Below are 108,410 nucleotides of genomic sequence, written 5' to 3'. Positions count from 1 at the left end.
ATTAATTGGTCCATTAATTTTTATTAATTCGTTAATTATATAACACGTTGGCTCTATAGTGTGTTGTCTTTATTTTCAGATATGGCACTTAAGTTCTCCAACAATAAGACTCTTTTGAGAAAGGCAAACTGGAAAACCCCCTCGTGTAGACTTGATGCGGTTTCAGTACCGCTTAACACAGCGAGCTAACATTCCCCACCGGGTTCTGACCGCTGCATTATCTCTCCCGTGTGTTGTAGCAGTATTGCTTAACAACTCTCGTGTGGTATTTTCCCCTTATCTCAATGGGCAATCTAACCCTGCGGAGAGAGCACTCCACTCTCCCTCACAGCAGCCCAGCAGGTAAGCTGAACCCCGGGCCTTGAGTTACACTGCACTCCCTGGCTTGCTTTTCAGGTCAGTGGTCTGTGCTGTCTGATTCATCTCGTTCTACAGGAAGACAAAGAGCACAAGGGAGGCCCTGTCTGCGGCGGCGGGCTCGTCCCAACCACTCAATGGTTGGGACCCAACTTTGCGTCTCCGAGAACTCCATGGTTTTTACGTGTATGCCGTGGTTGAGTCCGTCTAAACACAAACACTTTATAAAACAAAGCAAGAGGGAAGATACAGCAGCGATACTCCAAAGGAAAGAGTGTGGATGCTTTGGAGGGTTGATGTAAAAGGGAGGAGAAGTGCAACAGGCCAGTCTGGGCCCTGGGGAAGAGAAACAGCAAGGTAGAGACTCAACACTTCCACAGGATACAAGTCATGGTGTGGGGAGGAAAGACCACCAGTGAACGCCTAAGTGTGAGAACAAAGTAAATAAATGTAGAGAGGAACTGGGAGGCCCCGTCCACCACTGTGAACATTTCCATAGCAGAGCTGTATAAGGACACAGTTTAAACATTAATATGACACATTTCAGTGCCAACTTTATTTCCAACTGCTTTTCGCAGCCTGTCCAATTCAGTGCTTTAAACAGTATATCAGGGCTTTTCAACTTATTTCTTTTTCAGACTATCCAGATGAAAACACAAGGAGGTAATTATTAGATCATAGCACTGTAAGTAACACAAACATCAATTAACATGAAAAACAAAACCTGAATGTGCTGTGTTTATTTACTTTAAAATATTAGCAGGTTTTCCATTTTTTTTTAAGGTCCAGCCATAAATTCTTTAAAAAAGGACTGGCTTGAAAATAAAAATGTCAAAACAAAATAATAATTTTAGCATTTTAGGGCAATTGTTTACACATTACGAAATCTGTAATAAAGTAAAAATAAGCATGGAAAAATGAGCCTTTCCTTGTCCTGCATAAATTGTGAATTTGTTCACAGATTGTTGTTAAACTCACAGCTGAGCATTAATAAACTCACGCTGAGTGTTGTTAAACTCACAGCTGAACATTAGTAGACTCTGAGCATTGTAAAACTCACAGCTGAGCATTACAAAACCCAAGCTGTGTGTTGTTTAACTCACTGTTTTGTGTTGTTAAATGCACTGTTGTATGTTGTTAAACTCAACACTGAGCATTAGTAGACTCATGCTGAGTGTTGTTAAACTCACGCTGTTAAACCAACCACTGAGCATTAGTAGACTCACACCTAGTGTTGTTCAACTCACACTTACCATTATTAAACTCGTACTAAGTGTTGTTTAACTCACTGTTATGTGTTGTTTATCTCTCTAATGAACATTATTTAACCTGTACAAAGTGTAGTTAAACTCACCGCTGAGCATTATTATTTTTTTCTTGAGTGTTTTTAACTAATTTTTGTGTGTTGTTAAACTCACTGTTTTGTGTTGTTAAACTCATTGTTGTGTGTTGTTAAACTCACCTATTTGTGTTGTTAAACTTATTGTTTGTTGTTAAACTCACCGCTGAGCATTATTGAACACACACTGTGTGTTGTTTAACACACTGTTGTATATTGTTAAACTCAACACTGAGCATTAGTATACACGTGCGTAATGTTGTTAAATTCATGCTTAGCATTATCAAACTCATGCTAAGTGTTGTTTAACTTACTGTTATGTGTTGTTTATCTTGCTGCTAAGCATTATTAAACCTGTGCAATGTGTTGTAAAACTCACCGCTGAGCATTATTAATCTTTTCTTGAGTGTTGTGTGTTGTTAAACTCACTGCTTAGTCAGAGTGTTGTTAAATTCACCGCTGTGTGTTGTTAAAGTCACAGCTGAGCGTTGTTAAATTGTTACTGTATTTTTGTATGTATGTTTATATGGAGGGGGTTGGTTGGGGTGACAGTTCAGGCAGAAACCTGAGCCGACCTGCACCGACACCAATGCTCCCTCCTTCCTCTGTACTTCCCCTTTTTTCTTTACCTGATACATCTTTCCCACCTTCCCCTCTAGCCACGACTTACTGTGACAAGGGGCAGAGATCAATGCCCTGATGCCTTCAAAACCCCAATGACCCAGGTGGGAGACATCCCATCTATCAAGAGAAAGCAGGAATTGGAGGAGCAGGCACATTGTTGCAGACTCAGAAGACACAAGTGAGTCCACACAGCTGTAAACAACAGACTCATTGTAGACGAAGATGAAAGTGCTGAATAATAGGACTACAAGACAGTCTGGGTGAACAGACAGCAAGGCTTAAAGTAAAGTCAATGGCTGTGGAAAAGTAAGCAATATGTAGTAGGTCTCTTGCAGTTCTGTTCAACCCTAGCCCATAAATGATAGACGAATTCACAGTGGTAAACTCCTGCATGGCCCTGTGATATAAGTTAAGACAAGTTATGTAATGACTTCGCAGAGACCTTATATTAAATGTTCAGTAAAGATAAAGCACCCACACATTGAAATCTGATCTTTAGCACATAAATCAGTTTATACTTCTCAATTACTCACCCATGTAATACCTAAAATCTCTCTCGGAGTACAGTACAAATAAACGCAGTGCAAACAGACCATCACACTTTAAAACTAAAATATATAAATATTGAATTTGGCAATAAGCTAACTTTGCACAGGCTGTTTAATTCAAGGCATATCAAATAGGAACTCTTCATTGAATGTAGATACTCAAACAGTCTCGGTAAAATGCTGTTTTGATACACTTGGTTACAGAGCTGTCAGCTGGGAGATTTACTGCCAAGACATTCAAAAGTTTCCTCGTCATTTAAAGCAAAATAAAGGGAGACACTTAAACAGGGAACTCCTTAACCAACCACCGGTACGTGCTTTGTGTCTTTTTGTGTTGCACTATTTGAATGGCAACAGCAAGCTATGTACACTGAGGCTAGCATAAGCTAAAATTTTTGCCAGGAAGGTGTGTCCCACAGTCTCTGTAACAAAACACACACCACCTGGCCCAACATGAGGGCTGTGGAGTCACTCTCTCGTCATTAGAATTCAAAGACATTTTGTACAACTTCAAGGTGACTCAGTCATTGGCACACAAGAGGAAGAAGGAGCATTAAAGGAAAAATGCATGCTTAGCAGTTGGCATTTCCACAACTGTCATTTACCTGGTATGTCTCATTCCACAGGAATGAGGGTTTTTATGAGGCTTTGGAAGTGCACCGCAATTCTCCCAATTCATCATATGACCGATCATGCAAATAGACTGAAATGTAATCGAGCTACAGCAGTATCTGTTGTGATTTGTTTCTATACAGTGTCAGTCTACTCATTTGAGTACAGCTGCTATCATGCTGTTTGTGATTATCGAATAGAAAAGTATCAGTCATCATTATCAACATCGAGTTTTATTGATGAGCCATGGTAAAAATTAGATGTTATGTGGTGAAGAGTTTATTTTGATTGTCTTAAAGTCCCTACGAATTGCTTAATATGCACAGTTTCTCCTGCGTTGACATATTTCCTATTGAAACAGGAAGTCTGAACATATCGAAGTGCTTGTCCTTTTTTAAAAATAGGCAATAGGCTTTTGTTTATGTCACAGCCATGAACATGATTTGCTACTTGTTATCGCTTGTCAAAAGCAGGTGGTATACTGTAGAAGTTTTAGCAATTTTAATGGAAAAGTGTTTAAAAACACTACAGGAAAAACTGTTAATTGTTTAACTTTTTTTATTTAACAAGACAATACATGTAATTTTACAGTACAATGTTGTAAAAAGAAATTACAAGTAAAAAGTATGATTTATCTTATAGTTAACTGTGAAAATTTGTAATATGTTTAACAAGACAATACATGGTGTTTTTATGTTAAACTATTGTTAAAATTACAGTGAAAAACAACCATAATAATAATGTGTGACCCATCAGATTTGATTATATTTTTTAGAGATATTTATGTTTCTTATTGTTGATGTTAGTTATATACATTGGGGTGTTTTATGTTAAATTTTATGTTATATATATATATAGCATTATTTTAGTGTCACGTATGTTACTCAGATGGTGTTTTTGTGTTTGTGTGAGTGACATACAGTATTTATATCTACAAATTTATTGGCCATTGCTCTTGATGAAATTTAAGTCAACATGTGGCCATCACGTGACCACCTGTGTTACTATGATGGTTAACAATACATTTAAAAGTGCAAAGCAGATTTTTGTAGTTCCAGTATATTAACATTATATCATTTAATGATATACACCGATAAGCTAAAACATTATGACCACTCACAGGTGAAGTGAATAACGTTGATCATCTCCTAACAAGGCCACATTTCAAGGTCTGGGTAGATTAGATGGTAAGCAAACAATCAGTTCTCGGAGTCAACATGTTGAATGCAGGAGAAATGGGCAAGAGTAAAGACCTGAGCAACTTAGACAAGGACCAAATTGTTATGGCCGGACGACTGGGTCAGAGTATCTCTGAAATGACAAGGCTTGTGGAGTGCTCCCGGTCAGCAGTGGTGAGTACCTACCAACAGTGGTCTGAGAAGGGACAAACCACAAACCGGCAACAGGGTGTTGGGCACCCAAGGCTCATCGATGCGCGATGGCAAGGAAGGCTGTGGCACAAGTCACAGAAAATTTTACTGAGGATTACGGGAGAAATGTATCACAACACACAGTGCATCGCACCTTGTCCACCGTCGAATGTGGCTACAATGGGCATGTGAGAGTCGGAACTGGACCTTGGAGCAGTAGAAGAAGGTGGACTGGTCCGATGAGTTCCGTTTTCTTTTACATCAGGTGGACGGCCGTGTACGTATGCGCATTTACCTGGGGAAGTGATGGCACCAGGATGCCCTGTGGAAGGACGACAAGCCGGTGGAGGGAGTGTGATGCACTTGGCAATGTTCTGCTGGGAAACCCTGGTCCGTCAATTTATGTGGACATCAATTTGACACGTGCCACCTACCTAAACATCGTTGCAGACCAGGTACACCCCTTCACGGCAATGGTAATCCCTGATGGCAGTGGCTTCTTTCAGCAGGATAATGCACCCTGCCACACTGCACACATTGTTCAGGAATGGTTTGAGGAACATGATAAGGAGTTCAAGGTGTTGCCCTGGCCTCCAGATTCCCCAGATCTGTCCAGTTGAGAATCTGTGGGATGTGCTGGACCAACAAGTCCGATCCGTGGCGGCTCCACCTCGCATCTTACAGGACTTGAAGGATCTGCTGTTAGTGTCTTGATGCCAGATTTCACAGGCCACCTTCAGGGGTCTTGTAGAGTCCATGCCTTGGCGGGTTGGCACTGTTTTGGTGGCACGCGGAGGACCAACAGCATATTAGTTGGGTGGTCATAGTGTTTTGGCTCATCAGTGTATAAAGTAGTAAACTGTAAAATATACACGCACAAAAATGACATCCTGTAATGCCCTAAACATGGTTACTGTATTTTTTACAGTAAATTATTTGCAACCACAACTGGCAGTTTTTTTTTTTTTTACAGTGATTTTACAGGATTTTTTCTTGAGGATAAGTGCACTGACAGTCATCAATATTTTGGTCCATTTATATTGCAGTGTGTTTATTTGTATTATTAGCCTCTATATGCATATGTGTATATTTGTGCATAAAAAATAATCACATCAGCACACAGTGTTTATTTTCAATTTGAAGGTAATTTCTACAATAAATGTTGCCATAAAAGTAAAATTTTATAAAATGACATGCTGAAAAGAATACTGGAAGTTTTATGTGTGTACAGCAGGTCAGACAAGGGTTGTCAGACATGCTGGTCTCACATGTGAAAAAACAATGATTCTTTTGTACACTGAAGTACAGTAAATGTAAATTAAATGCATTGGGTTAATTGTGTTTGGTTAACTGAAACAGTTGAGCTCTCGCCCTAAATCCACCCCAAATGTCAGATATGCAGTCCCTGTTGTAAAACAATAAATGTATATCAATTTAGTGACCATGATAGCCCACTGACAGAAAAGACAAAAATTACAATCTTTGCCTTTGGAAAATGTAGTAAAATAACAAAAGAACAATAATTACAGTCACATCATACTATTACTATTGACTGAATGTCATACATGTACTGTGTGTTCTTCAGAAAAAAACAACTGCTTTAGGATTCTCATCAATAAACTAAGCGGTAGAAATAATTTTTTGGCACAAGCACTTAAGTTCTTTAAATAACACTTTTTGACAAAAAGACAAACATGGGAGACAATTGTCTTTGCTGACCGCTGGGACAGAAACATTTAAAACGTGGGCCATGTATAGAATGAGACCGGGCATGGGAGGTACCGTCTTGAGAACACAAACATGACTGTTGTGCCTCTTATTTCCCTTTGAATATTGATTGTCCTAGTGTGTTTGTTGCTTGGCAACATACAGCTGGCAGTTAATTTTTTTTATAAATACTACTGTACGATACCTGATTGTCATCATTGCAATGCTTGCAGTCAAAATGTAAAGACCTTTAAACTTCTGCTAAACAAACATCTTAAACAAAGAGTGAATGAGAGAGTGACTAACAGAAGAAAAGAGAGGATTAAAGCGGGGTCATGAATGTTTCCTGTCACATCAGCCTTGCCCATTATAAAATAACTCACTTTGTCACACTGCACTTACACTATATATTATGATGATTTTGTATCATACAGTTTCAAGTAATGATTATAATAATATATACTGTATATACATGGTTTTCTGCTGTTGTAGCCCATCCGTCTCAAGGTTTGACGTGTTGTGCGATCTGAGATGCTATTCTGCTCACTACAATTGTACAGAGTGGTTATCCGAGTTACCATAGCCTTTCTGTCAGCTTGAACCAGTCTGGCCATTCTCCATTGACCTGTCTCGTCAACAAGGAATTTCAGTCCGTTAACTGGGGTTAAAGTGAAATTGTGTAAATATAGAGAAAATGGTTATAGGGCAAAGTTTATCAACTTAGGCAAATGTTTTTGTGACAGCAAGATACCTATTTGTGTAACAAATTAAGATGATCCATATTCAACATGACCATTTCAGAAAAGGGTTAACCATTTCCTGTTAATGTCAATCACATTTGGCATTTCATAACATCTCAAGTATTCTATAAATAAATTAATCTCCATTGTGATTGGATCAGTCAACTGTGAGCCCACTTTGAACATTTTTCATGACAAATCTATACGCCTTGAACAAAACTGAAAATGATAAATAACTATTTTGTCTAAAAATAAAAGTGATATTTTCAGGGATTCTCATTAAGGCTACATAAATGTGCCTTTAGCCCTCTTGTACCCTACAGTATGTGTTGTGCAGTTATTTAGTCACAGGTACAGTATATCATATTTCTGTATGGAAAGTTTCGTACCATTTAAATGAACATTAACTAAAGACCATTAAATTATTAAGCATTATTAAAGTGTTTATTAATGTTATTAATGAAAGTATGAAATTTATTATAAAGTAAACAAATGCATGAATTTGACTAAGGAGAACAACAAAGCTTTGGACTATGCACAGCAAACCTTTAAGCCATCTGTCTGAGCTGGATGCGTACAGGAGAGTAGAAGATTACGTTTGCTGAGATAAAGAGAGAGAGAGAGAGAGAGAGAGAGAGAGAGAGAGAGAGAGAGAGAGAGAGAGAGAGAGAGAGAGAGAGAGAGAGAGAGAGAGAGCTCTGCGCGCGCTCTGCTCGTCATTAAGAGTCTCAGCACCCACCGCGCGCTTTCTATGTGGAAACTTTCAAAAAAGGATTCTTTATAAACTCATCACCTTCATGTCGGCACTGCTGAATATTTCCTCACCGATGCTATGGTTACCTTTATTACGGTATGTATTCTGAGAACTTTGTTCTGTCTAACTACTTCCATGGGTCGTTTGGTGTGAATCTGAAGGGCTCTTGGCACGGTTGCGCATTTGCGCTTGTTCAGCAGTACACATTCTGCGCTCTTTATCAACTTTTTAACTTTAATAAGTTGTTCAGTTTAAAGGGACAAGGGTTCATACAATTGTTTCTTGCAAAAGTCTCAAATGCATTTGAAATCTTATGGGGAAAAATAGAGTTTAAGTGTTTATTGTGTATCTGAAACTCTCGGTAAAGTGTATTTGGGAAGAATGTGAACAGCTATGCGCTGCTCTTCGCCTCGGGCTGAATTTAAAACCAGTACGGGCAAATTCATTACTTACCTTTCACAGAGAGCTCTTCTTTTTTATGCAAAAAACAATAGATTGCCAAGACAACTCTCCCTTCACTTCCAACAGTCTTTTATCACGATTCTTTTAGTTCATCTAACTCTATATAAAGGTATGTCTGTCTGTCTAGAACTGTATATAACCTTCTGTATAACTATATCTGTATATACATGTATCTGTAACCTTATATATTAAGACAGATTTGTGTGTGTGTGTGTGTGTGTGTATATATGAGATACAAATGCACTAGTTGAAAAGAAGATGCATTGATTGCCACTAATTAAAGAAAAAAGTTGAATGTGAAGTACTTTAAATCAATCAAAAGGAAATGTAAGGCATTAAAATAGACTTAGATATTGTCTGAGAAACATTTTGCTCTGTGGTCATTCCTCTGAGCACTGACTGAGATAGGCAGGCGATCCCTAAAATAGATAATCCACATAAATCTGTGGAGGAGACGGGACTGTGCCCTCTGAACCCTTTGAATTTGTCTTTGGATTCAAGTGATGTTTCATATTGCTCGATGTGTTTGTTTGGAACAACTCATCTGGAAGTCGCAGGCATATGTTTCCCACTTGTGCAGTTGATAGCCCTCTCAGTGTGTGTGAGTGTTTTTCTGCTTATGTTACCAGTGTGTGTTCTGGGAAGTCTTGTGCAGACATGCTCCTCAAACAAGCATCTGTCAAATAAAGGATTTGACACAAGACATCCACCGACGAGGAGGCTAAAAGTTTAATTAAAATAATTTAGAGTTACTGGGGAACGTGTCCAAATAAATTTGGGACTTCATTGTGAAGAACCCTTGGGACTATTTGACGATTTAAGTTTTCCCTGGTCTGAAGTCATAATGGGATTTACTAAATGGCACACATTCAGATTTTTCTCTATCCCACATACTGTAGAAGCTGCTATTTTGACCGCTTGTTAAGGAAGATTGATGTTTATTTTATTTTTACTTGTTGAAAACTAGAGGATAGGAGCAAAAAGCTAGATTCTTTATTTAGTGTATGTGAATCAATACCTTTGAATTTAAGATTCTAAGAAGCTAAGAGTCATTTAATTTCATTTATTAATTTTTCTAATTTTGCAATGTTTTTAAAGGAATATCTTGGTCCTACACAAGTTAAGCTCAACCGATAGCATTTGTGGTATAATGTTGATTACCACAATAATAAACTTCAACTCGCCCCTCCTTTTCTTAAAAAATAAATAAATCACTTTACACAATAAAATCAAGTTAACACGCATATTGTTAACATCTTGTGGTTATACTTTTGAAACAGTGAGTATTTTAATGTTTACGGACTGGCACCATTCACTTCCATTGTAAGTGCCTCATTGTAACCCAGATTTTTGCTTTTTTAAATTATTATTATTATTATTTTATTTATATATTTTTTTAAGAAAAGGAGTGATGAGTCGAAAATAATTTTGTGGTAATCAACATTATGCCACAAATGCTGTCGATTGAACTTAACTTGTATTGATCCTGGAATATTCCTTTAAGAGTATCTATTTGCAGAAAACTGAATTAACCAGGCCCAGACACATACTGTTGCACAGGTCACACACAATAGTCCACTAACAGGATAATCAATTCTGTTATGTGATTTTCTCCTTTATTACTGCTGCTTTGATGCTCAATTCTATTTCCAAACTCGTGGTAGCACTCTTTAGTTTAGTGGGTAGCTACTCTGCCACTGCAGAATGTGACTCAAAACAACAGCAAGAAATGTTGGCTAGATATTCAAGCTCCATCAAGGGGTCTCATCAACTTTATCATAGGTCACTCATACCCAAAATCTATCTTGGCCTTTTTTGGTCACTGTGTCTAAACTGTGGGAAATTCAGTACTGTAACCATATATGGCTCTCTATGATGCAGTCATTATACAATAACATATGTATGCCACCAAATTATGTACATGGCGTAATCGTGGTCTAGATTGCATTTGTCATTAACAAATTAAATTATTTTTTTATCTTCATAAACATGTTCTAGCTGTCTTTCATATTTGAGAAAGCATGCTAGCATGCACTGCAGGATCACTATACTGCATGGAATGTCCCATCATCTAAATGACAGATGGCAGCCAGGCCTAAATACATCATTTATCAAGGCCAGGTTAAAAAAAAAACAAAAAAACAGAGCATTTCTTTGTAACTTAAACTTCTTGGTAACTTTTTCACACTATTTGTTATTCTATAGTTAAAAGTGATAGCTTAACAATACGGCGTACAGTTTAACAGAATTTTTAATAGCATTTCTATTCTTCTCGATCTCGATTATTGTTTTATAACTTTGCATTGATATTGTCTGACATTCAGACTACTATGGAGCTAGAACAATGACTAAAGTATTTCAATCTGAAATTTGTTTATTGTAAAACTTTAAAATGTGACATTTCAAAAAAATATTCCGGGTTCAATACAAGTTAAGCTCAGTCGACAGCATTTGTGGCAAACTATTGATTATTAAAAAAAAAATTTTTTTTTTTAAATTCTGGGTTACAGTGAGACACTTACAATGGAAGTGAATGGGGGCCAATCCATAAACGTTAAAACACTCACTGTTTCAAAAGTATAGCCACAAGACATAAACAATATGCATGTTAACATGATTTTAGTGTGATAAAATCACTTACTAACCTTTTCTGTGTAAATTTTTAGTCAATTTTACAACTTCATTGCCTTGACGTGTCAACAAACCCTAAAACCCTTAAATGACTGTAAAAATGACAATTTAAACAACTTTACAGCTCAAATAGAGTTCTACATTTTTCTTAATCTGAAAATTTGAACCTGTAATTATATAATCTGAATTTGTACAGCTAATTCCACCTTTAACAATTTAGAAGCAAAAATATATATATATAAAAAAAAATAAAAAAATCTACTGTTTAAAAATACAAATGTATAAAATATGCCAGAAAAATCTTCAGGTTTGTTAAATGTCACATGTCTAGAAATCAAATTAACAAATTTCCGATTCAGATACTTTAGTCATTGTTCTAGACAGGGAAGCATAGTACTGTTCGCTGGAATTCCAAGACTAGGAAACTAGTGCTTTTATAACGACAAGAAATGTTGTGGTTTGCCAAGTGGCCAGAACAACAGGGCCTGCTTTGACACGTCAAGGAAATATAGCAGAATTTGGTTGCACATTTCTGTGTGGCTATAAATATTACCTTGGGTGAAAGTTTTACTATTGATAGAAGTCTAGAGTAGTCTAGGTAGTGTAAAAACTACCAAATGGGCCCCAAATATTGGTCCTTAAGAAGCTCTGTCAGCCAAATCATAAAATGAACTAACTACTATAACTAATAAATTATTATATGAGAAATGTACTTAAAGTAGGTTAAATGTACCATAAACATTCAGCAGCTGGCGTGTTAATGGTGTTTGATATGCTGTCACCATTTTAAAACCACACCCCTCCCCAAAACTGAATGTACTGCTGAAACTTTAAAAAAATATTACTTAAATATGGATTTGGAGTCAGGAGCTGTTTTCATTTGCATGATTTTTCTTGACTAAGGCTACATCCACATGAATCCGGATCCATTTCAAAACGGTGTTTTTGTTTTCAGACGCTCTATCTACACTGCCGTTTTCAAGCATTTTCCAAAAGTTGCTCTCCACACTAAAACGTATGAAAATGCTTAAATCCTCTTACTACGCATGCAAAAATTCACCGTTCCATGTACAGGCTGAAATGCAATTGTCCTCGTTTTTCATTGCTGGACAGAATTCCTAGTAAACTTTGTGTCGCCTATGCATTGTGAAGGTTGTACAAAGTAACATTTATGTTTAAAAATGCTCTCAAAGTGAATAACAGACGCAATAATGCAGCTACAATGTGGGCCACCATCTTGATTGTTTTGAGTTAAATGGATCACATGAGTGCGTCACATGACAACAATGACATCCCCGTCTTCCCCATCCACATTACATCGCAAAGTCTGTGTAAAAAACAGCTCAGTTTTTGATGTCAAAAAACGGCATTTCAAAAATATGTGTTTTCAAACGAAAACGTATTAGTGTGGAAGTGGCCTAAGGGCATTTACAGATCTGTAGTTTGTTTGATTTGTTCTGAAAACAGGGGCTTAAATTGTTACAATGTTGCATTTACTTCTTGGTTTGCTTTCACAAGGCAATATTTAAAAACCGACCAACATTTTGTTAATAAAATTGCCAATGTAAGCAAACTGTCCCTTCATTGTCCAGAATGTTTGTGCGCTGTTCCGGGATTTAGCTCATACATCAGTATACCTGTTAAAAAGATATACCTGTAAAAATGTGTCAACCGGTACAAATTGTCGAGTATTGTTTATGTCACGGTTATGCAAAACGTTGCTGCATGCTACAGAATGCACGTTCCAGTCTGAGGTTGCGCTGCAAATAAACATTATATGTCACTCGAATGGATATGAGTTGTAAAATTTACGTATGGTTATTTTTATCTGTCATTAGTTGCTCTTGAGTTCTCTCTCCCTCTTTAACACTGTCCTACCTGTGTATGTTCTGCCGCTATCCAAAAGAGAGAAGTGATCGTACAAAAATTACCTCAGGATTGATTAAATTCCTATTTTAAACATGCAGCTATATTTAATATAGTTGCCAAATGCTATATACACATTTTTATTAGGAATTACAGTGACGTGCTGACCTAGAGCTTTCTTCTCCACAGATCCATCAGGTATGGTTTTTATTGTGATATTGTTTGGTCGTTGGGTCGGACTGCATTCTCACCACAGGCAAACCGCTACAGAGTTCTTTTTGCAATCGGACCAAGACTACCTCATCCAGGTGGTCTTGGACCAATTGTTTTGGTGTGTATCTGAGTCAATTGCCGTGTTGATATATGCCTATACGAACTGAACTAAGGGTGAAAATGCACCTGGTTCCAGTGTGCCTGAGCAAGCAGAATATTTCATTTGACCCAATTTTTCTGAGTGGCTTTAAACTTCTTAGAACATTGTTCTGAAAGTGATACAAGGTAAGATGCATTATACATGAAGCCAGGGTAGGTACATCTACACTGCTGAGTGGGAAATGGCTACACCTTTGTAGTTTGTATCCCTGACAAAGTGCTGCGGCCAACTGCCAACCCCCAGTCTATCAGTTTACATCAAAACAACGTATCAACACTTAAACATGATCACGTTATCAACACTTAGATGTGTTAATTACATTAACTGTTGTGTTCGGGCAGTGCCGCATCAAAACCGAGAGATCATTCTGTATTTATTTGTCTATAAAAGGCAGCTTCATTGCTAATCATTCCCAGACTTTACACTAATAGTCCGAGTTCTGTTTTGTGGCACCAAGATGGAATGTGTGTTTAATAAAGACACCTGACTGTACAACATAGTCTCGTGACAACTCGTAATAATTTGTACGAGATGGTGAAATCGTAAGATATCCTACGATTTGGTAGAAAAAGTTACGACTTTTATTCCAATAGACACCAATCAACAAACAGAATTACAAATCGATACAATACAGGCATCACATTTTAGGTAGCCTTCTACCCAACACTTTATTTTAAGAAAGGAAACATGTGTGAACAAACTTAGTAACTCATTCCATATTTATTTATGCCATGCAAATGACTGATTTATGTCAATAAACTGAAATACGTTTCACTCGCTTCGTTCCAAACTCAATGTTTTCTTTCTTACGTAGTGCAAAAAAGTTGTTTTCCGATTAAAATCATGGTTAGATTGAAGGTTTGGGTAAGGGATTTTCGATTTTTCTCGATGGGAGTAAAAGTTGTGTTTTAGTATGATCGAAACGTATGCAGTTTGTACAATTTCGCCATCTTGTACTATTATTATGACTTTTGATGAGACTGGGTTGGACTAAACAGTAATTGCTCTCAACAGTTTCATGTTTTTGTTTTTTTTAATTGTAAAAAAAAAAGGACCTTATATTTATGGGTGACTTAGGAAAATGTTCTTTCACCAGTTGTGATACAGATGGCTATTTATTGGAAGAAAAATACTTAACAAAGGGTAAAATTGGTTGATTGTTGTTTATTAATACTCTTGAGGGACAGAGAGGGAAACTATAACAGTTACAGATCACTCTGAAGGGATTTAGACCTTACTGGAGTTGTTATTGGTCTTACAGTGCCAGCAACTTCTAGGCCAAAAATAGCCTAGCTAGGCATGATGACAGTTGAGAATGCATTGGCTGCCGAAATCTGACATGCACTTTTTCCAGTTTTGTTGTATTAGTTTACACTTGTCATAAAGTGAACGATTGAATGTGCTGTCAGATAATCATAACTTTCCAGAAATACATGCTGTAAACACATGCATACTTAATACACATTAAGGGAGGTGTTTACTCCAGCTGCCAAGAAGGCCAAACAGCTGCAATGTGTCCCCTACACTGAACACTCAGCGAATGACACACACATGAGGCTACAGGCAGTACTAACACAACAATCCCGAACTTTAACTTCCTTGATCATCCAAGAGAACCAAATAATTATTCAACAGATCTGTCACCTGTCAACAAATCTTTCAATGTACATTGTCAAAGTTCAGTTTTGTCTAGCCCCTTTTGAATCCATCTGTAATTTAGAACAGCATGGAGTCACACTTAGTTGTATATGGTCTCACAGAAAATCGATATGTTAATACCGAATGTTCTAGTACACTGATATCGACCCCTTTCTGCTGAGTTACTGACAAGCGCTATCTCCCATCAGACATTTTTACATCAGCTCAAACATGTTTTCCTTTTACTGTGGCACGACTGATACCATCGTATTAACATAAACGATGAGTGTGATTCGGAGGTTTCCCTCTAAAATGGCCTTTTTACTTCACTAACGGTTAGGTTTAGGGTATGGGGTTTGGGTTAGGGTGTATGGTTAATAAAATATGCATTCCTGTTGACTTTTACATCATTTTAACTAAAAACAACCTGCTTTACATTTAGCTTTTGGCACCACTTTGTGCTCACATGTGCCCATATGTTCAACACTTCCAGTTTTGGCCACTGGGGGCAGTGCTTCAGATTTCGGCAAGCACAGACCTATTTACGCTGAAGAACTTTTAATCTACTGTTGCCGAATTCACAGTGAGATCACTGTTGTATCAACATATGGAAATAAGAAATGCTCAGTGTGAACTGGAGCTAACTAATGTGCATGTGTACGAAACTTGTGCTGACAGTTTACATATCCCGAAAATCTCATTGCACAAGGCACATTTGACAAAACCCACAAAAAAATCTTCACAGCGGAAAGGTTTGTCTACTGAAAGTAATATGCAAAGTGAGCATGTTATACAGAACATCTGCATACGTTTCCTTGATTGTAATAAATGCCACCATTTGCTCTTGATGGCTTTTCAAACACTGCAGGTCACGTCCTAGAGTTACAACCATTCTTCACATTTCAGAGTGTAAACCAAGATGTTCGAGCAGTGTTCCTTTCACTCGCTGCATAACTCTAGATGGAAATGAGTGTATGGTGTTCAGTGGTCAGAGATGGAGAGTGTCCAGACGGGGGGTCTAGACCTTCTTTTAGGGGAACATCTGGAGGCAATTGCACAGCATTAGGGTTTAGACGCTCTTCTTTGAAAATCCCGGGTGGATTTCTTCCGCTGGCGTGCTGCCTCTTAAGCCATCCTGAGTCCATCAACTTAGGTAGCTCTCCAGAAACTCTAGGAAATATGTTCGTCACAGTGTCATGTCCTCTTTATTGATATCACAAGATGTGTTGGGCGGCTTGCCATTTTGCATGACAATTTTAATATGCTAACACATTGCTAAAAGTTCTGAAAAGAATAGATCAGTGTGCCCCAACAATAACTGTGCCTGAGGGGAAATTTCTTTGATTCAGTTTCTATAAAACTCAATAAGCCAAGATCTCACTCCATGTGACTGAATTGTTTAAAGTATGCTAGTGTCCGTTCGTTCAAGGCAATGATTGACTGTAGATTGTATAGCTTTAGGACACATGGCCCTTGCATATGCTTGAGGTCTAATACTTCTCTCGAGATTACAAACCCAGTCTGACCAAAGCTAAGGCCTTCAAGAATGGGCAATGCTAATGTAGATTCTAAATAGAGTGTCTCGATTTAGCTTGTCATTGTGCTTGTGGTTTATTCTGATTTTAACATACACCATATTTTGACCATATAAACCAATAGACCTACATTAGATATTTTGTGTAAATATGTCAATGTGTACATTTACATGAACACCATTTCGATGACAACTACCAAAAATCATCTTATTCGAAAAATCCGACAACGCAACAAAACTGCTTTTCATGATACCTGAATTCATTGAGTTATTTTCTGCTTTTGACGTCAAAACATAAACAGGCATGCGCACAACACTAAGCCGGTAAGAACGCGGTAAATGTTTACATTTAAAGCGAAATCGGGGTAATGGGCAACAATCTACATGTGTTGATCGGTTTTTGCTTAAACCGTTTATGACCTTATCCCGATTAAGCAACGCCGTTTAAAGGAATATTCTGGATTCAATATAAATTATGCTCAGTCAACAGCATTTGTGGCATAATGTTGATTACCACAAAAATTATTTTTTTTTTAAAAAAAGCAAAAATTGATGTTACAGTGAGGCACTTACAATGGAAGTGAATGGGGCCAATTTTTGGAGGGTTTAAAGGCAGAAATTAGAAGCTTATAATTTTATTAAAGCTTTTACATTAATTCTTCTGTTAAAAATCATAATTTTTGTATTGTTTGCATATGTAAAGTTGTTTAAATCATCATTTTTGTGGGATTACCTCATCATGGCAATGAAGTTGTAAAATGAACATAACATTACACAAAAAAGGTTAGTAAGTGATCTTATTACACTAAAATTATGTTAACATGCATACTTTTTATGTTTTGTGACTATACTTTTAAAATAATGAGTATTTTAACGTTTACAGATTGACCCCATTCACTTCCATTGTGCCTTACTTAAGATTTTTGAGGGACAAGTCAAAATTATTTTTTGTGGTAATCAACATTATGCCACAAATTCTGTTGATTGAATTTGTATTGAAACTGCAATATTCCTCTAAGACATGACCTCACACATTGTCAGCTTATTAGGAATATTCGGTGTAAGAACGTGCATGTAAACACACTCAGTATGTCACAAATCGGCCAAAATAATGTGCATGTTGACCGTCCAACCGTGGTATCTGTAGTACTTGTTATCTTCAAGTTGAGGTGTACAGCGAGTGGATCTGAACAGTGTGTTTAATGGTGCAGTGGGTGGTGTGAAGGCTGTTGCTAATCTCGAGGCAATCCTCTAGGAGTTAAAAGCTCAGGGAGTTGTAAGCCTCCTTGGCCAGTCTTAGATAATTTGCGTAGGTGGTGAAGAAGCCCCAATGTCGAGGCCACTGACACAGTGCTGTGAGAGATTAACACCTGTCGTACATTAACATGCTCCTTTTCAGATGCGCAACTAAGAATGAACTTTATCTGTAGTTGAAAACAGACCATATATGCATGCGAATGATGTCATATGTTATATTGCTACTCTAAAAACCATTTGGCATGTGGAAAGGTTTATTAGGAAATGTTTTTGCTTGAGTTAACATGCCTAGATTAAAACCAACAAAGCCAAAGACTTCTTGTGAGTTTTTGGAATGACTTCTGTGTCCTGAGGTATGGGTTTACGGCAAACGCTTTTTCATGTAGTTTGATATTATGTCATTTTGAAATATTTGCTTGTGGCCTGCTTAGAAAAACAGGACCCTGTTTTTCCAATAACAAGAGCAACTGCTTAACAATCTTAAAGAGATGGCCCAAAGGTTCATGCATTGATATCACAAGATTCAGGTTATATAAAAAGTTAACTTTGTTAGTAATTGCTTAGCTCAACGGATGGTGGGGGACAGAGTCAGTTGTGTTTAAATACAGTGAAATTCTTTAAGTGTTATTTCAGAGGTAAATTTCTTCTCTGAGGCAATGGAACTTTGAGTGCTTTAACAATGCTCTCCTGTGTTTGGCAACCACATAACATTTAGTACAGAAGGTATTGTCCGCCTTAACCACGTCCATGTTGGTTTTCGGGCTGAAGAGGAGCAGTTCTACAGTAAACACGTCCCAAGGTGATTTAAGAACAATATCCCACTGATCTGCTGAAGATCAGTCCACTCCTGGAGCAATTCCGACATACCCAACATACTTGTGACGGCCTTAACAGCAGAAAATATCTCGTATATGTTATATTGCATAATTTTCATAGCCAAAAGTCATCACAGACGTGTCGTACATGGTGCTAACATAGCTAACGCACTGCAAAACAATTACGTATTAGCACAGATGCAAAAACGACTGGCATCCACATTGGAATGGCTGATCTTGTATGCGCCCAACAGCTAATCATTGTGATTTGTGTTTTAAAAGTAAAATAGCGTGTAAATCTTGTTTCACTATCTTGTCTCTGACTTTTATGTCATTTCATAATTATTCAATGTACATGGACATCTCCTCCCTTCCCCGACCCAGTTTAAATGCATTAGGGTGTCAACAAATTTGGACATTCCCAAGAAAGCAACCTAGAGTCTATTAGCTGGCCTATCAACTGACTAAGGCCAATCACATGAATTTATGAAGAGTCTCATTCCAGGCCCTCAAATCAGTCTGGCAAGGCTTGGCTAGAAGGTTGTCTATGGAACTGCTACCAAGGAAATAGTCACAGTCATTCACCAGTTAAGCGCATCCACTACTTTCATGTCCCACTCGATTTGGGTCAGGCAGATTAATAGCAGTAGTTTAGAGTCCATGTTGATCACAGGGAATGATTTATAACGTAAGTGGGCCTTGCAGTCACTTTGCCAATTTACTCTGTTTATGACCATGACTGTTGTACCAAATGTAAAAAATCTTATCCAATAACAAACAAAATGTAATTTAGGCTAGGTTCATTTTGAGGATGTTTGCTAGACCAGAGTGTATTGGGTACTTAAGTTTGTTATTTTGTCCTGACTTGAAATTGTATTGAAGGATTTATAGAAGTCCACTGTGAGTTGGGACACTTTATTGAGTTTGGATTATGCTTTATTGTGTAACTTCATCTGGTTAATGATGAGAGCTATAACCGTGAAGACCTCAAATATCCTGTGTACTTCTGAGAAAATGCAATATTAATTTATTTATTATAAAGCTGAATAACTAATGTAATTGTGCACTGACCATTACCATATGTCCAACAAAATTATTTAAAAAACGTAATTTTGTTGACAAAATGCATAAAATATTTCCATGAATAAATACAGTTACACTAGTTACCAATACTGGTGCATACTGTATATGCCATTATGTGACAAAATATTAATGTCACTATCCAAAATGTATGTGTTTTTTTAGAGATGTTATTTAAATAAGGTTTCTCCCAGATGCAAATGTGGTGAAAAATGGTTAATAACCATCTTTTTCGCTTCTCCTTTAAATGTCACCCAAAAATGAAAATTCCGTAAACTTTCTCTTTTTGTGTTCCACTGAAAAAGTGGCATATGGGGTTGAAATGACATGAGGGTTAAGGCTTTCAATTGAAAATTCGAAATTCAAATTTTCACCGAATTTAAAATAAAAATGCACATTAGCACAAATGCACAAAACTGTGCAACTAAATTTTGGATGTGTGCCAAGCACTGACAATGACTTCAGAGCAATCGCATTTTTGCACTAAAAAAGGCTTGATGCAGTGCAACAACTATAGTTCAACAGAACGCAGGTGTCTCGAGACCCGTTTTTAAAGGTTGAAGTTTTATTTAACTTGAAACGGCATCTAAAAAACAAGTTTATAAGTATTCATTGAGCACTCTTATGGACTAAGGAACCAATTTAATACCAAAATGTTATTCAAATTTTGGTAATATTTAAGGTCAAAATTTTAATTTAGTTTCTCAGCCCTGCTGACAGACCTAATGAAGTCTGTAAAAAATAATGACAGAATCTTAATTTTTGGGTGAACTTCCCCTTCAAAGGTTGGTTGACTGATGGTAAGGACAGCTTCTCTTGATGTAATCTGGTAATTTGTGACCAGCTGTAATTTGTGAGCTTAAACAATCATGGAAAACCTGGAAACATAAAGGAATTTTAATATACTGATTTTATTAAAAGTCATGAATTTTAATAAAAATCGATATCTATAAAATTCTATTAAAATTTATATAAAAAAGATATATATATATTTTTTTAATCCATAAACAATAGTCACAAATGATTGAAAAAGTCATGGAAATGCATTGGTCAAAAGGTGTGGGAACCCTTTACATTATGATTTTACGTTAAAGTTGACTGGCGAAAGGACAAAACCCGACAGACTACCTGAAGGACAGTTAGCATGGAGCTTTGTAATATATTTTGAGATATAGCATATGCTAACTTTAGCATTAGACTCTGGGTCAATGATCTTCTATGATTTGTGATTTTAGAAGATGCACAAAACTACCATCACATCCGTCTCCCCATCTCGAGCTTCTTTTTTGGCACCTTCATCAGGAAGTTTGAGCTGCTGTTCATCCAGGCGAAGACACTTAAGCACATCTGTTCCCCTATGAAATCTGAACTTCCTGCATTTATGCAACATGACAGAGCGAGAGAAGTATGTCACGTTTTGTAAGGTCTAAGAGATTTTAATGTGAGTTTGAAAGTATTGTTAAAAGAGAAAAGCATTTGGAATGGCCCTCTGTGGGGATCAAACTTTAAACTGATGTTACTTTAGCGAGGGATCGCATTAGCTGTGCTTTCCAGAAGGTCTCTCGCAATGTTTGTAGCGCATGAAGACATACAGCTAAGTATATGAAAGCAGTTAAGAGGATGCAACGGATTATCTCTTCAAACGTGGTCGAAAGAGAATCAAGTGCATGTGTTTCTATAAATTACGTTTTAAGAGAGCTAGGTAGACTTTAATATGACCGAATTGCTCATTATGGGTAATTTTTACAGCTTAATGAAAAGGAACCCTTTTAAAAGCTTACAGGGCGTATACAAACATCAGCAAGCATTTGATCGCACTTAAGAGGATGAAAAGGATTACTGGTATCTGTTGAACCCTGTTCTAGAGTTCCAAGTAAATTTCCATCCCGCATTCACCTGAATGAGACTAAATAGGAAGAATTATTGACGTATATTCCAGTATCTTCTGCTTTTGTACACATTCTCCTGGAGACATGCATTAAATGAGGTTCAAGATGCAAATCAGTTGTGGATTCACGAACACAAATAGTGTATACAAGAGCCAAACGGTTCGCTGATCGTAATTAAAGCACGCATGGGAATGTTACCAAGAGAGACAGCTTGAAGTAGTTCACTGCAAAGGCATATAAACATTACCGCAAATCTGTAACCAATACACATCTCATGGATTGCCTGGTGTAGTTACGTACTTCTTACATCAATGTCATGTATGACCACAGCAGGTTTTTTTTTTTTTCAAATAAAAATACACACCAATTGTGAAGCTACAGACCTGTTTAGTTTTTAAGAGGGTTTTATCACAATCTAATACGTAGGCTTATGAAACATATGCTTGTGCTCATTATTTTAAATGTATACTTTCATTCTCAGGAGGTTTTCTGGATGAGAACTAAGTAAGAATTGTATCCATTTTTGATTAAATAATATTGCTTTTGGACTCCTTGCTCCCCCTGTTACAGCTCTATTGCAATTGGAAGTTTGATTAGTTTAGCGAATATACTGATAATTCCTATTTATGGGGGTTAATTTTCTTTAGTCCCAATTTCCTGAATCAAATTAACCTAGCAGTAATGCAGTGACTTGTAAAACTGTATGCTCCAAGCAATTGCTGTAGAGTCAGTCAGCCGGTCATTAAAAAAATGAAACCGTAAAGGCAATAAAATCTGCTTCTTTTGAGTCATTTTCTACGCCACTGCATGCAAGGTGACTTTGTCGCATTGCCCCCTTTTGATGCATTAACTTCTAATTGCAGTCACCTTGTCAGCTTCATCCCTGCCAAAAAAGTTAAATTACTGACGGTTATTGACCGATAATGAGGACAGAGTGATAAACGTCTCTGAGCACTGGGGGTCAGATTCACACCCCCTCATACACACGCGTCCTGACCAAGAATTCATGTGTGGACTAAAAAAATCTCGATTTCAGTCTTTCACATCTACAAAACAACAGAGGTGAGGTCAGCTATCAAATGCTTAATTAATTACACTGCTGAAAGAAAGGGTTTAACTTCCTGTCATAGACAAACATTTGGCTACAACTTACAGAGGATCTTAGTCAGAGTAGATGCCATATTGATTTTGACACAAATGAAATCTTTGTGTTCATTGTTTAGTTGACGAAACATTGAAAATACATCTCTAAAAAAAACCCTTTTTTTTTTAAATGAGTGGACAACTGTTGTAAAAATTAGATGTGATCTTTGACCTTAAAACAGTACAACCCATTGAATGGACTGCATGTGTATCCCTTGTCAAATTAAATATGCTGTCTACCCTGACTAAGCAATATTGTAACAGCATCGGCAAACCAGGGACAAACAATTTTTCATGAAATGCAGGTGAACTACTTTGAATAAACTCAATGTCAAATGATCAACAATCAAACATTCCTGCAGAACAAGGAGTCTTTGTATTCATTTACATCACTAATGCCTAATTTAAAACCGAATGATTTATGTAACAAACTGAGCATCTTTTATAGTCCCATGACACTATCATCCACCCTGCCCATCTCTCCCAAAGCCCAGTCTCCCTTGGTTTCTTAAAAGAGATGCATTAAATGCAGCTTAAAATATCACAGTGGAGTACAGTGGATATTTATTTTCATTAGCCACCAGCGTAACCCAAAATCTCTTGCAAAACAGCCCTTTGATGTAGCAGTGTAACACTAGGATGATTTGAGCAGGCGCCATTGCTTACATTTTCTGCAGATTTGCGGCTGCACATGCTGGTGATTCCAAACACATACTGAAAACAGCTCATCTGAAGCAAAGGATGAAAGCAATAAGTGAATAACTACATGCACATGCATGATATTAAAGAAATATTCTGTGTTCAATACAAATTAAGCTAAATTGCATTTGTGGCATAATGTTGCTTACCACAAAATATTATTTTGACTAGTCCCTCTTTTTCTTTAAAAAAAGCAAAAATCAATGTTAAAGTGAGGTACTTACAATGGAAGTGAATGGGGCCAATTTCTGGAAGGTTTAAAGGCAGAAATGTGCAGCAAATAATTTCATAAAACTTTTGTAGTATTTGAGCTGTAAAGCTGTTTAAATCGTTGTTTAAACCTTATTCAGAATATCCACCGTAACTGAACTTTCATTTATATCTGTGTGATGAGGAGAGGGGTGGGGCCGGGCCATGACCACGAACACCCGGCCCCCAGTCGGGCTAATCAGCTGAGGAGAGGGATAAATGCAGCCGGATACGGCAGCTGCGTGTGGCTCTCTCTCTCCCGAACTGCTGCATCCGGCTGCATTTATCCCTCTCCTCGGCTGATTAGCCCGATTGGGGGCCAGCGTGCGTAGTCATGGCCCGGCCCCACCCTCCTCCTCGTCACAATCTGCTTATGTCAAAACAAAGTACTTCTAGGTGATAATAGATACAGATAGTTGTGAAAAGATATTGAAAGATATTAACGGTTAGTTCCGGTCCTCGAATCTGATTGGACGAGAGACGTTTCATGAGTACTGATGTCTCACACCATCAGCACTCGGACGGTTCACTCTTTCTATTACTCTGCTCCATTCTAAACTAAAGTGTAAGAGCAGCGCAGATTCATCACACTTTTATGTGTTATTAAGGATATGAATGAGAATTAATGAGATGATTAAACTACAGTCTAAAATGACTAATATGCAGCTTAATAAATGGCAAGAGCGAGCATCTCAAGCATTTCCAGAAGAAAATAGCAGGAAAAAAATCTGAGTTTATCTGGATTAAGCTGATTACATGAAAACAGGAATATTACAATAGTTGTGGAGCATGTGTATGTCTTTTTTAGGATAAAGGCTTAACAAGAATATGGACCTTAATAAGAAATGTAAGATCATGTACATGTGATCTGGTTATTCATATAGATGGTTCAGAATGGAGGATGAATAAATACTTGTACTGATTGTATAAATGATTGAAAAACAATTGCCACCCATGTCGAACCAAGAAACTGAAATTAAATTAAGTAGGATAATTCTTCAACTGATAATTGCCTAGTGAGGCCTAGCGGTTGGATTTTGTTAAAAGACAAGCAGTTACCTGTAATCACTAGCATTAAATAAATTATAAAAAGAACCAACACTTACCTTATTTAGTATGACAATCCTCACCAAAAATCTCATGCTACATACTAAGTACAGACATTTTATCTCAGTGCAATATACAACATGGCACTAGTGTGTTATAGGCTTGTATCCAATCAAAACAACTTCTTTTATAACATCACTATACGTGTAGTGTTCACTAATGAATGTCTATGGCTTTAGCAGACTCTTCTTATCCCCACACCGTCAAGGTTTCCTCGAGAAGTTTTGCACTTAGTGGTTTTGGTCTCATATTATTGCGTTCAGTCATGAAACAGAATGTATGCACCAGGAGCTCAAATAAATATGCCATAAGGGAGGCCCCTGCACACTTCCTGATGTAATATTTTTGGGATGTTACTGCAAGCCATCTCTCACCGCACTCCTATTAACCAGTGCTTCTATGCATCTGATGCCATCCAGATGCATTGAAGACGTGCCACAGCAAGAATAAGCACGTTTACATGCATGATCTTGCACCAATGTATGTGCTCATATAAACCAGTCCACTTGCTTTGTCTGATTTTTTGAATAAGCTGATTTTTTGTAGTTATCATCATAATGGTGATGTGAGCATGTGAACACACTTAAAGGAATACTCCAGGTTCAATACAAGTTAAGATTAATCAACAGCATTTGTTGCATAATGCTGATTACCACAAAAATAAATTTTGACTCGTCCTTCCTTTCCTTTAAAAAAAAAAAGCAACAATCAAGGTTATAATAAGGCACTTTCAATGGAAGTGAATGGGGCTATTTTTGGAGGGTTTAAAGGCAGAAATGTGAAGCTTAGAATTTTATAAAAGCACTTACATTAATTCTTCTGCTAAAACTTTAGTATTATTTGAGCTGTAAAGTTGTTTAAATCTTTGCAAGGGCGTAGATTTGGCTTGAACATTGGGGGTGGGTGGGGGGGGGCGGGGGGTTACCTATTTATCTCCCAATTTGGAATGCCCAATTCCCAATGTGCTTTTAAGTCCACGTGGTCGCGTAATGATTCGCCTCAGTCCAGGTGGCGGAGGACGAATCCCAGTTGCCTCCACGTCTGAGACCATCAACCCGCGCATCTTATCACGTGGCTTGTTGAGCGCGTTGCCACGGAGACATAGCGCGTGTGGAGGCTTCACGCCATCCACCGCGGCAACCACGGTCAACTCACCACGCGCCCCACTAAGAACAAATCACATTATAGCGACCACGAGGAGGTTACCCCATGTGACTCTACCCTCCCTAGCAACTGGGCCAATTTGGTTGCTTAGGAGACCTGGCTGGAGTCACTCAGCACGCCCTGGGATTCGAACTAGCGAACTCCAGGGGTGGTTACCACTGAGCTACTCAGGCCCCCCAACATGAATATTGTTTACGTCTTTTGGCGATACTTTTGAAACAATGAGTATTTGTACTGTAATGTTTATGGATTGGCCCCATTCACTTCCATTGTAAAGTGCCTCACGACAACCCAGTTTTTTGCTTTTTTTTAAAGAAAAGGTGGGACGAGTTGAAATATATTTTTGTGGCAATCAACATTATGCCACAAATGCTGCCGAATGAGCTTAACTTGTATTAAACCCGGGAATATTCCTTTAATGAGAATTCACTGGAACAAAAAATCTGAAGTTGATTTGTTAGCCAGTTTACTGTATACTGTTTTGCCACTGTATGTTCTTACAAAAGTGTGTCTCCACTGTCTCCACAGATCTTACAGGTGAATCTAGTGATGTCCATCTTGCTGTACGTGATGTTCCTCGCGTACCTCTATGGTATCTCAGCCTCTTCGATGGACAAGCAGCAGCCGACACAAGATCCCATCAATGCGCTCATTATAAAGCTTCTTCAGGCCGACATCAGTCGCAGCCGACAGAAAAAGGATGAGGGAACCCTGGACGCACGTCCATCCACCACTTTGAACACACCTGCAGTGACCAACTACAAGGAGAAACTTAGCTCACCCACTTATGAGCCAGTGACGGATATCTCCTCGGAACTGCTACGTCAACACAAACGTTACAACTCACCGCGTGTTCTACTAAGCGACCGACCACCTCTGCAACCCCCGCCGCTCTACCTCATGGACGACTTTGTAAGCAGCCAGGATGCTAATGGCAGCAACAAAACACGACAGAAACGCTACGCTGAGCACAAGAGCTACAGAGCGGAGTATTCAGTGTGCGACAGCATGAGTGAATGGGTGAATCGGACCACAGCTGTGGATATTAAAGGACAGCAGGTCACCATTTTAGAGAACATCAATGCAGGACGCGCAAACCTCAAACAGTACTTTTACGAGACAAAATGTCGGACGGATAAGCCCTTTAAGGGCGGCTGCCGGGGTATTGACGAAAAGCACTGGAACTCACAGTGCAAAACCACGCAGACTCATGTGCGTGCCCTCACTCAGTATAAATCCTGGGTGGGTTGGCGCTGGATACGGATAGACACCTCGTGCGTGTGCGCACTCTCGCGTAAACACCGCAGGACGTGAAAAACACGCAAACCGACATATTGTGCAACAACTCCACTGTCTTTCTATTTTTCCCTGGGGGGGGGGGCTATAAATATATAAATTATTATTTAAGTTATGTGGAATGCATATAGTTTATACATGTCTGTGTATAATGTATAACATGCTTGTTATTTATTTTAGTCGTCTGCAAAGGAAAATCTTAAAAAAAGAAAGAGACTTATCAAGCAATGCCACTAAGCTACAGGAGCATTACATGGTGAATCTATGTGCCTTGCTCAAGTATCAGAGTCATACGACATTGGGAACAGTTGCAATGAAAAACAGTCAATATCATATTAACTTCAGTATTGTTCAAGAAAACCAGTTTTTCTACAGACACAGGCTGCCAGTATATAGTATCCTCTTCATGTCTGGGGAATCAAATTACAGTCGAGATGTTGTCGTATTTTTTATGCAAAATAATATGTAAACATACAGTATGTGTATTTGAAAACTGCATGAAATACCTAAGAAATATATATTTTTCTATCACTCATATTGTACACCGTGATGTTAGTGGTTCGTACAGAACACAAAGACTGATGGACAAATCAGCGAATTACCACTAGCAACACAAACCACTTTGTATCACTGGAATATTTGTCACATGTCACAATCCCAGCAGGATAATGAGCTCAGCACCAAAACAAAAAACAAAACAAAACAAAACAAAAAAGCAGACCAAAAAGTGATATAAAAGATTTTTTAGAGTTCTACTAATTCTTGTGAGTCTGGACAGTATTTGTTTCTAGTTTTGATGGTCGACTAAGAGATGGCCTTTTGAAAGTTCTTAGTATTTAAAGGGATAGTTCACCCAAAAATATTAATTCTGCCATAATTTACTCACCTCATTATTCTAAACCTTTATGATGCCTTTTCTTTTAACATGAGGATGAGTAAATTACAGAGTTTTCATTTTTGGACGTACTATCCATTTAAGCTAGTGCAGTGTTGGTCAGATCATTCACAACAAAGCACCAATCATAAGCTGTTTTAACAGCTCAGAGCATGTCCATTTTAGAAATGTTATCACCTTTACCAAGTATGGCACTTGCTGACATAGCATAGCAGCAAAGACGTGAATTAGTGTGATTACAGCCCAGCAATGCAGAGTAGGTTAAAGTGGAGACAAAGCAGCACTCGTTGTCTCTGGTTCACCATTGTGCTGCTTATTACTCCTGAAAATAGCTCCTCAACAGATGGAGGAAAGACTCCTCCTACTAGCCGCACCCTTCTCAAAAGCTCCGCCCAGCCTACCAGAGACCAATCTGACCACCACGCCCAACTTCAAGATGGTCAGACCCACCTATTTTCAATTGTACACCACAAACAACTGTAAATTTAGTGTAAAAAAGAAAAGAAAAGAGTAAACCAACCCATGGATGAATAACAGTTAACAAGAGGACAACAAAATGGGCCATTGCTAATGACACTGTAGACTTACACAGAGGTAAAGCTGCCTTAAGATATTGTACATACGTGCAGAGCTGGGATTTGAACATGTAATCTCCCCCTTAAGAGGGTTTCCCTCTTGTCAGACTCATCTTAGGAGATAAGCATTTCGCCAGTGCACTATGAAAATCTTTTCCCGCTATAAGTTTATATAAGGAGACCCACTCAAACATTAGCATGCTAGGAAGTCATGAGACAAGGGATTTCTGTGCATAAGATTTAAAGTCCTGGAAGGTTCCATCTGGAGTAAGCTTTTATGCAAAATATGTCAGTCTGTGAAACCAGGGACTCAATTTAAGATATGTAAGAGTACATTATATATGGTTTTTTGTTTTGTACTGGTGCACAGTAGATATTATATACCCAAGAAAACTCGTTTGTGAAAGGCGTAGAAAAAAATAGTTTGCGGTCATATGAAGAGCAATTTAAATGGCTAGGCAGCAGGGTATCGGTCAGTCACGGCTCGACATTTATTCAAGCTTATCTTCGGGCGCATTACCCAGGTCACTTCTGATTGGACAAACAGCCCAAGTCTCTCCAAAGAGTGTCACATATAACCTAAAGTGTTAATGGTGTTATTTTAGGTCACTTTCAGAACATATTTATTTATTAGCAGGATATGCTAGAATTAAGTCAATATGCTGCTCTACAAAGGCAAAATGCAGTAACTATGGCAACTATGAACTGAGCAAAATGGCTTCACAGTTAGCCAGTTATTTTGCTATTTTAACACTCTCTGAGCATAGTTGAGCCAAACACAACTGGGTCTCATAAAATCATGTTACTGTACCTACATTTTTGCAGAAAATATTTTTATGTGTCTTGTACGTATCTCGGTGAAATAAATACTAGAGGTGCTACAACAACAATGACTTTTATTCCCTTTAACACATCACAAGTAAAACGGCAGATTATCAGTTCATAAACACTTTTCTCCCTGTTCCTCAAACAATGCTGTCTTATGACATCTAAACACTTTTGCTATAGTTTATGACTTGTAAGGCGATACATTTTGGCTTTTGCATTACATGACCAATAACATTTAAAAGCTTGTTTAAGTGTGATCAAATTGCACGGTAGCTCAACCGATAGAGCATTGCACTTCCAGTGCAAACGACCAGGGTACAAGTCCTGAAGAGTACACGAGTCAACACGTGAGCCGAAAGTGTCATAGAATCACCAAAAAATTATGTGGTTGCTTCAGCAATTGCATTTGTCATCTCACATTTGCTTTTTATGGCACTATTGGTTAGGTTTAGGTTTAAAGGAGCAATATGTAATATATTTACTGTACTAAAGCATAAAATTATAATAATATGTTATCAGAGATTTAGGAAACATGCTAAGTTAAAATACTGGCTTTTCCGAAAACAATGCTACAGCCAGTATATTCTACTTTGAAATATCTGTTTCGGGCCGGAATTTCTGTTTGTGTTTTGGCCTGTGTGATCCCGCCCACTGCTATTTCCCAATAGTATTTAGACACCCCGGGTTGCCAGATTTGAGACAAGTTAGCGGGCAAACACAGCGCGCTGCAGCCATGGAAGCCAGCAATACATCTAGCTAACATTGACAGAGTTATAAAAAATCCACATGTGCTGGTTTATAATTTGCAAACAATAAAAACATTGCAAATGTATACATCAGCTGATCAACTTACAGTGTAAGGCTCATTGCTTGCCATTGTCAGTTTGCTCGTTCCTGTTGCGTGTCCTCAACCTGGCAACCTGCGTGATCTTCGAGTCTGGAGAGGAGTGGGTGTGGGAGACAACTCTCTCCAATATTTTGAATTTGGACTGCAGTACCCATTTTAAATGCTTGATATCAATGTTACATATTGCTCCTTTAAGGTTTAGTTTAGAGAGGTCGGTTTTCTTTATTTAAAACTCAAAAGAGTATTAACCTTGAAAACCTCAACTGTTTGGGAGAACATTTTACCGCTTTTAGTGCCACACGGTGGACATTTCACATGCCACAATACATGTAATGAACTACGTAATATCGTTTTGCAAAAATGTCGCCACAGTCACGTAATTTTCATGACTGTCACAGGACAGAACATAGTCTAAGAGACCAAATTTTTGTCATAACTCAATTTTAACAAAATGTGTGTTTACTGTGTTTTGCTGTTGGATGGCAGTATGGTTCAAACCCATTATTACATTAAGTAAAGTGTCTATAATGAACACTTCATCCCCATAATTAAGCTTTATTAGCATACAGTTGTCGATTGAAATGTGGCTTTGAAATATTAATCATTCTTTTATTGTGTTTTAATGCTTCACATGAGACATAATGGTGCATTTGAAAGTAAAATTGTGTTGGACTAACACAAGGCACTAACTAAAGGACATTTGATTATTTTAAAAACAGGTTTAACTTTTTTTGTGATTGACAGATTCAGTCTGAGACCAAATATTGGGTGTGATTTGAAAAAGAACCACAGACCACTAAGGACACAACACACCTACTTTGGATTCAATATTCCGGCTGCTTCTTACTTCTTTAATTTAGCCCTCCATGGAGACATTGGATAAACGCTCGGATAAAACACAGGAACTCAATATATCCCACATCTCCCAATTGGATTCTGCTGGGAATGGCCCACACAGTTGTCCAAATGCATTGCCTTTTCTGTAAAACAGATTTTTACACTGGAGTGTGCAAGCTGAGAATCCCTAAATGATTTTGACACGGCTCATTCCTGTATGATGTTCACTGGAACATTCCCATGTATTTTATGCTGTCTGGTGATGTATTTATGACCTGCTGGTGTCATGCATACTGTGTAGGAGTCTTGCTGCTTTAAACCACTGCAACCAAACCTTATGATGGACCAATGGCCATTGCTGAAACCCAAGGACATGTTCTCTGTTTATACTGAAAACAGTGCCAAAAACACATCAAATTCTATTTAAGGACTAAACACTTCTTAATATCTAGACATGAAAAATTCCTCTTCGGTATGTCAAAAACTATGAGAAAAGTCAAATCCATGTTTTAGTAAAAAAAAAAAAAAAAAAAAAAAAAAAAGAAAGACTTGATTGTTTGATGGTCATTGTTTAGTGAAGTAGTTTATTTTGGCTGTACTCATAACCCGTTGTTTGTGTTTGTTTGTTTGTTTTTTTTGATTTTGAGAGTGAGAGCGAATTACCTATTCCATATTGGTAAAGTCTATTAATTTTTCTGTTTTCTCATGCTGATTACTTGAAGGAGCGCTGTTTATCTGACCAACAACATCTTTCTCTTTCTCTGCAAAGGCCTTGCAGTCTGTGTGAGATTTGTCTGAATAAAGTTTTTTTTTTTTTAATCTTCCTGCTGAATACGTCCTTTTGGAAATCCATGGGATTATTTCCCTCTTTGTATTTTAAACTTTTCAGTCAATCACAAATGGAAAGAAATTAGCCACAATATTGCCCGAAGAACATTTTTTTAAGTTCTCATGAGATAATCTGTGTGTTTCTAATCAAACCAAAATAAGCATTGATGGGTGCTCTTCAAAAACTAAGTAACCTCAGGAAGGCGTGTACACGACCAAGCAACCTTCAGGCAGCCTATAAATACAGTGAGTCATTTGCCAGGGCCCGCAGGAAGAAAATAGTTCTGGGCAATGGTTAATTAGCATTTAATCCTCTTGCAATGTGTTCTGAAGAGCAAAGACTCTTGTCTGAGACAGAGCGATCTTGTACAATCACTGGTGAAAAAGAGTTAAATGAGGTGAAGGGATAGTTAAACAAGGAGAACAAATTCAAACTGACATTTTGCTTACATGTCCATATAAGGGAAATTACTACGAGTCAATATTGTGACTAACTGTAATTGTGAAGTATAAAAATGGAATTCCAACAAAATTTGTTGCACTGAAAAACTCTGCTATCATTGTATTAGTGTGCTTAGGTAAAAAATGCAATTTTCAATCAATATGTGATTGATGGTAACACTTTACAATAAGGTTGCATTTGTTAACAACATTAGTTAACATACTTTAACATCACTTACTAATCTTGGTTAATGTTCATTTCAACATACACTGATGAGCCAAAACATTATGATCACTCACAGGTGAAGTAAATAACGCTGATCTTCTCCTAACAAGGCCACATGACAAGATCTGGGTAGATTAGATGGTAAGCAAACAATCAATTCTCGTAGTCAACATGTTGAATGAAAGAGAAATGGGCAAGAGTAAAGACCTGAGCGACTTTGACAAGGACTAAATTGTTATGGCCAGACAACTGGGTAGGAGCATTTCTGAAACAGCAAGGCTTGTGGGGTGCTCCCAGTCAGCAGTGTTGAGAACCTACTGACAGTGGTCCGAGAAGGGACAAACCACAAACTGGCGACAGGGTGTTGGGCGCACAAGGCTCATTGATGCGCAAGGGCAAGGAAGGATATCCCATATGGTCCGAACAGACAGGAGGTCTACTGTGGCACAAGTCACAGAAAATGTTAATGATGGTTACAGGATGAATGTGTCACAACACACAGTGTATCGCACCCTGCTGCATATGGGGCTGTGTAGCCGCAGACCGGTCAGAGTGCCCATGAAGTCCCCTGTCCACCATCGAAAGCTCCTACAATGGGCATGCGAGTGTCGTAACTGGACCTTAGAGCAGTGTAAAAAGGTCACTTGGTCCAATGAGTCCCGTTTTCTTTTACATCACATGGACAGTCGTGTATGTGTGTGCCGTTTACCTGGGGAAGTGATGGCACCAGGATGCACTGTGGGAAGACGGCAAGCCAGTGGAGGGAGTGTGATGTTCTGCTGGGAATCCCTGGGTACATCATGTGGACGTCAATTTGACACGTGCCACCAACCTAAACATTGTTGAAGATCAGGTACACCCCTTCATGGCAATGGTATTCCCTGATGGCATTGGTCTCTTTCAGCAGGATAATGCTCCCTGCCACTAAGAACATAGATTTATCTTGAACACTGGGAGGGTTGCAGCATGAAGCATTTACATGTTTCCATTGATCATGGTATAAATATTGGAGGGATTGTACTTGCTTGTTTTGATTATTGGTAGGGTCAATCAGATTGAGCATCTGTGGGATGTGCTGGACCAACAAGTCCGATCCACGGCGGCTCCACCTCGCAATTTACAGGACTGGAAGGATCTGCTGCTAATGTCTTGGTGCCAGATATCACAGGACACCTTCAGGGGTCTTGCAGAGTCCACGCCTCAGCGGGTCGGTGCTTTTTTGGTAGCATGTGGAGGACCAACAGCATATTATATTATTGTATACTAATACATTTTTAAATTAAAAGTTGTTTATGTTAGCATTAGTTAATGCACTATGAATTCTTTATATATATATATATATATATAAATTAACAGTAAACAAGTTGAATAAATGCTGTAAAAATATATTTTTCATTGTTAGTTCATGATACCTACTGGATTTACTAATGTTTACAAATACGACCTTATTGTAAAGTGTAAACAAAAATTATTTTTTCTCAAATGTTGCTCTTTTATAGCACAGGTGGAGATGCTCGGGAGCTCTCAGATATTTATTTTAGGGATCAACTTTGTCTCAGATGTTTAACCTAAAATCCCACTGAAAAAAAAAAAAAAAACAGAAACAAAAGGAACAATTACTGACGTACAGTAAGACATAATCTGGTTATATTCAGATAATCTGGTTTTAGAAGTAATTGGGAAGAATTTAATGATGAATGTTTGTTAATAAAACTTCATAAAAATCTTTTTATTTTACTTTTTACTGGCATTTGATTGAAAACTGTGGTATCTTGGTAAATCTGAGCACAGTTTGAGACACAAGTGAGTTATTGGTGTCTTTTCTCAAGAGAAAAATCTAAGAAGTATACTCAAGCAAAAGTCTCCAATTCTCGAGTCCATATGTCCAAGGGGACATATCAATTTCTAAGAAATTCTGAAATTCATACTCTAATTGTAATGCTGAAAATATTATGTATACTTAAATATTTTGCATAAATAGAAATATAATTTTTTTTACAAGAGGTCTTAGGCCATGTCCACACTATTTTTAGTATGTTTACCCCTCTAATGCACATTAGGATTGTGTTTTCCTGCACAGAAAATGGAGTGTTTTCGAAAAACCCTCTGCATAACTGCATACTTTGGAAAACGATGAGGTTAAGACACTGAAAATTGAGTTTTCAAATGAAAATGAATTGCCGTGAATGAGGCCTTAAACTTTTTGATCCCACTGTATGTCAAATCCAGGTTTTGAACCTGATTCACTGGCATCACTGAAAACAACTATGACCTCTGTGTTTTGAAAGGGAAAGGGATTGACTTGTGAAAGGGATATGTTAAAAAAAGAACTGCACATTAATGCTGATCTGTGATCAGCCTTACGGTTTTTACCTTAAGAGTTTAGGTCAGGGAAGCTGACCGTCGATCAGTATAAAAAGACCTTCTTCAGAAGTGTGAAGAAAACATATTGACACAGGATGATTTAATTAATCAAAAGTGAAGGGACACTGGATTTTATTAGCACCACAGTGGTTGTTTTAGCAGCCCTGTGCAGAAATAGCTATGATGTCTTTTGTACTTCGTCAGGGTATATTACTATATGTATGAGGTTTACCACCCCAGAGCATCAGAACAGAAACCGAACAAGAGGAGAACGCAAAGAAACTGGATGCTTTCAGGATCTCTTCAGTGCAGGTGAGCTAGCCGATTTATTCTCTTTAGAAACACAGGTAAACATGTGATTGCATTTAGCATAAAATTGTACTTAAAATTAACTTATGTTTGTGCAGTAATGCAGATTTAGATGAAAGAAAAGGACTGATGTGCAAATTACTTAAAGCCTAAAATGAATCACCCAAAGATGTCCTTTATTTTCTTTAACAATTTGATTTTCTCTTTTCTACATCTTTAGGATGGCTCATGGGAAAAGGTTTGCTCAAATTCCAATGTCTAAGGTACACTTGGGGATGGGCTGTATTTCTGTTTTGTTATGTTTTTTTTTATACAGTATCTATTCCAGAGAGGATGCAATTGACAACATGATTTAATCATCTGTGACAGACTTATTTAAAACAGAATACTAACTGTCACCTGTAACAAAACTCAAGAAGGCTTTTACTGCAAAATTAGGTTGAAAATACTTCTCTATGATACTGGATGTGATATGTATTAGGTAAACAATGAAAAAAGGCTCAATTAGTATCTCATCTTGTACTTTTTCATTCTATCCATTGTGCAGTGCATGCGAGACATTTGTAAAGAGGAAGACTATGCTTTCTTAAACAGCCTGGGGAAACAGGACAAGAGTCCAGAAGACAACACATTTCAGGAGAGCGAGTGGCAGGACAAGAAAGAGGAAAGGGTATATTTCCCTCTAATTTCCTACCTTTTCCTATATATTCACCTATACTGGCTTAATATGCAGAGACAACTATAAGAAAGCCATTTTTTAGGTTGATTCTCCTGAGAAGTGTAGAAATTGTGCATCTGTTGTATCAAAACAATGCGTGGCAGATTGGGGGAGTGTTCACCTCTAAATCAGGTTTTTATGTTTAGTAATGTTGACTGACTTATTCCACAACTTAGCTGTTCTGTGTGTTCTAACAATCTGTCAGGTCCACCGTTGTCAGGAGCGAGAGCAGCTGGAACGAGAGCGGCAACTTGAGATAGACGAACAGCGGAAGGTACGCTGACTTTACAATGTCAAAACGTCACTGCGGGCCATCTATTTTATAACCTTAACCAGATCTGTCTCCACCAAATGCAGCCTGAGTCTGTCCAGGGTCGACTGCCCGCTTCATCGGACTTGCATTGTCACGCTAATTTTGCGTTTTTAGATTTTATTATGTCTGCATTGTTCCTAACTTTGGTTGCACATGCAATAACCTCAGATTTGCAAGGCCAGGTAATAGAGATGGCCAACCTATGCACTGGTAAAATGTACAGCTAGTGTTGCTAATGCTCTAATTTCTACAATTAAAAAGTAGAACGTTGGTAGTTTCACGTAGCCAAACTTGGGGCAGAAAGTCTGTTCCACTTTGCAGTTAAAATACTGTATATCGCTTTATAAGTCATTCACTATAGGAAAAATGTTTAGATGCCATAAGATAGCATTGTGTGAGGAATCGAGCAAAAAGTAAGTGTTTATAAACTGATAATGTGCCGTTTTACTCGTGATTTGTGTGAAAGTGAATACTGTAAAAGTCGTTGTTGTAGTGCATCTAGTGTTCATTTCACCTGTAAACTGACATGATACATTACGAACAACAAGCCACAATAATCAAATCATTTGGCAAAACTGTAGGTATACTAATGTGATTTTATGAGACCAGCTAGTCTTTTTCAAGTGCTTATAATATCAATCCAGCACCTTTTAAACACAATTTTGTTTCACAGTGGACTGTTAAAAACTTGCGCACCCTGACCCCTGGAAGTTAAGTTACAGTCAGGCAATGATTAGGGCTTGCGATTTTTAGAAGTGCTTTCTAGTTTTGTGGGCAATATGCATCAGATGGTCTGCGTACAGACTAGGAGTTCCTACCATGTAGCTCTTATGCAGGATGCTACACATGTGTTGTTGTGAAAGATGATGAGCTCCCAGCTGCACATGGTCTACTGCCAGCAAAGCAGCCTATTGTGAGGTCACTGAAGGACAGTCATGTTGTTGTTGTGAACTTGGCTGTTGTCATAAATTCAACAGCTTGAGGAATTCCTGCAACGCCTTTTTTTAACCAGGTGCTCACTATGAAGTAACCCCAATGGGATTGGGTAAAAAAAAACATCTAATTGATCTTCCACTCTCAAGCAAGTCATTTGAATAGCCTTGGATTCTGCCCTACTAATTTCTTAAAGCTACAAACGGACAGACCACCACTCTCCCTTCCTTCCTCTCCAGCTGTTTGGGGTCTCCCAGCGAGTTTCCAGGTTTGCAGTGTGTCCATCCGCTGATTAATATACGACAAGGTCAGGGGAGAAGTGCTTACCCTTGTTTCCCATGTGCATCTTATTGGATCCTGTTATCATTCATAATCTACAAACAACATAAATAATGCAGATCTCAACAGATATCCCCTTCCTACATGGGTTTGTGAGTGTGTTACCAGAAGAGAACAGTCTGTGACTGTTTCAATCCTCTTAGGATCGAGGTGTTTGAGCCTTTTTTATTTTTTTATTTGTTTGAATAGTAGGCGATGTCTTTCAACGTTTTCCATATGCTTAGCACAGCAAGGTTTAATGCCTGGCCTATAGGAGCAATTATCACGTTAGACACAGGAAGTAGCATCCTCAGAAGATCTGACTGAAAGCTTGGATAGTTGGAAAGGTCAGAGGTCAAGCCCAACCTCATACTTTCACCCTTACATAAAGCTCTGCCTCACTGAATCAGCCTGACATGGATAGACAGGCATGTCTCGAAGCAATACGAGAACAATTGTTTTCTTTTTTTTTAAAAACATCAGAATGGAGGGCTGACTTCCACCCCTGGAGTCACGAGTTTGAATCCAGGGCGTGCTGAGTGACTCCAGCAAGGTCTCCTAAGCAACCAAATTGGCCCGGTTGCTAGGGAGCGTAGAGTCACATGGGGTAAACTCCTCGTGATCGCGATTAATGGTTCTTGCTCTCAATGGGGCGCGTTGAAAGTTGTGCGTGGATTGCAGAGAGTAGCATGAGCCTCCACATGCGGAGTCTCCGCGGTGTCATGCAAGACGAGCCACGTGATAAGATGCATGGATTGACTATCTCAGAAGCAGAGGCAACTGAGATTTGACCTCCGCCACCCGGATTGAGGTGAGTAATTGCGTTATTTAAAAAAGAATGAAGGCCTCTGGTCTTTGCTTTTGGGTTCTTCTCTTGGAAGAAGAGACCAAAATGAACAACCATGTGATTTCTACTGAATATTCCGTACATATTCTGAAATCACTAGCTGATCTTTGCAGATCTATAGTGCGTAACAGTCTGGTTCCATAAGTAAAATCCCATAATTTTTTCCATAGGGGAATTGATTATTAACAGTAACTTACAAACCTTTAAAGACTGACGTCATTTTTTTTTAGGATTGTTTAATAGTAGAATTCCCGCTGAACAACTACTCTGCCCATGATCCTGAGGGAGAAAAGCCACCAATGGACCCTTTTCACACATCCGCATGCAGCGAAGTGGAAGTCGTCATAGTTGGCTAAACTTGAATGGCGGTGAATACTACAGCAAATGTAATTTTTGCTTACCTGTTTGTTCCAGCAGCAAAAGAAAAAAAATCAACAATTATGCTTTCACAGCTTTGCAAAATAAGATTAAAATATAGAGCACTGGAAAACATCAGTAAGATAACCAAATTTTCTGTCATTCCCTCAGCATTTTTTCAAACATATTCCATGGTAATATAATATAAAGTACAATGTTATAAACTTACACTAAATATATATATGTATATATATATTTTAAATCGGAAATATAAAAGTTTTCTACATTTCTGTTAAAGAACACGGAAACATGTCATAAAAGGTCTGTGAAAAGGGTCCATCAGAGAATTGCAGCAAACAAACCATGGCAAAAGAGCTCTGCAGCGATCGCCCACTTCCATGACATACTGCAAATGATGTAATAGAGTCAGTCTCCTTACACTCTCAAACTACTTCATTTCCTCATTAAAGACGGTAAATGCACAGTCTTGTACCTTTTGTCTTTTTGTCAGATTTTTCAAATACTTTTTAGCTTCAACTCAAAGTTTGTAATGTTGTGATCAGAGCTGGTTGGTTTGGTCCATTGCTTAGAATGAAGAATTTATGAAGAATTTTTTTGAAGTCCCAGTGGAAAATGAATGGGTAAAATACTTCCGGAACCAAGACGTCTGAAAAAGTGGGTGGGCACTGTTGCGCTGTATTACTAGTACATTTTAATTGTTCCATTAAAAAACAAGAATTAGACATACTGTAACATTGTACTGACATACATTTTATTAATCCGCAATAGAAGCTGCAAAAACAGGTAATTTAATAATTGTCATGGTATAAATGTCACAAGTATATGAACACATGGCCACGCACAGTTAACATGTTAATGCCTATTAAGTATGTATCAGTTTAGCCCACCTTAGTGAGAAATAGTGAATTACAGAAGTAGTTTTCACATGTGACAAGCTAATCATAAAAGAGATCATTTACGGTACGTACAATATGGCGTACAGTAGCAAAAATAGCCTGTTTAATTCTAAAGATCAGAGAAAGATCGTAAATGGTTACAAAAAACCAAAACGGCTGTATTTAGTGCAGAAATACCAAAAAAAGTACAAATACACACAAATGTAAAATAAGGATCCTTTAAAGCCCTTTAAAATGAGTGGTCTCATAACAAGAGACTCATCTTATTGCAGAAGCATTCCCTCACAACACCTACCACACAATGAGAGCTAAACCATCTCACTGATCAAAACCCTCTTGAGTGTCCAGCTGAAGTGTAAACATGTAGTGTGTCATATCTTTAACAGGAGAAGCAAGAGAAGTGGAAAAGTCATGTAGCTGAGCTAGCGGTGCAGCGTGAGGCCATCCATGCAAAACTGCACCGACTACGAGAATTCAGGGTGAGCTAGTTCAAACAGATACACACACCCCCTAACACTGTTCACATTTACATATGTATGTGAGGCCCAAAAGTAAGACTGAAACTGACCAGATGTTGAATGTGTCTAATGCAATGTATGCTAACCAATCCCATACCTACTTGACTTGTAGCAATGGACACGCACAGATTACATCTACTGACACCAAAAGTGCATTGTTTTCATAGCAGCTGTGATAGTTATTCATATTGGTGGCAAAGAAAAACAAAACAAAAAAACTCTTGATATATTGATTAAATGATTAATAAACTAGCTTCTTATGTCCGATTGAAAGCCTAGTGCTGTTATTATTTGAAAGTCGAGTAAGATTTATGATATTCAGCTGTTTTTGTTATAGCACAGAATATATGCCTCACTAATGCTCTCTCCCTTTCCAGGACTTTCAGAAGAAAGTTCTGCTGCAGGATTTGGGTCAGGATCCTGGTTCTACAAATGAAACAATCAACCACCTCCTAATGAGACTGTAACTGTGTTTATTAAAAATGAATTACTAGTGCTGTAAGCAATTTTTTTCTTTAAGTACAACATACATGTATATTGTCCCTACTAATGGACAGATGTCACTGAAATAGGTGTCCTCATTTTGCACGTTTGGGATTCCTGACATCAGAATGACTAACATGTTTTTGGAGGGTGGGTTATGAAGAGAAGTTGTGTGGTTAAAGTTAGCAAAATGGCAAAAGTTATAAAAACGGCTTAAGTTGCTTACAGCACCTTTAAATAATAATAATAATTAAAAAACAATTAACTGTTCTCACTTCATATATTTATAATGCTAACAGAGCAGCTTTATTTGATATATTGCAGGTGTGGACTGGGTCAAATATCTTCTATAGATGTGTTAATCTGGTTAAACCTGAGATGACAGAACATGTGTAAGAATAACTTCAGTGAAATCTGATCTCTACCTCTTCTAAGATGCTAAATGGCGCGAAACTCGTTGTCAGACTACAATAGAGTGAGTTACGGCTCATTCAATGTGCAAAATGATTAAATAACAAACTCACTGACCCTTTGGCAATAAATCACAGCTATTGACATAATCTGTGTCACATGTCTGATATTATACTGCAATATTGTAGTATACTGCTCATCAATGGACTCTTAATCACATGACCTTTTGGAGAAGGGCAAAACTTTTTATTTTATTTTATCTTTGATCTCAAGCACAAAAGGTGGTGATGGAGACTGATATTTAGAAAAATAGATAAAAAGAGGAAAGAAGGAATAGAAAGAAACCGGTGGTTCCAGTGGTACAGGTCTAGCATTAAAGGAGAACACAGGAGAATCATGTTACAGCGTGTCTGACCCTTGAGGGCAGGAAAATGCCATAGTCTCTAGTGTCCCACATCGTCAGTAATACACACAGCTTTGCCTCCTGAACAACTATACAGTACTGTACATCACCTCTATCTGCTCTGTTTATTTCATGACAAACACACTAAATGGACTACATGTAACTGGGCAGTGCAGGTTTAATTTATCCTGTTCTCTTAATGCACACTGCAAAACATTTAAATGAAATGCTGCTTGCTGAAATGCTGTTACGGTCGATTTGTGCTAGAGTACTTTCCAAAACAAACATTCCGTTAAATAGTTACAGGCAATTCATTACGCAATACTGCAGCACTCCATTTGAAATGATACATGCATTTAAGAATTATTTTCCCTTTAGCATCCCCTGCCAGCTTTATCATGTATCCATCTTGCTATAGGTGATAAATGTAATGTTTCTATTGCTCATTTGACTCTTATTTTGTCCACATAGTGGCATGATGGCTATGTGTTTCTAGGTTGTGAGTAAGTATGTAAGACTATGTTTAGAATAGCATACCAACACACTTTTACCATCTCTGCACTCTGCAGTTTTTACAACATGTGCATTTTATGTGTGCATGATATGGAAAAATGTACAGTATGCAACAGAACTCACTGCATGGTGATTTTTAAACATCTCATTCTTTACAAATTATTACTTGATAGGACTGGCAACAGTTAACATTTTGACATGCAAAATTGAAATTCAGTTAAATCAAAGTAACCAGTTTTATTTGCAAGATGATAACTGGATTACTCACTTGCAATGTGATGAGGTCATGTGACAACAATATATAAAATGGTTTGCGATGTTTATTTTTGTATAATGTATCTTTCAACTTATTAATAAAAAGAATAGTAGTATACAGTGTAAAAATAGAAAGCTAGAATACCATTTTGACAACTGCCTAAGATGAGAGGAGAAATTATAGGAATATACTATCACTAACAAATCAGGTCATCTGAAGGTTTTGTTGAGTTGACTATGGAATGTGCCATTGGCAGAGCTTCCGTAGAAAGGCACAATGGTGCGATTTTCAAGTGTAGCTAACACCTGAAACCTTGTGAATCCCTGGCATGTAGCAACTCCAGATAAAAGCCAATGCTTCAGGCCATTAAGGAGAAGAGAACCTGCATGCACCTCCTCGGTGCCTCTTTACTCCTTTCTTACACTATGCTTTATGTTAATCCAGAAAAAAAAATCTCTGTAAAGTAAAAACAACCATTTTATGACAAGCAAGTGGTAAAAACACAGTAATAATTGAAATGTGCAAGCGAAGAGTAATTATATTGAAATTACACATGAAACTATGTTTAGGGGGCCCTGCTGTGTGCAGCTTGCCAGGCCTTCTGTTTCTTTGATAGTTTAGTAATGTTTGCTTAAGCTGAGCTTGTCAAGAATTCTTCTCACATTAACAATGCATCGGCTCCAACATGTTAAATAGCTGTCCTGTGCATCACCTCACCCACCCTGTGATGAACGCCCCGTGGGACAGAGAGAGGCAGGTTTGTGTCATTGACCTCATTCCGAGTCCCCTGCTCATTTCCATGTGCAGATGTTTAATTCAGAAACCATTATATCTGACATCATACTCCCAGCATGCTCTAATGCAGCATTGCATGTCTTCAGTGTTACTGATCGCTAATATTAGTTACTATTACACTCTAGCCAAAGCTTCTGTGTAGGCTCAACGGATGTTATGCATTACAAAGATGAAGAACGCTGGTTCACCAATCTGTAAGACAAAGGCTTTGTTATTGAAGTCAGAGAGAGAGAAAGAGAACAAATCCTAATTACGGAGTAAATCTGTACCACTGCTCTATGTGATGAAGAGAGGCTTTGGGGAAGATTACACAAGTCATCAACAAGACACTTCCGCCTGAAGCATGTGGCAGGTGGGATTGCTATTGTGCAAGAGGATGAGTTTTTGAGGACACTTTAAAGACAAGAGAATTCTTCTTAAACCTTACACAAACGTTTCCTATCTGAAAGTTCCATCAAGAGCTTAATTTATTTTGGATTTTTTGTGTGTGCGCCAAGTTGCATCACTTTTGATTGGAACTTTTCAGATATATTTATAACTCATACTTCTTTATTTGGTCACAGAGTGCACTACCAATGGATGTTGATTAAAAGCCTGATTAAGCAACAAATACCCTTGTTATTTTCATATACCTCAGAATTATAATATGCTATTGTTGCAGCATTTTAGGTGGTTTACTCACTGTAAATATAGTGGGGTGCAAAAGTATGAGACCACGTTTATATTCTGGGATTCAAAATTATTTTAAAACTGCAAATACAACTTTCAGACCCCCCCACACCAAAAAAAGCAAAGGTTGCTATTTCCATACTGGGAAAAGCAACCTTTGTAAGCATGTATGTCAATCTGATGGGCATTACAACTTTTTCGTATAGGGGGCGTTCACACTGGTAGCGATATTCAGACAAAAAGTGAACAGAAGTAATTTAGTTTTAACAAGAGTTGGCAATTTCCAGTGACACAAGCAACTGTTGGTGATGCAACAAAGCAGAGATTTAAAAAAAATCATTAAAAAAATACAAATAAAAATGAAAAACACAGTTGAAAAAAAACAAACTATAAAATAAAGTAAAATACATTTTCATGAATCCAAAACTAACTTGAATAAAATGAACCAAATAAAATGACCAAGAATAAATTTTAGTTTTTAATTCACAGTATATTTATAACATTAAAAAAATTCACAACCCGCCTTCATTAAAGGAATATTCTGGGCTAAATACAAGTTAAGCTCAATCGACAGCATTTGTGTTATAATGTTTATTACCACAAAAAGTCATTTCTGCTCATCCCTCCTTTTCTTTTAAAAAGCAAAAATCGAGGTTACAGTAAAACACTTACAATGGAAGTGAATAGGGCCAATTTTTGGAGGGTTTAAAAGGCAGAAATGTAAATCTTAGAATTTTATAAAAGCACTTACATTAATTCTTCTGTGAAAACTCATGTATTAGCTTAGGCATTTTGAGCTGTAAAGTTGTTTAAATTTTTGTTTTTACGGTCGTTTTAGGGTTTTACGTCAAGGCAATGAAGTTGTGAAATTGGATATAACTTTACACAGCGAATGTTAGTATGCAATTTTAGCACACTAAAATCATGTTAACATGCATATTGTTTAAGTTTTGTGGCTATGTTTATGGATTGGACCATTCACTTCCATTTTAAGTGCCTCGCTGGAACCCACATTTTTGCTTTTTTTTATTTATTTATTTTTTATGAAAAGTAGGGGCAAATTGAAATGTATTTTTGTGGTAATATACATTATGCCTCAAATGCTGAAGTTTGAGCTTTACCTGTGTTTAACCAAGAATATTCATTTAAACATGAACATTTCACTCGGTAGCAATAACACTAGACAGCCCTAAAAATGTGACATCATTAAACGTATTTTAGTTATTTCAGTTAAAGCATTAACTTCGGTAGCCCCAAAATACTAAAACTAAAATAAAAACAAACTAAACTGAAAGTAGAAAACAATGAAAAAACTAAAACTAAAAGTGAAAACTAGGGATTGGCATTTTAAGTAATTTTGTAGTCGAGTACTGTAACACATTAAAAAAAGTAATCGATTACTTGAAATTTAGATTTTAAGTCCAGCCTTCAACTTTTGAACCTGTTTTTCCTTATAAAACATTGAGCAAAGTGCATAAAACAACAACAGCTAGAAAAAAAAAATAAACAATTGCACACACACAGAAACAAACATTTCAAGTCTTCTGAATTGATAATCGCTTTAAATAATGACAGAATTTTCTTTTTGGGTGAACTATTCCTTTAACGATGTCATGAAACCACAACACTAACCATTGAATCTAGTTGTAATGGCAGATTTATTCAGAAGCAGTTTCATTGTTACCCATGACAGGCAAAGGTAAATCAAACTGCAATATTCGAGTAGTGTTTTTACCAGTCAATTCTACTATTGTACTAGTCGAATATTTAAAGCTGAACGAGTACTCAATTACTCGTGACATCCCTAGGGAAAACTAACAAAAACTAAACTAAATTGAAATGTACAAATTGAAAGTACAGTGGAAATAGAACAGTGTGAACGCCCCTTTAGTCTAACAAACAACCTGCGCAGCTGCTAGAAGTTAGGAACACAAATTAATTGACCCCGGGGAATTGTAGTACAAGCCCTTGAGGGCAAGAAAGAAAATCCACCTGCGCATAATTGGGATTAAATATTTATTTTTCTGCATGAGTATTACGTCCTATGAGGCATAGAGAATGATGATTTGATGGCCAGATGTTGGCACACAACATCCATCCCTGCTTCCCCGTTTCCTCCCTGGATGACAGTTAGCCCCCACCCTCCCACACTGGTGACGGCAAACCCACAGGAGGATAATAGTTGACATGGCACAAAAAGACCAGCTGCTCCACAATCATTAATACAGCTAACGCTGTGTGATCTGAATCTACTGTAGCAGCCCTGTACATCAGGAGGCATAGCATAAATATATGGATTGACAAAACGTGAGTTTAATTACATGTTGCCTTAATTGTGCTTGTACATTGGAGTTCAGTTCATGTGTTACATTACGAGAGGGCTGGATCTTTAAAAAGACAAAACAGTACATTTCCGCCACGTTTGAGATCACAGAATACGTTGTAGTACCATTGCACGTTAAATTTGTGTTCTTAATTAAACTAACACATATCATACTCTTTATTAAAACCAAGAACGGTCATATTTATTAGAACAAATACAACCTACAAGTGATGCTGTTACCTGAGAAAATGAAAGGTTATTATTTGCCGTTATATGCTACATCTCATGAACAATGTGCAAAGCACTTTGCTTTTGGACAGCATTTACAGATTATGCAATGTCTGTATGTAACTCCTATGAGTTTGTGCCGACAAACACTCATTTAAGACCAGATCAAGAACAGGTCAGGGGAGAAAACATTCCAAGGTCTTCAAGTGGCCCCCTGGATGTGAGACCATCAGATTCCAGCATCCGCACGCGTTCCAGTGCTTGTCAAACGCCAACGCATATGGAAAGATTGCATCTGCAAGCGGTCCTATTGAAGCTCAGCTCTGTGGCAACGTTTATGTGTCAGATGTCCCTCAAAACAGACATCCGAGGGTTCAAAAACCAGACATGGAGCCTGTAGACAGACATTCAAACATACAGTTCAGTAACCAAAAGGAGAGCATCCTCTCTTGTTCCACGGAAAAGAGGGCACCATATTCCCAAAACTCCAAACACAGAGCCTCAAACTTCCCTCCCACTCCAAATCCTCAAATCCAGCGCTCAGGCACTCTTAAAGACACTCCACCGGTAGACTCACACCTGTCCTCTCACCCAACCTCCCTCACACGGCTGTATGCTGGGTGATGTCACTGCGGGGAGACATGGACATCTGACGGGTGAATTGGCTGAAGCTTGCCGCACGAGGTCGGGTGCGAGGGGCTGTGGCGGCCAGGGGTGGGGCCGGGGTGGGTGCGGGAAGGGCCGGACCAGGGTTGGTTTGCTGGAAGAGCTGAGAGGCTTGATCTGAGACCTGCAGCTCCTCCTGCTGTTCTTGGGTCAGGTCTTTGGAGAACAAACTCTGAATAAGCTGTAGCTTCTCCTTTTCCTCATTCAAGAAGACATCCACCAGAAGGGTCTTCTCCTTCTTCAGCTGCTCACTGATGTTCTTGGGCACATCCGGGATCACCCAGGCCACCAGCATGCTCATGGTTATCACAAGGTTCTGGAAGTTTGGAAGCAAATCAAGCACATATGTTTGTATATATGTGTATATATATATACACACACCCACATAAACACACATACTGTACATTCAGGGTGAATTTGGGATGGGCAAAGGAGATCATACACTTCAGTAGCCATGAAGCTCCCCGGGTGTGAAGAAAACATATATATCTTCCATTCATTAGATGGAAAGAACTTTTACACACCAGATGTTTCTAAGACATATAGTGCCTGTTCACAAGGCACATACTGTATAGTCATGATTGGAAAAACAAGTATAAAACCACATACTAACTAATTAGCACTGATGGATGCTCTTGCAAAAAAGTCTTGCTGACTTTAACAATATAATCACAATAACCAACAGATTATCTGGTGAAAACCTTAACTGTGGTTTAGTTTCATTGTCTTTTCATAGAAAAGTTTCCACCCACAGCTGCTGACAGCAGCATTTCTACTGAATTACAGCATTTATTTTCACCAAAATATACATGATTAATCCTAACGTGCAATGGCCATTTATATGTGGTTAAACCGCTTACAGTATATTGCTAAGGAAGCTATTCCAAAGGCAATTTTTCTTTGGTTTTTGTGACTTTCATTTGTAAATTGTTTTTTTTGTTTTTTTTGTATTAATGTTCCTGGTTCACTACACGTTTAGGTCAATCAACAGCATTTGTGGCATAATATTGATTACCACAAAAAACATTTAGACATCTACGTTCCTCCATTTACCCGGAAAATTTCTATTGTAGATTTCTGGTGTTCATTATAAGGGCTAAAACTATTGCATGGAGCATTCAGGAGCTTTTTGATTTAAGGGTAGCTGTAAAATAAAAAAACATTTCTGTACCTGGAACAATATGACGAAGCCTAACCGAGCCGCTAGAACCGACCAGTACTGTTTGGAGAATTGGTAAGGCTCAGACGACCATGGTGGTTCTCTGTAGTCCTTGTACCTATAATGAACAATAAGAACAAGACTCTAAACTTTCCTGAGTCATTCAAGGCAACTTGGTTTCCAGTGAGGATCTGTGTGCTGGTTGGCACTAAAAATAAACAGAAAATGTAAAACATATGTCCAACACATTCTTGCAGAGGGCCACAAAGGGCAAGACAACAAAACACCATTATTAATTATGAGGAGATTTGAAAAGGATGTTTTTAAAGTGGAAAGGAGGAAAGTTATCTTTGTCTTGGAAAATGCAATGTTTTCCTGTTTGGGATGCACTTATTAGGTGCAAGTAATAAGACAAGTGTTACTTCTGAATTGTTTCAAACTATCATCAAAAATTTTCAAGAGGCCCCCTAAAATATCTTGACATTTTTGAACACAAGTTAAAAGTATCAGAATTTGATAGCATATTAGGAGGTCTGCTTCGGGTCAGTTTTTCCAAGAATAACAACGTATGACTAGTTAGGTGCTGTTCACAATGACATGTTTTTGTGTGCATCTGCGGTAGGCTTGGGATCAATGCCTTTTTCACGCATCGATAATCAGAAGATTTTCCCGATGATTATTGATATATCTGGGGATTTTTTTTTTTCAAATAGATATAGGGCTGCTCGTTGCACAATAGTCTTTGTCTCTTTAATAAAGTGTGCGTGGCAGAGTAAATTAAAGGACACCGGATGTATCTGGCGGACAACATGGCACTTTCTAAAATTAGAAACAATTATTTATTTTCTAAAAAAGTACGCACACACTACGGAGTGCAACTCACATAGTTTTCCATTAAATTTGACCCAAATCATTATCAAACGACATCTGTTGAGACACCTGCATTCAGTTTCATTCACTGCACTGTGTCTAACTTTTTTTTTCTTTCAGCCCAGGTGTCGATTCGGTGTTCTGAGGAAGTTCAGTTTGCAACTTCAGAGGACTTCATGTGACTGTTGCACTGTTACTCATGATTTCAGATTGTTCTTCACCCAGCAAATTTCCGACGCTTGATTAACGGTAATCCAATGTTTTTTCTCATACTCCAGTGTGCTGAAGGGCCGCTGTGCCTTGTTAAAACTGTTCATGTATACTGTTACGAATATTGCCTATGATGATTAAATAAAACAGTCTACTGCAATTAATTTACATGCTTGGAAAATAAATTATAAAGAGAGTGAGCAATTTCGGGTATGGGCTGGGTTTGGGCTTCAACTAAATGCCCGTGCAGACCTCTCAGCATATGCTTGAAAAGTGTGTTTGTGCTATATTTCTTTAAAATAAATGCATTTGATTTAATTTTTTGTTACATAATGCAAAAGACATTAATACATTTTTTAAGTGTGGCTTAAGTGTCCAAATACTTTTTGGAGCCACTATATTTAATATTGACATTTATTTATTTACATTTCTTGGTACATTCTTGGTCATAATGATTGAAACTGTAGAGCATATTTAGACTATTTATACAAGGTCCAACTGCATTAGCCTTAATTCATTAGATCTAAATGTTCCCCAAAGTTTTGATTTCCTCTATTCAATTATGAAAGGTGAACAAAGTTTTCAAGACTTCATGGCCATATACAGTAGTCTAGGTGGAATGTGTTGGTTTTGATTTCTGAAGACATTCAGCTATCTTCATCTAAAGACTTGATCCCTGGGCTGAAGCCCTTGTTAGGTTATAGTGGTACAGAAAGGGCAAATATGGTGCAGTAAAACACAGGCTTGATTTGTGTGTTCAACCCTATTTTAGAACACAGACAAGCTCTCTCTCTTGCTCTCTCTTTCTATCTTTCCTCTGAACAAACAGACAGAGGGTCACAGGAACCCAGACATCAGATTGCCACTTGTCTCTTTGGTCAGAACAACTGATGTCCACTAACAAACGAGTGTAATCTCTTTCTCAGCTGCCTGGACCAGAAAAAGCAGACAGGGTCTGATAACAGCACTCTTCTTGACATGCTTCTGATCTGAGTTATGAAGGCCGCTCAAGATAATCACTGCAGTGGTGAGATGTCACACTTAAGGGTGATGGATTCCTGTCTAGAGGTCCACCCTAGAGAGATTTGGATGTTCTCAGTCCTACTAAGTTATCTACGTGATTCGGATGTTGGTTTAATGGGTTTGCTTTTGCGAGATTAACAAAAGAGAATTCTTTCCAGAGAAATTATGAACACAATTACAATCCCCATCAAGAACAACAACAGGAACAATAGCGCTGCTTCACTGGAAAGTAGTTTGTTTACAAAACCATTTAGGCCTATACAGAATCTGTGCACGCTTTCACTTTTCCTGTGCTGATTGTGGAGGTAAATCTGCTGAATTCTGGGGAATGGCTACAATATTGTAAAATGTATTAGACATAAATGTTGTGAGTGCTACGCCCTTATTGGTAGCTGAAATATCTAATAAAAAAACACTAAAAGGAGATGTGTAGGTTCTTTGTGAACAGTTAAAATTCTGCAGAAGCCTAGTCAATATTACCAGGCTTATACAGAATCTGTGTCCGCAGACTTCCACAGAATCGGAATGCCCATCATTCATACAATTCTGCATCTGCCTTGTTGTTTATTAAGTATTTTAACTAATTTGATTTGAATTTATTTTACCAATAAGACTTAATTGTTTCTGTGGTTTCAGACTGCAAATGATTTGCCCTCTTATCGGAGTTCACATGGTGGTGTGGAAAAAGCTGATGTGGAATACATGAGCTCTCCCCAGGCACCGTCCAAGAGGATCAGTATGTTGAGACTATTATAGCTTGGACACATGTTTATTTCAGATACAGTTTAAGAGGAGCAAATGAGGGGCTGGCTGATGTATCCTACGGCTGTTTACTTCACTATAAAATGCCACTTCGATGTGAACGAACAGTTCTTGTTTAGTTTGCTTACAATTTGCAATTACTATTTTGTTTTGCTCGTAGAACTGATGAGATAATATATTTGTGGTTGTGTGTTTTATTAAAGCAATAAGCCATGACAAAGTGTAAGGGGTGCCATGTAATCAAATACACCAATATTTAACCCTCTTATGATATTCGGTCATTTATCACCGAAATAATCTAAATTTTTTTACATTTAATAAAAATGGTTTCCTTTATCTTGAGCAGTATAAGACTTGGTGACTTTTACTCCATTTGCCATCTGAACATACAAGAAAAAATAAGGTTGTAAAAAAAAGCGTCACCTTTGGTATTTACGAAAATGAATGGGAAAGACTAAAAAAAACCTAACAATTTTTTTTTAATCTGTCAAATATAAATAAATAATGTAGGAAAAAAAGGACAGAAATTACAGGGTGAGACTCAGGGTGAAAACATCGGTGCAAAACCTACCCACCCACTCACACACACACACACACACACACAAATTAACTGGTGAGTATTTAACACAATGCTTTTTTTTTTCACATTTGTCAAATAAAACCAATAAATCAGCCACAATGCTAAACATACAAACTTAGAAATTAAGAGTTGAGATGGTCACACTCACAATGCAGAACACACAAACTACACACACACCGAGAGAGAGAGAGAGAGAGAGAGAGAGAGAGAGAGAGAGAGAGAGAGAGAGAGAGAGAGAGAGAGAGTTTTCTGTCACATTCTCATATTTTCTTCACGTTTCAATTTATAGAAGTGTAGGTTCTGAAATTTTAATTTTTTTCCAAAAATTTGCTTATTTGTTTACGCAAATTAATGGTGATATTTAGACATTTACATGTAAATTAGATCAAAATAGCATAAAATCCCAAAATAAATGCATTATTATATTGTTCTTCTGAGAAGAAAAAATGGTATCATTATCATCATCAAAAAAAAAAAAAAAAGGTTACACAGCTAAACCTTCCGGTCAAAAATGACCGCGAATACCAAAGGAAGGTGCCATTTTTTATTACCATAGGAGGGTTAATTCGATTTCAATTTACTACTATAATAAGTGAAGTAAACAACTATTCCGGCAAGCATTCTTGTTCATTAGCCTAACTGTTGGTCATTTATGGCAACAGAAATCTGGTGCTATAGGATAGAATGTGCGGTAACAGATGTGCGTTTACAATTACAATTATTACAAGGATCTTACCTGCAGACTGTGATGTCTTTGCCAAGACTGGAGATGTTTGGTATTGTTCCTGCTTTAAAGTTGCTGACATTGAAGTAAGAGAGTGTGTGGTTGATGAAGCCATGCATGGTGCCCGTCTCGCTGTACATGTACTGGTAGACCAGGCGAGGGATAAAATCTGACGTGAAGGAGATGACAAATGCCTGAAACGATAACACAAGTTTCAAAGAGCGTGTGGTGAAAACACTACCATTAACTGCAACAAATTGAGTACATACTGTAAGGTCACTGATAGATTCCAGACCATTAAGGAACACATAAAACTCAAGGTAATCCTCACAGAGAGTAGTGCCATTCACAATGCGTAGCATTTAATTGGATTAGAAGGGCAATTTCGAACTCTCACATTAATCGAATGCTTGACTTGTTAAGAAAAACACAGCTGGAGTCAATCAGATTTCGGGCTGCTGAGTAAATGTGGCTTCCTTAATAAAAGTGAGACTTACTCTCAATACTCTTCTCATATTGGTAACATCACGTCTATTAAAGTAAACCTGCTGGGGCTTTATAGCTCATTTTAGAGTATGAGAGCCAAGCACGAAGGATGTCTGCAGAGGAACTGCCTGAAATAATCTTACAAAACATAGTTTCACCCAGTAAAGAGCAAGTCAACTGTGGAGGTGAAAAATAAAATAAATAAATTGTGACATGAATTGATTTCTTACATCAATAGTGTAATAATTATGTATAGAAACAATATGGGAACCCAGGCTAGGCCACACTAGACTTTGTTTATTCAAAGTTCAAAGAAATCATACGAACACTACAGGCTAATGAAAACAAAAAGAAGATCTCTTGAGAATTGGCACAACATGGGGCCTTTTTGGATCCCTCTTCCATAAAGAGGACTTGTATGACTAGAGTGTCTAAAGTAGGAGAGTAATATAGCAGAAACTCACATTGATGATGACTGAGAATTTGCCCATACCACTCAGGATGTTGTACCAGATACCTATGTGATGAAACGTATGATTTCAGAGATTACATTAGAGGATACAGGGGGTGAATCTTATAGAACTGACAGAATATGGGAATTGCTATGTAGAAAATATCATCAGAATGAATTGAAGATGTTCACCAATATCTTTAGCCCTCACGGCATCCGGCCTTCGAAGCTCTGTGACAAACTTCTTGGCGTCGAGACGGATCTCAATGACATTGTTTAGGAGGGCAAAAAGTGGAGCCAGTGGGAATGAGGCCACAAATAGTGACACAAAACCAAACTGAATAACTGCAGAACAAAAAAAACAAAAAACAAGATGAAGTTTATTTCATGTTTGTTTGGTCAAAAAACAAGAAAGTAGCAGCACATGAACACAGTTTCTAAGATAAACCCTGAAGGGACAAATACTCATACATTGACAGGACAGTTCACTCCATAAACCGCATGCTAATTTGGTCTCTTACAAATGTTTATGTTCATGTGGCACTACAACTATAATTTTGGCGAGCTTCAAGTTGATTTCCTGCCAAAATGTGGTGCTGTAAAACGTGAGAGGGAGTTGGAAAAATGTCATAAGCAGTTGTTTAATCTGCCGAAGTGTGACAGGCCTCTGACACAAGGTTAAGATTTTTTTTTCAACCTCAGTCGGTAGGTGTAACATCCTCTGGCATTACTGAGTTGGTCTGAGTTGGTTAGTGAGACGCCAGCATAAGATAACTATATACAGTACGTGGATTAAATACTGAATTGAAGCAGTTTGTGTTTGTATGCAGACAAAATAACATCTCCATATATTTCACAAAGCATCAGTAAAATGGGAAGCGTTAACTAATTTGATGCAGTGATTGTGTCGATTGTTCAAGGAACACAGCCTTTCTTTCTTGTCATTACCCAGAATGGATGTCAAACATAAAGCCGATTATTTGTCAATCATCAACACATGCAACATAAGCCTTGTGGGAAACGGCATTTCCTTCTTTGGCTTGATTGACACATGGCTTTTTTTCTTTGCAACAGCCTAACAATAGCTTAGAGAGATCATGCTGGTAGGTATCCTACAAAAACATCTAACGCCGAGTCAGATTGACCAGGTGGACTAATTTGCTCGTATCTTTAACAGTATGTAGGTGGTGGTCTCCCACCAGAGCTCTCACTGAGGGTCTTCAGTTCTTCTGCTATCCTTCCAATCATTTCTTTTTGTAAATGCATCTTCAATGGGAAAAAATGTACAAGCTATTTTACTTGGCTGTGGATAAAAGCATCCATATATTTTTCAGAAAAGACAGAAAAGACAAGAACAGGTATTCTCACGCACAGGTTCTGAGAGACAATTACGCAACTCGCTGGCACACTAGAGACTCAACTGTAAACAAAATTCCCACATCAAACCAAGCTCAACCTCAAGATAGTGAACCACAATCTACTTGTCAGATCATACAAAGAAAAATCCTTACAGATAATATTTTTTACCTTCCAAACTATATATACACCATCCACACACACACACAAAAAAAAGAACTTAAATAATAGTGTAAAATTGTCATCATTTACTTACCCCCTCATGTCTTTCCAACCCCACATTATTTTCTTTTTCCATTAAACATGGACCTTAGCCAAAATATCCTTAGAGGGAAATTGAGTGGTGATTAAACTGCCAAGCTCCAAAAAGGAATATAAAGCATCAGAAAAGTAGTTCATATAACCTGTGCACTATATTCCAAGAACATGTGTGCTATATTCCAAGTCTTTTGACTAGGGTTGTGTACTGATCTGTTTCTCACCAACATCTATCATATTGCTTCTGAAGATATGGATTTAACCACTGGAGTCACATGGGATGACTTTATGCTGCCTTTATGAGCTTTTTGGACCTTCAAAGTTCTGGCCACCATTCACTTGCATTCTAAGTCACCTACAGAGCTGAGATATTCTTCTAAAAATCTTTGTTTGTGTTCTGCAGAAGAAAGAAAGTCATACATATCTGGGATGGCATGAGGGTGTAAATGATGAGAAAATTTTCATTTTTGGGGGAACTATCCATTTATCCAGCAATTTTGTCATTGTGGGTTCATTGTGGGATTAATAATGGTAATTCAAATTTACATTGGTGTTCAGATGTTTAACATTGCTGTTTACCCACTAGAGTTTCAGATCTTTAGCAGGTGCCTTCACATCAACTCGCATAAACACTGAGTTAGTTGTGTATCACTGTATTCCGCATGCTAGTGAATGAAGCCCTTTTCCTGATTGTAAACACAGCTGGACAACAAATGGCAGGCTATTGGTCTCATTCATAGACTCATTCATAAGTTTTACCTCGAAAACATTTGTGAACTTTAAAAACTATGCTTTAGCGTCTTTCGAAAACAACAACACTAGGACGTGTCAAATGTAGAGATTAGATTAGAATGAGTTAGATTAACCAGATGTGTCCACCCTGGGGAAGCTCTGCTTTCACTTTCACACAGAGTCATGTGTCACTCACTCATCTCCATGTATTCAGGTGTGAGACCGTCAAATGGCTCCAGGTCATAGTCTAGGTGCCACTGTTGGCGGCGACCCGGCTGCTCCATAATCTCCTTTGGGGCCCGTTCCTTGTCCTTCAGGGTGCGACACAGCTTCTTCAGCTTTCTAAAGCAAGGCGTTGGGGAAAAAAAGAGGGAAACATACTGTAAACAAAACAAACTCTTGCTGGAAACTGGATATTGTCCAAAATGGCCCAGATTTGATTGTGAGTCAAGTGTCTTGTTTGTTTTCCGAGAACTAGATATGAATCTTACACAAACACATGGTTCATCTAAATGATGTGTGCTTTGTTTATATTTACTTGTGCTTGCTCAGGCAAGCATGACTATTATGATTCCTCATACTTAGGATTGGTGGTTTTTCAAAACCCCACCCTAAGTATTAAAGTTCAGTGCTTCACTCATCCTGCACTTGTCTTGTTCCGTCATCAATGACACCTCAAATCATGTTCATCAGGTGGATGATAAAATGGGCAAATAATCCCATAGATTTACAATGAAGGTACCCAAGCCTTATCTAGGGACCTGAATAACAGACTTGGGGTTCTTTTGACCTGCCGACCACCCAGAAAACCCTAGCAACTGGATAGCAAAGCGCTTACAACCAATCAGAACCACAGATATACATACATAAATGCTGCATTAGCGCTTGTTCCTATGGACGATGATTTGTCGGCAAGTCCGCCATATTGGAAAGGACAAGAGCCGGTCAACACATGAAAGTGAATTGACAGATGAGGTCTGCAACAGTCTGGAGTCTTTTACAGGTGATTTTCACAAGATTTGATTTACTATAAACATCAGACAATATTGTAGATTATGTAAAATTTCCAAATTAAACAGAGTATTGATAAAATGTTCTTAAACTGTAATAATGTCGACCTAACACTGTAAACCCCAAAAACCTTAAAATAACCATAAACAACTTTAGAGCTCAAATAATACATGAGTTTTAACATAAAAATGAATGCAAGTGCTTTTTTTTTATTATAAGCTTCATATTTCTGCTTTTAAACCCTCCAACAATTGGCCATTCACTTCTAAGGCAAGTAATTAACCTTTTTTTGTTTCTTTTTATTTTTTGTGGTAATCAACATTATGCCACAAATGCTGTCGATTGAGCTTAATTTGTATTGAACGCTGAAAATTGTTTTAAGTCATATAGCACAGATCACTCGCATAGAAAGTTCTCTCCAAATTGCAAACCATATTAAACAAGTAGACTAAACTTTTAATTAAAATGAGAAATAATTTCGGTGCAATTTGTAGTCTATAATTTACATGCATATTCATAAAGCATTAAAATTATTTTGTATTACACAGATATTAAATAATGACTGTGCACTATTCATAATTTGCATTAAGTTATCCAGTCTTTCATCCATAGATATTCAGAGTTTTACAATAGTTAGTAATGTAAATAAATCCTACTGGATGCAAAATTTACATTTATTTATTTTTATTTTTATTTTATTTATCCCAAATAAAGTTCTCTACAAATTAATAACATAATTACAATAATTTAATTATAATTATTTATCCCACATTATACATTTGCACATATACAGTGAAATTCTTCTTTTTTTCACATATCCCAGCTAAGCTGGGGTCAGAGTGCAGGGTCAGCCATGATACAGTGTCCCTGACCTTCTGATCAGTAACCCAGAGCCTTAACTGCATGAGCCACCACTGGCCCCCATGGCAAACATATTGAAGATTAGCATGATGGATATGATGTTTCCACAATAAAGCAGCCTTTGCAGCGCTCTGAGGCATCTCCTCCATTGACTCACATTTAAACAGGTCATCTTGTTGATCGTATCTTGAGGTTAATTAATTTTTCTTTGTGTGGTTCAGTTCAGTCAATTCAGTCATGTGAACTGGCATGTGAATTAACTTGAAATGGCAAGAATCTTGGCCAGACTTTTAATTATTTTTATTGGCATAAAAACACACAAAAAGCCAGGAGGATGCCTGATACTGAAAAAACTTGCTGGAAATCTCGTTATTGTAGGACACATCTGACCACATGCAATGTTCACTTTTTTTATCCTTCAGAAACAACACAAACACACAAGTCTGTTCCAGCCTGCTTAAATGGAAAGGAAACAAAATTAAATCAAGCTGAAACCCCAAAACACAAACAGCACAACTGGAAGCCCAACATGTGTCAATCACGACTCAAAAAAGAAAAACCTGACAATATCTGAGGGAGTCAGTGGAAATCACAAAACCTTGATCAGGAGGTGGTCACCCTAAGTAACTCCCAGAGTGTTCGGGAGCTATTCCACACATTTAAAGACCCTCTTATTAAAGACACAAAGGAAAAGTTGCTTACATAAGCAGGCAAACACCTAGGTTTAGGAAAACAAGGAAATTAGAAATAATAGAGTAATAAAAAGTCATAAAACTCAATAGCTTGATGTATCAGGATCTATTTGACCATTGATGCATGCCAGCAAACATGTCCATAATTTTGCTAATTACTGCCATGCTATCCGGACCACAAAATACAATTTAATGTAATTTAATCTGAGGTTTAATTCCACACCATTAAAACAGGATGGAATGTGAACAAGCCTCGCTCTGGGTTATAGTTTTCAAAGTCCTTAAAGGGATAGTTTATCCAAAAATGAAACTTCTGTCATCACTTGCTCACCCTCATATTATTCAAAACCTGCATGACATTGAGCATTAACATCATTCAAAAGTTCTTCTCTTGTGTTCCACAAAAAGAAAGTCATACGAGTAAATGATGACAGAATTTTCCCTAAAGTTGTGACCTAACTCTTTAAACAAAAGACACAGAAAATGCGAGTGCATTATTGCTTATGTTAGTTTGGAGTCATTGGAAGGCCAAATAAAGTAGGGAAAATGGTCCATATCTCTTTAGCCTATTAACTTTCTGAACAAAACCCTTCAAATGCATCTGCTGCATTATTTAGTCTCCAAAACTACAGCCCTTTCCAGCACATTACTTTTTAATGCACGCCTTTGTATCATAAGTGCTTTCCTCCATCCGTGATAAAACTCTCGTTTACCAGCTGTTGAAACACATTTATATTCAGGAATGCGTTTTAAGACACACGCAGACACCCACTGACGGGCAAGGACTGATCAACGCCAACTCAGGACATTAAAAAGGACACAGCCCCCTTTTAAAAACATCTACAGCTCTATTTTTTGCATTAACATTATTATAATGTAGTAGAATGGCATGACACTGCAGTCTGTTGGGAGATTAGATGTGTAATGTAGGTCAGGTCTCTGTGTGGAGGGATATCGAGAGCTCCCATCCCCTCTGGCCTTTATCATGGTACATTTGCACCAAGCTCACTGTGCTTTTCCCCTGAAAAAAAATCAAGGTGAGTATTTATAGAACTGGACGGGAGAATGGGTTTGACTTTGTTCTTTTCTTTCATGGGCTGTACTGCTTTTTTGATTTGCTTTCTTAAAATGAACTACTTTTTGGTTGGCACTTGTTCCTCATGGACTAGCCACTCAGAACCACCCAGAGCAGGACAAAGACTTCAGCGAGGTCAAACAGTGCCACTCACGAGAGATACCAGCCAATGGAAATGACACACAAGGTCAACTGCAATGACAAGTTCATTGAACATGGAAAAGACTTATTTTTTGCACTACAGCTGTGTTTATGCATGATTATAAATAAATAATTAAATACATAATGAAATCATTAAAAATAAACTATAAAGTCATTACATGAATCATTAAATCACGAAATAAACTAGCTATTAAAGTAAACTAATTTGCGTCCATTTTCAATTGAGTTGATTTTTTAAAAATCTGCAAGAGTTTACAAGAAATATTTTAATGTACCAAGCTCAGCCAAAGATGAAAAAAACCACACCTAACTCACTAACCAGAAAGTTCAAATAAATACATTTTGAAAGGTGACTTCCAATGTTGTTGATGACGTGCTGATAGCCACAGCCCTGAAAATAAAAAGGACACTAAGCTCATGCTTAAATGAAAAATAATCCCAAAGATAATGCTAAAATTAAAATGGACACAAACGTGTGCTAAAATTAAATACAAGGGGAATTTATTGATTTAATGATTTTATAGTTGTTTTTTTTTTTTTTAACAATTTATTTATTTAAATGATTTAATTTAAGTAATTCAGCCCTCCTTCATTTAAATTTAAATTATGCTGTTATCTAGTTGCATTGGCGGCATTTAGTGTAAATTGTTTTGCTCAAATGCTGTTTAATGCTGTCATCCTAATTTATATCCTTATTGTTTTTGTGGCAGAAAAATACTGCTCTGATTGAACAAAATACATACATACATAAATACATGCATAAATAAATAAATATCAGATACTGAGTTGCAGTATCTGTCAATAATTGACTGAAGTCAGTTGCTGTTGCAGCTCGTAATCATAAAGAGGCATTTTGAGGCTGCACAATACAAAATATGTAAGTAGAGCTGCAGTGAACCAAAGACAGGTGCCCAGAGCATTTTCACACACCTATACCGAGGGAGGTCAGCTCAGTTTACAGCGGTTGCAGAAGTTTGCGTGAGTTAATTAATTTGAGCAAACCGCCTGACAAAGATTTGGAAATAATGTCAATGGCATTCCGAGTGAAACGATGAATTATAAATAAAAGTGTTCTTCTGTTATCAGATAATGGATCTGTCACTCAGTATTCATGCACCAATGAGATTTGTGCTTTCTTCTTAAGAATAGAGTGAGGTTTTGATTTTTAAGGAAATAGATAAGGTGAAAGAACATAGAAAACAGGTTGATTCCGGTGTTCTTCTGAAGGACGAGAGGAAATAGGTTAAAAAGGGATTTCCAGAGAACAGGAGCCAACTCAGAGGTCCATTCTGCAACCCAAGGGAAATCACGTCCTAGATTTTTTTTTTTTTCATTTAGTATGCTCAGGCATTACAGTGGGCATACTAAACACACAGCACAATACTGTATATACAGGCCTATGACACCACACCTAACCTTCTCTCACTCTCTTATTATTTAGGTTTGTCTGTATGTGTTTTTATGCACTACTGGTACAGCCTGTATTCCATATATGGCATAAACATCAATCACCCTGATTTGCATTTTTTCGTAATTTAGTGCTGACGTTATGCATCACTTGTGCAAACATGCGAAATGCGAAAGGAATTTAGTCAATTAGGCAACAAGAAGAGGCATGGGGATAAAGTCTGAGGGCAGAGAAAAAGAGAGCGAGTGCAAGTAAAAGGAAGTGGAGAGAGGCATGAATGGGGGAAAAAAACAGATAAAGTGATGCAATCTAATGATTTCCTGTCAATATGTAAGCCTACATTAGCTGAAGTAGGATGTACAATATCTACCGTTTATCTGGAATGATCTTTCTAAGGTTTCCTGGTAAACAAGCTCTTGGAATAACGTAATGGAACCAGTATTTGCAGAACTTACGGAATGCCAATCTCGAAGATGTTATTCTGAATAAGCTGCTTCCCCAACATAATGATGCTGAGCTGAATGCAGAGTTCAATCAGGCAGCCTCCAGGAGCACACTGAAAGAGATGTTTTCACAGTTTCATACTACTGAAATTATGTCACAACCATCCACACTGAAGAAATAGTGCTGAAAATGATATGGGACGCATGCATGCAAACCCATACTCACCTCTTCCATACGGTAGTCATTGAAGACATAAACATAGTCACCAGGGCGGCCTGCAAACCTGTAAAACCCCAAGAGCAATGGTCAATGCTCCCTAAGGTCTCTCCCTAAGAATGAAAGTGCCCAGGGTCACATTCCTGTCTTATTTGAGGTCAGATGTGTGTGCTGCATTCAAAAACTTGTCAGAGGCTAAATGTGTGTCTACTTATAACCAGAAAAGGAAAGCCCCGGCTCTAACTCACTCAATATCTAGCACTAAATTCACCTGTCTTTTTAGTACAGCATTTGTCCCTTAAAATTAACCATGAAGGTGTTGAGCAATACAGTTTGTTAGAAATGAAGGGGAGCTCGGGGCCACCGAAAGTGACAAAAATGCCATAAAATATCAGTTGATGTTGATTTAATTTGATGGGTAAGATGAAATATTTTCACAGTCTAATTATTAAAATGGAGAACTAGGTAAATGTATTTATTCATTAAAAGTAAAAAAATGCCCATGAAAATCAAACACCTGCCCCTTAATATAAAAGTTAATTTCTGACACTGCTCTCCACCTACCTCCCTTTGAAGAAGGCCACGTAGAAGATGGGTGCATAAGCATTCATGAACTTCAGGAGGAAAGCCTTCAGAATCAGACGCTCCTCAAAGTTCGTCTCTGTTTTGGGGATCTCTGTACATGAATTCAAAAGCAGTTGGTGTTAAGACATGAGGTTCTGAATGAACTGCCCACAGTTTCAGTAGTCTTAAACCTCATTTGATGTTCTGACAAATAGAGTCGCTTGGAAATGTCTTTTTACACTTTTCTCAACATCTTTCTCTTTAGCAATTTCTCTTAGGTGGGGTTGAAAGTTGTGAAATGAAGCTCTTCAGAAGTGTTTCGATAAAATTTTGGGTCAAAAAGGCACAAACTGAACTAGGATTACAAGGCTTTTCCTTCTAAATCTTTATCTGCATCAGGGAAGGGCTGTGCCAAAATAACGTTGGCAATAAATTTACTATATTTCCATAATGCATTCATTAATAAGGCACGATAGGGAAAGCACCCAATTTCCAGTAGTCCTGATAAAATATAATCAGGCTTGAAACCATGGGTTTGGAAGTAGGTTAAAGCACCAGGGTGAGCCGTACTCAGACTGATTGTATGTGGTCAGACTTAAGAGTGAAGTAAGAGTGAAAATGTCTTATGTCTTATTCAGATAGTGATAACACATGCTTCCTCCCTTTCCTTCCCTACACATCCACAGAGACTCTCATTTATTAAAACATCTCTTAAGAAAATCTCTGTGATGCTTAACTGACAAGCAGAGTTTTCTCCAGCGCTCCTGGAGTGGCAAAGATGAGCTCAGTCAAACATTCATTTCATGTGGGTGGGTGGAAAGGGGAAGAAGGGACATCAACAGCAGATGTGCCATTAGGAAATTGACCAAAGTGGCCTTTGAGGTTAATTTAGCTTTTTCATTGAATGTATGGCATGGAATGAGGCCGAGTATTCTGCCGTACAACGGCAAAATGCAGAAACTCAAACTAAAAGAAAAAAAAATGGCTTCAAATTTTTTTTTTGATTGTCCATCCAAATGTGAATTTTAAAATATTCTCACTCCATTTTGGGAGTATAGTTGACCCAAACCAGACTTTCACAAGATGGATCATAGTCTAAGGTAGGGCTGGGTATTGATGCAGATTTCCCAATTCAAATTCGATTCACAAACTCTTGATTCGATTCTGATTTTAATTCAATTAGATATCAATTCATATGGGTATTTTTCAGTTATAATGTCCATTTTGCTTATATATGAAAGAAATTCTCTCACTGCTAATTCTGTTAATTATACAGGGGACCTTTTAACTAGGTAAATTACGAAAATATTCCATCCATCCATCCATCTTCTATAGCCGTTTGTCTGGAGCATATCCTAGCTGTCCAGGGACGGATTAACCACCGGGCCGATTGGGCCATTGCCCAGGGGCCTCTAAACCTAAAGGGCCCCGAGCTCTAAATCAATGATTTATTTATTTTGAGATACCTATTATAAATCCACCTGAATGACAGCCTTATGTGAAATACTATTTGTTCGGCTGAATATGTGCAGGACCACAGCAGCGCGAGCACAGACACTCGAGTGCGCGCTCAGGGAATCTGCCTCACAGATGTGGCACGTTTATTTGAAGGACTACAGAGAGCAGCGTCTGCTTTACAAAACGCTTTCAAACACAAAGATAAAGTGCAGTTTACCCTGGCTGTGTACAAAGCTGGTGGTTTAAATTCATATAAGCGACAGCATTCATGCAACAGTAAAGAGGACTTTAAAATGTAAAGTTCTTTTAAACAGTGAGTTGTGGCACAACAATCAAAGACGTCCGACCAGTGTGTGTTTACATGGCCTTGACACACATGTGAACAGCCCGTAACTCGCCCTATATCCTACTTGAAAGACTGACCCGAACCTTGCCCAAAATCTGTAGGTTTGTCGGGTACCGTCAGGTTGAAGACACGTGCAGAATAACCGAATAGTGATTTTGGTATTTGAATACAATGCACATCCCTATTAATAATTCATGATTTTGGATCGGTTCATAATTAAAAAGTGCATACAGTGTACTGGCCATGTAAGACATCGCTCCAGACTTCTGTCAATTTGAAAAATCCAACTAAATCTGGCAAGTGTCCTGTAGCGCATAAAAGTGAACGTAGTCACGTGACACATCATGGGGGGCCTCCACGGTGTACCGGCCCATGGGCCTCTCAGTTCTTAATCCGTCCTTGCAGCTGTCTCAGGCCAAAGGCAGGGAAACACCCTGGACAGTTGGCCAGTCCATCACAGGGCAAACACACACACAGACATACACATTCACACTCTCACTCTCACCTACAGGCAATTTAGAGTTTCCAATCCACTTGTTTCCTGCATGTTTTTTGGACTGTGGGGGAAAACGGAGACCCAGAAGGAAACCCACGCAAACACAGGGAGAACATGCAAACTCCACACAGTAAGGCCCTGGGTGAGCTGGGACCGTCTTGCTGTGAGGCAACAGTGCTACCCACTAAGCCACCATGCCACCCATATGAAAATACAAAAATCATTTTGGTCACATTTTAGCTTTTTAAAAATTTACAAATCCATGTATTCCATAAATAAAAATAAAAATGAAATTGCATATATTATATTGCATATATACATATACACCGATCAGCCACAACATTAAAACCACCTGCCCGATATTTTGTAGGTCCCACTCGTGCTGACAAAACCTTTGTTTTTGGCACCATTCTGAGTAAATTCTAGGGACTGTTGTGTGTGAAAATCCCAGGAGATCAGCAGTTACAGAAATACTCAAACCAGCCCGTCTGGCACCAACAACATCCATGTGATTATCTAATCAGCCAATCGTGTGGCAGCTGTGCAGTGCATAAAATCATGCAGATATGGGTCAGGAGCTTCAGTTAATGTTCATATAAACCATCAGAATGGAGGAAAAATGTGATCTCATTGATTTGGACAGTGGCATGATTGTTGGTGCCAGACGAAAATATGACGAGATAAAAATGATACTACAAGATATTAAGAGCGCAAGATATAAACAGAAGAAGAAACATATAGAAGAAGATATAAGCTAGATTTATCTAATCCATTAACTCAGTATGTTGGGGATTTCTCCGCTTGAGCTGCGTTGAGTTGATTGCACTAACAACGGCAAAATTAACCACTTTAAAATGGGGTGAATACCTCATTTAAATACATCCCATTTATACATGAGTTTAATCACTATATCCACAACATATATGTAATATAATAACGTACATCTGCACAGTGAAGCGAATGAACAGGTGAACAAACTAAATGACGCGCTAGTCAGAATATGCATAATTTGCATTGCGTAACTTGCATTGGGAATACGCTGTTTCCGTAAGAAACATGCTACATGCAAAGTAATATCCTTTCACGAAAAACGAATAAGTCTCTAAAGCATGAATAATTCAGAATACAGTAGGCTTACTTCTAAAAAATTATTAATACTTCAGTCTATTCATTATTATTTCAGAAGCTCTGGTTTTTCACAACAAGGACAAGGTATATATATTTATGTTTTTTGTTACATGTTTAAATTAGAAAATGTTTATACATTTCTAAATATTTGATTAAAGTTTGGTCTTACAGTTTGACACACTTTTTTAGTCAATTTTGCACACCAAAGACTAAAAGATACTATTTTCGTTGACTAAAATTATGTCATTTTCGTCAGAGTAAAACTGACTAAAATGAATATGACATGATGAAATATTGACTCATTTTAAAGAACATTTTCGTCAAAAGACTAAAACTATGACTAAAACAAAAAACTGTGAAACAATTAACACTGTTGACAACTGACTGTAAAGAAAGGATATTTTAGAGACATTAATCAATGACAAAAGGATTGTGATTCAAACCAAACTTTACCCTCAACATGCAGTGAAAGGATCTCCATGCTGAAACTTTTTCATCCAGTGGCTAAATCACAGACATTTCTAGTAGCAAAGTGCAAAATTTGGTTGCATATGCAAGTGATTTACACACATTGTAGAGGGTTGCGCATAGGAACAACATCATTCATCGTTCAAATGATGCATCAGAAAATATATTTTTACCCAGTCCTATTCCAAAGCCTAGAATATGTTTCATGTATATAACATACGGATTGGTCCATATTTATATGGATGATGTTGAACAAAATCTCACCCAGTTCTGTAAGCCAGACAGCCACCATGCCGTATATCTCATCTAGAATGAGAATGGCCACCAGATTGATGATAACAGCAGTGGTTGTGACGGTCACCCGCACGTTAGACTTGACCTCTGGATCTGGGCTCATCGCCATGAGGGCGGAGATTGTGATGCGGTAAATGATAACACTGAACACGGCAGAGCATGTCACTCCAAACTAGAGAGAGAGAGACAGACAGACCGGTAGCAATGGGGGGCAAATGAAAGAAAATGCCAAATAGAAGAACTTTGGTGAAGCACAGACTTGAGCCAATAATCTGATTTGTTAATATGTCTGTGTAAACATGAATCCTTTGCACCAAACAGGAGATACACTGCTCACCATGAAGAGAATGGAGGAAATGTTGATTAAATATCCAGGCAGTCTGTCCCTCCATGTTAGTTTCTCGTGTCCAGGCTGTAAAGAGAAACAAATATTTAAAAACTAGGTGAACTGGTTTGATGAGCGCTGTGTTCATTTTTTTCCTATTGAAACAGGAAGTTTGGGTGGGACATATCAAAGGGCTTGTCCCTTTTTCTAGGCTTTAGTTACATTAATATTTTTGGTCCACTGTCCTGGGAAAAAAAGCTTAAACTGAGTTTCTATTTTACTTTGGTCACGTTAGCATGTGGGGTGGAGGTATTCGGATGTCTTCATGTAAAAACATGACAGCATTAGGGCCATTAACACCTGGCCTTCCACTAATTTGAAAACATATCATACATTCAAGTGATCATATTTTCAAAAAATCCAGCCAATCTGAGTAACCAAAATAACCCAAATATCGCTTTTAATTCTTTCTGCCTCCTTTGCATTAGTAACAAACCATATCAAGGCAAAAACAAATGCAATAGCCAATAGCACATCCTACACAAGCAGCAGTGGAGTGAGGGTGGTCTGTTCCCATAGGGGAGAGTCTTTCTTCATTGTGAAGGTTAGGACAGCTGACCAAAACATATGCTTCTCTGAGGAATACACGTTTGATTACTGACATGACAAACAAAAGATATTCAGATTCTGTTCTGAGGAATTTGCAAGGAAAAGAATTAGCAGGCCACTGGAATGTTAAGAGCTAGGCTGTATGCCAAGTCGTAAAAATATCATTAAAAAAAAATCATTACAAGTGTCTGACATGCTGTGTTTTTCTCAGAATTTCAGAAACATGCATAAACTTTTTTGAACTCCATCGCTGCCTCGTTGTTTAATGTCTACACTTGCAGTTACCTAACTAAAAGGGAACCGTCTGAACCCATCATAGGGAGTAAGTCTGTTGACAGTCACTCATATTTGCCACAAAAATGGTGATCATCACTATGGAGTGGTGGCAGCATAGTGGGCTAAAGCACAGAACTTGTAAGCAGACGGTTGCTGTTTCGATCCCCACAGCCGCCACCACCATTGTGTCCTTGAGCAAGGCACTTAACTCCAGGTTGTTCCGGGGGATTTTCACTTTAATAAGGGCACTGTAAGACGCTTTGGATAAAAGCATCTGCCAAATGCGTAAATGTAAATCATGCGAAACGCAGAAGAGACTTGACTAAAGGGGCTTTAAGATTATTTGCATTGGGACGTCAATGCCAGCACTGCTTTGACCTCCACATGACCAGTGTTGCAGAAAGGGTCCTGAGAATTTATTTTGATAGTTTGCTTGGCAAAAAAGCAGGAGGTGTGCACAGAAAACATTGAAAACATGTATGTGGGCTAAGAACAGAAAAAGGTCCTGGCAATATGATACATTCACTGCAATATAGTTGACTTGCTGAATGTTTAGAGATGCTTGTGTTACTCGGAAACAGTAAAGTAAAAATTAATTAACTAAAAGAAATTAAGACATTCGATATCTATAAATATAGTTTTTAAAATGTTTCTTGTTGCTTTGTATTATAGAAGACATCATTAGTGAGGCAAATGCATTTATGAAAAATAACAAACTTGGACCTGTTATTGCAAAGACAGACTTTGCATACATCATGCAAATTTTCTGTTATTTTTTGGTTGCTGCTTTGAAAGGTTTGCAGCAACGGAGACAAAGTTGAAACTTTGAGCTTCGCTTTGAAATCTTGATGGAACCACAATGCTAAAGCTTCACTCCATAGACTTCAATGTACAGTATTTGGAAACGCTGATGCAAGTCATGTGGAAGCCCCTTAACACTCACAGATGATTTCAGAAAAGTTTGAATTTAGAATTGTGCTAAGTGGTGCTTTTTCGTTTAGCTCCCTCCCTTAGCACCTGTTGGCGCCCACCTTTGTATGACACATTGTGAATGACAATCAATTAAAAAACTATGGGAAAATATAAAACTATTGATTTAAAATTGTTGATTTTATACATATAAAAACAATATATTTTGATTTTATTGCACAATATTCAAATATATGCAAATATACAAGTGCGCTGAGAGTGTAAGAAAACAGAATTGACTGTGGCAATCACAATGTGTCGTGGGAGTAGGCAGTCACTGCAGAGCTCTCGGTTTGTTTGCCACGATTCTGATTGGTGGATAGTTTCCCTTCTGGGTCATGGGTAGTGTAGTAATGTAGTACATGGACTGATGGTGTCAACAGAAGCATACATCATCGATTAACAACCTGAGAGCTCACGGTAGGTCTGTCTTTAAATGTTTTTAAATTATCTTTGAAACTTAATTCCCCTAGGGAAAACATTATGGGATTTTTACTTCCGAAACCAGATTGTTGCACTCTATATTATGAGATGATAGGTCAACCCTCAGCTTCAGTGTGTTTGGGAAAGCAATGTGTTTGTGAAAGCATCCCAATGGCATGGTAATCAATGAGTTAATCAATAAGTTTGCCATGTCATCCACTCAATTCCCCTAGGAAAAAAATGATGGGATTTTTACTTCTGAAACCAGATTGTTGCAGACCCATACAGACCCACATCTGCATGTAGAGAGGACGGTGGTTCCTGTGTGCTCATGTGCTTGTGTAATAGTGGACACGAGGACACGTCTGTAAGTAATATGGTGGATGTAGATCACTGGGTTAACTCCACAGCTCGGTGACAGTGCATGGTTAAACATTGCACAGATGTGGGTTTCCACAGAAACCCCAGTGTGGGACAGTTGTTAAAGGGAGAATATCACTTTCTTAAGCTCCCTGTTCTGACACATCCAGATATCAGTGCTCTGTCATGTCCTAGTTCATATCCCGATTCCCCTCTTTGATCCCTACTTTTCTTTAAAATAAAGACTAAACTGATTAAATTAAATAACATGGAAGAGTAGTGTTAATCTCATCAACGAAGTTCACTGACATGGAGTTTAACGAAGATGAGACAAAAAAGATGCATCATGATGATGTAAAATGTAAAGGGGCTATAAGGGATGAATTAGGATTCAGCCAATAAAGGCCTATTAAATGCCTTATAATGGCAAACAAGTCAATAAATAGTCACTTACAAAAGTGCAATTAAAGTAATTAATTATGGTCTAATTTCTGATCCTTAAAATAAAGTGTTACTGTTTATTTTTTGTAAAAAACATAAAAGATTTAAAAGACACTATTCAATGACAAATGGATTGAGTGGATCTCATCTTTGGACACATTACACAAATGAGTCAAACCAAACTTTTACTCTCAACACGCCATAAAATTATTTCGGTGCTGAACTTCTTCGCCACTATACTACTCAATCACTGGTGAGTGAAATCTGAACATTTACCAGCCAATGGCTAATCACAGATATTTTTAGTCACATAGTGCGAAATTTGGTCACATATGCAAGTGATTTATTCGCATTGTAGAGGATTGCAACACAGAGCTAAAGATCGATTTTGTGATTTAGGAATCAAATGAAAATCCGGATGCATCAGAACATCTATACTTTTTACTCAGCCCTGTTTATGACATCAATGGATCTGATCTGAAAACATTCTCAAAGATCAGACCAAAGAGTTTGGTGACTTTTAGTCAAATGCAAACAAGTACAGGACCCATACATCAGCGTCGGGCATAATTGACTTCACTGAAGAGACGTTGTCTTCACACCAACCTGACAGCACCCACACTGATCTGTCCAGTGGTTGGTTGTAAATGTCAATGGGCTCAGGTTTTGTTGAGCATATTAACCATACGCTCACTCACAAACACGCGGATACCCACGGTAGGATGACACTTAACCCTCCATTGGACCCACGCTAAGCCCTTTGGGAAATTAGTGACAGGATCACCAGTGTGGGGATTTCCTCTATGGCCATATGTCGCTTTTCAGAGATTCCGTGTTCACATTGACATCACTGTATGGTCTGTTCTGTTACACCCCCCAGCCATGAGGAACCGGAACCATGCCAGCGCCCACGCTAGCCTCCCAGAACACAAAGCTGTGCCTCTGGGAGTCACATTCAAAGCTTTAACCAATGCAAAAACATTACAGGAAGGACTGCATTTGTTTCCTATACACACACAGAAATTCTTCCGGTGAATTTCTCACGCTGATGAACTGACAAAACTGATTCATGAAAGAGCCAGAGATCTTTTACAAGTGGCTTGACAGAACATTGTATTTTGGGCATCAGGTACAGAAGGGAATGATCTGATGTGAGCCCCATCTGACAGATTTTAAATCTCTTTAAAACACACTCATCTCCTTCCAACTCCAAGAAACCACCAAACCAGGATTAAATACAACGCAACACACACACAAGTTGGTGTGGCTATCCTTATGCGGACTCTCCATAAACATAATGTTTTTTATAGTGTACAAACTACAGATTCTATCCCCTAAACCTAACCCTCACAAAAAACTTTCTGCATTTTTCATTTTCAAAAAAACTTTGTTTAGTATGTTTAAGCGATTTGAATAATGGGGACACTAGAAATGTCCTCATTTACCACATTTATAGCATAATGACCTTGTAATTACCAGTTTGTAACCTAAAATTTTTTCCTCATAAACCACCCACCCACACACACACAAACACACACACAAACACACACTTTGATCAGTGGTGATCTTTCTAATAAATGGTCTGCTGAGAAGCACAGGGGGCTTTAGATTAAGTATAGAATGGATGACATTTAAAGACAAATGGAAAATTCAATTATGTAACATCATGTATTTAAGGTCCCAGACTTCCTGCTCAGACCTTGATATGATCATGATGATCAGTCGCTAATAAAATCATAAAAATCCTCCATCACCCCCATCACCATGGTCACAAAGCCACACTGAGAGCTTGAGACTTTTGAACCCAGTTCAAAACGGCCAGTTATGAACAGGATCAACATTGAGATTACGCACTAATGTATCTAAAACTACAATAAACCTCTGGCAGGGAACATGCACACTAGTTGTGCCAGTCAGACTAGAGTACAGCTGCTTCAAAGAACCATTTTGAATCAGTTGATTTCAATAGGGATAGTGTAAAGTAATAACCAGTAGCAGTCATTTTGAAAGTGGTGGGGAAACAGCTGTCAATAGGTGGCTTTATAGACCCAACACATCAGAACTGGGGAGTAACGGAATACATGTAACGGGATTACGTATTTAAAATACAAAATATTAGTAACTGTATTCCACTACAGTTACAATTTAAATCATTGGTAATTATAATAGTTACATTCAAAAAGTATTTTGATTACTGAAGAGATTACTTTGCATTTTATTGTAATTTGTTTCTGAAAAAAAACAAAAAACATTTGCACTGTACATAACAGATTTGTATTTGCACTGTACATAACAGATTGTATTAGATTTGCACTACCATGTGTATGTGTGTATGTGTGTGTCTGTACGTATGTGTATAATTAGTTTTATTTTTTTATTTTGTATTATTATCTATGTCTTGCTGCTGTTTTTGGATTGTTTTTGTATTGTTGTACAATGGAAGCTCCTGTCACCAAGACAAATTCCTTGTATGTGTAAGCATACTTGGCAATAAAGCTGATTCTGATTTAATATTTAGTCCTTTCAGATAGAAAACATTTATACATATAAATGATGCGATCCAAAGTGCATTTGAAGAGCGGTGAATCTTATGATGTGTTACATTCATACGAGTAGACAGAGAAGTAAGTTTGGAGCAGAGGAAATAGAAATAAACCTTGTGTAAATTGTCAGCTTTACGTTAAGTTAAATGCTATTTCTAGCCATTTTACATGCACATTACCAGGCACAATCATATTTTCTTTTTCAAGAAAATTCACGTTGGATCATAATTTCTTTTTTTCTAGTAAGACCTTTGATATTAGGGCAAAAATCTTATTCTTGATAATAATTTTTGTATTGTTTTCCTGTAAAAATATCTAAAAATCATTAAAACAAGATCAAATTGATTTATCTGACAGAGATTTTATAGTCAAAACAAGTGAAAAAAATCTACCAGTGCTGAAGAAGTAATCCAAAGTATTTAGAATACGTTACTGACCTTGAGTAATCTAACAGAATATGTTACAAATTACATTTTACAGCATGTATTCTGTAATCTGTAGTGGAATACATTTCAAAAGTAACCCTCCCAACCCTGCACATATTACAGTATATATTAATACACAAGTTGATATAAGTATTAATATATACATATTATTTACTCTTAATATTTGTAGTATTTTAAAGATCCAAGAATTGCAAAATAATTGCAAAATGTGGCTAAATTAGCTGCAAAAATAAAGGACATCTTGTGGAGCACTTGCTTCTGTTTTACACACGACAATAAAAGAGTGAGCACAAGCTGGTACTAAATAAATAATTTATTATTGTGCATGTGCACAATTTTATTTTTTACTCTGTGCTTGTGCGTTGTGGGATTTAAATGTATCCAAGTGGCTTGAGTATTTTTGACTACATTCACCAAAATTCATTCAGATACATTTAATTATTCTGTGATGATGCCAGAAGGTGGTGACAAATGAGTGTCTTGTGTGAAATTAGTCACTGAATCAACGATCAAAAGAAAATTTTATAAACTCCACTTACAATGTGTGCTTTAAAGAAGGATTGTCCTTTGTTTTTTTCTGCAGTGCATTTCACGTAATGCTGCCAATCAAGAAAGATATGCCGATAAATAATTCTCATTTGTGTGTTCCTCATCTCTAGATTATTAATTTAGATCAACATCAATGCCAATAAAAAAACATGGATATATGAGCATTGTTGAAAGAAACTTTGTAGAAATGAACGGAGCCACGTTGATTAGACTGACTGACAGCCTATTATGTAAGGGTTGTTTCGGCTCATGAAACTCACCTATGATTGACTGGATGTTCGCTCAATCAGCCCAAAGTAACAAAACGCAAAGAATACTGTATACAAATCCACCATTTGGACTTGGTATGGGTTTCGCTTGGAAAAGTGCGGGGGACAAAAATCACCTTTTTAAAGAGTGCGGGGGACAGGTCCCCTGTGTCCCCGCGGCTGCTACGCCCTTGCCAGTAATCACAGTAATTTTATGTGGACCCACATTAACCCTTAAAACACATTTTACGCATCTATAAAACAATCTGGCAGAGCTTCCTCTAACATGAAAGCGCCCTTAAAACCTGACCGTAGAAACTTTTTTGAAAAAAACAAATACTGAAGAGAAAAAGGCACAAATTAATAACTTGGTTTTAGAAGTAAAACACTTTAACTTTCCCTCATAGGACAGACCCACACATTCACATTGGAGGAAGCAAATTAAACTGTCCTTTCCAAAGAGAATGAGGAATGTTTCCTTCCTTTGATTCTAGAGGCGATGAAAATATTAAGCTGTCTAAAATTAGCCATGCAAGGTTGTGCTGAATTTTATTAATAAATGTCACTCATGTCATATGTCCTAAAGATAGCTGCCAAGATGATATAGTTATGTGATCAAGGCTTTTAAAGAAGCAAAGATAAGTGAAAACCAAACCAGGCATACAAGAGAAGGGGGTTTGAGTGTCCTGTGTCTCCAGGAGATGTGAGGACATTGGTAAATTTAGAGGTCTGGCGCTTGGCCCAGCATGAGATAATGCTTCCATACACTCCCTAGCCTGGAGTCTAGTGCTCTCTGCAGGTCATCCTGTGTAAGCCAAGCAAACGAACATTGTAGACATGGAGAAGTGTTGGAAAACTGCACAGAATCAAATTCCCATCTTCTAAACTTGGCACAGCAAGTATTCATCAGGCCTGTCTCTTTTAATCTCTAACAGAAACCGTCACAACCAAAAACGTTCCAGCTGAAGCATTTGATAAACACACTCCTCAGCTCGTGTTAAGCAAAATAAGCAGTCACATTCTTAAAAATCCATAAAACTCCCTGACCCTAATAACTTTCATCACCCGCCTGCTTTGCTGTCATCCCGAACCGCACACACAAACACACACCATGTGGCCCTCATGTGCGCCTCTTAAATGAGTGATAAGGAGGTTTTTGCTAGACTTTCTGCCTCTCCACTAATTATTGGTTTATTCAGAGGGGGTTTGGGACCTTGTGGCACACAAATGAGCAGCGTAAAATTGAGAGGACTGACTGTGGTCTGTACCACAACATTGCTTCCAGAAAGAGGTCAGTAGCACATGAGTATCAAATAGCACCTGATGATTCTTCCTTATTTGGTTGATGGTGAAAACATGCTAGGTTATAGACAGAAAAACAGTGGCATGTTTTAATCTTTCATTGCTTGGGTTATCCTGCACGATTTATCACCCACATAAAAATCACCTTGTTTACAGCTTCTGAGGGTGATAAGAAATGCAATTATCTAGCTTTTAAGATATTACATATCTAAGACCAAGCTTAGATTATACAGTTGAAATCAGAAGTTTACATACACTTAGGTTGAAGTCATTAAACTCATTTTTTAACCACTCCACAGATTTCATATTAGCAAACTATAGTTTTGGCAAGTCGTTTAGGACATCTACTTTGTGCATGACACGAGTAATTTTTCCAGCAACTGTTTACAGACAGAGTGTTTCACTTTTAATTGACTATATCACAATTCCAGTGGGTCAGAAGTTTACATACACTAAGTTCACTGTGCCTTTTTGCAGCTTGTTGCAGCTTGGAAAATTCCAGAAATGATGTCAAGCCTTTAGGCAATTAGCTTCTAATAGGCTAATTGGCGTCAATTGGTGGTGCACAGTACCTGTGAATGTATTTTAAGGCCTACCTTCAACTCAGTGCCTCTTTGCTTGACATCATGGGAAAATCAAAAGAAATCAGCCAAGACCACAGAAAAAAAATTGTGGACCTCCACAAGTCTGGTTCATCCTTGGGAGCAATTTCCAAATGCCTGAAGGTACCACGTTCATCTGTACAAACAATAGTACGCAAGTATAAACACCATGGGACCACGCAGCCATGGGGACGCATTCTGTCCCCTAGTGCTAATCAATCCCAGAACAACAGCAAAGGACCTTGTGAAGATGTTGGAGGAAATAGGTAGACAAGTATCTATATCCACAGTAAAACAAGTCCAATATCAACATAACCTGAAAGGTTGCTCAGCAAGTAAGAAACCACTGCTCCAGAACTGCCATAAAAAGCCAGACTACAGTTTGCAAGTGCACATGGGGACAAATATCTTTTTGGAGAAATGTCCTCTGGTCTGATGAAACAAAAATTTAACTGTTTGGCAATAATGACCATCGTTATGTTTGGATGAAAAAGGGTGAGGTTTGCTAGCCAAAGAACACCATCCCAGCATCATGTTGTGAGGGTGCTTTGCTGCAGGAGGGACTGGTGCACTTCACAAAATAGATCATGAGGAAGGAAAATTATGTGGATATATTGAAGCAAAATCTCAAGACATCAGCCAGGAAGTTAAAGCTCAGTCACAAATGGGTCTTCCAAATGGACAGTAACCCCAAGCATACCTCCAGAGTTGTGGCAAAATGGCTTAGCGACAACAATGTCAAGGTATTGGAGTGGCCATCACAAAGCCCTGACATCAATCCGATAGAAAATTTGTGGGCAGAAATGAAAACGCGTGTGCGCGCAAGTTCTGTCTGGAGAAATGGGCCAAAATTCCAGCAATTTATTGTGAGAAGATTGTGGAAGCCTACCCAAAATGTTTGACCGAAGTTAAACAATTTAAAGGCAATGCTACCAAATACTAACAAATTGTATGTAAGGGAGGTTGAACATCTGGCCGTCTGGTGCAGTCAAAACAACTTGGAGCTGAACATGCCTAAAACAGTAGGAACTCCCAAACATTAACCCCGCTCACCATTCTGAACAGCACTGTGGCAGCAGTGGAGTCATTCAGGTTCCTGGGCACTATCATCTCACAGGACCTGAAGTGGAAGACCCACATAGACTCAATTTTGAAAAAGGCCCATCAGAGGTTGTACTTCCTTTGCCAGTTCAGGAAGTTCAACCTGCCACAGGCGCTGCTGATACAGTTCTACTCAGCAGTCACTGAGTCTGTCCTCTGCACTTCAAATAACTGTCTGATATGGTTCAGCTACAAAGTCAGAAATAAGAAGAATTCAAAGGATAGTTTGGACTGCTGAGAGGATTATTGGTGCTCCCCTACCAACCCTGCTAAAACTGTACACATCCAGAGTGACGAAAAGAGCTAGTAAAATCACTCTTGACCCCATTCACCCAGCACAGTTCCTCTTTGAACTGTTGCCCTCTGGCCGGCACTACAGAGCACTGAGCACCAGAACAGGCCATCCACCACATGAACAGTTAAAACTGCCCCCACATACTTTCCTTTGGTCAATACAACCATGTGCAATATTCAATCCATCCATTCCTACTTATATCCATATTTAACTGATATTATTTTACATATACTACCTCTTCAGTACATTGCATCACCTGCACATAACTGTATGTAAGATATTATTTTTATATTTTACATTATATTGTTGCACTATTGAATATTTCTCTTTTTTATCTGTTATATCTTATTTTATTATTTTTTATGTCACTATATGTATATGTTTAAATGTATATGTTTGTATGTATGTATGTATATATATACGTTGCATTCTCTTGCACTGGAAGCTTTTGTCACCATGACAAATTCTTTGTGTAAGCAAACTTGGCAATAAAGCTCATTCTGATTCTGATTCAGGTAAATTTCTGACCCACTGGGAATGTGATGAAAGAAATAAAAGCTGAAATAAATCATTCTTTCTACTATTATTCTGATATTTCACATTCTTAAAATAAAGTAGTGATCCTAACTGACCTAAGACAGGGAATGTTTTCTATGATTAAATGTCAGGAATTGTGAAAAACTGAGTTTAAATGTATATTCTTGATCTAAGATTCTGAGTAACATCTAGGTCAGGACTGACCGTGGGCCATGATATCTGGGACAGGGTTGCTAAACATAAGAATGAGAAATAGCGCCATAATGCAGGTGACAGATATAAATCTGCGACTTTTGGGCAGAAAGACCCCAAAATTAAAAGCACAAAATAGGCTACAAATTAGATCAGGGGTCACTAAATATGACTTGAGGTCTAAGAGTATCCAATATCAAGTCTATTTTTTTGAATAAGTGTTAATAGGGGATATAAATAAATGATGAAAACAGACATCATATAGGCAACCATTAATGTTATAGCTGAACATTTCACACCAGAGCAAAATCAAGTAGATGCAGTTAAATGGCACACAGTTCAAGGATACAAAGTTTTTCTCCAATCACCAATCACTCATGACAATATAGGTTTAATACTATATAAAACTTGCTTGTTTACTTGCTACTGACTGCCTCATACAAACCTGAATATCTTTAAAAAATCCAAGATTGGAAGCCATTAATCTTACAATCTTTGGCAAATACAGTGACTATTTCTTTAGTGCCAAAATTTTTATTTTATTTTAAGTGTAACCTGACTCCTGGAAATTGCAAAAAGCCATCCAATCAGATTGGTGGTCTAACCACTCATTTAAGGCAATAAAAACCCATAGTCAGTCCAGACCTGACTTTAAACCAGAATTAATGTTCTACAGACAGTGGGTTACCCTGAGAGGCCATTGGAAGCTTGAACTATTAACACTAAATTACACTTCATATACGCAAATGCCCTAAGCAAAGGATGTCCATTTAAATATCTGAGGTTCACACCTCACCTACTGTATGTGCAGAAATAAAAAATAAATACTTGGAAAAACACACTTATTTACTGTATTTTATAGAAAATGACCTGCAGTATACAGTGGAACCCAAATTTCTGAGACCACTAGTTAACTTTCTTCTATAATGCCTTGTTCTAATTTAATATGAGCCTAACAATAATACTGAAAGGTTTCATTTAAAAATTGACATGAATTTCAGAATTTCTTAGTGTATGATATGTCCCTTTTGGCTCTAAAGGAATGTTCTGGGTTCAATATAAGTTAAGCTGAAAGGATAGAATTTGTGGCATAATATTGATACCCACAGAAAATCATTTTGACTTGTCCCACATTTATTTAAAAAAATTAATAAGATCAAATATTTTTTCTTAATAAACAAGAGTTAAAAATATTTTGGGGTAAATAAACATTCTACAAATACTGACATGATCAATGTAAACATGATCATGATTAATATTAACATGAACAATGTCACAAATTTTGATATTTTGTCAGTGACCAAGAAATAGCACAAAACATTAAATCTCTCTTATTCATTCTACAGTACGTTTATTTATTTATTTTTGCATTTTTTCAAAATCCCAATACTTTTATTTCCAAATTTAAATTAGGCTTCATTTTAAATCCCAGATTTTCAAATTGGACTTTTGGACCACACTGTATTTACTACTGGGACCTAGAAATGTTAATTATGTTTTCATCAGCTCCAAACGTTGGCGAATGTGAAACCAACATACCAGATTCTGACAAACTAAGGTGCGAGCTAAACTATCTAATTGTATTAGCCTGAAATGCTCCATCCTGCCCCAAGAAGATTATAGCAGTGAGAGAAGGGAGTATTGCTCATGACGACGACCTCATGGTGACGACGACCTCATGGTGACCACCCCACACCAGCATCCACCCAGCTGAGCCACTCTGACAGACACATGGGCCATTTACAAATTAAAGGAGGCTCAAATTCTCTCACCAAAGGTGTGTGTCCGTGTGTGTGTGAATGGGCTGCAAGTCATACTTTCAAAGTTATTGACAGGAAATGGTAATGGGATAGCAGAATGGGGCAGAGTAAGATATCATAGTGACATCGTTTATATAGACCAAAAGGTCTCAAGTAAAAATAACTTTCAGAGTAAAGGCAGAGTTGGATTGCTGGGTCTTCTCATCTTTCAGGGGTCACAGTGCAGTTCAAAGAGATGGTTTACTCAAATGAAAATGCTGTCATTATTTACTTTGAAATAATAAAATTGAGGCTGCAAACATTCTAAATGACATGCAGAAAGCACAGACCAATCAGCTGTGGGCTTGAATAGACTTTGGCAATGGTTAAATAGGTAAATGTGTCCTACTTTATTTTCAACGGAAATCCATTGGTATAAACATTAACTTATTATATAATTATTGTAACGTTATTGTTGCTAAAACTGCATATACATGTGATTAAAAAAAAGACTGCATTTACACTGTCACAAAAAATTTTTGATTTATTACTCACATCTGGCACAGATCGAATATTGTTGCACGCATGTAAAAAAAAAAAATTAAAAAAAAAAAACACAAGATCTAATATTTTTGCATTTGATTTTTTTGCATTTCACATGAAGATGTGGTATTAAATCAGATACATATTCAATATCTCATATCTGACCTACATCTAAACACTCGTATCCGATTCTCATATTTCTGTCATTAAAATCCGTTGAAATTTTTTGTTTATATCTGTGCATGTATAACAACGTTATTCTGGAGGTATGAGGTTTCAAGCATTTGTGTAGTGTCAAGAATGCATTTTGCAGCGAGGAGACATTACAAAGATTAAAATAAATTTGCATAAATCATTATACAAAGAGGTGAGAGCCCCGTAAATCCAGAAAGTTTTACAATACACTCAAAGCGGATTGTGTGTGCACATATTTTACCATAGTTTAGAGGACATCAATGATAATTATTTCGTTATATTACATGTGCAGAATTAGCAAAATGCAGTGGAATAAATAGTAATAGCGAACCTCTCCAGAATTTCCAGAAGAGAATAGCAGGAAAAGAATGGGCATGTTTTAGTTTATCCATAACCACGTGTACAAGATTATTTTGAACAGATGTACATTGTATCAAGCATGTAAACTTATTTTTGGAATAAAGATTTAACCAGGATAATTACCTTAATCGTGATGTGGATATAAATGTGGTTAAAGTTACGACAGAAAGATGGGCTCTGTTATGAAAATCATCACTCGGTAGTGCTCAGGTAAGGTTAATGAATGTATGCATGGGAATTCATACAATATGTGTGAACTGTGGAGAGAGTCATATTTGAAGAATTCATTGTATTCTTGTGATGTCTATAGATAATTCCAAGAACAACTGCAAGAAATGTTTTGTTGCCATTCATACAGTAGTTCTAACATCGCTAAAAAGTGCTGATTGACAGCCTAGTGCGTCTTGGCGGGTAATTATTGTAAACACAGTTTATTTTAAGTGAATGTAAACAGGTGGGACAAAAAAATGGACATGGTCAAAAGATCGGATCTGTACATTAAGCATTGCAGTGTAAATGCAATAGATTAATAGACCAGATAACTGAAACATCACAAGCTGGCTTTAATGTAATAGTCAGAAGTAATTTAAATATTCATGGCAGAAAGATTCACATGAATGGTAAGTAAAATCATTTTAAGACTAATAAGTTGGCTGGAGTAGCTCTGCAGCATGTCATCAGTACAAGAGGGCATTCAACCACTGTCTGTGCTATGTGATGTGGACATAATGGACACTTCCAGTGTAGACAGCTTCATTGATTAAAATGGAATCTATTTGCTTTTGATGTGCCACACCGCTCACGTCTGCTGTACAGAGGGTGTTATATGGCTCTTCCTGTCTAAGTGGGTGGTTCTTAGCCAATTTAAGCTGCTATACAGTCTAGACCTTTGCAGTTTAGTCAAAGGGAAGGCTACGCGAGACTATTTTGGGGCTTGGCAGCCGTGCTCACTATGAACTGAGTGAACATTCTTCAACATTGCTTCTTTAGTGTTCCATGGGAAATATAACAGTATATGGGTTTGGAACAACATGAGGGCGAGTATATAATAGCTGAATTGTCACTTTTGGCTGAAATATTCCTTTAACAAAGACCAGAAAAGATATTGGAGAGCATGTTACGGAGAGGGGAAAGAACCTTACAACAAGGGAGTATTGTGGAGTGATACAGAAACTGTAACACAAGCAGGTGGAAACAAGGCTCTTGAGATATAGAGGCGAGAGAGAGAGAGAGAGAGAGAGAGAGAGAAACATTTACCGGATTCCCAGCAGCCATGGCTGACAGTAACCTCTGTCTCCATTTGTCCTTTTCCAGCTCCCCGCTCCCTTCCACACCTCTCTCAGACTGGAAGACACAGATCCTAACCATCAAACAATCGCTGACAACATGCTAACAGCCTCTAGCTAACAATGCAAATCAGACAGAACTATAAAGCTTTTTTCCTAAATCACACCACCCTCCCCTCTTCATCACCTCCTCTTTTGCTTTGGCATTACCATGCAAAGCCTACAAGCCACCAATGCACTGGTGCCAAATGCTTAAGGCCAGAGCTATGCATGATGGGAAGGCTATGCAAAAGGCCCACATAATTTGGCACCCTCTTTAATGTCCCCACAACCATGGCAGTTCCCATTTTGACTCTTTTCAATAAAACACAAAGCATATATGTACAATTGAAGTCAGAAGTTTACATACACTTAGGTTGAAGTCATTAAAACTAATTTTTTTAATCACTCCACAGATTTCATATTAGCAAACTATAGTTTTGGCAAGTCATTTAGGACATCTACTTTGTGCATGACACGAGTAATTTTTCCAAAAGTTGATTACAGACAGATTGTTTCACTTTTATTTAACTAAATCACAATTCCAGTGGGACAGAAGTTTACATACACTAAGTTCACTGTGCCTTTAAGCAGCTTGGAAAATTCCAGAAAATTATGTCAAGCCTTTAGGCAATTAGCCAGTTATGCTAATTGGAGTCAATTGAAGGTGTACCTGTGAATGTATTTTAAGGCCTACCTTCAAGCTCAGTGCTTCTTTGCTTGACAACATGGGAAAATCAAAAGAAATCAGCCAAGACCTCAGAAAAAAATTGTGGACCTCCACAAATCTGATTCATCCTTGGGAGAAATTTCCAAAGGCCTGAAGTTACCACATATAACCAATACTGTACAAACAATAGCACGCAAATATAAACACCATGGGACCACGCAGCCATCATACCGCTCAGGAAGGAGAGGCATTCCGTCTCCTAGAGATGAACATAGTTTGGTGCAAAGTGCAACTCAATCCCAGAACAACAGCAAAGGACCTTGTGAAGATGCTGTTGGAAACAGGTAGACAAGTATCTATATCCACAGTAAAATGAGTCCTATATTGACATAACCTGAAAGGCTGAATCCACCCAGCCTTTCATATTTCTCAAGAAAGAAGCCACTGCTCAAAAACCACCTTAAAAAAGCCATACTACAGTTTGCAAGTGCACATGGGGACAAAGTTCTTACTTTTTGGAGAAATGTCCTCTGGTCTAATGAAACAAATATTGAACTATTTGGCCATAATGAGCATCATTATGTTTAGAGGAAAAAGGGTGAGGCTTGAAAGCCGAAGAACACCATCCCAACCATGAAGCATGGGGGTGGCAGCATCATGTTGTGAGGGTGCTTTGCTGCAGGAGGGACTGGTGCACTTCACAAAATAGATGGCATCATGAGGAAGGTAAATTGTGTGGATATACTGAAGCAACATCTCAAGACATCAGCCAGGAAATTAAAGCCTGGTCGCAAATGGGTCTTCCAAACGGACAATGACCCCAAGCATACCTCCAAAGTTGTGGCAAAATGACTAAAAGGACAACAAAGTCAATCTTCAGTCCGATAGAAAATTTGTGGGCAGAACTGAAAAAGCGTGTACGAGCAAGGAGGCCTACAAACCTGACTCAGTTACACAAGTTCTGTCTGGAGGAATGGGCCAAAAATCCAGCAACTTATTGTGAGAAGCTTGTGGAAAGCTACCCTAAACGTTTGACCCAAGTTAAACAATTTAAAGGCAATGCTACCAAATACTAACAAGTGTATGTAAACTTTTGACCCACTGGGAATGTGATGAAAGAAATAAAAGCTGAAATAAATTTTTCTCTCTACTATTATTCTGACATTTCACATTCTTAAAATAGTTATCCTAACTGACCTAAGACAGAAAAGGTTTTCTACGATTAAATGTCAAGAATTGTGAAAAACTGAATTTAAATGTATTTGGCTAAGGTGTATGTATACTTCTGACTTCAACTGTATATATGCAGCTATGCTCCTAAGCTGGAAGCCAAAAAAAGATTTAGATCGTTCAAGTCAGCCATTAATAAAATTCAACATCTGACAAATAAAAAAAAATCAACATGAAAGCAAATTTCTTTTTTTTTTCTCTCCTCTTTTCTCCACAATTTGGAATGCCCAATTCCCAATGTGCTCTAAGTCCTCGTGGTGGCATAGTGACTCGCCTCAATCCGGGTGGCAGAGGACGAATCTCAGTTGCCTCCGTGTCTGAGACCATCAATAGGTGCATCTTATCACGTGGCTTGTTGAGCACGTTACCGCGGAGACATAGCACGTGTGGAGGCTTCACGCTATTCTCCGTGGCATCCACGCACAACACACCACGCGCCTCACCGAGAGCGAGAACCACATTATAGCGACCACGAGGAGGTTACCCCATGTGACTCTACCCTCCCTAGCAACCAAGCCAATTTGGTTGCTTAGGAGACCTGGCTGGAGTCGCTCAGCACGCCCTGGATTCGAACTCGCGACTCCGGGGGTGGTAGTCAGAATCTTTACTCGCTGAGCTACCCCCATGAAAGCAGATTTCTAAAGGTATTATGTACAAAGCATGTAGAAAATGCTATATACGCTTTTTCCCTTCAAGCACACTCCAAAAATGTTTTGTCTTATGTTCCAGTAAAAAATAGAAACATCTAACCAGATCTCATAAGAAGTCTTATGTGACGGGGAGGAGGGCGTGGCCGGACCGTGATGGAGCACGGCTGGCGCTGAATCAGCTGATCAGCAGGAGAGCGAGATAAGGGGCAGCTGGAGGCGCCTTTTCGAGAGAGAGACGCACGCACCCGCGTTGCATGTGTGTCTGTGTTTGTTTATGTTTGTTTTAAGTTACGTTTCTGATTAAACTTTATGTTGACTGTTCAGCCGGTTTCCACCTCCTCGCCCGTCCTTATACGGTTACATTGTAATAATAGTAAAAGACAGCAAAATCGTGAGAAAGTTTGCTTGTGCAAAAACGTTTTCTTCAAAAGAGAAAAATAAACTAACCAATGAACAATGATATTAACATTTTTCTTAAGTTTAACCCCTAACCCTAACCTAAACTTAACCATTATTTTAAAATAACCTTTGTGACATACATCAGTCATTTTTATTGCATAAATACAAACTTATTTTCCCTTTCTTAAAATGAAGTATTAGATTAGAGGCTAGCTTAAATTGGATGGCTGTATTGTATCCATTTGAAATTCTGTTGAAAGGCTGAAAAAACGTCCCAGGATATTTTACGATTTCGCCATTTCGTACGAATTATTACGAGACTATGAAAACTATTGTTGAAACATCCTTAAAACAATATACATTTGACATGTTTATTTTTCTTACCCCATTTGCAAATACTTTTCAGACATTAATAGATTCATCTTTTTAAGGGTGTTTAATTCTTTTTTACTAGAAAACAAGACTTGCCCACCTCATTTTTGCTCTTCTTATTTTTCTTCTTCCTCTGCCTTTTCTGAAGCAGTATCGTTTCATATTTGGGTCTGGGGTGTTCCTAGAGAGAAAGGACAAAGAGCAAATTGCTTTCCTACTCAGTGCAAGACCCAGTGGACAGCCAGAGATAGAGCAGTTTCAAAACATTAAAACCGGTGAAAAATCCAGGTCAACACAAGGACAATCGCAAGGGCAGACTCAACATCTCAAAGAGCAATATGCAAATCTCAGAAGAGAGTTTCAAATAGAAAACTCAAACCTTCGCTTTTTCCTGGCGGGAAAGATTGCATTTAGAGAAACAACAAGTTGAGACAACAAATTGGTGATTCCATTGTTTCTTAAGAACACAGAAGGGGACATTCTCATACAGTGTTGAGAGATAAACAATTCTAACAGATAGGGATGTCACCATTGTGTCACATCATATAATTGTCAGCATTACTCATTTTCAGTTTTGTGATGGTCAGTGTGGAGGAAACATGGTGTCATTGAAAACAGCCTTGTAATGCAGGTTTGACATGTAAACACAAACTACGGCCTTCTCTTTGGTTAGAGCTCTGATGTAATGTGACTGTGTACATGTGTGAATGTCCTTGTGAACGCACCTCCTCCTCCTCCATGCCTGTCAGATCCCAGCTATAGTTCAGACTGATCTGTCTGCGCTTCCAGTGCTCTAGAAACATTGCAGCTAAAAGAGAGAGAGATACAGTACGAGTACTGACAACAAATAATACTCAACTGAATTTACCAGATATGAGCCTCACAGGAAAAACAAAAGATGATTTAAACTAGGCCAAGTTTAATATCCTTATACAGGTGCATCTCAATAAATTAGAATGTCGTGGAAAAGTTCATTTATTTCAGTAATTCAACTCAAATTGTGAAACTCGTGTATTAAATAAATTCAATGCACACAGACTGAAGTAGTTTAAGTCTTTGGTTATTTTAATTGTGATGATTTTGGCTCACATTTAACAAAAACCCACCATTTCACTATTGCAAAAAATTAGAATACATCATAAGACCAATAAAAAAAACATTTTTAGTGAATTGTTGGCCTTCTGGAAAGTATGTTTATTTACTGTATATGTACTCAATACTTGGTAGGGGCTCCTTTTGCTTTAATTACTGCCTCAGTTCGGCGTGGCATGGAGGTGATCAGTTTGTGGCACTGCTGAGGTGGTATGGAAGCCTAGGTTTCTTTGACAGTGGCCTTCAGCTCATCTGCATTTTTTGGTCTCTTGTTTCTCATTTTCCTCTTGACAATACCCCTTAGATTCTCTATTGGGTTCAGGTCTGGTGAGTTTGCTGACCAGTCAAGCACACCAACACCATGGTCATTTAACCAACTTTTGGTGCTTTTGGCAGTGTGGGCAGGTGCCAAATCCTGCTGGAAAATGAAATCAGCATCTTTAAAAAGCTGGTCAGCAGAAGGAAGCATGAAGTGCTCCAAAATTTCTTGGTAAACAGGTGCAGTGACTTTGGTTTTCAAAAAACACAATGGACCAACACCAGCAGATGACATTGCACCACAAATCATCACAGACTGTGGAAACGTAACACTGGACTTCAAGCAACTTGGGCTATGAGCTTCTCCACCCTTCCTCCAGACTCTAGGACCTTGGTTTCCAAATGAAATACAAAACTTGCTCTCATCTGAAAAGAGGACTTTGGAACACTGGGCAACAGTCCAGTTCTTCTTCTCCTTAGCCCAGGTAAGACGCCTCTGACGTTGTCTGTGGTTCAGGAGTGGCTTAACAAGAGGAATACGACAACTGTAGCCAAATTCCTTGACATGTCTGTGTGTGGTGGCTCTTGATACCTTGACCCCAGCCTCAGTCCATTCCTTGTGAAGTTCACCCAAATTCTTGAATCGATTTTGCTTGACAATCATAAGGCTGTGGTTCTCTTGGTTGATTGTGCATCTTTTTCTTCCACACTTTTTCCTTCCACTCAACTTTCTGTTAACATGCTTGGATACAGCACTCTGTGAACAGCCAGCTTCTTTGGCAATGAATGTTTGTGGCTTACCCTCCTTGTGAAGGGTGTCAATGATTGTCTTCTGGACAACTGTCAGATCAGCAGTCTTCCCCATGATTGTGTAACCTAGTGAACCAAACTGAGAGACCATTTTGAAGGCTCAGGAAACCTTTGCAGGTGTTTTGAGTTGATTAGCTGATTGGCATGTCACCATATTCTAATTTTTTGAGATAGTGAATTGGTGGGTTTTTGTTAAATGTGAGCCAAAATCATCACAATTAAAAGAACCAAAGACTTAAACTACTTCAGTCTGTGTGCATTGAATTTATTTAATACACAAGTTTCACAATTTGAGTTGAATTACTGAAATAAATGAACTTTTCCACGACATTCTAATTTATTGAGATGCACCTGTATAGGACAAATCACATCTACAAAACCCTTAAATGGTTAGTTCACCCACAAATGAAAATTCTGTCCCTCATGTTGATTCAAACCCATATGACTTACTTTCTTTAGTGGAAAACAAAAGGTGTTGTTAGGCAGAATGTTTACGCTGCTCTTTTACATACAAAGCATATAGTGACCAAGGGCTGTAATGCTCCAAAAAGTATAAAAACTAGGGCTTTCAAATCAATCACAATTTTTAAATCAAATTACATTATATGCGGATTCATAGAATTAATCAAAATTAATCTCATATCAATATTTGCTGAAAAAGGCCCCCAAAAGATAAGTAAATATATAATAAATCAAAATAATTATAAATATAATGTATAATAATAATTCAGATAATTAAAAGACTTGAAATTGAATTGCTTTGTTGGTTAGACAATTACGTAGGCATGAATAATTGCACTTATTTTTTTATTTTTTTTTATTGTTATTTGCACTGAATTAACAAGTTAAATCTACATTCGTAATAAAAATGACGGAGAAGTCCACACGACTGCTTTATGACAGGAACAGACTGAAATTAAAGTCATTATTCATGACAGAATTTTCATTTTTGTGCGAACTATTCCTTTGAATCCTCATAAGGCCAAAGAGAAAAGACATAGACAATGTCATTGGATGACTAATTAATATATGATATCTTAATACCTACATACAAACAGATACATTCTCTCTGCACTCCGCTGGAGGTCTCTTTATTAGTACTAATGTATAGCTTCTGCTACCCCACACAGGTGTGAAAGACAGGGCAGTGTCAGGGACTGATTGGCTTCACAATGCCACTATCAGCCAGGCCCAGAGACAGGGACAGTGAGAGGAAGAGGTAATATTACTCTCTGGCCATTCAACAACTCTTTATCTCCATCACTATGGAGACCGCAGCACTTCTGCTCATTAATGCTACCCCTGCTCGAGCTGCTCTCATGTTCAACAGTCTAGAGAATAACATGTATGGACCAGCACTGCAAGTAAATAGAGTAAATATTGTATTGTACTAAAGTGGGTAGTATCTAAACATACAATACCATTAAAAGTTTGGACACCTACTCATTCTTTATTATTATTGGTACTACTTTCTACATTTTAGATTAATCCAGTCTGATGTGTCTTGTGCAGACATTTTTGCAAATTCATGTGGTTCAAGACATGTATTGCGGCAATTTCGAGGTGTAATGTCCTCTGTGTGGTGCTTACATTTCTAATTTTCTAATGAACTAGAAATCGAAATTTCTAGTTACATTTTCTCCCAAACAGTTTAAAGGTTCAGGTTAATGCTCTATCAAATTTTAAACAAACATAATCTACCTCCCTACCTTAAACCTTAAAACTAAACCCAGTAGCGGTTCTAGCTTGTATGGCGCCCTGGGCGAAACCCGCTTCAAGACGCCTCCAAAGTTGTTGACCGGTTGGGGGGGGGGGGGGGGGGTTTGGTGATTGTAGCAAGATGAAGCCACTGACTAAACCTTACCGTTAGTGTCATAAAAGCAAATGCAAGATGAAAAACGACATTGCTGAAGCAACCATGTCATTTTGTGGTGGTGCTATGACACTTTTGACTCATGTTTCGACTTGCATGCTCTTCTGGACTCGTACTCCAGTCCTATGCATTTGCAAGTGCAATGCTCTTTCAGTTGCGCTCCCGGGCAATTAGACCGACTCGAACAAACCTGTAAATGTAGTTGGTTATGAAATGCAAATGTTAAAGTGTATTGCCTTACATTTATATTTATGCATTTGGCAAACGCTTTTATCCAACACGACTTACAGTGCACTTATTACAGGGACAATCCCCCTGGAGCAACCTGGAGTTAAGTGCCTTGCTCAAGGACACAATGGTGGTGGCTGTGGGGATCAAACCAGCAACCTTCTGATTCAGTTCAGTGCTTTAGCCCACAATGCCAACACCATGCCTTACAAGTCATGCACTATAGTAAAATTGCTTTGATGTCATGAGATCAATAACGGGGCGAAAAGTGTTTAAGAACTGATAATCTGCTGTTTTATTTGTGATTTGTGAAAGGTAGTAAAAGTGCCTCTAATGTTTATTTCACCAGGAAACTGCCGCAATACGTACAACAAGCCACATAAAAATCTTTTAGCAAAAATATAAGTATAGTAGCATGATTCTATGAGACCAAGTTGTGATAATCATAGTCATAAACACTATGAAATAACACAAATGGAAGAATGGCAATTATGTAGCGCAGAAATGTTAAACAAACCAAAACTATTATTTTAGAATCTTCAAAGTAGTCACACTTGATTACAGCTCTCCACATCTTCTCTCAACTATTTTCATGAGGAGCATTCTGATATGCTTTTTAAACAGTATTGAAGGAGTTCTCATGTATGTTGGACACTTGTCGGCTGGTCATCCATTACAAAATAATGATAATTATAATAGTTTTGTAAAGAAATTCATTCCATTTTCACTGCTTGTGTATGTGAAAAGAATTGGACTATTGCTTCCATCTATCTATCGCTTGGCTACATTTAAATAAGGCAAAGCTGAGCAAAATAATGAAATGTGAGGGCTTTTCAGGCCGTACCCCAGAGGGACATGAAGATGGCAAAGAACACGGTGGCAGGGTTGTCAAAGAGATGGCTGGCACGCGCTGTGCCACACGCTGTGCTCAGATGCCAGTAGTCACATGACCGATCACAGAGGGGACACATGGTGAAGTTCTGATCTTCGTCACACATCTCCTGGCTGGCAGAAACACACAAAACACGCACACATACTCAGACAGGGCTGTGCCACAGTCCAACAGAATTAATAAATTATACCCCTGATATGGTGCAGCATGTTTATCCATCAACGTTCCCCCATGTCTAAAGTATCAATTAAAAATGCAACACTATTTTATCTTGCAACGCTAGAAAACAGTTACCGCAGTGGACAGAAAGGTCTCATTGCAGTCTCAAAAATAAAATGGACTGGCAAACCATTCACTCAATAAAGACACAGAATTCCCCTGTGTTTCCTCTGGGATGTTTTCAGTTACAACTTATGTTGATTGCATTTTTAGATCGCAAAACTTCCTATGTTGTCACCTTGTTGAATTTCTTTGAATTGCAATTCAAATTCAAATTCAATGGGGTGTGGCCAGTTCTACTCCAATTCCAACTCATGAATGGGAGCCAAGTCTAAAATTTTGAATCTTGCCCAATCCTGCTAATCACAGTCTAGTACTAGTTTCAACCTGGCAGCTTTCCTTTGCCCACTCACAATAGTTCCCTCTGCAGGCATCAGTGGTACATACCTGGGTATGTTCGTTTCCACAGTTGCCCAGCCATAGAAAAACACAATGATGCCCACCACAGATGCAGGGATCAGCAGCTGAGTATAGAGACCAAGCCAGGCAAAGTAGAGACCAATCTTCTCCCCAAAGTACTTCCTGAAGTAAAAGGTTATAATACAAGAAAAACATGAAAGTGTCTAGGTGTGTACGGAATATTGCAGTTAATCAAATGAATACAATGTGTTACAGTGATTAGGTTTACCTGATAAGATCAACAGGCTGATACTTGTAAAAAGCACCATATCTTGCCCATTCATCATGTAACAACTGAAACAATTAAAAATACTGAATGTAACCAAACACTACCTTATAATAATATTAAGCAAACGGAAACACAATAGCAACGTACCTGTCTGTCATTCTTTCCATCGGCTTGCCCAGTGGGCCGAAAGTCTCCCTGTAATCACACAACACAGGTAAGTTGACAGGTATTTGGATCAGAAAAGAAAGGAGAGGTAAAGGAATCTAGAAAAACAACTTACATCATGCAACGGGAAAGCTGAATCATAAACTCCATTAGCTATTAGCGTGGTGATACCTGGAAGGCAAAAAAAGAGAGCACCTTAAAATACTCAACATCACATTTGGGAATAATGATTGACTGCTATTACTTTACAGTGACCCAACTTCTTTGCTTTTGGAAAACCGAAAGCCTGAGTCCTCAAGGCGGAAGACAGCTGACATGTGGAACACAGGCTTTAATCAAAGTAATTAATCAGTCCTCAAAGGAACGACATGTACGTTCTAGTGATTAGCCCTCATTTAATAAAGTAGCTCCCCAGCAACAAGCTGGAAAGACCTATACTACCCATCAGCACCCCCCAACCACCCCTCCTCCTTCCCTCCTCAATGGACCCGGCTTCAATTCGGATCCCAATCCCAGAACTTTTTGACCCAATTTAATGAGCAAAAGTATGAGAGACGGAAAGAAAAAGAGAGATGGGAAAGGGAGGGGTACGAAGGGAGAGAAATAAAAAATCCCTTCTGCTAGATAGCCTCTATCTCCCAGTAGCCCCTGGCAGTCCATCTGCATGGTGGAACAGTCCAAGAGAGCATATTGCATGGGCTTGAGCTGCACTATGCCCCCATCCAAAGCTAGCCGATTTTCCACCATCGGGCCAGTGCGAGCCAGGGCTATCAACTGCTCAGCCGGGGCCAACAGCCTCGGACCTCGAGCCACGAGACAAAAATCGATCTGCATTCTCACCATCGGGCCAATAGCCCCACAATGTTGCCCTTAAACCTGCCCAACGTAACACTACCTCCCCATCCAAGCCCTCAAAATGAACACAGGTTTGTACACTGACCACAATTTCTTTTGACTTTTTCCCGAACGTTTACCATTATGCGCTGGATACACAACTTCGGCGGCAATATACTTATGTTGTCGCACATTTTCATCAGCCCAAATATTAAGAGCCCTGATTTTGTCTACTGACGATTCTCCAGTCTCCATTGATCTGTTAAGAATGTCTGTCTGTCTTTCTGTTTTACTAAAATATGCAATGCAGTTTTTTCAGACCATAAGCCTGTTATTTTTGGTGTCTCCTTCCCTTATGAAAAAAGTAAACCCCTGCTCGCTTGTCTCACGATATAAACCTTGCAACCACTGAGCATTTTGCAATTTCATCTAAAAAAGCTTCAACCTCTTTCACACTTGAAAGCCCCCCTTCTCACATGAGTGCAGAGGCTCTGCTCACTCCATTTAACTCCTCTTGTTCCACTATTTTAAATTCTGTTGCTCTTTTTAAGGTTAAGCATGATAAACCCAAATCGAAGCCTTGGTTGAATGAAGTTAGTCGTGATCTTAAACAGGCTTGCAGGAGAGCGGAGCATAAATGGAAGACAGGCTCCAGGTGTCTTATGAAATTTTAAGGGATTCTTTGTCAAATTACCAGAAACAGTTAAAGAAGTCAAGACAAAGTATTTTTCAGACATAATTGCTAAAAACTGTCCTAGGCCCAGAGTTTTATTTAACACTATAAATGCTGTTATTAATCCCATTGATACTGCCTGTCTCGATGTGTCTTCAGATACCTGTGAACATTTTCTTAGCTTTTTTGTTAATAAGATTACTGATATTAGATTGCTTATCTTAACTCCAGCCCATAATACCTCTGTACCTTTTATATGTCCTGTTGCTTTTAATCAGTTTGAGTCTGTTTCTATTTCTTTTCTAGCACAAATAGTTGACCATTTGAAACCTTCAAACTGTCCATATGACATTATTCCATCTAGGTTTCTCAAACAAGTTTTTGATACTACTGGGCCTAGTATTTTGACTATAATTAAAAGTTGTCTTCTAACAGGGTCTGTGCTGGCATAATTTAAACATGCAGTAGTATAGCCTCTTCTAAAAAAACAAAAAACAAACATGGACCCAACAGTTTACACACATTTTAGACTGATTTCTAAACTGCCTTTTCTTTCACAGTTGTGGAGAAAGTTGTTCTCAGTCAATTGCAGAGTTTTTTGGATACAAATGCTGTTTTTGAAGTTTTTCAGTCTGGGTTTAGAGCACATAACTGCACAGAGTCTGCACTTTTAAATGTTCTTAATGATATTATCTGTTGATTCTGGAGTCTCTGTGATACTTGTGTTATTGGACCTCAGTGCAGCATTTGATACCATAGATCATGGTATCTTTATCTCCCGTCTCGAGCAGTCAGTGGGTATCCAAGGAACTGCTCTTGAATGGTTTAAGTCTTATTTGTCCAATAGAAGTTTTTGAATTAACCTAGGTCAAGTATCATCCTCTTCAGCCCCTCTTACCTGTGGGGTTCCCCAAGGGTCCATTCTTGGTCCCATTTTGTTTTTGCTGTATATGCAGCCATTAGGGTCCATTTTTAATAAACATGCCATCTCTTTTCATTGTTATGCAGACGACACACAAATGTATCTGCCACTGAGAAAAAAATCTGAAGAGTGCTTTAGAATCCTTACTGGTCTGTTTGGATGATATTAAAGCTTGGATGTCTATGAACTTTCTAAATCTCAATGGAAGTTAAACTGAGATTGTTTTGGGGGCTTGGAATCCTCAAATCTGGGCCCTTTGGCCCCTTTTTGTAAACCAGTGTACTGTTTTACAAAAATAACCTAGGTGTACTGTTTGATAACAGATTAATTCAGTTGTCAAATCTAGCTTTTTTCACTCGAGATTACTGGCCAAAGCTAAGCCTTCGCTTTCTTTTATTGATTTTGAAAAAGTGATTCACGCCTTTGTTTCCACACGACTGGACTACTGTAATTCTCTTTACATAGGAATCAGCCAGTCATCATTGTCTCGTTTGCAAATGGTTCAGAATACTGCTGCTAGGCTTTTGATGGGTACACGCAAGCGGGATCATATTTCCCACATTTTGGTCTCTCTTCATTGTTAAATGGTAAATGCCAGCTGCCGGTCTACTAGAGAATCGATTTTAAGCTCTTAATGTTTGTTTTTAAATCACTGAATGGGTTGGCCCCACCCAACCTCTCCAGCATCCTGCATATACACAAGCCCTCATTGTCTTAGTTCCACTGAAGAGATAACTTTAACTGTACCCAGGTCCAGGTTAAAACTAAGGGGTGACTGGGCTTTTGCAGTACCTGACCCAAAACTTTGGAACAGCTTGCCCTTGTACATAAGAACTGCCCCTTCTTTATACAGTTTTAAATCACAGCTTAAAACACATTTTTAATCTGTGGAATTTGGTCCAAAAGAGTTTTGATACTGATTAGTGTTATTAATAGTTTCACTGTTGTATTTCCTTTTCTGTTTTGTATCTTTTTCTTTATTTTAATACCTTGTTTTATAACGCGGCTATTCTGGGCTTGACTATCCTCAAGATTCCCTCAACGCTACTCTTTGGATATGGATTAACGCATTACTAACCCATGGTTTGGCAGGTCCGTGTGCAGGCTGTTCTCCTGAGGATTTCATACACCTAGGAGAGAAAGAAAGAGAGAGAGGAAGAGTGAGAGAGATACAAGCAAACAATAAACCTGAAAATTGTTCCTGGAAACCTCTCGGAGGAACTGGTTTCCTAGAGCATCGCCTAGAGACGGCAATCTCCTGCTGGTAGCAAATAACTTTTGTTCCCTCATGTATACCGTGTTCTCTGCTCAAGTATCACATTGTACCTGGCCAGATGAACAAAACCACCTTCATGACAAAGCAAAACACACTCACTATTCGGCTCCTTGTAGCATTGTCGAAGAACGTGTCCTTTGAGTTTATGTTGTACCTAAAAATAAAGCCAAAATCTCATGAGTCATAAACAGTAGTTACAAAGAATCTTTTGGCAATCAATCAAACAAGTCTTCTTCAATCCTCTAAGAACAGTGATGCAGGAAATCCCAAGTGGCCCTTGGTGACATTTAATCCCAAATACCCCAACCAAGTGATATTCTCACAGGTGGAGCTTGTCCCGGGAGAAGCAGTGTGAGAGGAACTTGGTCCGGCTATGCTCTTGCTCCTGGTGGGGGACATTTGGTTGAAACGGTTGATTTATCTTCCTCCACACTTCATTCACGGTGGCAGCCAGACCTTTATCTTCTCTTAACTCGTAACTCTGATTAAGAGACACAATACCCGATTTTTTAAAATAATAAGCAAAAGGGACATTAGCACAACAAATACAACCAACAAATAGCATTGTACATTTCCCTCTCTCCCTTAAATACATCACAGACACCCTAAGTAATGCATGCAGGGACTTCTGAGGGGTTGTGGAGAAAGCACACAAGGATATCCCAAGGTCAGGTCTTGAGACTAACAGAGGGCTCTGTAAAGCCTGCAGTATCTCACCTTCTTGGTGGGCACCTTGATCTTGAGAAACTCTGCTTCTCTACTCAACACATGCCAAGGCGCATGAAGTCGGATGAAGGCGTGACCATGGTCCTTGTTCTGGGGGAAAGAATTTAAGAGAAAGGTCTTCAGAAGTCAATATCCTGCACAGCTATAGTTACAGTCAGAGAAGCTTAAATAATGCTACCTGTCACCTTATCAATATTACAATCAAAAGCAAGAGACATACTTAATTAAGGCCACTTAAGACAAGATAAAAGTTCTCACCGCCCATATTTCAAATCAGTAAGATTAAAAAGCATGCTTAAAAAAGGTTATTTTCTTGTCTCAGTGTGTAAAAGGGTGTTTCTTCAACTGTTGATTTCAAGAAATAATTTTTTTTTTCACACTCTCAATAATCTTTTTATTTGTTTATCATGTCCACTACAGTGTCATTTTCACCACATCTCAAATTCTGTACTGTGTTTAATAGAATTCTGTGGTGAAAGTAACAGTGATGGAAATACATTTTTTTAACATTTTGTAAATAAAATGGCTGATTCTTTTATCTTGCTAAGGCTACTTTCATAGATTACATTTGATATACCCTAAAAACACACAATTAAATAATATTTGTACACTATTTGCCTCATTTGGCAAAATTTAAGCTTGATTGGAAATGACGCCCAATAAAAATACTCAGCTCATAAGTAATATTTATCTTGAATTTTTGTTGTTTTCTTCGAATACCACTTGTCTCATATTTCATCTAAAGAATGCTAATCACCGACACTTTTGTTGACTTGGTTAACAAGTACACTTACTATTGGAAAAACTTTATAAGGAGCAAAAAAAAAATTTCAAGGTGGAAATGACGCAAAATTCTGGGACAGTAGTATTTTTTTTTTTTTTTTAATTGATAAAAATTTTCACACAATAGATATTTAAATGGTTTATGTTTATTTCACTCTGTTTACATTATCATAGTTTTAAACATGTAATGTATGGGAAAAGGCTAAAAAAGTAAAAATCTATTAATAAGTCATTTAAAAAAGTACCTAAAATAAATGAAGGCATGGTCAAAAGTTTCTAAATCAGTTATTAGACTTTCATATAACAAACAAAAAAAAAGTTTAAATCGGTTCATTTAAAAAATAAAATACATTTTTAAAAAAAAATCAAACCCTGGGGCATGAAAGTGCCCAAAGTTGAAGAAACACCCCAAAACTAATGGGAAACAAAACAACAGTAATACACTAACATTGGAAGCCTAGCAAGAACCTGGACTTCCAGTGAAGCTGGCTCAGCTTCAGGATCCATATTTTATATCAAGGGCGACCCACAAAGAGAACAAAATAGTTTATCATAAAAAGTAAACACAAATGTAACAAGATATCTATGCTGACACCTGCCTAATTTGGCTAGCTTCTACCAATTGACAGATATTTATTTATTTATTATTCTTTTAATGCCATTTCAGCATCAATGGCTATTTTCATGGCAAGATCAAAGTAGTTTAAGCAAAAAAGACAAACCAAAAAATTTTACAACAAAAACTATATAAGATCTTTAATTTGAAATTGTATGTCAAACCCACTTCCCAGCCTTTTTGAACACATCCAATAAATAATTTTTTGAATAGTACCATTGTCTAGTGTTATTGAAAGCAGGGCAGTCCAGTGCTTAATAGTCAATGGTATCCTATAGAAATCATATGTTGGTGGTACCTTTCAATAAGAACACATGTGTAAGTCTTGGATGACCAATGCGACACCTTGGGTATACAGTTTGATCATGTCTAAATTCAAAAGGGAAAAAGGGAAGCATCTTTCTTTTATAAAAGGGTTGACTTCAAATGCCACTTTTTTATATATATAAGTTTATTATGGGTTTGAGATCTGATGGTGGGATTTGACATTCTGTAATTCTCAACTTGAGGGCTTCCTTAGCATCAATGTCTACCTGTTCATTACCTGGCAGTCCAATATGGCCTGGTACCCAACAGAAAATTGTTAAAATTTTGTCTCTGTAAAAAAATCTTTTTTATCTATTATGCTTACAAGTATAGGGTGTTCCATGTTTATAGATTCAAGCGGTTGGCAAGATTATGAGTCTGTGCAAATTAAAAAGTTCCTTTTTTGTGCACTCTCTATCTGTTCTAGAGCTAAGAGCAATGCATGGGCCTCAGCTGTAAAAACTGAGCTTTGTCCTAGAATACGGATGCTTAGGTGTTGTTGTCCAAACACTATTGCTGCAGACACACGACTGTCCATCTTAGACCCATCTGTATATACAGGTTTATTGATGGGAAAACTGCATCTTATCTCTAAGAATTACCAATTGACAGATACATTTATGCCAAAATAATGCAGTTTGATTGGACGCACAAACTTTGACACCAACCACAATAGTAATATGGCAATTGTTTTATCCTCACTTTCTATAAATGATAAGCCCATTTATTCTGCAGTCCTAACTATACACAAATATATGATAAGTTGCATTTTATTATTTGCATTTAGCACTGTCAGAACAAACTGCAACTTATTTTGGAGTTGTGACCCACCAGTTGAGAATCACTTGCTTAAATCATCCTTTTGAGGTGGGACTATTCTAGATTATATCACACCAGTCTCATGCTAACGCATTTAATGTATGTGTTATGATTGTACTTGCATATTTTAAACCTTTATACTCAATGCTAGGCTTCCATTATAAGTGCATTACTGTAATTTAAACGTTTGTTTTTGTTTATAAACACTGCCACAAATTCTGCCCATAAACACTAGGTTTCAAAAAAACAAGAATATTAAGACAGTATCGATGTCTAAAGAGTGGCAGATTGTCATCAAGCCCATCAGAGAGTCCCTAAACAGGGACTATATATATTACATAAACTTGGGGGGTATGAAAATGATCTCGTTTTGAAAGTTGTAGCCATGAAACTGAACACTGAAGCTCAGTCCAGCCCATAGAGAGATGACAGTAACTGTATCTGTCTGACAGTGGTCAGCAAGGCCATCTAGAGAAGCAGTGTAAAGAAAGGGGGATGAAACTAAAAAAAAAGAGACAGAGATGAGAGTGATGAGACATATAGAGATGATGGAAACCAGAGGACATCTCCTGCGTTCCAACATTCTGGGTGCTTTTCTCTCTGCTCCCTCCACACACACACACACACACGCACACTCACAAAGGAGAGATAAAAATAACTTATGGATCTAAAAAGGTTAATTAGGCTAAGATATTCCAATTAGTACTTCATCTCAGCAGGGTAAGGCAATTAGGTCGATTTGAGCACAGTCTGAGCGGGAGGCATTGCTACTGAAATCGACTGCGACTGACATTTGAGGGGCATTTGAGACCCCTGAACGGAAACGGCTCCTCATGGCAGGATGAACCCTGTATTTGACATTTGGCATAATTAAGTGAAGCACAGAGCTGAGAAAAAGAGCTCTCGGTGTGGCAGCGATCCCAAGATTAAGATCAGGATTCAGGCTCACGCCCTGAAAAGTGATGATGATTCAGATGTTGTTACTGACAGCAGTGATGCTCATAACATACTGACTTTTTAATCACTCCTTTCCACAAAATGTCTATACAAACCATGCACACATTTTCCCACCTTTTTTGGAAAAAAGGTGTTCTTTCCATTGTAGAGCATGGCACTTACAATGCCATGGTTGTGGATTCAATTCCCAGGAAACATACTGTTAAAATGAATAGGAGGAGAACTAGACACTAGTTAAAGGTTTGCTGACAAATAAGGTTGTCCGAGGTCATAAAAATTAGAAATCAAGTTCGAATAAATTCACTATGTGTCCATGTTGGTTTAATACATTTTTGAAAAGAATTTTCTCACAAAAATTGTATGATTTAAAAAATGTCAAGTGGTGTAACCATCAATTAAGGTATTAAAATACTTTCCTTGCTTCTACATTTTACTTTTTTTTTTTTTTTTTTTGTATTGCTTCTTCAATACATGTTAGTGTACACAATCTTTTTATTTATTTATTTTTTTCCAAATATCCTGAAATTTTGAGTCATAAATATGAAGTTTTCTTAAGGTTACTCCATTGGACCTGAACAAAATGTACATTTTCATAAAAATGTCAAAATGTATTTTATATATATATATATATATATATATATATATATTGTTTTTTGTTTTTTTTTACTTCATACACAGGGTGAGGGTCTAAAGGGTTTGTTGGTTACACAACATGACTTGTTGATTTGGTGGAGAAAAGTGTTTCAAATATTAATAATAAAAACTCATGTCATTGATGCTAAACTGTGCAAAATAATGCTAAATCACCATAAACTGTAGGACTTATATTCCCAATGGTTTTATTTTTATTTTTATTATCTCAATAGAAAAGCAATGTTATCCATCAGACTGGAGCTGTTAAGACAAACAAACATGGCTAGCACTGCCACTGGAACATGATGCCAGCTGCATAGAGCATCCCCTTGAGCATTCAATATATTCAAAACAAAACTTCACTCCCTATAAAGTCAATCCACTTAGCAGCTCAGGCATAAGACACCAACATGAGGCCAAGCCTTTTCCACAAAAGCTGAACACTACCGAAGTTATCCGAGACTGCGCATCCATCAGGGTGACCGTAAACTGTAACAATGTGCTGAGATAAGACTGTGAAGACTGCCAGGTGAGAAAAGCTTTGAAGGTGTGACTTGACTCCGTGTCCCTGTTCAGTCTGTCTGCAATCAAACTTCACTTAACAGCTGAATAATTCAGAGAGCCTGATCACAGGTATTTGTAGCAGTCACAGAGCACACCTCAAAAGTTCAGCCTGGGGCAAAAGATTATGTAATGACACCAATGGCTTATGAGTACGATTTAAAAAATATCAGCTATGCATTGGTGATCAGACAAGACAGAAGATGATTTGAACGTCTTTTTTTTTTTTTTAATGATGATGATTATAGAAAAGGCGAGTTTTACAAAACTTGTCAGTACAAGTGCATCTTGCCACCTTACTAGGTTTCCCACAGGGGAAAGGATGCTGCAGAGAACATCTATCGAACTGTAATAACTCCAATCATTAAACTCAATGATATTAAAAAAGGTCAGTCTTAAAAAAGGGGGAGTCTATCATTTACAGCAATGCCAAATAGACAACTAGTAAACAGTTAAATTTAGAGCAGAGGTTTTCTCCTGTCCAAGCTAGGGTACAGTTAACTCTGTGTGCTGTCAAAGGCCGATTCTCAGCTCCTCATGAGAGTAGACAATCACTACTATTAACAGCCTGATAATCTTACTTGGCTTCACAACTCAAGTGTTAGATTCTAATCACACTACAGATACTCAGTGCAAAAAAAAAACATGCAAACAAAGGAAGTTTAACCCCTTAACCAAATTCTAAACCTAACCATAAAGTCTAACCCCTTACCAAAACACTTAACCCAACAATCATTTCAATAGGAAAATAACTTTTGTGTACCACTGAAGAAAGTAAACATCAGGGTTTGGAACGAGAAGAGGGAATTGTATTGCAGGTTATTGACATACATCCGTTTTTTTGTACAGCATATATAAATATAGAATGAGTAACCAGATTTGTTCTGATGTTTTCTTAAAATAAAATGTTGGAATGAGGCTAGCTAAAATCTGATGCTATACAAATAAAAGTCATAAATTTTAATATCTTTTAATTTCACCATTGTGTACAATTACTACGAGTTGTCATGAGACCAAAAATATGTCACAGGTCTGTTCTAATACTAAACAATGCCAAATACAATTAAAAGTGCAACCATATAATTTTACATAATTAGGCTAGCAAAACAAATATGCTCATCAACTTTTAAAAGTAAGGAAAAAAAAAAACGTCCCTTTGTCAAAGGCTGTACATCAAATCAAAACTCAAAATATTTTGGCATGAATGGATCTGTCACTTGGTAACATGGCTAATACAGATACAACATTCTGCCCAGTATTTGTTCCATGTGTTAGGCTTGTAAATCACACTTCTGCTGTTGTGTATTTACAAAACAGCCTATGTTAATAATTTTGCATCCTGTTGAGAAATACATTTCATGTTTGATTTTGAGGAAATTTTTGGTACTTTTGTACAATAAACAATTTTGGTACTGTGTTTGGGTCGTCACTTGATGTTCAATGTAAAATCATGGTCCCGAAGCAAAACCAGTTGCATAAAGAACGTTTTTGATAAGACAGGAGTGAATGTCAGTTAGCTTTAAGAACTAAGAGAGTTCACCTGATTCCCCAGACAGAAGATAAAAACAAGATCACTAGCAACAGATGAAGAAGGGTTCATTTGGGACCATTAATAATACTAGACAAATACCCTCAAATTACTTCATAATGGGCCATCTTTAAGAGTAATGGCTTACATAAGAAAACAATGATACTTGGATAATTCCCAAGTTGGTTTGATGCCCTGTGAAACGGTAAGTCTTTCCAAAACAATGCTGCGTAGTAGAACATGAAAAGAGTCCTGGATCACAGAGAGAAGAGTAGCCCCAAACATACACGTATCATCAACTTTGATACAGTGACACATAGATATAAATAAGAAATCAACCCTGAACTGCAAAGAGAAATTAAATAATCATTACAAAACCACTATCACAATCCTTCTTTCCTAAGACTCCTTGGTTAAGGGTAACAACAATCACTCTTTAAGGTCATGATTGGTATTGTTTTTGACAGAGCTCCAATCATCTGATCTAAAGTGTCGGCTTCGAGTACAATCTGAAACAGATATGGAGCATACAAGGATCAACAATCCCAATTGGATGCATGTGCCAAAAGCCAAGTCCATGTGCATCATAACACACCATTAAAAGAAGCACAACATAAATGTTCCTCTAAAAGCTCAAAAAAGATCTGCTCAGCTTCCGCTCACCTCTTTATCACGCTCAATTTCCAGCCCTGCGTCCTTTAATTTGCCCTCAAACTCCTCTCGGATCATGATCTTCTCCCCATCGGCTGGGTCTGTTGGTCCAATGTTCACCACCACCTCCGCGGGTTCATCCTTCCCTCCCTCTAGGTCTTTGTCCTCCACTCCTAAAGGATAACTACCATTGGAGATGATGGACAGTCTATGTTGACTAGGGGACCCCCTGACAGAGGAACGTTTTCGGTAGTGGTAGACCAGCACATAGTCCACTTTTCTTCGCCCATCAGCGAAACACAGCCGTTTGCGAGGGTCCTGGTCCATGTCCATGAGGTTATTGGCCACCTGTGCAGGTGAGAGGAGAATACAATGTGCCCAGGCTCAGTTCATCAGCAGTGTGTGGGCATATCAAATTCAACTCAGGAGAAAAGTGGAGGGGGTGGGGGGGTATGGTGAGGACAGATGTAGGTCAGACTATTGCTTCTTAATTTGGCTGCTCTCAATACACTTAAATTTAGATTGAAAGTGTGAAACTAATAGACTGCATTGATGCCTGCTACCTCTGGATTATCCTTTTTTATAATTTACTAGCTGTAAATCTAATACTAACCTGTCTGTGTATTACAACTAGTAGTATAGCAACAGTTGTTGGTAGTAGTTCTTGAAAAATCAAATGCATACTTACATGTACCTTGTTGTCACTTGTTTGAAGCATGTTGTCACACTGAAGGAAAAACACAAATACTCGATGAAGCATCAACAGTTCCTCTGCGTTTCCAGCAAAGTGTCTGTTTTACTGGTGACATGCCCGTTTCTCGTGCCAGCCTACGTAGACACCAGCATCCATCTTTCACAATGTTTATCCATCGATCTCTCAAAGCATGAAATCCATCCGTCTGTCTGATTTTGGCACCGTTGGTTGGGAAGCGCAAAGATTTGGTTCACGCACAACAGAACGCATCTCCACAGAAACTTCTCATTCGTCTCTTTCTAATTGTCCCTGGAGGGATACCTGCATGTCTCCAAGCGCCAGTGCGCATCATTAACACGCCGGAGAGGCGTGCATTCGTGCGTAAAGATGGATTTGCTAACAGGTTCAAGAGCCATAACAAATACACCACATCCGTTTTTGGGACTACACTATGGATCTTTATCTACTATCTATTTTTATATGTAATATTGAGCCATATATGAATCCCTGAAATAAAATAAAATCATGAAATTATATTTCGCAAAAAGAAAATTAACCTATATATATATAGGAGCATTAAGATGTATGACATTATTTCCATGACAAATTTTCATAACCATAAATGCGTCTGCGTCCCTAAATGCGTCAAATGGTAATAATAAAGAGAAATGCATTCTCATTATTGACACAGGCTACAGTACCAGAGTAAAATAAATACTGCCATACAATGTTTTTAAATAAGCAAAAATGAAAGACAAAACACTGCCACATTTAAAAATGTACCTTTTTTTTTTATTTTATTTTTTTTAAGATTTATGCATTTCAATTTCAATTCAGATTGAACTGTGTAATTCATAACTAAATTAAACTGATAGCATTTTAAATATTTCGGGGTTTTTTTTATTTTATTTTTTTTATTATTCTATTTTGTTTAAGATTACTCCGTTAAATTTGATGGAACTTTGTTATGAAATTAAAATGCATATATCGTAATAAAAATAAATAAATAAATAAAGTTATATAATAATAGATACATTTCCTTCAATTTAAATAGCTATTTTGTCGCACCTCAGTACAGTAATGGGAATGAGATTTTTACTTATTTATTAAATGGTAATATTGGGGCATATCTGTCATGGAAAACAAATCTCAATCACAGAAAATAGGCTTCATTTACTTAAAGCTACGTTTCTTCGTACTTTTGATACACCCTATGAAGTTGGCCTATCCTTAGTAGTGGTGTGTGTTCTCTGCTTACTTTAAGTGAATGTTCAACGTATAGCATTTTAGGTATTATTATAGGCTTTTAAAACCGTTATATTTGTCAGAGCCTTATCTACAAACACACAACACATGAAGATTGAATAGGCCTATGAATTGCTGTATACATGGACAGGTTTAACAGGCTACTTACATGATCCAAAGACTCTTCGATTATGTTAAATGGATCATGAGTGCAGATGATGGAGTCACTGTCAATTGCAGGTAGTTCCTTAAAATCACTGTAAATAGAGGAGGACTCGCTCAAGGCAGTTCTGCTGACTCCATTCACCACACAGTTACGCGTCTCTGTTGATAGGAAACAGTCAGCTTTTAATTGGCTAGAAATGAACATACCTCCATTTGATATTTACTTTTATCTAACTTTGAGAATCAGTTATGCTACATATATTATTAATGGTGCAATTACATCCCAAAAAAAGACCTCAAAAGTGGTCTAAAAAGACCATTTTAGACTAAAAATCTTACAGATTTAACCCATTGATCACACAATTAACCTATGCGCAATAGGCGTATGAATTATTGAATACTCAATAACACCTCTAGACGTGTATTCATCCATTTGCTCTCCATTTTCATACATAAACAATCTGGTAAGCTAACTGTAGTTCAATTTTGTGCTGTCAACAGCATGATAGCCTATCCGGGCAGAGCGCATCCGTTCCGTCAACGCGTGGTGCCTTCGGGTGCGTTCCATAACTCATGTTTGGAGTTTTTAAAACACTGTCGGACTGTGTGTTGCCAATTATCTGTGGACAAGGGGTTGTGATGACTTACCAGCATACGAAGGGGATCGATACACGGCCATGTCGACAGCGAGCTGAAGCGCAATCAGGTATGGGAAGATTTCGGGTGACGGCGTAAAATCCTCTCCAGGCTTTGGCCAGGCTTAATTTAATACCATGACTGGTTGAGAGAGGGCTTATGATTGTGCCAAACTCTGACTAATTTCCAGGACCTTCTGTCACGGGTGAATAAAGCCCACTATGACCACACCGGTGCACCAGGAGAGAGGATTCTGCACTGTGTAATTATGTATGGCTGCTGTTGCAATTTATTGATAAAGTAGCATGCTGTCTGTCTGTCTGTGTGTCTGTCTTATTCAGTGCAATCATGTTGCACATTATAGGCCCAACAGCCTTTAATATAATGCTGTTTCCTATACAGAACATCGGAAGCCAAGTGAAACATACATTTGAATGCACAATTACCATGCTTTTTATATATTTCCAAGCTGCAGATGGTTCTACACTATACAGTAGCCTATATACAAAGCCTGCACATTCTGATCAGTGAAGACAGGAATTTCCTCCATTCAGAAACAACACTTATATCCCTCACGAGCCCACCCACACAACTGCTCTCGATTTGCTTGATTTCTTCTGGGAAACAAGAATGGGGAGTATGTCACGTTTAACTCCTCATAGCATGCCCGTTAAATCAGCCTTGATGCTCTCATTCATTTCACGCCCTCTGTAGACATATGATTTTGGAGGTTACAGTTGGGATGGATTTGCCCCGTAAAGGCATGAAGTTGAATCTATATATGTATGCATTTGTCTTAATTCATGATATAAAATACGCAGTTTTATGCATAATACACATCCAGAATGGAGTAATGATCCTTGGGGCTTCCAAAGCACAGATGAAGGGCCCCTTTTTCATTATGCATGCGAGTCAAGGCTATGTCTTAATAATAAAAATGGAGTGCAACCAATAGCTGAATGTTTCTTATTGACCAATGTTTAAACCAACATGGATGCTTTAACTTTGTGTATTTGTGGAGAGTACTGGAATAGCTACCGTCTAAGTCATTGGCGTCCTCTTGTGGTGTTAAATAAAAATACCATTTGGACGTTGATGAATTCATTTCAGTTTTAGCATTGTGTGCCCTCATGTGGCCAACAACGAACACTGCATCCTTTAAAATCACCCCTTATTATTTTTATATAGCTAAAAAAAAATGTGTGTGCCGAAAGTTTGAGAATAAATATCTACAAACTTTTCATTAATGGGGGGGGGGGGATTGCCACCACAAGAGGGCGCTAAAGCACCATCCTGACCCAGCACCACCCTCCAGTGCTGTGTACTCAAAAGACCCCGTTTTCAAAACGGCTTTTGTGCAAGAATGAACACAGTGTTGTTTTGAAGACAGATATCCATTAAATATTTTCACACGAGGCCTCAAATCGACCTTTATTTTTAATATTGCTTCTCTCTCTCTCTCTCTCTCTCTCTCTCTCTCTCTCTCTTTAGGAGTAAACCAGTTAAACTTCAGCTGGAATTTTTTTTAGCAAATGCCTGAACAATTTAAATATAAATATCGATGGTACTGCACAAGGTTTTATAATATTAATTAAATATGTTATGAAAAAAAAAAAAAGAATAAATCTCTTTGTGAGAAGATTAGATTTTGTTGCTTCAGAAATGAGGAAGTGTAATTTTTGCCTTATTCTGCACTCTTAAAGGACAGTTTTAGGACACATATCACACTCCTAACATTGTGATTTGTAGGAGTGTGAGAGGTCATGGTCACTGTGTGGTTAGTATGTCTTTTGTAACTCCAGTGTATAACTAAAACTTATGCAATACGTCTCTTGTACAACTCACAAGATTTGTAACGTATCATTATGTAACGTAGATGTCAAGAGGATGTCATCACATTTTTCAACAATATCTCATCGTTCACTAATGATAAAATATGTGCACACATTCCAGAGTGCACAAATGTACCAAACATGATCCAAAAAAAAAGAAAAAAAAAAAAGTTGTTTACTCAGTAATCTCTCTCTAAATGATATTACTGGTGAAATGTCACTCTGAACAAGTCTTGTGTCCGCAAGGAACTAATTGTGTGGAATTTCATACCTAAATGATTTGGCTCCATTTGTGTTCAGAGGCCATTGAATATAATGAGCATCTGGGATGCTGAGGTGAGAAATATGCACTGTAAAATCATTCCTGAGTTGTGACTCAATTCAGAGCCATCTGCCTCAGATCTGTCCTTCAGTCATTTAGTCTTTATTTCTCTCATTCGCCCTTTGCCATTATATCGACTTGACAAGATCCTTTGAAAGTGTATAGACATTCATTTTCACTTCATTCCATAACTGTAACTCAAATATTTGTATGTGTCCCTGGAAGTGTGATCGACAGGCATTGTGTTCTGGTTGCAGAGGGTGCAGTACATCATGGACAGAAATGGATGAATGTCAAAACACTGGGGGTTGAAGGAGTGTGCTGCTCCAACCGTGACAATGGGCTCCATTCTTCTGCACCAAACAGTGCTGCTCCAAACGAAACTGTCATTGTCACTGTACTCGGCTCTCCTAAACAGGCACCACCAGCTTTGGGAAAAATCAATCAAAAGAAAGAACTTCTATAATTAAACAGAGGACAGCTTCACAAAGACATTATAAACAGAACTGCAAGTGTTGCACTGAGTAATAGATTGCATTAGGTAGCTGTGAATGATTATTATCTGCATTAGTGTTGGCCACAAATGCCACATGTGGTGTGTGATGTATTTATAAATATGATTTAAGCCATTCACAAGTTTTGAGGATTTAGAACCTAGAAATTATACCCAGTTATAGAGGAAGAAACAGCAATAATGACTAGTTGCTACTGTTTGGGCCTGAAATAACTAGCTGATGTTTGACTGTGAGATGTGGATGACATCCTGTAATTATTCAGTCATTTCTGGGAGAGGAAAGAGTGTCTGCTGTGCTTTCATGAGACACTTGTCAGTGTGGGGTTTTGACAAAGTGTAAACATTTATTTTAAACCTCTGATGCATGAATCATAAAATCACAAAAGAATGCTGGGTTCAATGCAAGTTAAGCTCAATCGACAGCATTTGTGGCATAATGTTGATTATCCACAAAAAAGAATTTAGACTCATCCCTCCTTTTCTAG

General features: G+C 37.9%; 3 protein-coding genes across 5 annotated transcripts; 2 read left to right on the top strand and 1 right to left on the bottom strand.

Moving 5' to 3' along the window:
* The first annotated feature begins 7,979 nt into the window (after positions 1 to 7,979).
* ntf3 (neurotrophin 3) lies at positions 7,980 to 31,782 on the top strand. The gene is made up of 2 exons (XM_051688793.1): positions 7,980 to 8,147; positions 26,487 to 31,782. The coding sequence occupies exons 1-2, from the start codon at positions 8,130 to 8,132 to the stop codon at positions 27,270 to 27,272; spliced, it is 804 nt and encodes a 267-aa protein (XP_051544753.1). The 5' UTR covers positions 7,980 to 8,129; the 3' UTR covers positions 27,273 to 31,782.
* Positions 31,783 to 35,625: 3,843 nt separating this feature from the next.
* On the top strand, positions 35,626 to 41,592 carry LOC127435142 (uncharacterized). Its single transcript, XM_051688358.1, has 5 exons — positions 35,626 to 35,667; positions 35,952 to 36,074; positions 36,328 to 36,396; positions 40,194 to 40,286; positions 40,703 to 41,592. The coding sequence occupies exons 1-5, from the start codon at positions 35,626 to 35,628 to the stop codon at positions 40,790 to 40,792; spliced, it is 417 nt and encodes a 138-aa protein (XP_051544318.1). The 3' UTR covers positions 40,793 to 41,592.
* Positions 41,593 to 45,663: 4,071 nt separating this feature from the next.
* Positions 45,664 to 105,430, bottom strand: LOC127435387 (anoctamin-1-like). 3 transcript variants are annotated; one of them, XM_051688828.1, is made up of 27 exons: positions 105,270 to 105,430; positions 104,626 to 104,780; positions 103,206 to 103,244; positions 102,530 to 102,865; positions 95,655 to 95,753; positions 95,261 to 95,418; positions 95,037 to 95,091; positions 94,740 to 94,791; positions 91,348 to 91,403; positions 91,215 to 91,262; positions 91,068 to 91,132; positions 90,827 to 90,961; positions 90,113 to 90,273; positions 85,733 to 85,815; positions 85,108 to 85,188; positions 81,619 to 81,705; positions 66,644 to 66,718; positions 66,277 to 66,478; positions 62,117 to 62,228; positions 61,562 to 61,619; positions 61,348 to 61,448; positions 55,880 to 56,025; positions 53,530 to 53,682; positions 53,351 to 53,403; positions 52,413 to 52,594; positions 48,244 to 48,349; positions 45,664 to 47,388 (listed from the first exon to the last, which is right to left on the bottom strand). In XM_051688828.1, exons 1-27 carry the CDS (start codon positions 105,298 to 105,300, stop codon positions 47,008 to 47,010), a joined length of 3,210 nt encoding a protein of 1,069 aa, XP_051544788.1. In that variant the 5' UTR covers positions 105,301 to 105,430; the 3' UTR covers positions 45,664 to 47,007. The 3 variants fall into 3 exon arrangements, with proteins under 3 accessions (XP_051544788.1, XP_051544789.1, XP_051544790.1); XM_051688829.1 differs by lacking the exon at positions 81,619 to 81,705; XM_051688830.1 differs by lacking the exons at positions 104,626 to 104,780; positions 105,270 to 105,430 and having other exon boundaries at positions 103,212 to 103,457.
* Between the last annotated feature and the right edge of the window lie 2,980 nt (positions 105,431 to 108,410).

The sequence above is a fragment of the Myxocyprinus asiaticus genome, chromosome 45, assembly GCF_019703515.2.
Source record: "Myxocyprinus asiaticus isolate MX2 ecotype Aquarium Trade chromosome 45, UBuf_Myxa_2, whole genome shotgun sequence".
Classification (NCBI taxonomy): Eukaryota; Metazoa; Chordata; class Actinopteri; order Cypriniformes; family Catostomidae; genus Myxocyprinus; species Myxocyprinus asiaticus.
The sequence above is the reverse complement of the archived record's forward strand: the minus strand, read 5'-3'. Positions and strand labels throughout refer to the sequence as shown.

Excerpts from the sequence above, each read along its gene's own strand:
- LOC127435387 (XM_051688828.1), bottom strand. The coding sequence starts at position 105,300 with ATGGCCGTGTATCGATCCCCTTCGTATGCTG. Across the intron at positions 91,404-94,739 it reads ACGGACCTGCCAAACCATGG|GTATCACCACGCTAATAGCT; the intron begins GTTAGTAATGCG and ends TTTGCCTTCCAG. Across the intron at positions 81,706-85,107 it reads ATAAGAAGAGCAAAAATGAG|TCTGAGAGAGGTGTGGAAGG; the intron begins GTGGGCAAGTCT and ends TGTGTCTTCCAG.
- LOC127435142 (XM_051688358.1), top strand. The coding sequence starts at position 35,626 with ATGGCTCATGGGAAAAGGTTTGCTCAAATTCCAATGTCTAAG. Across the intron at positions 35,668-35,951 it reads CTCAAATTCCAATGTCTAAG|TGCATGCGAGACATTTGTAA; the intron begins GTACACTTGGGG and ends TCCATTGTGCAG. Across the intron at positions 36,075-36,327 it reads AGGACAAGAAAGAGGAAAGG|GTCCACCGTTGTCAGGAGCG; the intron begins GTATATTTCCCT and ends ACAATCTGTCAG.